General features: G+C 38.7%; 4 protein-coding genes across 5 annotated transcripts; 2 read left to right on the forward strand and 2 right to left on the reverse strand.

Annotated features, from left to right (window-relative positions):
• Positions 1-4,041: 4,041 nt before the first annotated feature.
• Positions 4,042-82,363, reverse strand: fab1 (fab1 kinase). 2 transcript variants are annotated; one of them, XM_065236790.1, is made up of 12 exons: positions 81,974-82,363; positions 62,095-62,284; positions 61,385-62,035; positions 48,740-49,474; positions 46,666-47,430; positions 24,174-25,617; positions 24,018-24,114; positions 23,525-23,943; positions 5,695-5,855; positions 5,479-5,640; positions 5,283-5,421; positions 4,042-5,221 (listed from the first exon to the last, which is right to left on the reverse strand). In XM_065236790.1, exons 1-12 carry the CDS (start codon positions 82,361-82,363, stop codon positions 5,149-5,151), a joined length of 5,226 nt encoding a protein of 1,741 aa, XP_065092862.1. In that variant the 3' UTR covers positions 4,042-5,148. The 2 variants fall into 2 exon arrangements, with proteins under 2 accessions (XP_065092862.1, XP_065092864.1); XM_065236792.1 differs by lacking the exons at positions 4,042-5,221; positions 5,283-5,421; positions 5,479-5,640; positions 5,695-5,855 and having other exon boundaries at positions 23,730-23,963.
• Positions 82,364-82,399: 36 nt separating this feature from the next.
• LOC135713651 (anaphase-promoting complex subunit 13) lies at positions 82,400-82,844 on the reverse strand. Its single transcript, XM_065236794.1, has 2 exons — positions 82,717-82,844; positions 82,400-82,648 (listed from the first exon to the last, which is right to left on the reverse strand). The coding sequence occupies exons 1-2, from the start codon at positions 82,726-82,728 to the stop codon at positions 82,418-82,420; spliced, it is 243 nt and encodes an 80-aa protein (XP_065092866.1). The 5' UTR covers positions 82,729-82,844; the 3' UTR covers positions 82,400-82,417.
• Positions 82,845-92,519: 9,675 nt separating this feature from the next.
• Positions 92,520-117,986, forward strand: LOC135713650 (cytoplasmic tRNA 2-thiolation protein 1). The gene is made up of 2 exons (XM_065236793.1): positions 92,520-92,845; positions 116,891-117,986. Exons 1-2 carry the CDS (start codon positions 92,798-92,800, stop codon positions 117,866-117,868), a joined length of 1,026 nt encoding a protein of 341 aa, XP_065092865.1. The 5' UTR covers positions 92,520-92,797; the 3' UTR covers positions 117,869-117,986.
• A 145-nt stretch (positions 117,987-118,131) lies between these two features.
• On the forward strand, positions 118,132-123,273 carry LOC135713652 (cytoplasmic tRNA 2-thiolation protein 1-like). The gene is made up of 2 exons (XM_065236795.1): positions 118,132-118,151; positions 122,339-123,273. The coding sequence occupies exons 1-2, from the start codon at positions 118,132-118,134 to the stop codon at positions 123,153-123,155; spliced, it is 837 nt and encodes a 278-aa protein (XP_065092867.1). The 3' UTR covers positions 123,156-123,273.
• The last annotated feature ends 20,906 nt before the right edge of the window (positions 123,274-144,179 follow it).

Raw genomic sequence — 144,179 nt, forward strand, 5'->3', positions numbered from 1 at the left:
AAGGAGTAAAAGCAATATTTCCTACTGTTGGTTGTATTAAACCTACTTCAATGTTGAGGATAACCTTTTATGGAAAAAGCTAAAAATAAAAAAAATACCATTAGATCCTAATAAAGTTTTAAACTTTTTATGAAGAGTTAATAAAATATTATAAAATCGATTATGTATTAATCAATATGTCGAAGGAATAATTTAAAGTCCTAAGAAAGTACTTGATCAATTTAAAGAAAGATTTCAAATAGGAAGGATCAAATACAGAGAATGGATATGTTATCATATTCAATTTATTTTATGATGTTTAATATTTAAATTTTGGAAAGATTAATTCGAATTTTATAAGAAAAACCAATATAATTTTTAGTAATAAAATTTTTCTAAAGTAATATAGGTCATCATCTAATAAAGGCTATTTGATTAATTAAAAAATATTAGATTAATACAGTTTCTTAGTTTGACATACTAAGCTTTTTAGAAAACTATTTTAATGTAGTTTAACCATTAAAAGTAAATGTTTATTTACTATAATATGATTTAGGAGATAATTACTTGTTTTCAGTCATCGAATAAATTTATTTGGGAAGAAATTCATTTAATGGAATAATTTATAAGAATTCTTTCAATAAAAATATGATTTGCTCCTCAAATTTCTGAACATTGACCATAAATAATCCTAGTTGAATAATGAATAAAAATGTCTGATTTAATCAAACAGGTGTTGCATAAATTTTTACTCTAAGAGAAGGAATATTTCATGAATAAAGGACATCAAGTTATTCATTTATATAAAATCCATTTGCAGGAATTATGTATGAATCAAACTCTAAGTTTAAAAAATTAGCATTATCATAGCTTCAATATCATTGACGACCAAAAGCCTTTGATGTAATTAAAGGAGAATTAATTTCATATTTTAAATATAATAGACCTTATGAGGGAAAGGCAATAAATATTCAAATTACTGCTGGTAGATTTGTTTAATTAATTTCAATTGTTTGTCCATGAAGTAAATATCAATTGATAATTTTTTCAAAAAATAATATAAATATAATATAAGCAACTAATACCACAAACGAAGTGACAGACGGAGCGGCTCGAAAACTTTGGTGACTAACCTGCTAATGCAATTTTTCAGTGTACCACATGGCAACACCACTACTACTGGATTGTACCACATGGCAACACTACTACTAGATTGAACTAGCATTTTCACCAAATGTACTAGAATGTTTTGGTTCTATCTCTTTCGCTCTACTCAAAACTGAAATGCATAAAAAAATTACAAAATGATACGCACTCTTTGCACACTGTCAAAGAATCATTGTACACAAAATCAACTTTGTTCAAATCAAAACAAAAAAAAACTAACCCATCTGGTGGATGATGACACAAGCTTCCAAGAAAATTCTATTACAGTGAACCACGTTATTTAAATGGATTTCTTCCCCGCATAAACGCAAACCATCACTTGACCTTACCGATAATGGTTATAAATTGTTTATAATCCCTCCTAAACTTTAACTGAAATGGTTTTGGAACCTTACATGAACGTTTGTGTGATAAAGTTTTAACCTTATGTATTATGGTTTTTAGGAAGCGGACCTTACAAATAATGGGTCGTTAAGAATCATTACCATTCCAAATTCTTGTTTTCTCCATACATTTTCGGAAAGAGAACTATATTAGAACTTTTTTACTTATGGTTTGAGAACATTAATGATTATGGTTATGGTAGTCAGTAAGGTCCATTAATCGTTTTGTATTATCGCTCAACTTTACGTGGAATATATCGTGAACTGATAATTATTAATTTACAGGCAACCAATTCGCGATTTATTCCACATAAAGTTGATCGATGTTACAAAACCATTCATGGGCCTTAAAAATGTGCAACAACTAATACTATCTAACTAACGTTAGACTCATGCAATACAATATCAATTGAAGAATTACCAGGAACTACTCCTGTTCATATTACAATTACGATGTTGGTACCTGCGCGAATCCATTTATTCACTACTGCTGCTGCCCCGAATAAATCACTCTAGTGTGGGTGAGCCTTGAAGCTTGCCTTTGGATCCCTTATCGTTATGATGTATAATTTATATATGTACTAGCTGAGTGTGCCCGGTCTTGCTCGGGATTCAATATTAGATTGAGTTTATGCGCCGATTAAAAAAAAAGCATGCTATATTGTACGTAGCCCCCCCCCCCCTATTATCTAAGGGGCTACCCTCTATGATTATCTCCTTATACCCCCACACTCGCCCCCACATGCCTAATTTGGTTCCATTTGCTTGATTAGTTCTCGAGTTATGCAGAAATTTCTGTTTCATTTGTATGGGAGCCCCCCCTTACAGAAGGGGGAGGGGTCTCGAACCATCATAAGAACCTTCCACGGCCCCAAAAACCCCTGTATACAAATTTTCACGCCAATCGGTTCAGTAGTTTCCGAGTCTATAAGGGTCAGACAGACAGACAGACAGACAGACAGACAGACAGACAGAAATTCATTTTTATATATATAGATAGATTACCAATTGCATCTGAAACTGGACTGCCACAAAAATTAAAAAAATGTGATAAAAGTGCACGTTTCCGTCAAATTGTTTTTAGTGTCTTCAGCGTACTTATTGCTTGCATTATAAGGAATAAGTGTACAGAAAACACCAAGACAATTAGACGGAAACTCGCAATTTTATCACACTTCTTAATAGTTTCCAGTTTGGTGTAAAATATGAACTATGCTAGCTTGGAATGTTTTCAACCTCTCTGTGCTAATCTAATAGTCCTTAACTAACTATTATCGGTACAGCTCAAAACCGGAATAACCCACTAGCGACAATCGAATTTACTCTCGTTCTATTCATTATACATAGTATCGGAAGTTATAGCACTACTACTTCCGACACTTTGTAAAGTACAAAACTAGTTCCGGTTTTCAGCTGTACCGATAATATTGTACATTTTCTTCACCGTCGTCTGTTACCCAGCAAAATAAACACGCCGGTTCCAAATCCTCAATATTAATACCACATAACCGACAGATTCCCACTCCCAGGATCCACAAAATAGATACGCTAATCAGCAGTATCGCCACCACGATTATCTGTCAGCGCAATCCGCCCTGGGAGGCCAACTCGATGAAAGAGGCTGTCATTTCCTCTTAATACTTAACTTTCCCAACTCCGGTTAAGGCCCAAACGCAATGACGACGGAAGCGGAACGGCAACGGCAGCGGAAAAGCCCGATCTGAGTAAGCCTACTTGTCGGATTGAAAATTAGTTAGATCCAAATCGACTTCGGTTAGGCATCTTGATGTCATTAGTGACAACTGTCAAACTTTCCGTTTCCGTTCCGCTTCCGCCCACAGTGCGTTTGGGCCTTTACTGTGCCATACAATCCTCCGGTCCACTTCGCGATTCTCATGTGGATGTGGATGTGTTTTGATTCTCGGGGTATTTGCGTTTAAAGCCATTCTTGAAGTTTGGTTGTTCCGCCTATTTCAATTGTTGGTCTAGAAATGCTCGTTTGTATACACTCTGCGATCGGAGCGCGAAGTTTGACGCTTGATGCTCTAGCAGAGTGTAAGCGAACAAGCATACAATTTTTATGCTTGTTCGCTTACTCTGCTAGAACCCGAGCGTCAAGTGTCAAACTTCGTGCTCGGATGGCAGAGTGTAAATAAACGAGCATAAATTCCACCACAGAGATGGTCTAACGACGTCTAACCAGCCATACAAAAAAACGTCTAACGTTAGTCTCACGTTAGACTAACATGTTAGATCGAAAAGAGCTGTAACGTCTAACATAATGTGTCATATCAGTCTAATATTAGACGAACATTAGACTAACGTTAGACCAAATGTTAGTCTAATGGTCTAACGTGTTAGACTAACGTTAGACTCATGTTAGACTAACCTTCCGTGCTGGGTCCTGTTTCGGATGTCGAACATAAAAACAACTGCAGGAGTCCTTTTTGATTCGGTCGTATGTAACATTTTTGTCAATTAGAGAAACGAGGTGTTTTGTTTTGGTCAACAAAAAATTGTTTCTATTTTCGATGCGATAGATTTTTGATTTTCATGACAAGAAGATCAAGTATACAATAAAATTCGTGTGTGCTATCTGCTTCTCCCTCCCTGGTTAAACTGGGTTGAACTACTATCGAAGAAAATCTTTATTTCATATTAGTACAATACAGTGGTTGCTATAAAGAAAATACATAGCAACGGAATGATGTTGCATTTCCATTGCTTGATTCGACCCTTTAACAGTTATGAGTCAGTATAATTTCCAATAAGGATAACAATTAGGGTTAATGTCCCTAATATAGAACCCATACATACATTTTGAAAGAAAGAATAGTTTGACAATTTTTCACTATCAACCAAAAATATCTATTTATCGATTGTGATACATTTATTGTTCAATTGATGTTGCAATGTGGTTAGAATGATTTATAAATTATAATTAAGTTAACGTGAATTATCTAAAATATACCTTTGTGGTCTGGTAGCTAGCTGTGTAAGAATGTATTAGGAAGATGCATAAATGAAGTAGTCTTTTAGGGTGACCAGCCATGTTTATAAATACGCTACAAGGGGGAGGACACAAAGTTGGTGCTTCATGAAAAGTAATCATACGTTAAACGCAGCACCAACTTTGGACCCCCTCTCCTTTATAGCGTATTTTTCTACATGGCTGGTCACCCTAAAATGCTACGTCATTTATACATCTTCCCTTAGATGTTGCAACTCTAGCTTGGTGACATTTTTTATAATCATTCATATTTTCGTTTTCAATCGAATTATATTTTCCATACTTTTTTGGTATGGAAAATACGGTTCGAACGAACACGAGAATATATGTATGTGTAAAAATTATTACATGAGCTTTACTGCCCATGAAAGCTTAACAGTCACATGTTTGCTTGATTTCCGATTCAAATGGGACTGTTATGTGTTTATGGGTAGTTTACCACCGTTAAACACATAAATAAATCTCAAGTTCTATAGAAATCGCATAGAGCATAGACCGTTAAGTGTATTACGGTAGTCTAATCTGAGCGTAGCATTAGGGCATTCTGTTATGATTGATAACAGGATACATTTTCAATGCGAATGACTGCCACTAAATTCTAAAACACTATCAGCATGATGAATATTGAAGGTAACTATTTTTTGCTAAACCTTCCCATCGATCAGGAACAGCGAGAAAGTATCTGAAAGAAAGAACAATTCCTGTAGATTTTATTTTTCAGATAATTTTAATTATTATTATACCGATCCATTGCTTCGATAAACCGAGTTTTGTAATCTTTTGGCTTTATCACCGTTGGTGGCTTCCCATGACTTAATGAACTGACGGAGTGTTTAAAAAGTGATTCCACCTTCTTGTCCAACGTAAAAGTTCGAATATAATCTAAATTCAAATGTATAGTCTCAATTAAACTTCGCTGAGTATCTACTACATTCTTACCAATTATTCCAACAACCAGCAATCGTTCTTTATTGTCCAATCCAACCAACAGGGAATAATCCATCACTCGATTCCTCTCTAAAAATGAAGCATCTCTATCTATCGCTTGCTTCAAGACGGTTCTGCTGTGAGTTAAGATATATAACGGGTTTGTCCATGACACTAAAAAGCAAATAAATTTAGTACATGATTGTAATGAAGCTGTCAGTGGCCTACTCTGCATCAAATTTTCATCCATTAGAACTATTTCACCCGACTGCCTGTTTGGATCAACCATTCTGTTTCTGAGGGATCCCTTCAAGTCAAACTTCTCAGTTATTTCTCTATTACAGAACAGGTTCTCCATTACCAACACCGTTTTTTCATAGGATGTGTTGCTAGTTAAATGAAAAGAACATGAGTACATTAAGAATTATAAGCAGTTTACATTTGGCTATTTGCTTGACCACGTAGAACAATTTCGTTATGTTATGAGAGCAATCTCAATAGTCACTTTCAAAAGGTTAATAATAAACTTATTACACATTGATACAACCAAGCGGCTGTCAACTTGAATATTTTCGATTCATCTACCCGACTTGAAAAGGTGTACCTATTTTGATTTTTTTTGTTATTTATGAATTTTTAAATTTTGTGCATTTTGGTATTAAAGTGTATTCAATTCATTATGAAATATATTTTTCTTGTATAAAATATTTTTAATGTATTTTTAAGTATTTTTATTATGGTATTTAAGTTTCAACGTGTACACATTAACGTATTTTTGTGTATTTTCCGAACTGTGTATTTACAACTAGCTGATTAATGAAGTTGATCGCCCTTCGGTTACAACATATGCGTCTAGACTAGGGCGTGACAACCAGAGCTGGTAAATATCACGGCCGTCATGTAACAATGAGAAAACTGGTCCTCTCATTATGGTTCTACAAAGGTTAATTTAATTTGTATTCGTCTTCTTTTTGAAATATTCTTCAATCATCATCATTGGTTTACACATACATTCTCATATTATTATTGGGCATTTCACACCAAACTGGACTAATAAGCGCGTTTTCACTTATTAAAAAGTGTGATTAAAGTGCAAGCATCCGTCTAATCGTCTTAGTGTCTTCGGTGCACTTATTTCTTATGACGGTGCACTTTTATCACACTTTTAGCATTTTTGGTGCAGTCCAGTTTCAGATGCAATCAGCAATAATACAAAAATTTAACACTTGTATTTCATGATTTTAGAACGAAAACTTCCTGGGTAAAACATATTCACTGTATTTACTTACTTGTGTTCTTCGAAGCTTAGCACAATAACAAACAATCGAATACATAAAATCCAAAACAACTGCTACTCAAAACTCGTAAAAGTATCATTGAAAAAACGTTGCCAGATGTATTGCCTCTAGCAATGGATTTAAGTTTATTAAAACAAACAGTTGTGAAGTTTGACTCATTAATATACACGGTTAGAAAAAAGTACCCAAAATTAAGTTCTTTTCACTCATCTCGACACTATAGTGCAGGAACCCAAAAGTAGGTAGAGCGTGTCAAAGTAATTTTCATTTACTTGTGTGCAGTTCGTATGGAATTTTCGACTGACTTTTTAACCAAAAGTAAGTTAGTTATTCCCAACAGTAGGTAAATATGATTATACTCAACGTTGGGTTCCCACACTTTACTACGGGTTGGGTGGTTTTGCTCCTCCGTTTTTGACAACATTAGTAGGAGAAAAGGAGACAAACTAGTGAAAAGTAGGTAAAAGTGAACTGGCCGTTGGGTACTTTTTTCTTACCGTGTAGGTGAGTGGATGTATTTAATGGTGAATAAATATCAGAAACTGAGTAAATAAAACAAAAACGACCCTTCTAGGCATTTTACCGGTCCAATTTAAAAAGCCACAGAAGATTGAATTCAACACTAACAGGGTTGATGGCAGCAGTGCATGTAGCCTGGTATTCGCTTTCCCGCTCAGGGGTGTAAACAAACTTGCATACAACGAAGTCTGCCAGTGTGAACGTTTTGTCTGCTACATTCTTATGCACTAGATAATGTGACATCACATTTGCTGTTGTATTAAAATGAAGGAAGAAAAGAGATGGTTAAATCACAGACAAACAGACATAACACATTGAATATTTCTCACTGTAAAACATCGTCGCAAAAACATTACCGCCATCTGTTGAGTACACTGTGGTGGGTAGTACGCAGATGGCGGTAGTGTGTAAACGTCAAACGCAAGGGAATTGACTATGCGCGCCACAGGTGGCGGTACTACCAACTACTTTTAAATTGACCGTTAAATGCTTGTTCGATGAACAACTTGCGAGAGTTATGTCTGTTTGTCTGTGGTTAAATTTTCCTCACCATACCAGTTGATATTTATGAAACATGGGCAGTTTTGGCGTGGGGACATGCACTTCCAATGTATTTTACCCATACATTTAGAAAATGATGGAAACAATTGACCCTTTGTAGAACCTTATCACGAGACGAAATTACCTATCACGAGATTTCTTGTCATTTTCCAATGATCTAGCATTCATAAGAATAATTGTCTTACGGCTGTGACATCAACATTTCTAACTGGTTTAGGTGAATTTAGGCAAGCAACAATATGTAATCGGTAGAGTGAATATATTTTTTAAGATTTCCGCGGTACAAAGTAACAATAATATCAGTAAATATTAGGCAAGCAAGTAATAGCGATGTTAACAACACTGTCACGTTCTGTCATGACGAAACAATCGATGAGATTTTGAAGTAAATCTCTATCATCGTTTTCTCATCCGATGATAGTGACAGAAGTATCTCTGTAAATATCGCGTGAGATCTTTCATTGAAAATGACAATTGCCAGCCCTGGTGACAACTGGCTTTTTATTCTTCTCCCTAAATTTTGGGACTCCTTAACTACTACCAACTGTAAGAATATTATTAGGAAAAATGCGCTTATGAAGTTCATACTATAACAAATAGATTAGAATTCAGGCTTGAACATGCTCATTATAGCTCAAATGCTACTTTTCGAAATAACGAAACTATGAGATGCAATAATAATGATGTTTATATGTAAGATGCAAGAAGAGGAGGTAAAGTTTGTGTATGACAAATAAAACTTGTCAATTTCACTTCCAGAGTGTCCCAATTAGCTATTTAAGCTGTAATGAGTAATCGCGATGAGCAAATACTATTCGTTATAGCTAATCGCTAATAGTGACACTCTGGAAGCAAAATTGACAGGTTTTATGTGTCATACTTCATACACAAACTTTACGTCTCCGATCAAGAGAGACGACCAGTCCATACCGCTGAAGAAGACCGTCCGAGTTCTGGGAGTTCTCGTTGACCGATTCCTCAACTTAACAGCATTTCAGTGCAGTCAAGAAAAATTGCCGCAGCCGAGTGAATCTCATCCGGACCATTTCCCGACAGAATAGATCGAGCAACCGCAGCATCCGTTTTCACGTGGTGAGTGCAATTATCGACAGTCGCCTTCTATACGGGTTGGAGATGACCTGTATCGCAATGGATAAGCTTTTAGCTACGTTAGCACCAGTCTACAACACCTACGTCCGGATTGTCTCTGGCCTGCTGCCATCCACGCCCGCTGATGCTGCATGCATCGACGCAGGCATCCTGCCTTTCCGCTTCCGTATAACCGCAGCTATCGCAACCAAAGCCACTGCTTTCATCTCAAAGACATCTGGAAATCAAGAGATCTTCCTCCTCGACGAGGGGAACAGACTCCTCCGCACGGCTGCCAACGAAGATCTCCCCCCAGTGGCCAGGGTGGCCAGATGCTGTATTTGATTGCAGAAGTGATGACGGCGTTTCAGTCTTGTTGTTGTACTGTACCTGCTTTTCTGTTCGGTATTGGTTGATGGTTTCACCCTTCCTGAAGTTGATAAATTTTGGGACCGAGAGGGCTGCAATTGGGTGGTCGGTGGTCAATGGCGAACCAGCAAATTGTACTTTCGCTGTGGCCAGTAGTTACTTGTCCGATCCCTTGGCGCGGCTGTATTCATTTCCTTGGATGATGTTTTTGGTACTGCTGGTGTGGATTTGTTGTTGTTTTCATCGTTTTCTGCTTCGTTTGGCTTTTTCAGCAGCTTTTACCTGCAACCTGCGAGTCCGTTGTATTGCGTCAAATTTAGACCAGTCCAGCTTCCAGTGCCATTTGTTGCCTAAAAACCGCCATCCAGGAGATGAATGGTCAGTTTTTGGAGATATTGTATTTTTGTGTACTGGAGGACTTTCAGCTAATTCTTCCACCAAGGACTTCTGATGAGGTTCTGCAGCATTTATATGAAGATTAGAAACAGCCCCAGATACAAATTTCACTTCCTCAAGAATTTTCAGAAGTTTCGGCTCTGGATGATGATGATGAGGTGATGATTCGGCCCCTTTTATTGAAAGTGCGATGTCATTTTATAAGCTTGATAGCCGTTCGTCAAGTAATTTTGTAATTTTTTGTGACATCAACGAATTTGATTCGTTGATGCCGGTTATTGTCGCGTGCGCTTGTGAATCACACGTTTTCATATTCTGGCCGACCGCGCTGCACATGTTATTATTGTTTTTATTTATTACTGCTGAATGGAAGAAAAATGACAATGTCAGAATAAAAGAGAAAAAACTGGTTGCTTTGATGGCGCACAGAATGTGTATTTCAGCGCGGTGCAGGACACTATACACTCAAAGATAAATTAAATCAAAAAGCGAGGGGGGCGACACATCTAAATCTCAATCATAGATGCTCGAAAAATCTCACGCCAGCGAATAAATCTACGAAAAATCTTCTTGCCATTTTAAGCATCTAAATCCATCTACTCGCATCGACTTCCATCTTTTTGCAGGAAATCTTCAAAATCTTCATCAATCTTCTTAAAATCTACTCATCGTACGTGCAGCTAAGCACAGCAAAACAAAATCGTTTCTGCATCGAAGATAGAGTCGCCCCCCTCGTCCAAAAGCTTAAAAAGTATGCAGATTCCCGCTTCACCTTAGGGGCTGTTCATAAACTACGTAGACAGTTTAGGGGGGGGGGGGTTTGACAATTATCCACGGCCCATACAAATTTTAAAATTTTTGTATGGACAATTGTCTACGCAGGGGGAGGGGGGGGTCAAGAATCCCAAAAATCTGTCTACGTAGTTTATGAACAGCCCCTTATTGAGTCCGAGCCATGATTACTTCGGCAGTAGTCATGCATGATTAAAATCGAAATAATCTTTCCAGTATTAAATTTTATTCTTTTTCAATACTGATATATAATCAAAAAAGATAAAAATTCAATCAGAACTTACTAAAATAGAATCAAAAAAGATTAAACTTTATTAAAAAAAAGATAATCTACAATCTAATCAACCATGATTAAACTGGGATAAATATCATTCGATATGATTAAACTGAGTTTAATGTCAAATTGATTAAATTTCAAGCAAAATGGGAATAGTTCAATTTATCAGTGGGGGCGACCCCGGCGTAGTGGTTAGCATCCATACCTCTCACGCAAAAGTCACGAGTTCAAATCTCCCCCCGGACAAGTCACGAATGACCCAAGAGCGTTAAAGTGACTATAAAAAAAAATTATCAGTGTAGACAAGAGCTTTTTATGGATTCGTGAAAGCACAAAGCGCAAACGTGAATGAACATGCTACGTTTGGGCAGGCAGCAGAGATTAGGAGAAAATAGGGGAGAGTACAGTCTATTCAAAGGAGTGAATGAGTTCAGTTCGCTCTGTAAAAAAGGAGCCAATAAAAACTAAGAATTGTTCAAGACAAAATCGTGTGTTGTGATTTAGTGACTAATTTCCCTGCATCAAGCTATCGAACTAAACATTTGGTCCTTCGAACCGGATGAGTAGACATTTTAGTCCGCCAAACGTAGTGCTTACGGAAATTTAGTTGCTGTCGGCACGTGTGCAAAAGTTCGGTCCGGGGCCGAAGGTCAGAAAACGCTATGTCCGTGGCATAGTACGGGTTCTGGCAGTGCTTGCACCGTGTGCAAAAGTGCAATTAGTGAGTCCATGGCCGAAGATTGCGTTTTGAAACAGAACGCACCGTGTGCGTAGTGTGGCCCGTGGCCGAAAAGTGAAATTGATTGCGTTCGTGGCGTAATCAAACATTGCAGACAATTAAACGCACCTTGTGCGTAGTGAGGCTTGAAGCCGATAAAACGAACGTTACAATTTGTGATGCACCGTGTGCATATATTGTAACTCATGGTCAAAGTGAACTAGTAGACGTGTCCGTGGTACATCACTAGTTGAACGATTCCAGAGAAGTGTGGACATGAGTGACTGTGAAACACAACGAGGAGTGTTGCAACAATTAACAAGAAGAAACATTTTGGAAGCGCTTACAGGTTCACGTAGTGAACAAGAGAATACAATTTCGTCAATCGCGGAACAGAAGCTATCTAAGGAAGTGCTTGAGAAGAAGAAAGCAATAGAATCCAACTTGGAGGTGCTGATGGATCGGCGTGACCTGACATAGATAAATTGATCAGGATGAAGGAATCGTTGCAAGGAGAACTCAACATTCATTTGCATAATCTTCACTTTGATACACTGCGGCTGTGTGCAAACGAATTCGACTAAATACATGCCGAAATTTTCGTGCTGCCGAGAAATCAACGAGCTGCTGAACGCAAAGAGTATGCGGTCTTCGAAAAAATTCACAACGAACTTTACGTTGACTTGCAGACTATGATCGCCGCAGCGCAAGAAGCAAGTAATGTAAGACCAGGTACGTCAAGTAGTGTCTCTAGTTTTCAACAGCCGATTATTGTGCAAGCGTCAACGTGGTGCTGCATGCTCCATTTCCAACGTTTGACGGGACACCGGAGAATTGGTACAGCTTTAAGAGCCTTTTCACGAGCATTATGGCAAAGTACCCGAACGAGATACCGGCGATTAAGATTTTGCATTTGCGGAATGCCCTAAGCGGTTATGCGAGGAGTAAGATCGATCAGGACTTCGTGAACAACAACGACTACGAAATGGCTTGGAAGATTCTGGAGGACGCATACGAGGATAAACGGCTGATACTGGATACTCACGTTGATGCTATCCTGGATTGCGCAAATGTCAACAAAGAAAACCGTGGGCAATCGATTTCTCAGATGGTTGAAACGTGTACGAAGCACGTCGATTCTTTGAAAGGTCATGGCCCTGTCGAAGGCTTGGGGGAATTGATTGTGTCTAACGTTCTCTATAAGAAGCTCGACAACGATACGCAGGAGCAGTGGGAGCTGAAGCTGCCTAAGGGAGAAATTCCTAAATAGGATAGATTTGTTGAACTGAGTAACCAGAAGGTTCATGTACAGACATCGAAGTCGTTCATCCAGACCGCAAGAGAAGCGTGTCCGTGCTGTGATGCAGAGCACGTTATTTATAAGTGCTCGAAGTTCCAGAGTATGGAGTTCCCGGAACGCAAATCATTTGCTGCGAAGGCGGGTTTGTGCTACAATTGCCTGAAGCAAAAACATCGTGTAATCGACTGTCCGTCCGACCAATGGTGCAAGGTCCAAGGTTGCGGTCGGAAGCATCATAGTCTGTTTCATCCTAGAGATACAGCAGAGAAAACGAGTGAAGAAGATAAGTCCCCGTCACCAGGCATGAAGACACAAGAGCAAACGCAGGATCAGCAAGCCGTAGAATGCTCAAGTGCAAAGACATTGTGTGCACAGATTGGCACAACAAAGTGACAGGTACTGTTGTCAACGGCAGAGATTTTCGTGGTAGGAACAGGAGGTTCCACCGTTAAGTGTCGTGCGCTGTTAGATTCAGGATCCGACAGTCACATACTCACAGAGAGGTTGGCAAGTAAGTTTATGTTGAAGATGGATTGCATCGATCTTCCTATCACTGGTCTCAACGACATTCAGACTCGAGTAAAGTACTTAGTTTCGACGAACATTCTGTCACGAATCAGTTCGTTCACGACGAGTGAATTAGAATTCTTGGTCGTACCAAGGGTAACATCAAACGTACCCGTCATGGAGATCGATACTAAATGCTGGAAACTACCGTATGGCGTGCAGTTAGCGGATCCGTTGTTCTACGCTCCAGGAGAAATTGATATGATTATTGGCAACGGTGGCAGAAGCTGCTGTTGAGGAGCATTTCAAGGACACTCCTGCTAGGGATGATCAAGGCCGCTATGATGTGCGACTTCCGTTCAACGAGCTAAAGGATCAACTTGGTGATTCTTTTGTTATGGCGAAGAAGCGTTATGATCGACTGATGATTTCCTTGTTAAGGAATCCTGAGAAACGTATACAGTATTTTGAGTTCATGACAGAGTACATAGCTCTCGGTCATATGAAGCAAGTGGAGGTCGTAGGTGAAGGTGGATACTTCATTCCGCATCACACTGTGTACAAGACCTCTAGTTCCACAACGAAAACCAGGGTAGTTTTAGACGCATCGGCAAAAACAACTTCTGGAATCTCGTTGGATGATGCTGTAATAGTTGGACCTACTGTACAAAGTGATCTGGTGGAGATAATTCTGCGCTTCTGTGACCATCAAGGGGTACTGACAGCCGATGTTCCAAAAATGTACCGTCAAGTCGGTATGCATCCAGATGATTGCAAGTACCATATGATTGTGTGGTGTGATGAAAACGGTGAATGGAAGGTGTTCGAGCTCCAAACTGTAACGTACGGTGTGAAAGTTCACCGTATCATGCGACAAAGGCATTGATTCAACTTGTTGCAGACGAAGGTACACAGTTTCCACCTCGGTTTCCACTGGCCGCGCAAGTTATCGAAAAGGACAGTTATGTGGACGATTTTCTAACCGGTGGACAATTCGTCGAAACGGTGATTGATTACAAAGAACTATCAGGAGAGTTCGGCGTTCAACATTCTGTTCGAATAGTGCAGAGGTCCTAGCTGCAATTCCAGAGGATCTGCAAGAAAAGCAAGTCAGTTTCGAAGAATCTGGGATTAATAATACAATCAAGACACTTGGATTGATCTGGAATCCTTCGGAAGATTATTTCATTTTCCACGTCGAGCCATTGATCGATGGGAAGATTTCTTCTACGAAACGTGAGATGTTGTCGGATATTGGTCGGCTTTTCGATCCATTGGGATTCCTGGGACCAGCCATCACCTGTGCGAAACCGAGTGACAGCGGTGCTGGAACAAACTCCAGGTTACACTTGGAATTATATCAGGTCGGAAGAAAATCCTGCAGATGCCATCTCGAGAGGTGAATTGACAATCGACCTGGTGAACAAAAAATCGTGGTGGAATGGCCCATCGATGCTGTGGAAGCAGGCGTTTAAAACAGATGAGCCAGAAGAATTGGAGGAATCAGTCCTGCCTGACATCAGGCCAGCAAGGGTTTTGGCGGCTGTGACAAGTGAACCGCCAATGCAATTCATCAGAGTGAGTGATTGCAGGAAGCTTCAAAGGCCTTGGGCCTACGTGATGAGGTTTATTGACCTGAAGAAAGAAAAAGATGTGATTAGTGTTACCAAGAGTGTTACGGCAGAAGAAATGGTGAAGGCCGAAAAGGTTGTCAGGCTGATTCAGCAAGAAACGTTTAGTGATCTGCTGAAGTTGCTACGGTCAAGGTCAGACAAGCGACACAATCTGTCGAGTTTGGCTCCATTCGTAGGAGAAGATCACCTTATTCGTGTTGCAGGTCGTCTGAATACTCTGCAATTCCATACGATGGAAAGCATCAGATGCTACTCCCAGAGAAACATTACGTCACGGAGATTTTGATTCGGAAATTGCATGAGGAGCATCATCACGTCGGTCAAGGCTAGCTAGCTATTGTGCGAGAGCGGTACTGGCCAGTTATCATCAAGAAAGTAATTTCGAAATGCCAAATTTGTGCAAGGTGATATCCGATAGCAGGGAGTCAGTTCATGGGTGACATTCCCGAGTCCCGTGTTAATCAAGCGCCAGTATTTTCAAAGGTTGGAATTGATTTTGCAGGCCCGTTTCTACTGAAGCTAGGAGGAAGAAGTCCAAAGGTTTACAAAACATATGTGGTTGTTTTTGTATGCATGGTAGTAAAGGCAATTCACTTTGAAGTGGTCTCCAATCTCACGACGGACAACTTCATTGCTGCACTGCATCGATTTGTGAGCAAGCGTGGTTTGCGAAGTGATATTCATTCAAACAACGGAACTGCATTTGTGGGTGCCAATCATGAGCTTGCTGCTCTCAGGGACTTGTTCAATGGCCAACAACATCAGCGGAAAGTGGAAGAGTTCTGTGCAGTGAAGGGCATTTGCTGGCATTTTATTCCTCCAAGAAGTCCTGATTTCGGTGGCATTTGGGAAGTTGGAGTAAAATCCATGAAGCATTAACCACATTCTTGGCGCAAACTGGAGCGGTCTTAAATTCACGACCATTATTTCCAATGTCAGATGATCCTAAAGCTGGGTTTAGACTAGGCAAGTCAAATGATCAACTCAGTTGAATTCAATTGGCTTGAAAAGTTGAGCCTGGTTCAATTTTTTTTTAATTCGAGTTAGTTGATCAAGTCAGTTGAATGGCATGGTTTACACGTTCAATTCGCGTTCAAGTCAGTTGAATTCAACTGACTTGATCAATTGACTTGCCCTGTCTAAACCCAGCTTAACGATTTGTCGGTTCTGACCCCTTTCCATTTCTTGATTGAGCGATCGGGATTGGCATAACCAGAACCTTCCTACAATAAAGAAAAGATTGGACGATTGAACAGGTGGCAATACATTCAATTGATGCAACAACATTTCTGGTCACGATGGTCCAGAGAATATTTGCATCACTTGCAAGGTCGGCAAAAGCGGAATAGCAGCGTGAAGAAAATCGATGCTGGAGCGTTGGTTCTGCTTCTTGACGAAAATCTGCCTCCTCAGCAATAGAAACGTGGGCGGATAATCGCATTACATCCTGGCAACGACGACGTGGTCCGTGTAGTGACGGTCAAGACTACGGCTTACTCGCCAGCCGAGAGCAATAACCAAGATTCTTCTTCTTTTACCTTTATTTAACGTCGGTCTTTGTTCCGCAATCTAGTGCCAATCAAGGGCCACCCACATTAGATCCGTTTGCGTTGCGTTGACGTAAATTTGACAGTTAGACAATAAATTTAGCTGTCACTTTGCCGCAACGCGTCCGATCCGGATCTAATGTGCGCGGGCCTTCACCGACGGACATCGATTGCCGTCCATTGACGGCAACCGAATGTGCAGGAAGGCAGCTTCCACACCTGCGTAGGATATCGCACCCATTCAAACACACATGGGCCGGGACCAACGGCTTTACTTCCCTTCCGAAGAATAACCAAGATTGCCTTTCTTCCATCTGTTGAGCTAGACCTAGAGATCTCAACGCGGGGAGAATGAACGGAAGAAAAATGACAATGTCAGAATAAAAGAGAAAAAACTGGTTGCTTTGATGACGCACAGAATTAGGTACTGCAGTGTGACGTCAAAAATGAACTCAGTGTTAGCCGGCTGAACCTTTTTGACAGTTCAGTGGTACTGCTTACAAGCACTTAGTCGTTTTTTTCGAAAAAAAATATTCTTAAATTTCCGAATTTCAACTTGAAAATTGTCGAGGAATAGAAAGGATGCTGCTCATGGACATTGCAGAAGTGTGGTTTACATCTCACTGCAGTCCGAAAAATAATCGAGAAAATCCACCCAAGAAAAAATCGACTAAGTCCACGTAAACAGTACCACTGAACTGTCATCAGATTGAGGTTAACCCCGACGGTGCAAAACCTATTACTCCTATGAGAAAATCCATAAGCAAACGTACTACTACTTTGTACTATCCTTTCACTCCACCGAAAATTCCCATAAGAAACTGTTTATATTTGCTAGAAGAGCAAATTTTTCGACGGTGCTGTCAACGCCAATTACCACTACCTACTTATCTCCCTTCCGATCACAGAATTCGCCGATTCGGTGTCTCTCGTTGTGCTTTCTGCTGAGACTGAGCAATATTCGATACCGCGAAACATCTCCGCAGTTATGTTTTCTTTCGGCGCAGGAGATGTGCGGTAGTCAAAAGTTTAGAATGTTGCTCAGCATTTACAATAATATTCTACCAAATTTTCATGTGCGTATAGTCCACTGCAACAGCCGAACGTACGAGTGAATAGGGTTACCATAGTGCATTGTAAGAAAATGTCACAAGTTTTTATAGCTGTTTTAAATCAATAATTACGAAGAAACCATACTGCCTACATGGTTACTACCAAAGGCACAAATCTAGAGAACTGCATGGAAAATGTTTTGTAGAACAACTAAATTAACAGTAATCAAAAATTTCAACTTAAAAGCACTAAAATGTATGAAATTTCATGAGTTTTTTTTTTGTACTTTAAACATACTTTTCAATTTTAATGTGTGATAATTAACTTTAATCGAGTTCTTTTCAAAAAAGCATTGATAGCTAAGACTTTAATCTTTCATTTGGTATGTTTAAATCAGAAAAATAGCTAACCAAAGTTGGAAATACAAAAAAAAACATAAAATGTTGAATAACTCACTAAGCAGTCATTTCTGACCCTATGTTTCATGGGGATTTTTTCATAACTTTAGGAGCCCTAACTACCCTGAAATTATGTAAAACCCGGGACCAAACCTCTGTATATACAAATTACTTGCGGACCAAAATGCAAATGCGTCCGCGCCCGAAGACAGCTCGTGGCGCAAAAAAGTTTTCCGTGGAGTTTTTTTTATCTATAATCGGTTACTTATCTGGTCAAAAGCAGGCCCAGGAGACGATTTCTAGTTCCTCATAGAGTTCACTAAGACAGAAAAAGTCCTGCGAGAGCTGCAGCGTTGAACCTTACTATTGACCACGAAAAGGCTTGCCAATGCTCATCAAAAATCGACTACATACATCCGAACTTTTTTTTTCTCAAATCGAGGGAAGAACCAACACCGGACTATTTCATGTTGATCTTCGTCAAGCTTCGTCTATAATTTGGACTTTTCATCAACACATGTCAAGCTGCCTTTAGGCTCAATTGGCTAAACTTGGTGATTTCGTTCCATTTTGTAAATTTTTATCTTTTCAAACCAGGAACGTTGGTAGATCACCTTTTCCTGGTGTATTACTGGTTTAAGCTCTACCCTAGTCCTGACAAATCAAAACTAGAGAATCAGGATTTTCCAGTAATCAAATGATCACATTTTAATCCGTGTTACTTTTATACCTTGATAAAAGTTACAAGATACGGGTAGTAACCACCGCCGTTATGTATTTTTATATAGTACTAGCTGAGTGTGCCCTGCCTTGCTTGTAATTAAATATTAGCTTGAGTTTATGCACCGATTAAAAAAAGCTATAGCGATATTTTTGTTTCATCTGTATGGGAGCGCCCTCCTTACAGAGGGGGGAGGGGTCTCGAACCATCATAAGAACCATTTCCGGCCCCAAAAACCCCTGCATACAAATTTTTACGCCGATCAGTTCAGTAGTTTCCGCCTACCGCCGAAAGAGAGGAGAAAACGTCGACCAATCAGCAACGAGTAAACGGTCGGTGCCGTTCTATAAAAATCCCCGCGGTAGCGTGCTTAAGTTAAGTTTGAATCCAACCGAGCATCCGTTCGCAGCAGCAGCAGCTTTAACCTTCTATCGAGAAACAAAGAGAAATAAACAGTAGTGTCTAGTGTGGTCGGCAGCATTCGTCATTTCTACTACATGTCCATTGGTGTCCCGGAGAGCAGCGTCAAACCCCCTCAGCTCTTTTCAGAGCTCCTGAGTTTAGAACTTCGATTGACGCTAGTCAACTCCGTTCGCTCCCACCCAGTACAGTCCACTTTGCTTGACAAAACCAGTTCAGAAGGAACACAAGTAATTAAGCGAAAGCCATAAGTCATAAAAGGCTAGGGCAAGAGTTAGTGCTCATGTCCCAACCGTCAGAAGAAACTGGAGCATCACTTATCCTTTCTAGCTTTGATGCTTCCAACGATCAACCAATCATATAATTACTAAAATTGGAAATCAGTCCGCACCGTGCTCTCTTGCCGTGCGGATCTATTTGCTTTTTGCTGTGTTACTACTACCTAAAGCTACAACAAATGTAAACAGCACTTTTCAGTGCTCTACCTGTAAAATTTCTACCTTGATCAACTCTTATTCCTCTTCGATCCTTGTTTTAACCCTACCCGTGGTAATCCTTCTTGGATATCGATTTGGAAAATTCCTCTTCGATCCTTCAGATTCTTATAATAATCTGCTTGGAAGTCGATTTGGATAAAAATTTACTGCCGCCATGGCGCCTAAACGCAAAAGAAAGGGGCAAACTCTTGATCCGAATCCGAATCTCAATACGAACTCAATTTTTGCAGATGAGCAGTTTGGATTTCGTCATGGGCATTCAACTGCTCATCAACTCTTACCAACTCTTAGTTACCAATTTAATTCGTTCAAACAAATCTGAAGGCCACTCAACTGGAGTAGCTCTTCTAGACATAGAAAAAGCATTCGACAGTGTTTGGCATGAAGGTTTGATTGCTAAATTGAAAAAGTTTAATTTTCCACTTTATATTATGAAATTAGTTCAAAGTTATTTAACTGACAGAACTCTGCAGGTAAATTATCAAAATTCCAAATCTAATCTACTACCTGTTAGAGCAGGAGTTCCTCAGGGTAGCATTCTTGGGCCTATATTGTATAACATTTTCACTTCAGACCTCCCTGATTTGCCTCAGGGTTGCCACAAATCTTTGTTCGCTGATGACACAGGCATTTCCGCTAAAGGAAGAAGTCTTCGTGTTATTTGCAGCAGACTGCAGGAAAGTTTAGATATTTTCTCTTCTTATTTACAAAAAATGGAAGATTTCTCCCAACGCTCCCAAAACTCAACTTATAATATTTCCACATAAGCCTAGAGCTTTCTGTTTGAAACCTAGTAGTAGTCACATAGTCACTATGTACGGAGTTCCAATTTCCTGGTCAAACCAAGTGAAATATCTTGGATTAATACTTGACCAAAAATTAACTTTTAAAGATCACATTGAGGGCATTCAAGCCAAATGTAACAACTATATATAATGTTTGTATCCTCTTATAAACAGGAAATCCAAACTTTGCCTGACGAATAAACTTCTAATATATAAACAAGTTTTTAGACCGGCCATGCTTTACGCAGTGCCAATATGGTCTAGTTGTTGCACTACCAGCAAAAAAGCACTTCAAAGGATTCAGAACAAAGTTCTGACGATGATTTTGAAGTTGCCTCCCTGGTACAGTACTAACGAAGTACATAGAATTTCGAATGTTGAGACTTTAAAACAAATGTCCAACAAAATAATTTCAGGCAAAAATCGTTTATTAATTCCCTTTATACCTAGATAAGATTTAGTTTTAGTTTTTAGTTTTAAGATTTTAATTGTTATACTGACATGCAGGTTTAAAACACCTGTTTAAAATACTGAATTGCCAAGGCAGGAACAATGTAAAAACAAAAACACATAGATATATATCATAACAATTAAGACTGGTAAGTTACTGTAGTAACTGGAGCACCTAGGTTAAAATGAAATGTAATTTATTTTGAATGTGGAACAAATAAAGAGTAAAAAAAACCCAAAATTGGAACGTCCCGCCCGATGTTTTCTGAATTAGCTGCACAGTAGGCCTGGCCGTTTTAATATGTGTGACGCATCTTTGTTGCGAAATATATCAAATAGACAAGAAAAATGATGTAGGTAAATCCATCATTTTCCAGGACACTTTCAAGAACTGGCTGTGTTGTTGCTAGATTAGATTAGATTAGATGTTAATGTTAATACGCAACATACACCAAATATTAATCTATTTTAGTAACATATTGAGGTTTTGTGATTAACTCTCGCCTTCCCATGATAGCACAGGTGATTTACAACTTTTTGAACCATGACATGATTGTCAATCTACCATTAAATAGTCAATATGGGTAGACGGGGAAAGATGGCCACCCTAAAGTTTATATTTAATAATTGCAATTAATACAGTCAGTTAAAAGTACAGTACAGTACAGTTAATACAGTAAAAGTTGTAACATACTTAACGAAAAAAAAAGGTTATTGATTATTGCAAATTCTTATAACAAAGAGAGTATTTTTTTTTTTCGGTCGGAACCTTTTCATAAATCATTGGGTCATTGGGTCATTGTAGAAAGGTATGTATGTGCAGTTTCCAAAAATATAAGATTTGTGATGTAAACTTGAAGAGCGCTCATCTTGGCCCGGGTGGCGATCTTGCCCTGTCTACCCCTGCTTATTTAAACTTTAAAAAGCTTCTGAGAAGGAACGGGTTAAATTATAAGAATTAAAATTTGCGAAATGCGCAAAATATGGTAGATTACAGCGGCATTACGTTGCGGTAACGCGGTAAATGATAATAATTAAAGTAGCTATTGATGACGGCAGACCATGGTTTGACAAACGAATTATTCAAAAAGCCGACAGACCAGAGTGGACAATAGACTGATGCAAAATTTGAAATTTTTGTTCCACAGTGTTCAAACGTTTCTTATTTGGTTCCTGATTAGCGTTCCAAAATTTGAACTCATTTAGTAATAAGCTGACTTGACACAAACCATTTGAAGTTTATATAGGAAATTACTATGGGAAAACCAAAATTTGTGTTCATATCTACCTAATAATTCACCCTATTACCAACAATCAATACGAAACCACAGACAAACAGACATAACACTCGCATGTTGTTCATCGAACAAGCATTTAACGGTCGATTTAAAAGTATCGTAGTTGGTAGTACCGCCACCTGTGGCGCGCATAGTCAATTCCCTTGCGTTTGACGTTTACACACTATTGCCATCTGTTCAGCGTACTACCTACCACTGTGTATTCAACAGATGGCGGTAATGTTTTAGCGACGATGTTTTAAAGTGAGAAATATTCAATGTGTTATGTCTGTTTGTCTGTGACGAAACTATCGATTTGAAATTGGCTCACTACTTCACTAGCCTATTCGTCCCAAGCAAAATCGATTAACGTACCCCATTCTAGTTGAAATTCTAGTACTACGCAATGTTTGTTTTGATTATCTATGAAAGTTTGACAGATAAAATGAGCGATTCGTGGATTTTCCTATGCATCGATTACCTTGAGACCGAATAACTAGAGCTGAGTCAAAAAGTTGAGCACATTTCTTCGGGACCTACTAGTCTTAGAGTTACCTCTATGCTATTACTCTGCTCTAAAAATTGATAACTGTACTTGTAGGAAATTTTTACAGCTACAACTTTGTTGATGACCATTTTTCGATAAAATGTAAGGATCAAAAGTTATTAATGATTCAAGTCACTATGGCAACATTGGTGTTTCTGGCGCGTATAATAGAGCTAAAACATCATGGCTACTATGTCACACTGCAGAATACAGTGTTTCCCACCAAACAGTTGCTTGATCATGCCATAAGAGTATCAATCTCTTAAATAATTAATAACTATTTAATTTGGTGTTAGGCTGTAAAACAAGATTCCGCAAAGTTGTAGCTGAGAAAATTTTCCATAAGAATAGCTATAGAATATTTTAACGGTGCAATATGGAAGAAGGATAGAAGACTACGAAGAAAAAGTTTTGTTTCCCCATAGTGATTCCTATATAAATTTCAAATGGTTTGTGCCCAGTCAGTTTTTTACCAAATCAGTTTAAACCTTGGGAGGCTAATCTATACCCGATTTGGAACCGCTTGACCACTGTGGAGCGAAAATGTCAAATTTTGCATCAGTCTAGTGGACAAACAACCATCGATATCAGATATACGGAAATTTGTACACGAACAAGTGGACACCCTCTTTTATTATCAATACTGCTGAATATGGGTCAGTTATGCGTATGCAACGGCAGAATGCAACATCAAATTAAATATTTCGTTATAACAAAATTGATGCAAAAAATAGTTAATTTTTGAAAAAGGACAGTTTAGAAAATCGGTTTACTTGTAGGGGTTCAAAAAAGAGGGTTGTTTTAGCACAAATTCCGTAGATGTGGCATCGCAACGCCCATCCGAGAAGCAACAAGCAAAATATTACATATAAAAATGTATGTGTTAGCACACCTATTACTTACTCTTTTTTCCTTATGGTAACCTTGAAAACTCCGAAAATCTTTGCCAATAAAGTGGGTTGTTCCTTGCCTAAGCATTGGGAGAGATATTCGAAGTAGTTTGGAGCAAAATCTTCAAAAATCGAGATATCTTTGTTTGACATTTCTTTCAAGACGAACCGATCGTCAATAGTTTTACTAAATTTTGAACCACTTTTACCACCACGGGCTTCCCATACTACACTTTGACAAAGCGACCGGGCAAACATTTTCCGAATTAGATTAGCTTCATCCTCGAGCGTTCTGGTATCGGTTGGAATTTTGCATTTTAGTTTTGGATTCTTGCTGTCCGACGTAGCATTAGGCGCCTCAAGCAAATTACATCGCAGATTGTCAAACTCTTTCGCATAGTAAACCTTGCATGTAAAGTTACAAGTTGTGTCCTGTTTTTCAAAAAGTATATCTATATAGTGGCAACATTTAATTTACGCATAACGACTTTTCTATTTATGTTTACCTGGAAATGAACATCGACATGAGAAGTATTTTTACTTTTTCTGCTCTCAGCATTATCTGTTTTGGACTGCACCGAATCATCAGATTCAAGATTTGAACTGAAAACATACAAGTAACATTAGTTTGCAGTTTTTATATTACGACTTTTACTACTTACTTAACTTCTAATGATTTGCGCTTTAAATGAGGACTGTGTCCGGCCACATTGCCAGAGTATATATTATCCAAAGCTTTCATATAATCCGAAGAAACCAAGCTATGCGCTATGCAGGATGATAAATCATGATCGTTGACCATAACGGGAAACAACCCAGATCTTAGACTGTGGTGTTCGTTGCTTGGTAGAGGAGAATTTAAGATAAGTGTATTTTCAGCTGGAGACAGAAATTGACTTAAAAGACCTTTAACACGTTTTCGGTCTCCGTCTTTTATAAATTTTTCATCTGTTTTTGTGCATTCCGTTATAGACTCTTGCGACGATGCTTCTATGGTAGTATCACTTGCGTTAGCTGGAACAACGGCACACTTGCCAGGAGCTTGTTGGTTATTATCATCTTCTTTAGCTAGATCGAGGTCTTCTGTTACTATTGTACCACTGTCTATACTTACTGCTCCTGATTTAGATGGGTTAGATTTACTTTGTACCGTTATATCATGTAACCTTGGTTCCCATTCATCTATTGTTTCCGCAAGTGTTTTTTTAAACAACAGCATCGCATCCTCGACTGCTTCCGTGGAGACTATCTTCTCCGTCAATCGAGTTTGAACTGCCTCAACACGTTGCTTGAAATTCATTTGATCTTGATTAGCCATTTTTTTTAGTCTAGAAAAGGTATCCGTGTCGGCCGAAAGCTCAGCTAATTTATCAAAAATTTTGGCGTACACTTCGTATCCTTTCATGGCAAAATTTTTTACTTCTTCCACTACTTGCTGTGGATTGCATGCCTTTAAGCCTTTTAATTTTACAATCATTGAAGGTAAGCTAATCTCCCAAACATCAATAGGGCTATACATGAAACTGGCAACAATGCCCATGTAGGAAAATTTTTGCACATGATCCCGATGTAGTGCGTGATCACATTTGCTTTGATCGTCGATTTCTCTCTGTTTATACGAATGGCCGTGAAACCGCTGTTCCAAATATTTTGCAAAAGAATAACACCATGTATCATTGGACATTGGAGCCGGTTTGGTTCCTGCGTTACAAATGGTACACTTTGAGGTAATTAATATTGTACCCGTGTCAACTTTGTTAAAATCTTCGCTGAGTTTTACATGAACGCTACCATGCGAATGAACGTACCGTCGAACATGATCTAGCATAGGCAAATTACAGGATTTACAGATATATGAACTACGAAAGCAGTACCGTTCGAGGAATTCTCCAAGCATGATGTCATTTTGTCCGTAGAATTGCATGTTCAAGAAAGAAGGTTGGGCACAAAACGATGATGGAGCATTGGGATTATAATAGAAACTACAAAACAGCACAGGTAAACGTTGATGGTTTTCCAGACATAGAGCATCCTTATTAACATATTCTTCGATTGATTTTTGGGGAAGCGTTGTCATGCGACGTCTACGGCTCGTTACTTTTTGCACTAAAATATAGTAAAGAAAAAAATATGATTAGAAATATGTTATAAATATTATAATTGCTATTAAGACTTTATGACATTATGTCGAATGCCATTACCGCGAATACCTCACGTGGGCATAATTCCCATAAATGCGAAAAAAAAAACTTTTTACAGCCTCTACCAAAAACATGACTGTATTTTTTATTGTTATCGGTTCTTCAAAAAATATGACACACGAATATTATGCCAAACGGCAGGTATTTCAAATGAGGTACTCCCCACATTATGCCAAATGAGGTACTTCCCCTCACTATTCCACTAAAAAAAATCAGATAAATCAGTAATCATATTGATTTTATTGAAAGCAGGATTAGTTTTCCATTTGAATCAACAGTGTAAAATTATGCTATAAGTTTTGCTGTGTTAACCATTTATCCATAGAGAAACAAGATCAACTGGAGTAATGAAAAAAGCCACTTTGAATTTAATTTGATCTCCAGCTTTATTTGGGTAGTTAGTACAGGGCTGGTAGTGCTGATGCGATATAATAGTAGTGGTTATAGTGACTAAAATTACGGTAATAGTGACCAAATAGTGACTTGTAAATACTTAATAAGTTTTGGCTGAAAATCTCCTTAATAAAGACAACCAACCCAACCTACTAAATAAGTAACCATTTATATGGAAACTTAGAAATTCAAATACGGTTTGATATTGAAATAAACATTTTAAGTCATGGAACTTAAAATCAAATTTCATCAATTCCTCTAGTTTAATCGAATCTCACAACGGAATCTCATGTGAAGAGCATTTGAAGTGATTTGAATAATTCACTTTTGCTTACGTTATACATGATGACTAGCAAATAGTAATTCCCATTTTTTATGATCTTGAATTTAATTCTGTGTTCGAAATCTCTAAATATTTTATATATCTAGGTAGATAACTTTGATAATTTGCTATGAACTTTTCACAGAATGATCTCAAGAACTTTTTTAGAACAATTCCCCTTCTCTTAAACTTAGAGGCAAATAAGCTTTTATAAACATAATATTGCATTCTTGAAATTCTTTGCAAAACAATCAACAAAATTCTTGGAAATAGATTATTTTCGTAGTTGGCAACGCTTAACATCAAATACCAGAACTAAAGTGGACATTATCTACGATAGATGAGGAGAGGAAAGTAAAGAGTTGGTAGTTCCGTTATAGTGTGGCAGTGTGAAATTTGTATATAGAAAGTAGAAAGCGATATGGATAATTTTGAGGAAGGTACGAATAGGGTAGAGCATCTCCTTCACCAAGCTCATCCGTTAATGAGGGATGGTGAGGGGTGTTTCCCCTGCCACCACTGGCAAAAGGGATGACCTCTGATGTGCGGGAACAGTTCTATTGATTATTCACACTCAAGTCGCCATCTGACGTGAACAACTACCCGATTAGTACCTTCCTCAAAATTGTCCTTTGGTCGCTTTCTACTTTGTATAAACAATTTTCACACTGCCGTACTATTTAAGTCTGATATTTGACGTTATGCATCTCCGACTACGTAAATCGCATGAAGAGTTAAAGCACATGATTAGTTAAAGTAGATTATTTTCGATTTTGTATTGATTCTTTTAGAAACTCCCTGAAGACTCCTTCCATAAATCCATTCTTAGAATTTCCATGCAATTAACCTCAGAAGTTTCATACATTTCTGCTTAGTATAATCTTGGACTTCTCCCTTACATTCAATTGGATATTCAATTTGTATTCTCCTTAGAATCCCCATAGTATTTCCTCAGAATTCTCAAAACAAAAATCCATCACAAACTTTGAAACTCTTTTCAGAATTCCTTTGAGATTGAACCCTCAAATTTCGAACTCTTTAGAATTCTCTTGGAAGTATCATCAGAAATCACCCCAGAATTCTTTTAGAATTATCCGCAGAGACCATCTTTGGAGTTCACGGGATTTTCATGGAATTTTCATCGGAGCCTCTTAAGCAAAATTTCAGAACTAATGTTGGATTATTATTAGAATTGGACCTAGAATCCTCATCCAATCATCATACACACTTAGAAAAATTCATGTAAATTTAGGTGCTCTGAGAGTGACATATACGAGCGTCAATTTTGACATAAATTTGAGTCATAACAAACGTACTTTTCGTCGAGCAGCGAACTTTTCAGTCTCGGAGCACTTAATATTACATTACATGTTTGTTTACGTCTCATCTTTTATGTCAAAGATGGATTCCGTCACGTGTAAATTAGTTATTTCTAAGTGTGTAGAATTCTTCTCAGAAATGCACTCTCAATTATATTAGAATTATTTCCAAAATTGTTTCGGAGCTGAATTTTGCGTCTCTAATAATTTAAACAATAATCAAAAGCGACGCTCGTATGTGTTAAGCCAAGTTTAACTATATGGGTAAACCTGGCTTAAAATTTAAGCGCAGATGAAGAAATCGGTCCCCAGCACACTTAATTTTACATGAGGCTTTCGTAGTCTGTACTTTGGTATTCATCTCTGATATATATTGAATCCTTTAAAATTCTCTTTTAAATCGAAATTGAAAGCATTTCCCAATAGTTTTCCTGGTGTTCTAACGTTTTGCGGTTCACTGGTCACTAGACTGATGCAAATTTTGACATTTTCGCTCCACAATGCTCAAACGGGTCCAAATCGGGTCCTGATTAGTCTCCCAAAATTTGAACTCATTTGAAAAGAAACTGACTTGGCACAAACCATTTGAAGTTTATATGGAAATTACTATAGGAAAACCAAATATGTTGTTCATATCTATCTAACATTTTACCATATCGCTCTGCTTTAAAAAATGGCTCGTAGAAAATTTTTTCAGCTACAACTTTGTCCTGAACCACTTTTCAATATAATGTAAGCATCAAAAGTTATCAATAATTCAAGCCACTAATGTCTTACGATTATGCTCAATCAACTGTTCAGCAGGCAACATTGGTGTTTCTGGCGCTTGGAATAGAGCACAAAAATCATGGCTACTATGCCACACTGCAAGATACAGTGTTGCTCACAAAACAGCTGCTTGATCATGCCATAAGATTATCAATTTCTTAAACAATTAATAACTATTTTATTTGACGTTTGGCTCAACAACTATATTCTGCTAAGTTGAAGCTGAGAAAATTTTCCATAAGTATAGCTTTTGAATTTTTGAACAGTGCCATATGGAAAAAGGTAAGAAGACAATGAACAAAAAGTTTGGATTTCCCATAGTAATTTCCATATAAACTTCAAATGGTTTGTGCCAAGTCAGCTTCTTTTCAAATGATTTCAAATTTTGGTAGACTAATCAGGACCCGATTTGGAACTGTTTGAGCACTGTGGAGCGAAAATGTCAAAATTTGCATCAGTCTACTGGTCACCCTGGTTAAAATTTTCAATTTTTTAACAGATATGTATATTTTGTTAAAACTACTGTAGACTTTCTTAGTGCCAAGTACTCAATTTAAACAGTTTGTTAAAAAGTGACTTTAGTGACTATTTTTAGGGAAATAGTGACTTTTTGGTGTAAAAAGTGACTTTTTAGTGACTGGCTTCAAAATAGTGACCAAGTCACTAAAAAGTGACCTGCTACCAGCCCTGTTAGTACCACACCCTGCTAGAGAGTACATATGGGTACAAACTGTTTTAATGCATAACAACACTATTAAACTGCAGGCCAGGGTTTTGAAACTGTTTTACTCCTTACTAAAAACGAAAAAAAAAAAAAAAAAAAGTAAAAGGGTTGTATCCAAGACAAGACCGTAGATTTTACGTAGGATTACGAAAGATAGTTATGATCTCACAGTATAAGTATAGTAAATATTAAATTGATTTCTTAGCTCGTTATCAGTGAAAAATTTCGATAAGTTGAAATTCGAAAGCAATTTGAGAGTTCTGATTGTGAGGTGCTCTGTCGATGTCCATGTAGAACAAGCCAATCCTGGACGATATGTCTTGGATTCAAGCTCTTACTCTTTAGTTTACTCTTTTATTAGTAATTTGTGGTCCTGAAAAGGACCGATGGGTTGGAAGGTTGGAAGCTACACAGTTTGAAAAAGTAGTGTAAATTTCACATAAATGGAGCGTCATATATTATCATACAAGTTTAGACACATACAAGACACATATCATGAAATATTCCATAAAATGTATGCAATCGTCCACCTTTGTAAGTAACATTTCTTGCAAGTTGCAGGTTTACATGAAAAGGAAGTTTACGTGGATGGATATTTACATCACCAGTAAAATTCAGATTTTTTTCTTTGTAGTTAAGAAAAATATTGTGGAAATTTTTCCTCTATGCTTTTGGAAATGATAGCGGTGCGAAAATGAAATATGTAGTGGAAATGGTTGTAATGTCGGCCTAAATGCCCCTAGTTTGGGCCCATACATAAATTCAGCAATCGACTAAATTTTCAATGGTGACCAAAAATATCCATTAGTACCGTCCCAATGACGCTTTCATCTAGATAAAATTTAAAATAGCAGATTTTTAGCGATGGGCCCAATATTAGATCCATAAGCCAACATTAGAGTCATTTCCCTTATAGTCGCTATATTCATAGTCTGGCGGATAGAATTTCGAGCTATCAACAAGCGGAACCAATTAAATATATTTTAGACCAACAATTGAAAAGGTACTATCAAATGTATAAACAAAACGTTGATTATTATTTCCTCACCAATCGAACGCAAATTGCCGGCATCATCGGATAGGGGAAACTTTCCCCAACCCAAAGATGGTGTTAGTTTGCGTAGGCGAGCCTTGAGTCACGAGAAAAGGTTTTCCGAAATTTTGTTTACAATAGCTGATGTGCTCTTTTATGTTGTTGGTCATGATTTGCTCGATTAGTTCCGCTATTTGACAGCTCAATTGGTTATCAAGATTCTATCCGCCAGACTATGAATAAAGCGACTATAATTTCCCCTAATAGGGAAAACCATCAATCACAGAATATGAGCCTAACGAATGGTACCTACGTTTATACTTTTTGATGCAAATTTTAAGCCCCTTCTATTAATAGAATTCGGCAAGGTTTTTTTTTGCATAATGCTCTTAATAGGAGGGACTTAAAATTTGCACCAAATAGCATAAAGATCGGTACCGTCTGGCATGCTCAGTGCTTGGTATCAATATTCCGCGACTGTGTTAGGGAAACCCCTTTTCCCATCACGGAAACAAATGATGACAAAATTACGCATTTACGTGCACAAAACGCACGGAATTTTTGTTTTATTCAATAGATAATAAAAAAAAGTGAATATTGATTGTAGGAATTTCTTGCTCAAAATTTTCCAATCGCTATCAATCATATACATTTGGATTTTTTTTTTTGCTTTTTCTAGCGTCCTGGAGAAAACCTTACGAAGTGTCTCTGGTTAATTGACATGTGGTATTCGGTCATTACGAGAATTTATATGTACCACTTCAATACTGTTACGCATTTGATGACAAACGTTTGGTTGCTGGGTACATTATCAAAGAGCTTTGGGGGTGGGTTATGTGGCTGGCAGAAAATCGAGCGAATGTTCAATGAAAATGAACTCTAAAACAACAATAATTTATGGTGATCCTAAAAAGGACAGTTTTGTCGTAAAGGTTTGTGGTAGATAGAGTTAAGCAAGAAATAATAATAATAATAAGTGTGGGTAATTCTTGTTTAAATATGAGTGAGTTTATGTTTAGCGTGTTGCAATAAATTTGATTAAAAAACATACACACATGTATGCACATAGACAAGTGCACAGATGGATTTGAGTTCACTCACTCGACAAAAAGTGACACAACAGCGGGACCTTGTTTACTAAAAATGAACACATGAATAATGCTCGCATAACATTTGAAAATGGATTATCAATTTTCCTAAACAACTTGCAAGGTCCTTTTCACAAGATCCGAAGTATGCTTACGTAAACCAAGAGCACTATCGGCAAGGGGAGAATTTCTCCTACCCGATGGTGTTGTTAGTTTGCGTGGGCGTATTCGGTTTGCGCGAAAAGGGCTTAACAAGTTTTGTGTACAAAAGTTGATAGGCCCGTTTCAAATGTTACGCGAGTATTATTCATGTGTTCATTTTAAGTAAACAGGGCCCCGCTGTTGTGTCACTTTTTGTCGAGCGAGTGAACTCAAATCCATCCGTGCACTCGTCCATATAAACCAAGCAAAGCTTGAGCCTGGGATGCTTGACAGTCTCGAGTTAGTTATTTGAACATTCTTCGAGCGAACGGTCGTGTATACATTGCGTTCTTGTTGAGGCAATTGACCGAGGCTGGAAACCTCGGTCAGGTCACGACATGGTTGAGTATTGCTGAGCTATTTGGGTGTTCAGCACAGATGAGGCTGGCGAGATGTATGTTGTTTGGAACGAGGGTGACGCGCTTGACATAGATTACCCACATATTGCATCAATACATTTAGAACTACAATTTCACACCTTCTACAGACCAGGTTGAGCCTTGATACACGCCACCGTCCTCTGGTCGAATGAAACCTCAGACCATTCAAATCGAAACATAGAAATCGCCTTTTCGAATGATAGCTGCAACCGGATGACGGTTGTTTTGAAATCAGATGATTTTCCTCTGGAATACAGGAAAACGATGATGCTTTGAGTAGACAAACGAGGTGGAAGCATAGTATTTGCTATCAGAAGTGGTCCGAACATTGGTAAAGGGTGGAAACCGTAGATTTTCTACTTCGTGGTGGAGGAAGTTTCCTCTACCAACAAATAATTTTTGTATCCATGATTAATGGCTGTTCATGGGTATTAAATATGGAAATGTAAACAATCGAATTAATAATCTAATCTAAAAAAATTGCAAGTCATCTTATCCTTAAATTGTTGTCCTCTGAGCCCTGTATGTTTTACAGACAATTTTCAAATAAATATCTTCCTTTATTTGGAGGACAGTCATATGGATGGTCATCAGATGATGACGAATTCAACCATAAGGAAATCATCTGAAATTCTACAGCATATTGTTATAGGGCTCGAGCAATACTATAATCAGTCGAAGTATTGCGGATGTTTTCGTTCAGTGTAGCTAGCTGCTTGCGGGAACTGACATCCGATTGATGACCTTTACAAATGTCCAAAACATACTCTTTAACAAGTTTATGGTGGTCCTGAAAAGGACCGTTTCGTGATTTCGAAACTGAGCAATTAGGGTATTCAACGCGGATGAGGCTGGCGAGCTGTATGTTGTTTGGAGCAAGGGTGACGTACTTGGGCTCTGCGGCTCGCTGCATTTCGTTGTGTACTGGAGAACCATGTTCAACGCCACACGCTGAAAGCACTACTGCTGCTGATGCTGCTGCTGCTGATGATGATGCTGCTGCTGCTACTGCTGCTGCTGCTGCTGCTGACACCAACGACCAGACATGACCACACACGGTGATTGAATGAGCACCGTGCAGTGAGACAGGATCAAATTCGATTTTTAAATCTGTGTTAGGGAATGCGCTGCTTGCAGGCAATCGGTGATAATTTTGATCACCATTGCAACAGTTGGATATTTGTGTATTTTTGAATAGTGACTTATTGAAAATTAATAAAGTGTTCATTTTAGCAGATTGGTAGATATATTTCCAATCGATTGGCTTGTTTAGAATTAAAATCCATTTGCTATTGACAGAGTTATATGTGGTCTGACCTCTTTTCGTAATGCGATCGATTTTGGTTTTTTGAAATTGCACCCCCAATATGTTACCGAAAAACGTAATCCTACGTCAAAAAAAACTGAATAGATGTGGGTTTGAGCTTTCGTAATCGCCTAAATTAACGGAGTCTTCATATGCAACTGCTACGCACCCCCGATGGATCAGTTCCATCAGATGCTGGATGAACTTACCGAAGTGCGAACGAAAACCGGTCATCATCGGAGGAGATTTCAATTCTATATATATATTATATATATATAACACTATATTGGAGGAGCTACTGGAAGCTCTAGCTGGAATCAGCACTTTTTGCATAGACGGCCCGGAATCCAATCCATCAACCATTAGGCGAGACGGTATAGGATCGGCCAACGGAATCCTGGAACTACAGAGGACGAGAACATGCGAGCGGAAGTGCAAGACGAAGGCTTTTGACAAGGATCTCTTTGTTGAAGCACTCCGTGTAGACAGCAGCCCCTCGGACCTGAACGCGGACGAGTTGATGGAAACGTTAGCGAGGACATGTGACACAACGAAGACAAAGCTGAGCCCAGGATCACGACATTTCACTAAACTTGACGAATTCCGGACAGTATACAGGAGTGGTAAATATTTTTAATAGAAATTAAATAGGCTTACCCGAGGTTAGAAGGGTATGATTAGAGGAGGAGCTTGGGGGTGGGGTTTCGTTGTCTCATCAGAGCGTTGTCGCTAGTAGGTATGAACGGTAGTGCGGTTTTAGATTTGCCTGGAGTTCAAAAATCTCGGTATATTGTTAAAACTTGAAACGATTGAGAAGCGCTGCTAAGATTAACGAGATTCAAAACAAAATTTTGAGTTGTTCTTATACCATAATTCAAGCCAATGATTCTAGTTGAGATGAAGGTGCAGGAAGTGAAGAGGTTTTTGGTCGAGGGGGATGACTCTATCTACGATGCAGCAAATATTGTGTTTTGCTGTGGCTAGCTGCACGCACGCTGAGTAGATAGAAGGAAGATGTATGTCTATTTTGAAGATTTCCTGCAAAAAGATGAAGCACGATGCAAGGAGATGCGAGAAATGAAAGATGATTTTTCGAAGATTGATTCGCTAGGGTGAGATTTTTTGAGCATCTAGAATTGAGATTTGGATGTGTCGCCCCCCTCGTTTTTAGTAGATCTGGAAAAAAAATCAGAAGGTGGAGTTCTAGTTGCTGTTTCAACGCAACTCAATTCTGATATCATCACGACTACAAAATTCTAAGAATTAAAGCATTTGTGGGTGAAAGTGCAAGTTTCAGGAGAAACATATATCTTTGTTTCGTGTACTTTCCACCAAATAATGCCCGTAAAAACATATATGATAAGTTTTTTTTACTACAACCGAAGTTGCGTTGCGTTGACGTAAATTTGACAGTCTGACAATAGATTTAGCTGTCACTTTACCGCAACGCGTCAGATCCGGATCTAATGTGGGTGGCCTTTTAGTCACTTGGAAACCTCAACCACGCCGAAATCGCCAATTTCTAACGAATTAAAGCTCAACCTAAAAAACTGTTAACACCAGGGCGTCACAATATCAGCTTCAATCGGCCAAATCGATGCGACGAAGAGACTGCTGGCTTTCTTTTTCTGTTAAAGTCGAACAGCTTCGCAGCATTCTAGAACCTCAGTCGGCGTGCACAAACAAATGTTCAATCGCTTGTCTCTCTTTCTCCCGTCGCTCCATTGGTCTTCCTTTCAAGCTTCGGTGAAACGGATGAGCGAAAAAGCGCTCGACTTTGATAGTTTTCTCTTTCATGAAACACATCAACAGAGGTTTCATGACGTATATGACGGAAAATGAAATAACACATTTAAAGCATTTCTCACGTGAAAACACTTGAAGATTACACGTAATATTTTTAATTTGTCTTCCATCCATATATTTATCTAAAAAAAATGATCAAAAACGGGACATAACGCATTTTAAACAAATTGAAAGAGCGGTGATAGAGTTTTCGTGAAAGGAGATTGAAAGCCATAATGAGGTTCGTTTAACTAGAAAATCGACGTTAGTTACATTGAAAGCGATGAGCAAAGCAACGACGAGAAGTTCCACAGCCAGCCTTTCCTTCTAAGCGTCGTGCTTTTTTATTTTCGTTTCTTGCTGATAGTCTAGCTAGGCGTTATAGAAAGGAAGCGTCGAACACGTATGTATGAGAGAAACAAAACACGAGTTCATTTTAGAGGTTCGAAAATGTAGAGCCCTGGTTAACACAAACAGTTAGAGGAATGATTCCTCTATCATTTGGTATAGTTTGTTTGTGAGAAACCGATGATTGACGTGTTTGTATACAAAAGCAATAACGTTCAAATATCAAAGTTCTCCTGGACTGGATGATTAACTTGGATAATCGTAGAGTCAAACGGAAGTCTTTGGTTATGAGTGGACAAAGGTATAAAACGAAAACAAATCCGGAGAAGTTGCCATCAGCAGTGAAATCGTTTTCGAAACATCCATTATGATGGATCGCTTTACGTTTCATGCAAATTAGGGGTATACAATTGTACCTTTAAATTCCAGAAATTCAAATTACAAACGAATTTATGAAGAAGGAAATTCATGAAGGTTACGTGATTTATTTATATGAATTGACTTAGCGGACGGTAGAAAAGTTTACCGAAACACAAAAGACGGACTATAGACCTTTTCGACGTTTAATCGTCTTTCTCTATCTAGCACACATGGATGAATGCATGGTTTGTTTTCCCACTAATATGTTTCTCTCTTGCTCGCACTCGTTCGATTTAAATGGTGCAGTAGTGTGCGCCGATTAAACGTCAAAAAGCTCTATGGTGGAACACCGAAGAGGGCTAACGCTTCAACTTGGAGGAACATGAGAAGACAAGATAATACTAAAGCCTCAAATTATGCCAAACACAATTTTTCAACCATTTCCCGTCGCTGAACCTGAGTAAAAATGTTTTCATGCACATGAACATTACCTAGAATAAAACTTAAAATTATTTGATATTACTCTATCAAAGATGTTATGGTAATTTAATTGACTCTTCTCATAGACGCTTAAACACTTGGATTTGTTTTACGAATGCAGTTTTCCCCGTGTTGATGGTCAACATTGAATGATGATTGTCTGCATTCAATTCAAGTGACATCTGCTTAAAAAGGTACAGACAAGGTACGAAGATGATGGGATTTGAGGATAGTGATTCAGTATGATAAGTCGTTGGTTGATACTTTGTTGAAGACTTCTTGAATGTTTGCTTCACCAAACATCTGAACTTGACATTTGAAAAAAAAAATACGCACAAAAACAGGTTGCTGTTCTACCGTGCATTCAATAGTGAACAACTCGAGTTACTCAGAGTTACTCAAAAGTAACTTCAATATTAATCATGTTCAAACGCTGTCTTACCCCTAGGTGTATCACTTCTGCGTAAGCTCCGTAGACGTTGAATCCGATAGCCGCCAAAGATTTAACATGCACCAACCGGCTTAAGGAACGACCTCGGATCAGTAAAACCGTTTAAAGGTTTAAAGCTAAACATCTAAATTACGTTATACCCCATACAGACTGTGGCTAATATCATGTGATATAGGCTGTGTTGCAATGATCGCTCATACATCTAGTTTTCACTGAAATCCTATGTACAGAATATGGCTTATATCATGTAATATAGGCTGTCTTGCAATGAGCACTCATACATCTAGTTTTCACTGGAAATCCTATGTATGAGTGCTCATTGCAAGACAGCCTATATTACATGATATAAGCCATAGTGTGTGATATTGTGTGTGGCAGGATAATTTCTCAAAAAGGGATTATACCATCTGTTTTCAGTTTATGGCCGTACGACTGCGCCCATTGATTTAACACAAGGTGGCTCTTTATCCAGAATTCGCTCCTCAAACCGCTGCCATAAAATACTTTCAAAGTTACACACCTGTGTATAATCCTTATGGGCGGGGTTGCATCCAGGGTTGCTGTCAATATCGCTTTCAGGGTGTTACAATCAGCGATTTTATTATTCGTAAGCGTTCACTCAGAGTGAGCGCTCGCGAGTCTTACGATAGCTGATTATGATTATCTGAAATCGAATTCAACAGGTTTTGTGCTTCATACACATGCCTTTCAACCTCTTCTTGTACCTAAGAAGTACAAAATATCACTATAACATCCAGGGTCGCTTCCACTCACTTGCTACGAAAAAATGTTTTTCGGAATAATGAAATCATTAGATTATATAATAATATGTTGTACTTGCAAGTAACAAGAAGAGGGTGAAAAGTATGTGTTTGACTCATAAAACCAGTCAATTTTGCGTTCAGAGCGTCACAATCAGCGATCTTATGATTCGTGAGCGTTCACTCAGAGTGAGCGCTCACGAATCGTAAAAGCGCTGATTGTGACGCACTGAAAGCAATATTGACCGGTTTTATGTGTCAAATACATACTTCACGACCCCTTTTTTCAACCTTCAAGTACCAATAACCATTATAACATCTAATGATTTCATAATTCCGAAAAACATTTTTTTATAGCAAGTGAGTGGAAGCAACACTGATAACATCTAATGATTACAAAATTCCGAAAATATTTTTTTATAGCAAGTAAGTGGAAGCAAGCCTGGTTACAGATATAAATATCCTCTAGAGTTTACAGTTGCTTCACAGCGATATAAATGTGGAAAAGCTCAGGCGTCCAACTCTTAGTTCGCCTTTTTGTCCACTAAAATATTCATAAATATTACAATCGATCAAGAGTAAATGAACAATCAACAAAGCATCTTATAACACTAGCAACCCCGCAATCTGATGCTATCATAATTTTCAGCAATGTAAGGAATGCTCACGAACCCCCAAAATATGCAAAAAAGCTTACTACTAGCTCAAGGTATCCTCCAAATAAGCTTCTGTTGGCGCGTTTACCGTGGCCAACTCCGGTGGGTTGGAAGTGGACTGTATTTCGTTCGGATTGAAAGATTCAACACACTAATCAAATTATCACCTTAACACTACTTTTATTCTAACTAGTTCACTATTTCTCTACAGATTGCTTTCTTACTTCACTGGATGTAACTTGGATGGTGGTCGGAATAATACTCAAAAAAAAAACGCTGGCTGGCTGTGTCGCTTTTATAGCAGTCGTCCTATCGTATTTTGCTACTTTTGGTCCTATATACTTGCCTGCCGTGCGCTACGGCGAGCAGCAGGCAGCAGCATGTTGAAGAGAAGTATATAGTGCTTCTCCCTTCTCGTTCGGTGTCCTTAAAATTCTACCTGGAGTGCGTTGTTGCCACGATGGGTGGTTTGAATGACGATCGTTTGCGTTGTGTTTTGGAAGCTACTATAGCTTGTTTCGCACGGAACATACTCCGCCCGGTTGACTCGTAGATTCAACATCACTCAGGGTTGGTGGCTCGTTGTCCTCAATCGGCAAAACTGCGATCCGGTTGATCGGTCGTCGGTAGGTAGCTCCGTTAGACGACACATCGATGGCTCGGACCAATCCATCTGGCCCTGGGAATACCTGCATGATGCGGCCTAGCTTCCAGTTAAGCGGTGGTTGATTTTTGTCCTCCAGTAGAACTACCATTCCTGGGCGAAGGTTGGATGTCGTCTTGGTATTCTTTGACCTCGGTTGAAGGCTGCACAAATAATCTCTGGACCAAGATTTCCAAAAATCCTCACGCATCTTCTGTAGATGTTGCCATCTTTTCAGACGATTAATTTGGATGTCTTCAAGGGATGGTTCCGGAACGGCTGTAAGTGGTCTACCAATCAAGTAATGAGCTGGCGTAATTACCTCTATGTCGGCTGGATCGGAGGAAATCGAAAACAGTGGCCTAGAGTTGAGAACTGCTTCGATTTCGGTGAGTATGGTTGTTAGCTCTTCAAATGACAATTTGGAATAGCCAACCACTCTGACCAAATGTCTCTTTGTCGATTTTACAGCGGCCTCCCACAAGCCACCGAACTCGGGTGCGTTCGGCGGTATGAAATGCCACTCGATCTCTTTTGGCTGACAGAAGGACTGGATACGTCCTGTGAACTGCTGATCCTGGAACTGTTGATATAGCTGGTGCAACTCGTGTTGTGCTCCTCGGAAGTTGGTGGCATTGTCAGAATGCAACTGTTGCACCATTCCTCTTCGGCTGATGAACCGTTGTAGCGCAGCTAAGAAGGCGTCGGATGTGAGATCAGACACGACCTCGAGATGCACTGCTTTTGTTACCATGCAAACAAATACTGCCACGTAAGCCTTGATGAGCCTGGATCGGTAATTTCCCATCTTGATCCAAAATGGGCCGGCGTAGTCGACACCAGTCACTGCAAACGGAGGTGCTGGATTTATCCTCGGTTGAGGAAGATTGCCCATCAGCTGCGTTGACATATTTGGATTTGTGCGGAAACATCTTACACAATTGCGGGTCACTTGCCGGATGGTTGAACGGGCGCTCAGCAACCAATACCTCTGGCGCATAGCAGCAATCAAGCCATTTTGCCCAAGGTGCAAATGCTCGATGTGCATTGTGCGGATTAGCTGCTTCGTCAGTGGATGTCTGTTCGGAAGGATAATCGGATTCTTCGTCTCGGCTCGTAGATTCGAATGTTGCAGCCGACCACCAACTCGAAGCAATCCATCCACGAACACTGGATTCAAGCCTCCTAGCTTGCGGCACGGTTTGTTGGTTTGGACACGACGTATTTCGTCAGCTAGCTCTGACTGTTGAACCATCTTCATAATGGTGAAATTCGATCGACGGAGTTCGGAAATAGTAACGTACCGGTTGAAGATACGTTGTGACCTGTTCTTGGTGCGGATGTTGGCGATGAATCGAAGTACCAATGCCATGATGCGTTCGATCTTCCTGAAGTCACTGAAGCGGGAAAACAGTGGAAACTGTTCCACCACAGCCGAAGTGACAATTTCGGTGCTTGTCATTTCGGGAAGCTGTTGGTCGGGGATATCGACTAACTCCTCTTCGTCGTACTCGAGTTTCGTGAGGAAACTTGGTCCGGTCCACCAAAGATTGTTTCTGCGCAAATCGTTTGGTAGCTGACCTCTGGACACGATGTCTGCTGGATTATCACCAGATCGGATGTAGCACCAGCGATATCCTGCAGTGGAGGTATTGATTTCATGAATTCGGTTTCGGACAAAAATCTTGAGGCGATCGGCTGATCGTTTCATCCACGCCAGAACGATTTGACTGTCCGACCAGAGGACCACGTCACGGAATTCCATTTGCATGGCTGGGATAATCCTCTGAATGAGTCGAGTTAGTAGCAATGCGGCACACAATTCCTTTCGAGGCGTTGAAAGGTCATGTAGCGGAGCAACCTTGGACTTGCTACTCAGCAACTTCATCTTGGCGGAACCGTTGGAGAACAGGCTTCGAACATAAACACATGCACCATACGCCAATGATGATGCGTCGGCAAAACCGTGGATTTCGTAGGACACGGCGTCGTGGAACGTAACTCTTCTTGGTATGGCGATTTTGTCGAGTGCTGGCAAGGTATTTGCAAATTCAACCCATCGCTCCTGTATCGAGTCGTTGACGGGCTCATCCCAGCCAATCTTGTGCTTCCACAGCTGTTGCACTAGTAGCTTGGCGACGACAATCACTGGTGACACAAGTCCTAACGGGTCAAAGAGCTTGGCCACCTTGGAGTAGATGATACGCTTCGTTGATCGTTGATTCAAATCACATTGTGGCGGCCTTGCGATGAGGAAATGATCGGCTTTTGGATCCCAAAGCAAGCCTAGCACTTTGATGACTCCATTCGGTCCGTATTCTCCCAATGGAACGGGCTGTTCCAGTCGATCGTTTGGAATGTGGTCCAAAAACTCTTTTGAGTTGGAACACCACTTGTGCAGCGAAAACCCTCCTCTCTTCAGTAAGCCTTCCAGCTGCCTTGCTGCTTCTAGGGCCTCCGGAAGTGAATTTGCACCGGAAAGTGCATCGTCGACGTAAAAATCCTCCTTGGCGATTTGCGCACCGATCGGAAAATCGGTTGATTCATCATCGGCGAGCTGCTGCAAGCACCTGGTAGCTTGGAACGGAGCCGATGCTGTTCCATATGTAACCGTCGTGAGCTCCAAGACTCGGAGTGGCTCTGACGGCTGCTCACACCAAAAAACACGACACGACTTGTAGAACCTCATTGAGTGAACGGTTGTTCACTGTTGGTTTGGAGCTGGCATCAAATACCACCCTGCACTTGGTGGTCGAACTTGATGGGCGAAGTACCGCATGGTGCGGCAGGTAGTAGTTTTGCTGGTGCGGTGGATCGTCTTCTTCTCGTACTTCGTGGCAGTGTCCCAGCTCTTCATACTCACGCATGAACTGAACATACTCCTCTTTCAAATCGGGGTTCCGCTGCAGCCTCCTCTGCAGCATCTGGAATCGCTTCAAAGCAACCGCTCGGCAGTCACTAAGCTCGTGCACGTTATCCTTGAACGGTAGCCTCACTTGGTATCGTCCATTTTCATCACGCTGGTGGGTGGCGACGAAATGGGCTTCACACTCCTGTTCTTCCTTCGTCAGAGGACTCGAATCTGGCACCTCTTCGAGCCTCCAAAATCGTTGAATGGATTCCTCGATGTCATCCAACGATACGATGAGCGAATGTTGTGGTTGATTGGCGTGGATCGTGTTAGTGAATACACCGCCTAAAACCCATCCAAGGCAGGTTTCACGGAGATCGGGAAGGCTGTCGTCGAGTTTGATATGTCCTGGTCGCATCAACTTGAAGAATAACTCTGCACCAAGAAGCATATCGATCTTGTCCGGTTTGTAGAATTCCGGATCGGCTAGTTGGACGCCGAAGGGAATGTTCCAAGATGACACGTCGATTCTTGTTGGCGGGATGACACCTGTCACATTGGGCGTAACCAAACACTCCACGTGTGCTTGGAAGTCGGTGAGTCGAGATCGGATGTTGACCATCACCTTGTCGTGGGCTACAGTCCTGACGTCGTTGATGCCACAGATTGGAACGTTGACACGATGCTTCTGAATTCTTAAAAGATTTGCAAAATTGTTTGTTACGAAATTTACCTGAGAGCCGCTATCTAGCAGTACTCGGCATGAATGCAGTTGATTGTTTTCGTCCAGCACGTTGACAACCGCTGTCAGCAGGAACACAGTTTTCGTGGAATCGGCGTAGTTACACGAGCAGGATGTGCTCGGTATATCTCTTCCGGATGGCGGGTTTGCTACCGTGCTGTTCGGTTGAACTGTGCGGGACTCTTCTTTCGAAACGGACACGTTGGCTTTCGGTTCTCGGTTTACCTCGTCGTTGTGGAGTTGTGTATGATGCCGTTTCTGACACTTTTGGCAGCACCTCGGTGATGAACACTCCTTGGAGCTGTGCCCCTTGCGCAGACAGTTGAAACACACACCAGTTGTGCGTACCTTCTCCATACGTTTGTCAAAGGACATGTTACCAAGCGCATTGCATTGGTAGTTGCGATGTGCACCTTGGCAGAAATCACAAACCTCCTTGCTGATTGGTGTGGTTGCGGCGGCATGGACCTTCGGGTTGCTTGCTTTCGGTTGGAATGCTTGTACCTTCGGGGTCGATTTGGAAGCGGGCTGCGCATTAACCTTCTGGAAAGCTGTTTCGCAGTTCTCCAACATTTCACATCTCGATTGCAGGAACGTAATGGTTTGCGCATACTTGGGTAGCACGCCCTTCTTCTGTGTGCCTTCCCATGCCATCCTGGTCGTGTTGTCCATGGCGGTCGTCAGCATATGAACCAGAAACAAATCGGAAATACCGAGGAATTCCTGTTCAAGATACTTCAGGCTCTCGACGTGGCGGGTGCACTCATCGAGCAGACGTCGCACCTCCTTGTGGGATCCGGATGACATTCCTTGCAAGTTGAACAGACCACGAACGTGCGTCTCGACTATGATCCTTTTGTTTTCATAGCGATCGGTGAGAATGGTCCACGCTTGCTGGTAATTACCTTCGCTGATTACTTTGGCATCCAGAGCACCTGTTGCTGCACCAACCAGAGCCTTGTCCAGATGATACAGCTTGATCGCGTTCGAGTCTCCTGAGTTGGCCATCAAGTCTTGGAATATGGCCTTGAACTTCGGCCAGTTGGCATAATCACCATCGAAGGTGGGAATTGGAGCCTTCAACGGTTGCTGTTGGACGATGATTTGTTGTTGCGGGGCTTGAGCACGAACACTTGCATTTTCGTGTGCCATGATTAGCTCATCGATGGTCGTGCGGACGAAGTTGTATCGGTCTTCAAATGCGACATAAACTTCCTCCTGCTGTTGAAAACTTTCTTGGGGAATGATAGCAACCAGTTTGCTATGCACTGCGCTGTATTCGTTGTAGGCCACATCGATATTCTTCATGTACGTCCTGAGTTGTGAGAGGCTCACCAAGTTTCGAGCGGCAACAAGCGCCCTTTGCACACGCACTACTTTCATGGTGACCTGGTCTCGCTGGCGGGAAAGCGACGTTATTTCCTTCACGGTTTCGGAATCAGCACTGATTTCCCATTCTGCAAATCCTTCGAATATTGCTGACTCGTCGTGCTGCTTCTCCTTGCCTGTGCCCTCAACTGCTTCCTTAGCAGCAGGCTTACCTTTCGGGGTTCGATCCACTGGCATAATGAACTCGTTGTCACGTCGTACGTTACACACAGCACGAGCACGTATGGTTTCGGAATAGCGGTTCTGTAGAAAAATCCTTCGGCGGGCGGGTTGAAACTTGCGAATCGGATTCGCAAGCGGCGGTGATCAATAATTGATTCCTCTCCTGGCGGTACACGTCGTGGTTGGCACACCACGGAAGTGTGTCGGAATACACTCGGTCGAGTGGCGATGGTGTCGAATCCTTTCCTACGGGCGGCGCTGGATCCGGTTCGAAGGACCACTATGTTGGCGCGTTTACCGTGGCCAACTCCGGTGGGTTGGAAGTGGACTGTATTTCGTTCGGATTGAAAGATTCAACACACTAATCAAATTATCACCTTAACACTACTTTTATTCTAACTAGTTCACTATTTCTCTACAGATTGCTTTCTTACTTCACTGGATGTAACTTGGATGGTGGTCGGAATAATACTCAAAAAAACGCTGGCTGGCTGTGTCGCTTTTATAGCAGTCGTCCTATCGTATTTTGCTACTTTTGGTCCTATATACTTGCCTGCCGTGCGCTACGGCGAGCAGCAGGCAGCAGCATGTTGAAGAGAAGTATATAGTGCTTCTCCCTTCTCGTTCGGTGTCCTTAAAATTCTACCTGGAGTGCGTTGTTGCCACGATGGGTGGTTTGAATGACGATCGTTTGCGTTGTGTTTTGGAAGCTACTATAGCTTGTTTCGCACGGAACAGCTTCAAAATCGCATTTTTTTTTTGTTCAAATTTTAAATTCAGTCCTCTATATCCGTAATACGCACGCAAGGCTCAAACCTTTGTAGACTACTTTTTTTTTAATCTATTACTATTAAATTAAATATTAAAAATCCATCATTACTATCGTGGCGAACACAATATTTTTTTCGTGCTACAATAATTATTAAAAAGTCGTTATGACAGCTATCCATATAAAATAATCCGTTAAAAACTTCGTCAAGATACATAATTTGATAATTAATTAAAAAAAATCATTAGATAACTGTTCAAAAGACAGCTTTAACGTGTGAAATGCAATGTTTCTTAAATTCCGTAAGTGTGGTTACACGTTTAATGTGTCTGGACATCGAATTGAAAACATTTATTCCTTTAAAATATAATGAATTTTGTGAAGCACAGGCAAATGTGGTGTTCTTATTTCATCCGCGTTTCTAGTATTATATCTATGAAAATCACTCCCTCTTTCAATTCGATCACACAAATAAAATCCCCTTTCAATTAGATCACGCAAATTTTATGAGAGATTTTGGTAAAAATGGGATAATCCTGAAATGTCGGTCCCTCTGTATAAGCCAACTATAAGCAGACGCCTTGCAAAATAGTTAATGAAGATCATGTGTCAAATGAAATGTATACTATAAATGGTCAAACATACCGTTTATGCATTCTTATAGGACCTATGTGGTTTGTCTTACGGAATGTATACGGCTGATGTTTTGGCAAAAATGTAGGTATAAGTGAAACACATGAATAAAATAATTAATTTTCGTTTCGTGTACCTCAACTGATTTTCCACCGAATATGTTTTTCTCTGTTCGGGGCATAAAACCACTGCGATCAGTAATTTGATCTATTGTAGTATATTCCGTGTCCTTAGTTTAGAGCATGCATCAATAACTATTGAGAAATGATTAAGTATTCGGTTTGGATATAGTTGTAATTCTTGCATTCATCGCAAGGAATCGATTCTAATTGATCATTTTATATGGTCAAGTTTTGAACCCACCACAGCATGCTTTTGGCGCTTCTGTATATGGACGACCAAATGTAAAATACTGTGGTAGCCACAGCATAGTTATGTCAAAACCTTAGCATTTTCATTGATCCATTGAAAGGTCCCGCTATTTATACCCTTCGAAGAGTGAGAGCACCCTCCACAGGTGTGCCCCTTTGTCAGTCAAAATTGGATTCCTTAGTAACAAATTTAAGCAATGACACCGACAATGACCATGCATGAGAACCCTAATCTTAACCACTTCAAACTAGGGAACAACGAGTAGAAAATTAGGAATCACATAGATGAATACTAACTTTTTTTTTCGTTGTTTCAAATCCGAGTTTTGTCACAGTCAACAAGGCATAAGTAACAAAGATTAAGATGTGTTCCTTTGATTACTAAAAAATCCTGATCCCCTAGTTTGAAGTAGTAAAGACTAGGAATCTGTGGCAGATCTTACAAACCGTAACGTACCACGAAAAGGTGATCTTCCCACGTTACATGGCTTCCATCGAAATAATGGAAAATTAATTATCCACGGTTGTACAATAAGCAATGATTTGATTTGAACTTGATTAACATAGATTTTTCCTCGACCATACGGTATGTAGTGATCATCTGAGTGAGATCCATGTCCAGCGCTTTCACAAAAGTCGCAATTTCGTCCATTGACGTGTGCGAAGTTGAATCTAACAGTCAGCTTTATTTCCACCGCCATCTCCAGTTGTTTGCTTCCAACGGGGCAACGACAGAAGCGAACGAATTAATGAGCAGCACCACAACAATAGTTGCTATCGAATAACATATCGCATGACCCGCATCGAATAAAAAAACACACAGCTGCCTGTGTCGACAGCTAAGAGAGCACTGATAGGTATATGGTTGACCAACATTTTTTTATAATCTTTGTAAATAGGGTAGATATTTTTAGAAGCATTTTATATAGTTTTTCATGAGCAACAAAAATGTAATTTATACTGTTCAGTATAAAAAGATGGGTAAAATATTTTAGCGATTGCTAGTTTGGGTACTTACTTGTTGATTGTTTTGGGTATCGGCCACCGGAAGCTCGAAAATTTGCTAGCATTGTCTGCACCTCTTTAGTATCTAAAGGAGATATGATTCTATACATGGTAAAATCGTGTGGTGGTGAGAGTTCAACAGCATCAATTGGTTCGCTAGGGTTCGCGTCAATAGAAAATTGTCTGTCATATATCCGATCACTCCATTGTTTGGAATAGTATAATTCGTTGGGAAAGTAACAGCGTAAAGGACATTTGCGTCCGTTTTCGGTTTCCAAATACGGTAGAGGAAAATTAAAAAACGGGCTAACAGACAGGATAGTGCTGCTAAGAGCGGTTCTGAAGCGATTATCAAAAGGCGTCTCCACTGCTAATTCAAAAGAGCTCTCCGACTCAAAATCACTGGGCGAAATATCGACAGCTCGCAGTGGATCCGAAAAGTCTCGAACATTTTCAATGTTAATATTAGCTTTTTTAATGCCTTCGTCAACTTTCTTGACAACCGATGTATTCTTCGACTGGTTTTCACTACATGTTTTGAATTCTTCTGAAGGACTTGTCTCCTTTGATTCAAAAATGCTTGATCTGGGAGATGGAGGTCGGGCATACTCGTCACACAGGTACGCCAATTCCAAGCGCCAGTTATAACGTGCAAATAACAACATCGATAAGACTTTTTTTATCTTCACCAATTCACTCTTACTACCTCCTCGAAGCAACACGCAACATCCTCGTGGGCTGTATGAACGCTCGAAACACATAAGCGTTTTTGATGAACCTGGAATTGGAAAGGATTTGATTTGATTTATGACTAGCTAACCGGACACCACTGATTTGCGCTGCTCATAGTTAATATTCTATGATTCAACTTTTTTTACTTTATTTTAGAGATTTTTAGCCGAAGGCTAGTTCATCTCTCCTATGATTCAAGAACGCGACACGGGAAGTTGGGAATACTTGAAAAAATCCATGTATGTATGTGTATGTGTAATCCATGTATGTATGTGTATTAGACTTATGCAAAATTTGAAATTTTCGCTCCACAGTGCTTAAACGGTTCTAAATTGGGTCCTGCTTAGCCTCCCAAACTTGAACTTCTTTAGTAAGAAACTGACTTGGCACAAACCATTTCAAGTTTATATAGGAAATACTATGGGAAAACTTATGTTGTTGTTCATATCTAACAATTCACCACATTACTTTGCTTTAAAAAATGATGATAGCAGTGATTGTAGCAAATTTTCTCAGCTACAACTTTGTTGAAAACCACTTTTCGATCAAATGTAAGGAACAAAAGTTATTAATGATTCAAGTCACTGATGTCTTATGATTATGCTCATTCAACTGTACAGCAGGCAACATTGGTGTTTCTGGTGCGAAGAATAGCCAAACGATATTCCGCTAAGTTGTAGCTTAGAAATTTTCCCGTAAGAATAGTTATTGAAATTTTCTAAAAAGAAATATGGAAAATGGGTAGAAGGCAATGAACAAAAAGTTTGGTTTTCCCATAGTAATTTCCATATAAACTTCGAATAGTTTGTGCCAAGTCAGTTTCTTACCAAATGAGTTGAAATTTTGGGAGGCTAATCAGGACCTGATTTGAAACCGTTTGAGCACTGTGGAGCGAAAATTTCAAATTATGCATCAGTCTAATGTGTATGTATGTAAGAAATTTGGCAGTTTAATTTGTTTATATCTTTAACTTCAGACATGGCTGTCAATAATAATTATAACATGTCACAAGGGATGTATAGTTCGAACAAAGCCATTAGATAAATGTTCGAAACTCTTTTAGAACATTAAAAATTTTTCGATATCATAGACTTCAGCAAAATTTAAAATCATAGACCGACAAAAAAACTGTACTATATAAAGAGAAATATCCCAAAGGGGGCTGAATTTATTTTGCGATTTTCTCAATTAGGTAATTAGCGAACAATCGTAATGTGTAAAGAAAATAAACAATTGTAGTAACAATTCTAATGGAAGCTACATTAATCTCCACCCTGTTTTAGCCAATGCTTATGGGTCAACTGGCTATTTAGAAGGTATAAATATGCTTGGTATGTTACAAGCGCTATACTCACCCTGTTCATCGTAAAATGTCTGTATGTGGAATGTATCGCATGTTCCCAATTTAGGCTGCCCCACGTTAGAATCAACCGACGTCAGTATATCACAGTCCAAACAGCGTGCAATTCTATCCATCACGCACAGCTTGACATCTAGTACCAGTGTTATCCCATTGTTTCGCAGCATGTCTTGCGCAATTCCAGCTACATTTTTATGCACCAGCACAATATTAGGGCCAAGACTGAGAATTTTTGTAACTTTGTTTCTGAGATAATCACGCTCCTGCAACATCAATGTATCAAAACTAACAAATTTTCCTTCAACACGCTGATATGCGATGGCGCACTGTAGAAGCAATATTTTCGGTTTCTCGATCCGGGACATCATCTGTCTGTGAACGACATTTTTTGAAAAAGCAACACCACCTAGTATTTGGGTTTCATGGCGTTTGCCTCCAGGTACTTTTTTGAAAAATACATAATTTCGAATGTCCATCGCATCCACTAAGCCACATACCTGTGGTCGAACAGTATTTGCAACGCGGGCTGCAATTGGAATTAATGTTTTCGCCCACTTTGGGTCCATATTTTCGCTTCTAAGCAGCTGATTTAGTAGCAGGTCTTCGTGCGCGCAAAACGATTCCAATAGTGCTTTTGCTCCTGATGATGCCATGAGAGAATTTTCCATTTCAGCTTCTCGATAATTGTAATACAGCTTGATGTCATCAGGCGCGGAAGGTGGAATTATTTCTGCAATTACAAGAGAAAGAAACATATGGAATACCTGATGAATGTGGGCGTCTTAGTGGAATACCTGTATAATGAGAGAGAGAGAAGGATTAGTATTTTCCATTTAATTCCACTACTTCATTTGCTTATCCTTGACAATTTGCTTGTCAAGGATAAGCAAATAAAGTAGTGGAATTAAATGGAAAATACTAATCCTTCTCTCTCTCATTATATGGAATACATTATCCTTAAATTATATCACACAACAGGAATGAAAAGCTTAAAAATCGATCAAGTATGTTTAATCTATGATGTAGATCTCATTACTAAACTTTAACCCATTCCTTCCTAGAAGTGTTTTTGTTGTTTTGAAATGCAAAAATGTGTTTTTGAAGAAAAAAAATACAATACAGTCTACAATTATCGAATCCATTAAACAAGTTTTTGTTTAAATCAATAGCCATTTAATTGTCTTCAATAGATGCTCAGTTGAACTATATGTATGTATGTAAGTAGCCACCATCCTAGCTTGGGTCTTGCCCTGCATGCGGCTCCACTCAAAAGCAAGATCAAATTCCATCATCATTCTGAATTCAACATACTGCTGTATTAAGGGCCAAAAAGTGTTGGACGGGCCCGTAGCAGAGGCACTTACGCGAAACCCGCGGGAATAAGAGAATCTCCTTCCAACAATATGATCCAACAAAATGAATAACGAAATTCGCAATACATGTTAAGCTTTCCACGGGATGGTTTGTTTAAGAAGAGCGCGTCAAATTCATTGCAACTGTTGGAGTGAAATGTAACTATCTAAAATGACAGTACACATTCCCTCCTAGACTCCGGTTGGCACTCCACTCCATTGTCCAGTTACAACTTCAATGATGCCCTGATGCTCCCTCCCGTCCCAGTATTTATTGTAATGTACATTATGAATTTATATATAGTCATGTGATATATAATGTATATAAAATATGAAGTAAAATGAAGTAAGATGTTTTACAAAATACAAATAACCTAGATTGTTGGGTCCTATACACACACTGTTTGTTTTATGTGCCATGAAATGACATAATTCATCATTGTATATGTTTTGAAAATATAATACTAAAGTATTAAATCAATAGACCGAAAATCGAGGTTATTTGGACATGAGACATTATATTTAAAAGGATACTACCAAACCGACCATCAAACGCACCGCCCACAAAAGCAGACACGTCCCCTCGAAAATGCAATCGAGAAATGTACAAGAACAATCCTCAACTGGAACGTACTCACCAAATTAATATTTCCGGGAGCGCATTCCCGATGTCGTCGAACGGCAAAAAAAAGGGAACTCGGTGAGCAAATTTGTGATACGGAATTTTGACTGAATTTTCACTGAAAACAACCACGAATTTCACCACACCCAACTGCGAAACACGTTCAGAAGCACTTTTGGTACACTCGCGATGCCACAAATTTCTGGTCCGGGAGAAACAATCAAACCACGCAGCGCCAAATCTTCTGATACTTGCAATTTTGCAAACATGATGAATCATGTTTCTTTCTCGATTCTAAAACTTCTCGGAAAGCGAGAAAACCACCACTTACACACGTATAACCGTCCGGGAGGCAGAGTGCCAGCGCTAATCCGGCAAATGCAGCCGAAAACTATGAAAGCGAACGCACGCACAAAACAGAGAACAAACACAACCGTATCCAAAGGGGTTCCGTGAATAATAGATGCTCAGTTGAACTATAAAGAAAACATGGACGAAAATAATGAGCACACGTATTTATTGTTCTTATTTTTTTTGTAGTACCGTTGTACCATAGAGGAAATGCCTTGTTCAAACTGGAGAGTTATAACATGTTATAACGGTTGTCAAATAATTGCAACACAGAAACCACCATCAAGATAGCGCTATAACATGTTATAACTCTGTAGTCTGAACGTGTTTTTGGTAAATTTTTTACAAATAATTACAGTAATTTTAAATAATATCAAAAATAGAAAGTAAAAAAATATATAAAAATAAGGTAAAAAAATATATATATATATATATAGTTTCACTCTACTAAAGAGTAAAACGAAAAAAAAATAAAAAAAAATCAAAAAAAATATAAAAAAATACTATTTACAAAATGTTTGGATCACCCTAATTATGCACCAGCCTAATATTTGACCAAAGGAACAAGGGAGATGCAATACTGGCGAGAACAAAACAACAGCGACACGATTTATACCTTCTACACTGAGGCGGCAGCAGACTGGAGAGATGAAATTGTTTGACCCAATAATGGGTCAATAACCTCGTAGCTGGTGTGCCTCGGTCCACTCGGTAGGCAATTTCGTGGTTGCTATCGATGGTGTGATGTGCCGATAGTGGTGATGATATTGCTGATGTTGGTGTTGCGATGATGATGATTAAAGTTGGACCGTAATCAAAGCGCTCGGCGTATGGTTAACGGCTTCCTCACTCGCGCACTTGTTGTCTATACACTATGCCAACTAACTTTGGTGAGAAAAAAAAAACCCTCGCGTGGGGAAAAACTCAAAAAATATCGAACTATAGTGTCGTACAACGAGACCAGTACGTCTTGACCGACTCTGCATGCGAGACGGAATGGCCTGCAAAATGTTGAAGAGCGATTTACATGCAAGAGATGAAAAAAGATTTATCGTAAATTGATTCGATAACGTGAAATTTTCTGACCATCTAAAATTGCACCAACTTTCAAAACTAGATTTATGGTCGTAAGCTCCAACTGGTATTATCCTCGGATTATTTCCCGATCAAGACTGTCCGGCTGCTTTGATGTCGACATCAGAGTAAATCAACACGATTCTAAGCAAATACTTTGCAGATTATCCTAACAGGGACGAGATTCAAAGTTAATCCGAGTTGAAGCTTACCGTCATTAATGCTATATTCATACTCGAATCGGTTGAAAAATACACTTATGGGTAAGCTCCAACCGGTATTATCCTCGGATTAAATCCCGATCAAGAATGTCCGGTGGCTTTGATGTCGACATCAGAGTGAATCAACGCGACTTTAAGCAAATATTTTGTAGATCATACTAACAGGGACGGTATTAAAAGTTAATCCGAGTTGGAGCTTACCGCCGTTAATCTTCTAGTTTACTCCATACCAAGCAATATTTTAATAATTGTTTATGTTTTGAGTGTTGGTGCACAGGTAAATTGAGGTTATTGAAACGCCACTGCGTGACACTGTTGTCATCAAATGAAATAATATGCTAAAATACATACGGTTGTTTCCAAATTAAAATATTCGAAAATCCCTCTGTTGTTGATCGGCCGATTTTCGAGACCCAGACAACTAGAATGCACGTATATTCAAAGTTGTTTTCGTGCTATACAAACATATATACAAACAAACAACTCGTATAGAATGCAAATAAATGGCTTATACGTACAAAAGTGGAGGCCATATACGTGCATATTTTAATTTAATTTTGAACGAGTTGATTCAACATCATACGCGATTTAATCTGTAATAACAAATTCATTTTGAAAAGTCCTACGATGTCATCCGATTTAATTTGTGATACAGTACGACGGAAAAATAAGTAATCGCATATAAGTCGGAAATCTGCATTCTATACGATTTAACTTAAACATAATGCGAGGTATGCCATTCTTATATGCGATTTTGACTTAAACTGTAGCAATTTACGATCCTGTCTGTACATTGTTATACGACTTCTGGTTGTCTGGGGAAAGCGTCTGTCAAAGTTGATTCCTTGTCTGTCAGAAATAAGTCTGCTGAAATAGCAGGTTTATTTGAGTATTTTCCATCTGTCAAATTTGAGTGAAAATTCACCAAATGGAACACAGCCTTATAATATTATACAAATTTTCATTTGTATTTTACCTTTACCTTTCAAATTTTACCCCTCGTGAAGATAAACAAATACATTGGTAACCTTTTTGAATACAGCGGCGCTTTCATCGCTAAAAAATCGGTTCGCTAGCTAAGCGAAAGAGTGGATCATATTGTTAATATAATATATTTGGTTCCAGCGTTACTCCCCGCATAAATTCGAACCATTACTTGACCTTATCAAAAATGCTGAAAAATTGATTATAACCCTAATAAAAAATAACCATAAACGAACGATAGCGCAAATCATTGAACTATTCCACAAATGGTTTGGATGATACCCAGAACACGTCGTTAAGCAAATTAACCATACAATTTTTATTAGGGAATCCCTGCTAAACTTTAACTGAAATGGTTACGGAACTTTACATGAACGTTTGTGTGATAAAGTTTTAACCTTATGTATCATGGTTTTTTGGAAGTGGACCTTACAAATAATGGGTTGTTAAGAACCATTACCATTAAAAATTCTTGTTTTCTCCATACATTTTCGGAAAGAGAACTTTATTAGAACCTTTTTATTTATGGTTTTATAACTTCAATGGTAATGGTTATGGTAGTCAGCAAGGTCCTTGGATGGTTTTGTAACATCGATCAACTTTATGTGGCATATATCGCGAATTGGTTGCCTATAAATTAATGATAACCTATTCCTGATATATTCCACATTAAATTGACCGATAATACAAAACCATCAATGGACCTTACTGACTACCATAACCATTACCATTAAAGTTCTCAAACCACACGGAAGCGAATTTTGTTCATTTAAATCAAAAATATAATTTTTTATACTCTAAACATATAAATTATTCAAAGTAATTTGAAAACATGTTTAAAACTAAAATATTTATGTTAGAATAAAATTCAAAAGCATGTTTATCTCAGCAATATAGAATTAGGGTGAACAAATTTTAGCAAGTCCTTTTTTTCTTGTTTACACTCGACAAACTCAACTGAAAACGGCCCATAAGCAGCGAAATCGAAGTAAAGTGTCCGGAAACTTACGTAGGCAAGTGTTTCAAGCTCGACAAAACCGGCGGAACAATATCCACGTCACTCCGTCGTTTCTACCATTTTCGGTAAGGTCAAGTTATGGTTCGCATTTATACGGGTCCGTTTAATAATTTTTTCTCGAAATTATTTTCCAAAAGGCACATAAATACAATTCGTACCGATGTGTTGTGGCTAAAATTCATAAGTGGTTGTTATGGAATTCTTGCGTTCTTTTGCTTCAGTGTAGAGTAGAGAGTCGGGACTGGATGGATTCTTGATGTGCGACAAGAAATTGTTGTGCGTCAATTTCAAACGCGACTATTCCCATGCATGGACCTAATATAACATACATTTTTTAATGTTTAATTGTTAATGTAGATAGTTTTTAATTCAATTTAATTTTTATATGCTGGTTTCCAGCCTCGGTCACAGCTACGCGAATCTCGGCTGTCCTGATTCCACTGGTGCTGCTTCTGCTGACTGCTGCTGCTTTGTTCCTGTGCTGCTTTTCTTGCTACTGCTATTGCTGCTGCTTGTCCGTCGCCCTTAAAATGCGTCACAAGAATGTTTTAACGACTTTTTTTTTACTTTAAATGATCTTTATTTCTTGTATTTGTGTGGTTTACATATATTACTTATCAAGTGACACAGATGCGTCTTTTCAACTTTAGTTCTTTTGAATTTCAATTATTATTAGTTACAGTTCCTAGTCCTATCAGGTCTGTTTTGAATGTTTTAACGAGCTTAGGTTGCCGTATTTATACCCTACGTAATTTCCCTTACTTTACCCAGCGCTGACCGACACAGCGGTTTCCCCTCACAAAGTAATATTTTGTTTTTCTATTCTCTTCTTTACTTTCACCTCTACCATCTTTGAAATTCTGTACTTCTACCATCTTTCAAGTTAACTAGATTCTAGTCATATTTAATGTTTAATTACTTAACGTAATGCTCAAATTGTTGCGCCTTCAAATATAGTTATCTTTTATTTATCATTATTATTCCACATCAACTCTATCTATCACAGCTGGGTGTTCTCTCGGGTCTTCTAGCTCCTCTTCTAGGTCCTCGAGGAAGAATTCTTCAGCAGGGAGCATGGTTCATGACGATTGTTGTTGCTAGAAATACTCAGAGGGAGAGATGGGCCGAGAGAATGTTTTGAGCCAAATGAACTGTCAACATCTGAGCCAATCGAACATTCCCACTAGAATTTTCAGAGGATTTCTTTTTCTTACTAGGTCATATTTGAGAGTATTGTAATCAAATAGATATTCAATCGCTTTTATTTTGCATGTGCTTCGCAAATTCAACTAGTTTTTGGAATCAAAAACAATATTCTATTCAAAACTCTATTGTTTAATTGATCTTAGTTGGTTAATTAATAGCACCAAGAAGTGTGCAAAATATTGCGATGCAATCAATTATTATTTGGCACGTAAGCCGAATCAAAAATAAAAGTTATGTGAAATGCTAGCTTCTAGCAAGGGTTGCAAGATAATTTAGGTACAAATCCCTGCTGCCGAATTGTATTTTGTTTTCTCCGACCATCTCTCCCTCTGAGTATTTTTAGTTGTTACTGGGCAACTTACCAAGTGGAACAATAAATCATCGATGAATTTGAGATGGAAACTTTCGGAACCTCTAGATACCCATTTTTACTTTTGTGCAAACCCGCATAAACGCGAACCATTGCTTGACCATATCGAAAATGGTTAAAAATTGTTAATAAGCCCTGCTAAACTTTAACTGAAATGGTTATGAAACTTTTTTTTTCCTTTGGTTTTGTTTTCCGTCGATCTTGTTTTCCGTGCTGAGCACCAATGCTACCGACGCCAGGAAGGCAGCTCCCACACCTGGACCCAACCTATCGATCCATCAACTCATGAACCGGGGACCAACGGCTTTACTTCCCTTCCGAAGGAAGGCGTGATCAGAGATGTCATACCTCAGAACAGGCGCCGACTGGGATTGAACCCAGGCCTGCTGGCGTGAGAGGTAATCACGCATACCACTACACCACCGGCGCCGCTTGTTATGAAACTTTACATGAACGTTTGTGTAGAGATGAACTAGCCTTCGGCTAAAAATCTCTTAAATAAAGAATTAAAAAAAAAAAAAAATGAACGTTTGTGTGATAAAGTTTTTAGGTGTTTCCTTGTAGAAGCAAATTTTCCATCACATCTAGCAATTTCAAAGGCACACAACTCAAGATATACTAGGTTTATACATCTGCAAATTTCAGACATTGCTTGCTTCTCCGCAGCAAACAACAAGAAGTATAGTTGAGGATGCTAATTTCAAATAACAGACTAAAGTGGTAATTTTTATACGATAGATGAGGAGATGAAAGTATAGAGTTGATAGTACCGTTAGAGTACGGCAGTGTGAAAATAGTATTTAAAAAGTAGAAAGCGAGTAAGGACAACTTTTTAGGAAGGTACAAATCCCCTCTCCAACGGGGGAGTTTGGTAAAGAGAGATGATCAAACCTAATCCTAAAAAGTTGTCCTTGCTCGCTTTCTACTCCATAAATACAATTTTCACACTGCCGTACTATAACGAAACTATAAACTCTATACTTTCATCTCTTCATCTATCGTATAAAAATTACCACTTTATTTAGCCTGTTATTCGAAATTAGCATCTTCAACTATGCAAATCGTTAACTTCACGCAGAAGTAATACAAACAAATAACTAAAGAAGTAGTAGTTTCAGCTACGTGCATTCACAGAAACTTTATTATTTTTACATGTGAAATTGCGAAGTGTAACACGAAAAAGGACACCACAGGGAATCACCTTAACCTTAAGTATTATGTTTTTTTTTGTAAGTGAACCTTACAAATAATGGGTTGTTAAGAACCTCGTTAAGAACCATTACCATTCAAAATTCTTGTTTTCTCCATACATTTTCGGAAAGAAAACTATATTGGAACCTTTTTACTTATGGTTTGAGTATGTTAATGGTAATGGTTATGGTAGTCAGTAAAGTTCATGGATGGTTTTGTATTGTCGATCAACTTTACGTGGAATATATCGCGAATTGGTAATCATTAATTTACAGGCAACCTATTCGCGATATATTCCACATAAAGTTGATCGATGTTACAAAACCATCAATTGACCTTACTGCCTTCCATAACCATTATCATTAAATTTCTCAAATCATAAATAAAAAGGTTTTAATATAATTAATCATATTGTCGAGTAGTTTTGAGACGACCTTCTACCAGCGATTTTACGCAAATGAAACAATAAATTCCAGATTTTTCAAGCATATTACAAATAAGACCCTATTTTCTCGAGGTTGTAGAAGAAAAAGTATCAAAATATTGTTGCACGTTAAAGTTCGAGTGGTAGGAAACGTCATTTTAAACTGCTCGAATGATGTGATCCATTCCTTTTCCGAAAATGTATGGACAAAACAAGAATTTGGAATGGTAATGCTTCTTAACAACCCATTATTTGTAAGGTTCACTTCCAAAAAACCTAATACATAAGGTTAAAACTTTATCACACAAACGTTCATGTAAAGTTCCGTAACCATTTCAGTTAAAGTTTAGCAGGGATTATAAACAATGTTTAACCATTTTTGGTAAGGTCAAGGAATGGTTCACATTTATGCGGGAAGGCACTTGATTGCCTGTGACGCTAAACACACGCACAGCTCAGTTCTTTGCTGATTTCTAGCACATTGCTCATTGACTTCTCGACGCATGATCTCACTAATACAATCTTGCCATGAGAAATCGATTTGTTTATTATTTTCAACCACGAAATTAGCTGTCAAAGTGTTCGACTTGACAGCAATTTTTTTTTTAAATTTTCAACCAGTAAAACGCATGTAGTAGTGAAACTGCTCACTAATACTAATGTTGGCAGAGAAGTCTATGTTAACTGTAATCTTCAGTAACACAAATTGCAAGCTGATTTGCAGCAAACCAATAGACCATGAGTTTGCTGATCTTGTCCCAGCAGTTCGTTTGGCTGGTTATCAAATCTGAATAAGGCTGTCCCCGAGACAGTTGCGATCAGCTGACTTTTTTGTTTACCAAGAACTTTTGACAGATCAAAGTAGAACTGGTAGTTTATTCTCATATGAATTTCTACTTTGTTTATGTTTACATTCAACACCATTAACACCAGATCACTCACACACTCTATATTTCTAGCTGTCAGTTCCACTGAGAAACGTCTCTTGAATCACCTTATATGGATTTCCAGTAAATTCAGATCTGTCTTTAAATATTTTTATACTGAATAGTATTTACCATTAGAAACTGGAATTAATAGTACGTTCAGACTACAGAGTTATAACAGGTGGAAACTAACGATTTTAAACTGATTCGCTGCTTGAGTAGCCTATTGGTCCCAAGTACTTCTATGGCGTACCCCATTCTAGTTGAAATTCTATTACTACACTATGTTTGTTTTGATTCGCTATGAAAGTTTGACAGATAACATCAGGGGTGTGTGGATTCATGCAGAACATGCAGGGGTGAGTGAAATAGCTTGGGACTGCTTGGGACCGTTGTTCTGGTACTGAGTGAGCCAAAAATAATAATGATTTTCTTCGAGACCCAGTGGTCTTAGAGTTACCTCTATGGTTATAACATGTTATAGAGATCTCCAAGCGCAATCTCACGAACACTAAAATCCAACATCCATACGTAAAAACGAAGAAGAAGAAGAAACAAAAAGGTATCGCGATATCACAACTACTTAAAAAGGTAGCGCGCGGTCTCACGCACACTTTTGTTATAACGGTTGTCAAATAATTGCAACACAGAAACCACCATCAATATAGCGCTATAACATGTTAGAACTCTGTAGTCTGAACGTACTATTGGGATGCAATTGATTTTTGAGAATTTATTCTTATTGTCTCGCCCCAACTTACGATTTACGATGTTTGAAGGCGAGGTGATTATAAGTCTTATAATCACCTCGCCTTCAAACATCGTAAATCGTAAGTTGGGGCGAGACAATAAGAATAAATTCTCAAAAATCAATTGCATCCCAATAGTACGTTCAGACTACAGACTATTGATTATGTTAAAAAAAAAACAATGAAAATTTAACGTTTTGGACTTTTCAATTGTCAGACACAATAAACAGAGTGTAGACAACAAATGCTCGCGTGAGAGACGTTGATATTTATGCTTATTAATATATTAATCAACAAAAACGATAAATCCACACAAGTGTTACCCTGTTTGACAGTAGTTTAATGCCTCCGTCTTTTCAGGATGGCCAATAAATCTATCTCTTTTAATTAATTATAACACAACATAGAAAATCGGGTCCTACCGTGAGCGATCAAGCACTTTAATATGTCCTCGTGCCAATAAAAATATGATTGGGGAAATGGATGTAACGTCGGTCTAAATGCTCCTAATTTGGGTCCATACGTAAATTCAGCAATCGACTAAATTTTCAATAGCGACCAATAATATCCATTAGTACCGTCCCAATGACGCGTTCATCTAGATAAAATTGATAAACAGCATATTTTTAGCGATGGGCACAATCTTAGGTCCATAGGCCAACATAAGAGCCATTTCCCCTACCTATTTACAAGAATGATGTCGTTATGTAGTACTTACGCCGATAAACCGACATGACATTTTTTTTTTTTTTTTTTTTTTTTTTTTTTTTTTTTTATATTATATCTAAGTGTTTTTACATTGTTCATGTCTTGGCAATTAAGTATTTTAAACAGGTTTTTTAACCTGCATGTCAGTATAACAATTGATATCTTAAAACTTAAAACTAAAACTAAATCCGACATGACATTAATTTCTGCTCAAAGCACACTTGCGTAACATTTGAAAATGGCGCAAAGATTTTTGTAAGCAAAACTTGTACTTCATACTATGGTTTTGATTATAGATACTATAGATTCCATAGATAAGCGGAGGCACAAAAAGTTGTTTGGGCAACCATGAAAAATAAATGATCTTACTGGGATCCGTGAAAAATGTGCATACTATCATAGAGCTTTTCGTTGTGCAGTTTGTTTTGTTTCGTTCGTGCGCAAAACTTCAAAATTAAGTGCAAATCTTTGCAACAATGAATCTGGGGCAGTGGTTTGCGTTATATTCCCTTCTTCCGTTTTACGCGAAATAAATTGAAATGTGGAGTGTGGAAAGCTTTTTGTGCTCATACTATTAAAATACTTTTCCCGCAGAAAAGTCCATGATGACGTCATGCTCGTTTGGCGTTTACCTACATTCTACTTTACCTGTGCTTCTATGGAATCTATAGTATCTATAGTTTTGATGAATCGGATGGATGCACATTTAAATCGACCGTAATATTACATATTTTGCCCCCAATTAGATTCCCAGCAGAATAATTTTGTCACACCACAAAATGTTCACACCGTTTTCAGCATACATTGGTTCATTTCGATGCTACAGTTTCATGGAGCGATGACGCATTCTAGGGTGGCGTATCGAATAATCGGTTTGTTTACCTGCTATTCCCTTTGTACTTTGATGTGTAAACATATGGTATCAATTATCAAATATTTTCACATCAGTCTAAAAACCAAAGCAAACCCCAAGTGAAATTTATGTTTCATCTCGGTTTGTCGGTGGTACTTATGCCGATGCGTACACACTTCCCAAGTAGCAATTTAGATTTTATTAGGGTTCTGAAGACTATGATTTAGACTTGTAGAACACTTTAAAACCATGATAAAACTTGAAATGTTACTTGGGTTAATCAGTCAGTAATTTTTACCGAATATTTGAATTGCGGATTGTTTGCTAAAATTTTAAAAATCTGTGTAAAATTCAAAGATGCAAAAAATTACAGACTTACTTCTGTTAACCCCGTTTAATGATAAAAAATAAAATTTGTCGATTTTATCGATTCTTTACGAATAACGGTCATTTGAATTTTAACCGAGTTTTTCAGTAATTCAAAAACCCAGCAAAAAATACTTACTCCTGTAAAACAATCTAAGTGTGTATATGATAATGAAATGATTATGATGAATTTGATAGCTGATTCATTCAGAAAACGATGCTTACCTTGGGTTAACTCGTCCTGATCGCTACTTTGACGCATTAGATGTACTGAACTAGACTTGAAGTCCACATCAAGTTCGTACGACCCAGTTTGAGAAACATCATCGTCCATCCATAGAAACTTGTAGATCATACTTTCGTCGAATTCAGCTAGCACACTTATCTCATCGGTCTCGGAATCGGTTGAATTCGACTGGGTAATATTCACAGATAGAGGTATGAGAAAACCAGCTTCCGTCATTGCATTCAAAATTGCTATCGCTTGGCGGTTATTTGACGACTTTTGGGTACTGATTAGGAATCCTATCAAATCAAGGCCCCGATTTTGATTTGATAGCACTTTGATCATCTCTTCATATAATGCTCGTAATGAATTTGACTGCTGGAGTATTGTTTTTCTATCGGCACTGGACATCGTTGGGGTTTGAGTCGATACAAACCGTTCTTCCTGATAGCCAACAGAGATTTTACGACGTTGAATATTGGTTACACAAGAATCACCATCGCTGTGAGCTGAAGGTGCGCCAGTGGATAGCTTATTGGATAGGTCCTCTTGTAAGGCCCGAAGATCGGATTTTAAATCAGCGGCAATGTTTGGTGATTTCAAATAAGTTAAAACTACTTTCGAACAATACGTACATACTTTTAAGTCTCCTAGAATTGTAAAATAATAATTAGTTTTGCTTATCAGTGTCATGTTAACCTTTACCCACCAGAACAATTAATGATTTTTCCCGGTACAACTTGATTGCAGCATTTCGTGCAGAAGATTTGACCACACAAACGACAATGATGCTTCCTTCGAAACGTCGAGAATTTTGCTGAACAATCATAGCACTCAATTGAAGTGGAATCTGGCATCCAAAGTTTCTGTAGTTCAGTGTGTTTGTAGTTTTTATAATTCTGAAAAAAAAATCGGTTTTCAGAAAAATTCCAGTCCACAAAACTCCGTTATTTTAACCTAAGAAAAAAAAAACGACGTGTTGTGCTTTATTGTACCGTTGTGCAAATTAAGGTTAGTTTAAAATAAGCAGCAGGGTAAGTTTTCGAAAATATCAAGAATAGCATACTCATGGCACGTACAACAGAACTTGATACTAATACATTTTTTACAGAACATATGACCGATGTGAATAGGACTAGGGCTATAAATACATATTATAATATAATAATGAATAACTACTGCTCACAACTAGGCTCACTATTCATTACTAAGTAATAATAGGAATATTTAATCAATGTCACCAAGCTCTCAATTTATGGTCATAATTTCACAGCCAAATAAAAATCAACCCGTAGACGATCCTTTCTCTTAACATATAAATTATTGTAAAATAATAGAGCAGTGATTATTCTTGGTTTGGCAATCGTTTCTTTGGATGCACAGCTCATGCATAAGTCAGTAAGTTTTCGTACTCTCTGGAACTCCATGTGACAACCGCAAACATGGCAAAATAATTTAAGATTGATTATCATTAACATTTTATTCTCTCAGTCAGTTCACATTACAACGAGAAATTACAAGTTGAATATGTGTTTATGTTCGGATTACTTTTAAAAATGTTTATAATTTGAGCAGAACAATTTTCTCCTGCAAACTCTCGGCTTCTTTTTGAGCATTTTCCAATAAATTTCTTCGTTTATTCTCGAGATTCCCTCAGGGCCCGAGGAAAACAACCCGCGATACCCGTTGGAGATGTCTTGGCGAGCCGAGATCTCTACTATTTGAATTTAATTTATGTGTTTTTAAAACGGATAGATTTGAGGATTTAGTAGTTAGTGTCATCTTGTGTTCCCTCAAGTTGTTAGCTGCCCATCGGTGTACCCCCATGGTTGTCTTTTTCATCAGAGTGTCGCCTAGTTTGAGATCAAGAGCACATTGCTCTCCAAACCTTGTGTTCACAATCCCTACCCTGCCATCTATTTGTTACAATTTGTTACCCCTTTTTTTTCCTCTGTTCGGGACCTAACACTGCTGCGACCAGTAAATTGATCTATTGTAGTATATCCCGTGTCCTTAGTTTAGTGCATGTCGTATTACTCCATCACTATTGAGAAATGATGAAGTATTCGATTTTTTTACAGTTGCCACTCTTGCATTTATCGCAAGGATCCGACTCTAATTGAAAGGTCCCGCTATTTATACCCTTCGGAGTGTTGAAACACCCTCCAAAGGCGCGCCCCTTTGTCAGTCAAAATTGGATTCCTTAGCAACAAAATTAAGGTATGACACCGATAATGACCATGCATCAGAACCCTAGTCTTAACCACTTCAAACTAGGGAACAATGATTAGAAGATTAGGAATCACATAGATGAAGACAACTTACTCATTTTTTTTCTTGTTTCAAGATCATCCTCGGTAGACAAAGCCGAGTCTTGTCACTATCAACAAGGCATAAAAAGTAACAAGGACTAAGATGTGTTCCTTGGATTACTGAAAAATCCTGTTCCCTTAGTTTGAAGTAGTCAGGACTAGGAATCGGTGGTAGATCTTACATCCCGTAACGTACCACGAAAAGGTGATCTACCCACGTTACGGGGATTTTTACCCCTAACCTCGAGATAGCCGCGAGTAATCGGCCCCCGCTTTACTAACGTCAGTTTTAAGTAATTTTGTTATCTAAACAATAAATATCGGCTCCGCAAAGCTACAGCAAATGAGCCTGGAAAAATAAACGAATTATTAAAAAAAAAATTCTCGGGGTGTTTCGCTTCTGCTTCTCTCTGGCGTTTCAACAATTTCGCTTTGTCGGAATCGAGAGCTTCTACGACGATCCTTGTCTACATGGAAAGCGAACGCGAATTTCGAACTCGCTGAATAAGTTCATTCTGTAGATTTGAAGACATACTCCAAATTTCCGCGTACATCGTACGGGTTAGGCAAAAGGTGTGCGTTTGACTTTGTACTGTCGCATTAATGGCCCTTCGCTCATTTTAAACTTTTATTCAATTTACATACTTCCGTACTCTAACGGAACTATCTGCCTACCCTCTTCTAAATCATTCTCTAGCTAATAAATTATCACACTAAAGCTTCATATTAGATAGTATTTCCAACCAACGCCCAAAATTTGTAAGTTTTCAACCCGCCTGCATGAGTAATGGCCCAAACGCAATGTGGACGGAAGCGGAACGGAAACGGAAAGTTTGACAGTTGTCACAAATGACGTCAAGAACCCTAACCAATGTTGATATGGTTCTAACTAGTTTTCAATCCGACAAATAGGCTTACTCAGATCGGGCTTTTCCGCTTCCGGTGCCGTTCCGCTTCCGCTGTCGTTCCGCTTCCGCTGTCATTGCGCTTGGGCCTTAACACCATCATAGACCTGACGTCGCGCTACGACTGAAGGCCCAAACGCAATGTGGGCGGAAGCGGAACGGAAACGGCAAGTTTGACAATTGTCACAAATGACATCAAGATGCCTAGCTGCAGTCGATTTGATTCTAACTAGTTTTCAATCCGACAAGTAGGCTAACTCAGATCGGGCTTTTCCGCTACTACTGCCGTTCCGCCGCCATTGCGCTTGGGTCTTGATTCTTCCCTCATGTTTTCAAAAAGATATTCTGCATTCAAGGCCCAAGCGCAATGACAGTGGAAGCGGAACGGCAACGGCAGCGGAAAAGCCCGATCTGAGTAAGCCAACTTGTCGGATTGAAAACTTGTTGGAACCAAATCGACTTCGGTTAGGCATCTTGATGTCATTTGTGACAACTGTCAAACTTTCCGTTTCCGTTCCGCTTCCGTCCACATTGCGTTTGGGCCTTTACCGAAAAACCTCTCTCTGTATTGGCGTCTTGCAGTGAAACTTTTCCAAGCTTTCGCCACCTTCATTTCGAAGTTAGAACTACTAGAAGGAGGATAATTTCCAAATTCTCCAAGTAAAACAGACGATTTTTGGAGCAAATCGGTACATAAGGAAAAACTAATAATTTCCGGTGGAAACTTTTTCTTGAATCGTGTAAGAAAACGTGTTTGCAAACCAACTGTTTTATTTCGGTATGTATCGGAGATTTTTTCATGGAAAATTATGCATAACAACTTTGCACCCACAGGTAGAGGTTACCTCCTGCGCAGCTGCATTTTTCGGAAAATAGTGAATATTTGTGATTTCCACTAGGATGAAAGTGAATTTACTTAGGAAAGATTGTATCATGCTGGTGATAATGGAGAAATGGTTGTATAGGATGCCAATATTCTATAAATGTTCATTTTAGCCTTTTTTAGGTAAACAAATTGATACTCATAATTTTCGACGGAAAACGCAACGGAACTTGATTTACTCAACACGGACCATACTATAAAATGGTGCTCGATGGTTTATAAAGTGACAAATCATCTTTATTTTGAGTAATTGAGCAATTTACTTTTGTTTACATCATATGTACGAAACAACATTGATGGAGCTGTGAAATGAAATGAATATATCTTATGCAGTCTTGTAAGCGGTCACGGTAGTCGACACATTTTCTGTGATAATTGACTGCCTTTGCCTCCGACACTTGCAAAGCAAGCTATCATAGTACAGTACCAAACTAAAATGTCGTATGACAGGCTCTGTCATACGACACTGTCGCCGAAGACCTTCACGATTGTATGTATTTTAGTTTTTCACATATATTTTTTTTTTTCCGAGAGTTGACCAACTGCAGTCTCAATAGGCTAGAATCTCGGTTGGGCTCTCCATGCGATACACAATACTTTCAGACGACTCGAGCTATGGTGCTCACTAGGTCACTGCAGCTTTTAGGCTCGTATTGTGATCAACTGTGTGTATTAGATTACGACCATAAATCCGGAGAACCCCGAGATCCGGGCGCAATCGCCCCTGCAAACAAACACGTCAATCGTCGGTCTCCCGCAAACAAAAGAACAATCCTGCAAACAAACTATAACAAATCATAGAGGAACTATTCTTCTACCTGTTTGTGTTATTAGTTTTTCCAGACTGAGCCCCAATTCGCGAGAAACCGACAAATGACGTGCCCATCTACAAAAACAACTACGCTCCTACCTCAAAGCTCTCCGGAAATATGTGATAAATCATGTAAATGTAAATGGAATACAGTAATGTCCCGATTTTGTCAGCCCCCTTTTTTGAAAATGTTTTCCAATGTTCTACAAAACCCATGCCCTTTTTCAGTAATCTTCTTGAACCTATTGCACCAAAGTATACTTTAAATATCCCTCTTAAATGACGAATGACGAATGAGAAAAATTTAGATTTATGATTATGTGAAATTATTGAAAAAAAAGGCTGAAGCGCGGAGGGGCTGACAAAATCGGGTCATTACTGTATTTAAAATAAATAAATTCATTCTTACCATTTTATGGTTGTTTGATTATTAATTGCTATTATTACCTGCTTAGAGTTGGCTCCTTTAAAATACTGTGTAGAATTTACCTCATTATTCCTCAGTTCTATCGATTTGTGATAGAACCACGCTCAGCATATTATCCTGTAGTACGACTTGGGCATGCACCATGCAAGTAAGTCATCTCTCGTCAAAATGATGGGATTTGGGGTGATGGTGAAGAGATATAGAAAACGAATAAAAGAACAGAAAGAAAGGTATTAGTATTGGTTACATTAACCCCCCCCCCCACCCCACCCACACACACACACACAACGAAAAAGAAACATAGATGCACAGACAAACAGAAATAACACATTTAATATTTTTCTCCACAAAACATAGTCACTAAAACACTACCGCCATCTGTTGAGTATCATGTGATGGATAGTACGCTGAACAGATGGCGCTAGTGTGCAGACGTTAAACGCAAGGGAACCGACCGTGCACGCCACAGGTGGCGGCACCACCAACCAAAAACACTCGAATTGACCGTCAAATGCGTATTCGATGAACAACCTGTCCAACCGAGTGTTATGTCTGTTTGTCTGTGATAGATGGGTTATTAGGAAAGTACAACTACATTATAACTATTAGTGCAATGGATGAACGTTAGTTTCGGGATCATGTTAGTGTTAGAGTTTTGTTAGTATTGACCCGTATTCAGCCCTGTCGGCCCCTCGAACACTAGTCGCAGGCAGTTGTTGTTAGGACATGCGACACTGTCACTGCTACTATGTTAGAGGTATGACCCGTCAAGTTTCGAAGTGCAAAAAAAACTGTTAGAAGTTTCTTATAAAATAACTTTACACTCAAAGCAAACTATTTACCTTAGCATTACAAAAGCGAATTTAAAATTACTATTTTATTTTATGCTAATATTAAAATTATGATAAAACTACAATTTACGGCTCCGTGAAATTAACTCGCATGAACCTTTCAAATCAATGAACTGGAAAAAAAACTACAATTTTAACAAATTGCAAAAAAAAAATCATAGCGACACTTGACAAATCATCATCAAGCCCCTCATCCTTGGACAGGGATTTTAGTTTTTCTCATAATAACCCTAATAAAAATGTTATGGTTAATTTGCTTAACGACGTGTTCAAGGTATCATCCAAACCATTTGTGGAATAGTTCAATGATTTGGGTTATCGTTCGTTTATGGTAATTTTTTATTAGGGAAGAGCTGCTGATGGTGTGCTTGTGTGAATTCTGAAAAAAGCAAGCAATGATGTCCTAGTAATAATATTTCTGATCAGAAATGGTTTGATTTACACCAAATTGAGGAATTACAACGAAATCACACATGTCATATGATAGCTATTTTGATAATTTTCTTTTAGCTCGAATGTTATTCTACCGCTCGTGTTGTGTGCGAGAGACGACGGTAGAGCATGAGTGTTCGAATACAAACAGACTGTCGCGCACGACAACGAAGCGAGTGTAGTAAAAAACGTCAACTGTTTCAACCCCTGATCTTATGAAAGTTCATCTGGAAAAGTCAAAGATGCACATCAGTATGATCGTGAAAACATTTTTTTTTTCAATTCGAATGTTATATTGGAAGGATTTTACGCAGGCTTGATGAAAATAATGATTTAATGCTAATTATCACGAATTATATATGCAGTCTGTCAACATTATCATCATCATGCAGTGGCGACATCTGGGTAGAGCTTTTACGGCAATCTCCCAATTGGCGTTGCTATGCGATAAGAGGCAAATCATGTTCACAACCAACAATAGTTCTGAATACGCCGACCAATAACCTGTGCCAAAAAAAAACGTCCATTCGTTCCTTTTTGCGATCATATTGAGCGAATGTGCATTTACCTGTACAATATTGTTTAGATGATCAATATTATTGAACCTTTCCATAATGCCTCTAACCATTTGAGACATCGCGTTGTACAAAAAACTACAAGGGACAGCCCTATGGGGTTGTACGCAACGGGGACGTGGACTACGTGTTCTTATATAATAAATCTTATTTGTTAACTGCAGCAAGAGCTTGTGTTTTGTGTAGGAATTTGAGCAGCGTTAACTCTGTTTGTACTCTTTAGTATGATATGCTTGACATAGACATTCCAACGCCAAATCACGAAGAGCTACTGATTCCGATCAATAACGGTGCGGCTTCTTCCTCCTTCTATGGATGCTTATGTGGACTGCAGCTCGCTACTTGCAGGCAGCATTTCGTTGTGACTGGAGAACACCACCACTCACCTTGCGGTGATTAAATAAACACCGTTTGGTGAGACCAGTTGGAATTCAACTTTGAAATCTGTGTTAGGAAAATCTCTTTTCGCAGGTACGGTTGTGTTTGTTCTCTGTTTTGTGCGTGCGTTCGCTTTCATAGTTTCGGGCTTAGCGCTGGCACTCTGCCTCCCGGACGGCTATACGTGTGTGATTGGTGGTTTTCTCGCTTTCTGGGAAGTTTTAGAATCGAGAAAGAAAACGTGATTCATCATGTTTGCAAGCATCAGAAGATTTGGCGCTTTCTGCGTTGTTTGATTTTTTTTTTCTCTCGGACCAGATATTTGTGGCATCGCGAGTGATAATGTTTCATTTCAGTTTATGTACGCGCTGCAAGGTGCGTGAAAGAGCTTGGCACGATCGGTGTTGATGTTGGTTCACTTGTAACTATTTTTGCAAAAAAAAAAATAATTAAGTTTTTTCGAAAGAAATTGATATCGAAAGTGTACCAAAAGTGCTTCTGAACGTGTTTCGCAGTTAGATGGTGAAATTCGCGGTTGTTTTCAGTGAAAATTCCGTATAACAAATTTTTTCACCGAGCTCCCTTTTTTTGCCGTTTGACGACATCGGGAATGCGCTCCCGGATATATTGATTTGGTGAGTACGTTCCAGTTGTGGATTGTTCTTGTATTCCTCGATTGCATTTTCGAGGGGACGTGTCTGCTTTTGTGGGCAGTGCGTTTGATGGTCGGTTTGGTAGTATCCTTTTAAATATAATATCTCATGTCCAAATAACCTCGATTTTCGGTCTATTGATTCAATACTTCAGTATTATATTTTCAAAACATACAATTATGCATTGTCATTTCATGGCACATAAAACAAAAAGTGTGTGTATAGGACCCAATAATCTAGGTTATTTGTATTTTGTAAAACATCTTTATTTTTTATTATATTTTTCATTCTACTACATATTTTATATACATTATATATCACATGATTATATATAAATTCATAATGTAAATTACAATAAATACTGGGAGGGGAGGGAGCATCAGGGCATCATTGAAGTTGTAACTGGACAATGGAGTGGAGTGCCAACCGGAGTCTAGGAGGGAATGTGTACTGTCATTTTAGATAGTTACATTTCTCTCCAACAGTTGCAATGAATTTGACGCGTTCTTCTTTAACAAACCATCCCGTGGAAAGCTTAACATGTATTGCGAATTTCGTTATTCATTTTGTTGGATCATATTGTTGGAAGGAGATTCTCTTATTCCCGCGGGTTTCGCGTAAGTGCCTCTGCTTATGGGCCCGTCCAACCCTTTTTGGCCCTTCATACAGCAGTATGTTGAATTCAGAATGATGACGGAATTTGATCTTGCTGTTGAGTGGAGCCGCATGCAGGGCAAGACCCAAGCTAGGATGGTGGCTACTTACATACATACATGCATACAACAGCAACAGTTGCACATTCATGCAAATATCAATAGTGACATTTTGAAAAATGATAAAGTCTTAAATAGAACAAATTCGTTGAAATATTTCTGATCGATTGGTGATAAAGTTATTGAAATTGATCCAGGGGCAGCTGAGTTATTAACGTTCAAAATCTTTCATAATTTTTTTACATGTTCCATTCTCGGTTTTCACAAAGTGTACCCCCATATAGAAATCACAGACGTAGTCTTACGTCAAAAGGCACCATTGGGTTGTCCGTCTGAAATTCGCATAGAAATGGCTCAACTTCGACAGCAACTAATTTAAAGAAAGCTAGCTTAATACCACGTTCAGACTATAGAGTTATAACATGTTATAACGGTTGTCAAATAATTGCAACACAGAAACCACCATCAAGATAGTGCTATAACATGATAACTCTGTAGACTGAACGTACTATTAGCCATCAGCAGCAAGTCATTCAAACAGTTTTTAACATCTTGGTAGGAAGCTGACGTTGGTTCGATTTTGTCTTTCTGGACGACTTGAATAAATTTTCGTATTTGCGGAGTAATTTCGATTGCCCTATGAACAGCACCACTATTTTCCAACCATCGGTGACCGCAAAACGTTAACGGGAACATGGTAGATCCAGAATACTCGCGTCACTTTTCAAATAGACCAATGTAACATATCCTCCATTTTGAAAAAAAACCAGAAGGGTCTGTGCCTAGAGGCACGAACGAAAGCTTGATGTAGGACCGCTAGTGGACGGAACAAATATGTTGATCATTTAGTTCTTAACTCTTTCCGTTTTTAAATTGGTGGCCCTAAAAATGGCCGGTTGTTTTTCAAATGGTGGCCACACCATGCTGCCTATTGGCAAATCAAAGTTGCCACTCGTGGAGAATAGACGAACTATGAAAGTGATGATGGTTTCAAAATTTTCCACGGACAGGTATACGAGTGCAATCTTAAAATGCTTTTATTTTGAAAACTGAGCATTGAATTTAAATCTGGTTGTTGCTACAGTTGTAGACAAGCTGAAATCTATGCATACACCTAAAAATCTGAAAAGAAATTATTTTTTCTATATTATATATCTATTGAGTAGTCCTTAAGTTTTCTACTAAGGGGCTGTTAATAAACTACGTAGATAGTTTAGGGGGGGGTTGAAAATTATTCACGGCCCATACAAATTTTAAAATTTTTGTATGGACAATTGTCTACGCAGGGGAGGGGGGGGTCAAGAATCCCAAAAAACTGTCTACGTAGTTTATGAACAGCCCCTAACGTAGCACTAACCAGATTTAAATAAAATGCTCCATTTGCAAAATAAAGGCATTTTAAGATTGAACTCGTATACCTCACCGTGTAAAATTTTGAAACCATCATCACTTTCATAGTTCATCTATTCTCCACGAGTGTCAACTTTGATTTGCCAATAGAGAAATCCAACTTAAACTCATGCGCGCCTGGTGGCAGGAATAAGCACTAACCGACGGTGATAAGTCTGTGACAGCCCTTGAAAATTTCATTGATTGTTTGCAAAATTATTTAATTTCAATGTAATTTCATGAAAATTTCTTGTCAGCATGGATGCATCTTGTACAAAATGCATAAAACTTTTTTGTAATGCATTGTTCTTAAATAAAAAGCTACTTCAAGACTTATAAATTACTGAAAACATGTTAAGCTTTGAAATCATCTGCCGATTAAACAACAGACAAAGTTGGCCGACTAAATCAATCGACGAAAAACTATTAAATAGGCCGATTGCTTGGTGTAGCATCAGACGAAAAACGATTTAATCTGCTGATTAATACACCGACTGAAATTAATTTTTAAGTGACAATAGATTTAGTCGGTGGACGATTCGGGTGATTTGGATGATGTTTGTTTATTTGGAAGATATTTTCGAAACAAAGCACGATAAAATTCAGCATTATATACCATTATTACGAGTACTACTTTTTTGCTCGGATCATGTTTTCGCTAGAATAAATAGAAAATAATAGTTTTTTGGTTGAAATTTCAAAAATGTATTCAGTTTGACACATTATTTCGGACTTATCACCGCTGCGATTGCAGCGTCACGGTGGTCGATTGAAACATGGATTTGTCGATTGCGGGAAGCCTTTCCTCCTGTCGATGTGGGTGTTTGCGTCGTCGTCGTCGTCTTCGTATTGGTGCGATGCGCTTATCCGTCCTTTGTTCGAAAGCAAATGACGAAGAAAATGATATGGCAAGCGTTTTTATTATCGCTGCTTATCTCCTCCCTTCCTTCATTGGTGAAATTGTGAGCGGTTAACCGAGCATTGAGCTCGCTCACGTGAGAGAAGGGAATGTGTCGTGTGTTCGATTTGTGCTCTATCGTTGCGTCCGTGTTTGGGATTTTTCGTTACATGTCTCAATTTTGATTTTTTTAATGTGACTCCCAGTATAGAAATTAAAGACGTCCTACGTCAAAAATCGAAGTTCGACAGATTATTATTTTAACTGTTTAGAAACAATACATTTTGCAATACTATTTTTATTGTAGTTGAAAATTCAGTAGAAACGGTAAAATCACAATTTTACTTTGAATGTCAACGCGCGCCGCAGCAGGTTGTTTTGATATTTCTCTCAGCAGCACGTGGCTCTGAGAGAATAGAGTGTAGAATGAACTTTTTAGTACAGGAGAAGTATGCTAGGGTATATATAAGTAGAAATGAATGAATAAAGGTGGTCTGATTGTACCTAAAATCGGTGTCGGGTAGTGCTTTTGGATGACCGCCGGGCACGCAAGATTCCCTTTCACAGATTTCATAGTAGAGCACCTAACTTTAGATTGGCCCCGCCTTTAGAAAATGAGCACCAATCATCTTAGGCAGTCCGAATGACCGAAGTAACAATCATGTACCCATCATTTCAAACTGCACATTGGATAATTTTTGACCTATGATTATATTAGATAAATTAAAGTAAATGTGGTCTGATGTTTTTGCATCATTTACAATGGTAGAAGAGCAATAGTTTGTATCGCTTAACTCGATTTCTTTACATTTGTTACTTAGGACCTTTCGAAAAGTGACGCGAGTATACATCGTGATAAACGCTCGTCTTGTTGGTACATCTTTGAGGATATTGTAGATACCACGCAAATATTTGACAACATCGCAACTGATACTGCGAACACTATCCTTGAATGCATTATACAAAATATGAAGCCCACAGCTTCCCAGATCTATCAACTTCTCGCCACCTTTTTGAGCCCATCCATGGACACTTGGACCAAAAACTTGTTCGAAGAGATACCGGCAAAGGCTTCCATAAACGCAGCGAGTAGATCTGATGCCCGGGATCTTCCCAAAAACTTTGACGTCATGTAACGAGTTGACACCTCGTTTTTCGAATCATCTCAGAGTCGGGCATTCAAATTCATTTCTTGTTTTTTGTTGTTGTTTTTTTTTTAATTTAGGGATTCGCCAAACCATACACCATAAAAGCTTTTGCAGTGTTTTTTTCAGCTCTGCTTTATAGTACGGAGCAATGTCAAACATAGCCAGCTGAACCTTAGCTAGCATCTCGGTTGGGCTCTCCATGTGATACACAATACTAACAGACGACTCGAGATGTTCTACAAAACCCATGCCCTTTTTCAGTAATCTTCTTGAACCTATTGCACCAAAGTATACTTTAAATATCCCTCTTAACGATGAATAAGAAAAAATTACACGAAACGAAAATTAATTATTTTATTCATGTGTTTCACTTATACATTTTTGCCAAAACATTAGCCTTATACATTCCATAAGACAAACCACATACGTCCTATAAGAACGCATAAACGGTATGTGTGACCATTTATACATTTCATTTGACACATGATCTTCATTAACTGTTTGAAAGGCGTCTGCTTATTAGTTGACTTATACATTTTATGAATAACCAGCAATGGAAATTTGCCAAAAGGTATAAGGGTATTTCTATCCGTGTAGATTTATGGTTATGTGAAATTATTGAAAGAAAAAAATCTGAAGCGCGGAGGGGCTGACAAAATCGAGTCATTACTGTATTTAAAATAAATAAGTTCATTCTTACCTTTTTATAATTGTTTGATTATTAATTGCTATTATTACCTGCTTAGAGTTGGCTCCTTTTAAATACTGTGCAGAATTTACCTCATTATTCTTCAGCTCCATCGATTTTCGTTCCGCCGTGGTTTTTGTGATATAACCACTCTCGGCATATTACCTTGTAGTACGACTTGGGCGTGTACCAAGCAAGTAACTCATCTCTCGTCAAGATGATGGGATATGGGGTGATGGTGAAGGGATATAGAAAACGAATAAAAGAACAGATAGAAAGGTATTAGTATTGGTAATATTACCCCCTTCCCCCCCTCCCCACACACACACACACACACAACGAAAAAGAAACATAGATGCACCGACAAACAGAAATAAAAGCACTTTGACTATATGTTTTTAGTATTACTTCTACGTGAAGTCAACGATTTACATAGTTGAAGATGCTAATTTCAAATAACAGACTGTAGTGGTAATTTTTATACGATAGATGGAGTAGATGAAAGCATAGAGTTGATAGTTCCGTTAGAGTACGGCAGTGTGAAGATTGTATATAGATATTAGACAAGCGAGCTAGGACAAATTTTAAGGAAGGTACAAATCGGTTTTTTCATCTCTCTTTACCAAACTCCCCCTTTGGAGAGGGATGGTGAGGGGGTGTCCCCCCTGCCACCACTGGCAAAAAGAGATGAAAACCGACCACGATATGTGCTCCTGTCATCGTCGACTTGAAAAATATTCTTTATAAAACGAGTTCTTTGCACCATTGCACCAGTTTTTGGGGAAAGCGAACTAGAAAGTGGGTACCGTAAAACGGGGTAACATTGACAGTTTTTTAAAGTATATTCCAAATATTTTTTAAAGTATATTCCAAATAAATTTTATATTTTTAAAACAAGTACTGAGGATCCAAGAGTCAATTCGTTAGTAATATGTTTAACGAAAATTAAAGCATTTGCACTATTTTTTTTAGTTTTATGAAGGAACTTCAGTTTTTTTATTTGGGGTTACTTTGATAATGCTCGATGAATGTAGAAAAAACTGGGTGAAACTCAAACAATTTAGTTCTTTAACTATGAAACTTTAAATGAGTATATAATCAGAAAATATCATAAACAATAAGAATACCACATTGAATTTGTGATGGCTATATAAGAAATACATTTAATAAGTGATGGTTTGAGTGCTTTTTCAAACAGGCGAAAACACGAAAATTGTTTTTTAATATGTTTGTAAAATATGTAACACATACTATACACAAAACTGTATACGAACCAATGTTTCTAGTTTGGAAAAAGCGCAGCGACTAAATTTAATGTTTACATTATACTATCAAAGTTACCTGCATTGTCAAAGATACCCCGTTTTACGGTACCAAAATCAATGTGAGGTAGACGCGTTATATAAGGTTATATATTGACAACCACAGCATACCCCTGGCAAATTAGTAAAGGACCAACTACACTTACAAAATCAGGAAGGCCTGATTATTTTTGTGAACGAAGCGAAAGAGAAAACAGCCAAATGTTTATTAATTTATTTGATAAGGCTCAACCGAATTAACTTTACAGAGCCGATGATTCTTGGTCACTATACAATACATCTTAAAACTATAGTCAAAAGGTACAACACAATAAACACTGTATCTTCCGCTATCCAAAAAGCCTCCTCGATCAGAACTGGAGTCGCTTCTAGTAGTTTCATTGTATGGCAAATTGTTGTACGCCAACGAGGGTCAGAGCGCGTCCATTGCAGCAATGGACGCAAAACGTGGTCAGCACTCACACATTCATCACGAAACGGTTGCTTTCCAAAGTCGACGAATAATCGACCGAAAGAACTGCTGATGAAGAACAATGAGGAGGACCACACAGTCGTTGCTGCCGAGAAAACAGACGATCGCGTAGCACACATCGAGAGTGGCCTGCTTTTGTCGACAGCCGAGTGAACACTGAAAAACAGCCAAATGAAACAACACAAAATTTGTGTTTTACCCCAAAATACTCAATTCGGCTATTTTGGTTCGTTTCAACTTCAACGTTAAATTGGCTAGAATAAATCAAAAAAATATTATTTTCACTGACCTACACTAAAATTTCCTGACATTCCCTGACTTTTCAGATCATAAATAGAATGTTCTGACATTCCCTGACTTTCCAGGTTTTTTTTTCAGGTAGTCGACACCCTGTATAAAGTTAGAGTGTATAGTTGCACTTGATGTTGATACACTGAGTGTATATATATTATATCGTTTTTGACAACACGACACATTAATGGGTACTTTTCAGTTACAGTGTAGGCTATAGGGACTAATTGATCATTTTATATGCTCAAGTTTTGAACCCACCACAGCATGCTTTTGGTGCTACTGTATATGGACGACCAAATGTAAAATACTGTGGTAGCCACAGCATAGTTATGTCAAAACCTCAGCATTTTCATTGATCCATTAGTGGTGTCAATCAAGTTGCTTGTTCTGCGGCAATGCCCAGTTTTTGACGTAGAACTACGTCTTTGTCGACTATACTGGGGTGCAAATCAAAAAATATGTGTGTTGAAGGAGTGTTAGGTTTTGAACGCTTGTAACTTTGTCATTTATAGATGAAATTATAATCCAAATACGCCAATCGATAGGATATTAAAAAAAAAATCCAATTTTTCTGTATTTAAACTATTGAAAATGTACAAATGATAATTTTATCACTGATTTCATGACATAAGCCTTATTCCCAAACCCAGTCATCATAAACGAATACCACTTGGTTGCACATCATTCTGCTTGAACCTGAAAAGATATAAATCAGCGCTGCTCTCATGCCTCTGCTCATTACCGCTTCGGACGGCGTGGCACTAGGTCATGCATCAAGCAGGACTAGGTCAGCGGCTAAAGGTGGATCACGGCGTGTCCACCACAATGAGGAATGAGACTTGAAAAAACGTGCATGTAAAACCCATGTCCTGCAGTAAGCAGGACCAAATCAGCGGCTAAAGGTGGATCACGGCGTGACCAAAATGAGGAAAAGTAATGATGTAAACCCCCTCCCCCTTTCATAACAATCTTTCCCCTCCCCCCTTCACAAAAATCTCTCCCTCCCCCCTCAAAAACCTCTCCTACCCCCCCCCCCACTCATCAACAACCTCTCCTAACCCCTCCCCCACTCATCAACAACCTTTCCTAACCCCCCCACCCCTCAAATACCTCTCCTAACCCCCCCCCCCCCTACCCTCAAAAACACTTAACTACAGTTTTCTCTACATGCGCACGGAAGAGGAGCTTTTCATCAAACAACATCCCGAGATAGGTTACTTCGGTAGACCACTCAACTTTTGTGCCATCCATGATTACAGTACAAGATGGAGCCGGTTTCAGTTTGGGCGATTGCCGATGGAGGAACATCATCGCTTGTGTTTTGGAGGCATTGATTTTGATTTTCCACGTGGTGGCATAATCAGCAAAGGCGTTAAGGCATCGTTGAAGTTTGTTCGTTATTTCGCGAGGCATCCTTCCTTTGACGGCTATTGCGGTATCATCTGCGAACAGGAAAAACACGCAACCGTCTCCAAGGGGAGGAATGTCGGAAGTGTAAATGCTGTAAAGCAAGGGGCCCAGTAGACTACCTTGCGGGACTCCTGCTGGGATGGAAAACGTGTCTGAAAGACAACCATTCAACGATACCTTAAACGACCTTTGCTGGAGGTAGTTACGGGTGATTTTAACCAGATGTAATGGAAAGTTGAACTTACAAAGCTTGTATACAAGCCCATTGTGCCAGACATTATCAAACGCTTTCTCAATGTCTAACAAGGCCATGGCTGTGTACTTGGATACAGCTTTGTTACTTCGGATGTTATTCATCACCCGCACTAGCTGGTGATTGGTGGAGTGCCCCTTTCTGAACCCAAACTGTTCAGGAAGGAGTATGTTATTTTCCTCGACAAACTTGAGCAAACGATTGAGAATGAGTTTCTCGAACAATTTGCTCAGCGCTGAAAGGAGGCTGATTGGTCTGTAGCTTGAAGACAATGTTGGATCCTTACCGGGCTTGCGGATTGGTATGATTTTTGCTACTTTCCAGATGCTTGGAAAGTAGTGCAGTTCCAAGCATCTGTTGAAAATAGTGGTTAGAAGAGACTGCACTTTCATGCTGAGTCTCTTCAAGATCAAGTTGAATATACCGTCAAACCCGGGAGCCTTCATATTCTTGGTGCATTTCAGCGCTGAGCAAATCTGTTGTACTGTAATCATATCCGCCGGAGGCACGACACAAGGGGAGACATCTAGGTTTTGAACGCATTGCGCAACCTGATCATCGAGCGGACTTTGGATAGTCGAGCCAAGCAAATGCGATGAAGCGACATGCTTGCCGATAGCATTTAATTTCTCCTTTGGGGTGATTAAAAGCCGATCGTCATCATTTTCGACTTTGAGAGGTGGAACGGGTTTGGGATGATTTTTCAGGACCTTGGCTACCTTCCAGAATGGTCTGGAGCGGTCGTCCAGATTCTGGACAACACGCCCGAAATTTTCATTTCGGAGTGAGTCCATTCTGGAAGCAATCTGCCTGTTCAGATCGGCCATTTCACGTTTTTTGCCCAGATCTCCAGTCCTCTGAAAGTGGCGTCTACGAACATTTCTCAACCGAATCAGTAATTGGGTGTGGGAATCAATAGCAACAAACTTACCCCTCACAGGAACTTGTCGAACACACGCCTCGTCAGCCACGGATATGGCCTGTTGGAGTCCTTCCAACGCCCGGTCGATGTCATCTATAGTGTCGAGCAGTGGATTTTCATCGATGTTGCTGTCCACCATTCATCCGTACTGCACCCAGTTGACATGATGGTAATCTTTAAACAGGCAGCTTCTAGCAGGAACCACGTTGACACCGACTTCAGTCACCACCGGTTGGTGGTCGGAGCTGAGATCGTTGTGCGCCTCCGGCTTGGATAGTACGATGTTTGACAGGAAAAAGTCCAGGGTGGACGGATTTCCCGCCGGAGAGATAAAAGTTGGTTCGTCCGGAAACTGCACAGTGTACAGTTCATGTTGTGCGTGGTCGAACAATAGACATCCATTCCGGTTCCGCTGGTAGTTCCGCCAAGCTTCATGGCGGGCATTCAGGTCGCCCCCAACGATGAATCGGAAGCTAGTACGGGTGATGGCGGTCAGGGAATTGAATTGAGTTTCTAGTCCATTGTTGGCGGTGCACTGGCGTGGGCAGTAAACCGCGATGAACCGGACGTTTCCAGTTGGTGATTCCACCTCCACACTAACGGCCTCGATGATAGAAGTGCGGACGTGGGGCAGAGTGCAGAACTTGATTCCCTTTCTGACGATGACCGCTACACCACCCCCCCTGGAGCTGGTGCGATCAAGCCGGATAATGTTGTGGTCAGGCAACCAGAAGCTGTCGCCGGACTTTAGATGGGTCTCGGTTAGAAGGCCCACGTCGATGCTGTGGTTGCGGAGGAAGTCGGCAAGCTCAATCTGTTTTGCTTTTACAGAGCAAGCGTTCCAGGTAGCGATGGTTATCGGTTTAGACACCATACTGGATGATAAACTTACCGAGCACTTGGATCTGTTCGGGTTTATTACGGCACTTACGAAGAGCACCGGACATGTTGACGAAAATTTCCATCAGTTCATTCGCTGAGAACAGATCGGGGTTGTTGTTTTGCGCTGGTGGTTGTCTCCAGAATCCAGGGGGGATGGAGAGCTTTGGCCAGCAGAATCACCAGAAGTTGCTTGAGCGGAATGCACCCGCGAATTCGCTTGCCTTTGCTGAGGAGCACGAAGAGGCGGGAAATCCTCCGTCCGAAATGCCGGGACCTTGTCCTTCTTGCGTCCTGGTTGGTTGTTAGTTGCCGCCTGTTTTCGGATGCGTTTGAAGTCCTCGCGTTTGGAGCACTGTCTGTCGGAACCTTGGTGAGCACCACCACAGTTGGCGCATTTTAACGCCACGGCGCCATCCGCAGGCAGTCGGAAGTGGCGTGGTCTTGAGCGCAATTGCCACAGCGTGGCTTAATGTTGCAGTTGCGGGTGCCGTGTCCAAAGTTCAGACACCGTTGGCACTGAGTCACATTTGACGGTGAAACATATTTGGTGCCTCTATATATGCAATTGTATTAATATCCAAAGTTCATCCTATTTTACATATTCTGCACAAAAGAAACTTTCTGCTCCGCCCCATTCATAAAAAAACTGCGGGAAATCCTATCAGGTTCTGAACCGGAAAAGATATAAAACAGCGCTGCTGTCATGCTTTTGCTCATTGTCGCTTCGGACGGCGTGGCACTTGGTCCTGCAGTAAGCAGGACCAAATCAGCGGCTAAATGTGGATCACGGCGTGACCACAATAAGGAAAATTAATGATGTAAACCCCTCCCCCTTTCACCAACAACCTTTCCCCCTCCCGCCCCCTTCACAACAATCTCTCCCCCCTCAAAAACCTCTCCTACCCCCCCCCCACTCATCAACAACCTTTCATACCCCCCCCCCCCCACTCATCAACAAACTTTCCCACCCCCCCCCCCAACTCATCAACAACCTTTCCTACCCCCCCCCCACTCATCAACAACCTCTCCTAATCACCACACCCACCCTCAAATCCCACACATGAGTTTTTGCAACGTGATCAACAAATCAATATCTATGTGTCGGCCACATACTTAATATATGTACATATAAAAACCATGCGTGACCAACACATACTATTCATTTGCGTATTAAATTTCATGTGTTCTTCTGAGTGGATTCTGTGTATGTGTGGTCAAATGAAAATCATGTGGATTTCACATGGATATTTGTCAAGAAAAATGGTGTAAATTGTTTTGAGTCAACCATAACCGAAATATTGAAATACTTGAAAATTTTGAGATTAAGTATAATAGTCAAAAATGCATGAAAAACATCAATTTTGTGTGGTTCTACGTCATACTGCGGTCGTGTCTAGGACACAACCATTTTTTTTTTATTGCAGATAACCGTCTCTATCACTTCACCGCTTCGAAAGATTGATGAGGGTAGCATCAAGTCTACGGTAACATAGTGGTAGAGCGCCCGTTTAGCGTACTGGAGGTGTGAGTTCGATTCCCACCTGTAGGCAGTGGATTTTTTCCCCCATTTTCGCCATATCTCACCACATAAATACATGTTTTTGCCTCCTAGTATCGTTTCATAACAAGTAGAATTAGTTTGACTCAACATTAGTCATTTACCCTTGCAATTGCAGATAATCGTACCGTGGTAACTACGATACGTACGTCAAAAACCTCGACGCATTTTAATAATATATACCTATGAATTTATATTCTAAGAACGAAAGCATCTGTTGTCGATTTACAATAGGTCCTTTTGTTATGATTGAATCCTTAAAAAATCAGGAGTGTCCTCTACACAAAAAAAAAAGTTGGATAAGAGTAGCTGCAAACAAACGCCCCTAATCGCACATTCGATCAAAGCGGATTTTTCATCCAAAAAGAAAAGTTCGTAAACGGGAATAATGGCGAAAACAATGATTACTTACAGTTGGTTTTTGTGATACCAGGTTTATCAATCGTTTCAGGACGTTGATTGAAGTTCGCCCTTGCGATATATTGATGTCCAGTGGACACTCCTCTGACGAAATTGACATATTATTAGTTATTAGATTAGAAACATCGTCAGAAGACTGACGGTTTTCCGCTTCAGGGTCATGAATTTCCACTTTCACTATAACATCACTAGTTTCACCATCAAAATTTTCAGTCTTAGCTAGAACTGCACTGGATCCAGTATTGTAAATACCCGTCGTAATTTTGTCCACAATCTTCGTAAATAATGTTTTCGGTTCTTCATCAAAATTCCGGGCAAACTCGGTCAAGGCCGTCGAAGAATGGAGATTCTTGTTCATTTTGATTGATTTTCTTATTACCATCAGTCTCTAGGTATAGCATACTTGAATGTATGGAAAGTTTCACAATGACTCATTCTAAACACCATTCATATTCAACTGATCCGAAATTGATAACTCGGGGGCGAGCATCGAAAAAGCAAGATCCGTCCATTTTTGCTCCTGCTCGGTCAGTGTGAGATGAGAATCACCGTTATCCGCTTCCGGATCAGGAAGTTTCTCGTAAGGCACCATTATCTGATCATTGGGCAACTCATCTGTTAGCCACTCGTTGTCAATCAAATCAATCAGATATCCATCAGATGGTGGCTGTTTTGAAATTTTGATCAGATTAAAAATTGTTTAAGTATTCCTATAGATTCTTGATATTTTGTTACCTCACTATCCATGTTAATAAATTCAACAGGTTAGTTTTGCAGCTCAATACACTATATTTACTTAAGAAGAAAAATTAAACGTATTTTTGTTGAAGATAAGAGTAAAATAATAAACTTAAGGGTCAATCTTCAAAACACCCGCACAACAGCAAAACAAAATTTAATGTACACTGTAACTGGCAAGTACCCATTAATGGGTATAAAAGTACCCAATATTAGTATTAAATGAAGCTGTCAAATAATGGGTATGTGAATATTTTCGAAAATGGGTTCTTTTGTACCCATCTTTTTGACCTCTTCAGGGAAGAAAAATGAGTATTATTTCACCCATTATTGGGTGAAAATTATCTTAATCAATAGTGAATATTGTCTAACACAAAGCATCGTATACGAGGCCTTCAAAATGGATTTTTTATGCTATCTGTGCCTAATAAAATGAGTATTGAAACGTAAGTATTTATTTGGAATATATCTAGGCGCTGTACGTTATGAAATTCAGATGAAATTTAATGATTTTCAATTGCTTAATTTCAGATATACAAGGAAGTGGCCGAGCACAAAGTGTTCCAGGAATGGATGGCAAGAAGGAACTTCGGAAGCAAAAGCAACACATTGCACAGCAGGGACAGTGGATGCCAAGTAGGAAAGCGGTATGATCTTTCTAGGAGCACAAGAAGACCTTGCGGATGTAAGTGGCTGATGTATGAACCTCGCTGGAAGCGGCAATCATTATGCATTATTACAATGATTATTATCTAAATTAATAAAAACAAGTTTTTAATGTTAATGTTTCCGACATTTCAAAGAAATATGTGAAAAATCATATTAAAATTATTTTCTAAATAGCTCAATCATCGAAAATTTATACTTTTTACCCATTTTCTAAAACTTTTCATTTCTGAATATGGGTAAAAAGTACCCGATGATTTGACGTACAAGCTCTTCACCCATTAAGCCTGGTACGCAGCTGAAAAGTAATGACGTTTTTACGTGCTACGGGATAGGACACGGAATGCTAAAGAAATTTCTTTTAATTAGCATTTCTTGACCCAGTACGCAGTTCAAAAGAAATCGGTAAAGGAAAGATCGATTACATTAGTATCGTGATCGATATGAAGGTGGCGGCTTCTGAATGCAATTTCATTTTCCTTGCGGAATAATGGTCTGACCAATTATTCCGTTAGGTAATTTTAACGTTTGTTGTAAAAATGATGTTTTGGATGCATTTTAACAACATAAAAACTGATATTTGTTGATTTTAAAATTAGACGACACCTACCTATGAACTCAAAATTTAGCAAAAGACACCTCCCTATAGCTGTCAAATTTACTTTTGGGAATATTCCTCAAAAATTACTTTTCCGTTTTCTTTTCAGCTGCGTACCAGGCTTTAAGCCTGGTACGCAGCTGAAAAGTAATGACGTTTTTATGTGCTACCGGATAGGACACGGAATGCAAAAGAAATTACTTTTCCTCAGCATTTCTTGACCCAGTACGCAGTTCAAAAGAAATCGGTAAAGGAAAGATCGATTACATTAGTATCGTGATCGACATGAAGGTGGCGCATTCTGAATGCAATTTCACTTTCCTTGCGGAATATAATGGTCTGATCATTATTCCGTTAGGTAATGTTGGCGTTTATTGCAAAACTGATGTTTTGGATGCATTTAAACAACATAAACACTAATAAGTGTTGATTTTACAATTTGACGACATCTCCCTATAATCTCAAAATTTAGCAGACTATAGCTGTCAAATTTTCTTTTGGGAAAAATCCTCAAAAATTACTTTTCTGTTTTCTTTTCAGCTGCGTACTAGGCTTTAAGCTTGGTACGCAGCTGAAAAGTAATGACGTTTTTACGTGCTACGGGATAGGACACGGAATGCTAAAGAAATTTCTTTTCCTTAGCATTTCTTGACCCAGTACGCAGTTCAAAAGAAATCGGTAAAGGAAAGATCGATTACATTAGTATCGTGATCGATATGAAGGTGGCGCATTCTGAATGCAATTTCATTTTCCTTGCGGAATAATGGTCTGACCAATTATTCCGTTAGGTAATTTTAACGTTTGTTGTAAAAATGATGTTTTGGACTCGGTTTTGGATGCATTTTAACAACATAAAAATTGATAATTGTTGATTTTAAAATTAGACGACACCTACCTATGAACTCAAAATTTAGCAAAAGACACCTCCCTATAGCTGTCAAATTTACTTTTGGGAATATTCCTCAAAAATTACTTTTCCGTTTTCTTTTCAGCTGCGTACCAGCAACAATCAATACGAAACTAACGATTTTAAATTGGCTCACCACTTTAGTAGCCTATTGGTCCCAAGCAAACGATTAACGTACCCTATTCTAGTTGAAATTCTATTACTACACTATGTTTGTTTTGATTCGCTATGAAAGTTTGACAGATAACATCAGGGGTGTGTGGATTCATGCAGAACATGCAGGGGTGAGTGAAATAGCTTGGGACTGCTTGGGACCGTTGTTCTGGTACTGAGTGAGCCAAAAATAATAATGATTTTCTTCGGGACCCAGTGGTCTTAGAGTTACCTCTATGGTACCAGGCTTTACATTGGAATAATCATTACTTTCCTATTTTATAAAGCCTGGTACGCAGCTGAAAAGTAATGACGTTTTTATGTGCTACCGGATAGGACACGGAATGCAAAAGAAATTACTTTTCCTCAGCATTTCTTGACCCAGTACGCAGTTCAAAAGAAATCGGTAAAGGAAAGATCGATTACATTAGTATCGTGATCGACATGAAGGTGGAGCATTCTGAATGCAATTTCACTTTCCTTGCAGAATAATGGTCTGATTGCTATAGCTGTCAAATTTTCTTTTGGGAAAAATCCTCAAAAATTACTTTTCCGTTTTCTTTTCAGCTGCGTACCAGGCTTAAAGCCTGGTACGCAGCTGAAAAGAAAACGGGAAAGTAATTTTTGAGGATTTTTCCCAAAAGAAAATTTGACAGCTATAGTCTGCTAAATTTTGAGATTATAGGGAGATGTCGTCAAATTGTAAAATCAACACTTATTAGTGTTTATGTTGTTTTAATGCATCCAAAACATCAGTTTTGCAATAAACGCCAACATTACCTAACGGAATAATTGATCAGACCATTATTCCGCAAGGAAAGTGAAATTGCATTCAGAATGCGCCACCTTCATGTCGATCACGACACTAATGTAATCGATCTTTCCTTTACCGATTTCTTTTGAACTGCGTACTGGGTCAAGAAATGCTGAGGAAAAGTAATTTCTTTTGCATTCCGTGTCCTATCCCGTAGCACGTAAAAACGTCATTACTTTTCAGCTGCGTACCAGGCTTAAAGCCTGGTACGCAGCTGAAAAGAAAACGGAAAAGTAATTTTTGTGGATTTTTCCCAAAAGAAAATGTGACAGCTATAGTCTGCTAAATTTTGAGATTATAGGAGATGTGGTCAAATTGTAAAATCAACACTTATTAGTGTTTATGTTGTTTAAATGCATCCAAAACATCAGTTTTGCAATAAACGCCAACATTACCTAACGGAATAATTGATCAGACCATTATTCCGCAAGGAAAGTGAAATTGCATGCAGAATGCGCCACCTTCATGTCGATCACGATACTAATGTAATCGATCTTTCCTTTACCGATTTCTTTTGAACTGCGTACTGGGTCAAGAAATGCTAAGGAAAAGAAATTTCTTTAGCATTCCGTGTCCTATCCCGTAGCACGTAAAAACGTCATTACTTTTCAGCTGCGTACCAGGCTTAACGTAGGAAGTATTTGTCAACGTCGGTGATAGCAAACGCAAACGGAAGAAGCCGAAGCTGAATGATGACGATGAATGATGACACCGCTTCGTGTTTTGATTTGCGCTGTACCGTCCGCTCAGTTGTGTGGGTTCGTACATGTATAGATGTTGATGTGCGTGTTTTCTTCCAACGCTGCAGTTCAACCAACAATCAATACGAAACTAACGATTTTAAATTGGCTCACCACTTTAGTAGCCTATTGGTCCCAAGCAAACGATTAACGTACCCTATTCTAGTTGAAATTCTATTACTACACTATGTTTGTTTTGATTCGCTATGAAAGTTTGACAGATAACATCAGGGGTGTGTGGATTCATCCAGAACATGCAGGGGTGAGTGAAATAGCTTAGGACTGTTTGGGACCGTTGTTCTGGTACTGAGTGAGCCAAAAATAATAATGATTTTCTTCGGGACCCAGTGGTCTTAGAGTTACCTCTAAGGTTCAACCATAGAGGTAACTCTAAGACCAAAAGGTCTCGAAGAAACGTGCTCAACTTTTTGGCTCAGCTCTGGTACTATCTTCGGTCCCAAGCTAATCGATTCACCCCTCGAAACATAGGAAAATCCACTAACCCCTCATTTTATATGTCAAACTTTCATCATAGAGGTAACTCTCTAAGACCACTGGGTCCCGAAGAAAATCATTATTATTTTTGGCTCACTCAGTACCAGAACAACGGTCCCAAGCAGTCCTTAGCTATTTCACTCACCCCTGCATGTTCTGCATGAATCCACACACCCTTGAGTTATCTGTCAAACTTTCATAGCGAATCAAAACAAACATAGTGTAGTAATAGAATTTCAACTAGAATAGGGTACGTTAATCGTTTGCTTGGGACCAATAGGCTACTAAAGTGGTGAGCCAATTTAAAATCGTTAGTTTCGTATTGATTGTTGCTTTCATAGCGAATCAAAACAAACATAGTGTAGTACTAGAATTTTGACTAGAATGGGGTACGTAATCGATTTGCTTGGGACCAATAGGCTAGTCAAGTGGTGAGCCAATTTAAAATCGTTAGTTTCGTATTGATTGTTGGTTCAACGTTGTCTCGACACAAACCGTTTGGCGCTGTTATCTGTCTCTATGAATTCCAAAGAGTGAAGGGGGTCTGGGTCTGGAAGTAGTGAGTTCATAAATTTAGCAACCTGGTTTGTTTTGCCGGTGTGGAAAACGGTAACTTAAATTATGACTCTGATACGAGGGGGGCGACACATCTAAATCTCAAGTTTAGATGCTCAACAAATCTCACCCTAGCGAATCAATTTTCGAAAAATCTTCTTTCATTTGTCGCATCTACTTGCATCGCTCATCATCTTTTCGCAGGAAATCTTCAGAATCTTCATCAATCTTCTTTCTATCTACTCAGCGTGCGCGCAGCTAGCCACAGCAAAACACAATCTTTTTTGCATCGTAGATAGAGTCGCCCCCCTCGCTCTGATAGCAACGACCGATGTGGAGAGTAGTGATTAAGCCAAAATGGAAACGCTGTGTGTAAGTAAAATAGTGCCACAAATGGCAACGACTGGTACGGTTGCTCTAAAGTTGCGGTATTCATAGAATACATAAAGCCTGCTATCCGTCAGAATGCGTTTTTCATTGATGTCAAGTGAGGAATTTTGAAAAAAGTAAACAAAAGATCTGGAAGTAATGGAATTGTGTTTTTATTGAAGCATTTAAAAAAAAATAAGGCTGCCCGATGGCATAATAAGCACACCATGGCAGGCGAGAAAGGAATGGCACAATTAGGCTGCAAATAGACGTAACATCTAGTGCAGGACAGGTTTGCATCGGTCCTTCAGATCTAGTCACGAACGTAATCGGACTGGTTCCTCCTCCATGTACACCCAATGGCTGTTGATACCATTTTTGCAGTGTGATCTGTCGGTTTTCTCTGACACCCGCGCATAATCGTATTCAACATCTCTTTCTCATGTGTTCCCAAACCCGACGATGGCAAACGACCTAAAACAATAATAAAAAGTCAAATTTCTTTGTCAACCACATCAAACCCTTTCGTACCTGATTTTGGAATATAATCAGCTTCAGATTGTACTTATTGTCCACGTCATTATGCTTCACGTACACCTAGTTACTCTCTATTGGAAGCTTCATCATAGTCGGAATCAATTACCGTGTGCTCCCTCTCAGTGTTCAATCCGGAATCACTGGATATAGCGGCATGCTTTCGTTTTTTCTTCCACTTCGGAATCAGCCGAATCAGAACGGCCGCTTCTCGACGGAGACCGCGATCCAGAGTTTGATCGAGTTGATTTTTCAGGGTGGATTTGACCTATTAGGGATATAATTTCCACTTTTAGTCTAGAAATGTTTATAATACTATTTGAGTAGTAACTTACCGGAGAATGTGACCTAGAGCCAGGTCCACTTCTGGACTTAGCGGGATTTCCTTTTTGCAGTCTGTTCGTTGGAGCTCCACTGATTTTGTAGTAGCTGATTCAGTGATTTAGTAATATCCCGGACGAATTACGCGTTGCACATCGTTGGAGCGACTTGATGAGAAACAGTTTTGTGATTGTTGATGATGTGTGCGCTGCACTAACCATAATTCCCCAAATAATTTATGTTCGTGATCAGACTGTCCAACTGCGGTTTCTCGTGGGGTTTCATACGCACAGAAAAAAAGTTGTTGAATATTACATCCAAACTGCTGCAACCAGGTCAATCCATCGGTTGTGTTATATACCCGCATAAACGCGAACCATAAATTGACCTTACCTAAAATGGTTAAAAATTGTTTATAATCCCTGCTAAACTTTAACTGAAATGGTTATGGAACTTTACATGAACGTTTAATGATAAAGTTTCAACCTTATGTATTATGGTTTTTTGGAACTGGACCTTACAAATAATGGGTTGTTAAGAACCATTACCATTCCAAATAGTACTTGTTTTCTCCATACATTTTCGGAAAGAGAACTATATTAGAACCTTTTAACTTATGGTTTGAGAACTTTAATGGTAATGGTTATGGTAGTCAGTAAGGTCCACGAATGGTTTTGTAACATCCCGACCAACCATTTCGTTAATTTTCTTTAATTTTCTATACATCGATCTTCAAAGCCATTCATAATAAAAATCGATAGCGATCGTCACCATTTCATGAATAATTGTAAAGATGCTAAAAGTCTAATCGTAAATCGTTTATAAAGATCTTTCTCAAAATATTGCTACCAATCGTTACCAATGTTAAAATATCGATTGTGTTGCCAGATCAAAATATCGATTTCTGTTGTAAAATCAAAATATCGATACACAACTGCTGATTTTATTTGTGGTTTTTTTAACTGCATAATTTCTAGTTTCGATCCCATGCCATATGGCGTGTACTGCTTTCGTTGTTGGTTGCTAATCCTTGGGTCCACGGCTGCTGCTGATGAGCTTATCAACGACAGGCAAACACACTCTAGTATGTGATGTATTGGAATTTCTGTAAATCTTTTCATACATGAACTCAATATTTATTTGTCATAACCATCAACCAGTCAGCCATATAGGTGTAATAGAGGTCAAAAAGGTATCAATTTTCCTCATTGGGTTCCAAATGCCGAGAATCCCACCACGCATGCTATCACGGGTTATTAAATATATATATAGACATAAACTTGAAGAACTACAATGATAAACATTTGCTGCATCGTGGCTATCGGTCTTCTCGTTCATTTACCGGTAGATTGCTTCTTCCGATGAAATGCCGAATATGTCGATAAATAATATAAACATTGCCATCTGTCACCTGGTGTGTCTCGAACTCTCTTTAACCAGCGATGCAAATCGATAACAAGGAGATTATAAATGTGCATCGATGGCAATCTTTGTTGTTCTTTGTCAAAGTTCAAAGTTATGATGACATCAGTATTTAAATATTTATTGATGAATATTTGTAAAGAATACTAAAGTCTATGTGACATATCGAAATTAAAAGAAATTTAGTATGGCACCTTTATAGATTACTATCATATGACCGATGAAGAAATAATCTTAAATGTAAGTATCGATCAATAAAGATTTTTAAATGTGTACATCGAAATCATAGAAAATTTAAAGTAAAGAATTGCCGGCATAAACCTTTATTTCTATATTAAGAACTTTGAAGAAGTTTCACGAACGGTTGGTCGGGATCGATCAACTTTATGTGGAATATATCGCGAATTGGTTGCCTGTAATTTACTGATTACCAATTCACGATATATTCCACGTAAAGTTGAGCGATAATACAAAACCATTAATGGACCTTACTGACTACCATAACCATTACCATTAATGTTCTCAAATCATAAGTAAAAACATTCTTATATAGTTCTCTTTCTGAAAATGTATGGAGAAAACAAGTATTTGGAATGGTAATGGTTCTTAACAACCCATTATTTGTAAGGTCCAGTTCCAAAAAACCATAATACATAAGGTTGAAACTTTATCATTAAACGTTCATGTAAAGTTCCATAACCATTTCAGTTAAAGTTTAGCAGGGATTATAAAATGTTTTTAACCATTTTAGGTAAGGTCAATTTATGGTTCGCGTTTATGCGGGTAACCATATATAACGTTGTACGATGTACATCGATTTTGTGAACAAAATTACATCTATTGATGTAATATTGTATCTGCTTTTTGCTATTACATCATTATTTCATACATCAGCTTGAATTACATTGATCGATATTACATTTTTTTGCTGTGCGGAAGTGTTGGTTCGACGAGCCGATTTGCTTCAACAACTGATTTATTTTTTTTAATGTAGAACAAACTGCAGTTTTTTTTTCCTTTGTATACTAGGAACTAATTACACGCCTTTATTCAGATTTATTATAGTTTTTATTGAAATTTTAATCAGTTCAACATTGCTAAACCATAAAATGATTAAATTTTAATCTATCTTTGTTGTGTAATATTTCTGAGAGTGCAGGCTGATGTTGACGACTCATACACGGTAACCGCAAAATACCCAATAATGACTTCAAAGTAAGCATATTTGAGGGAGACTTGGTCTACCCATTAAATGAGTAAAATTATTACCCATTTAAGCCTGGTACGCAGCTGAAAAGAAAACGGAAAAGTAATTTTTAAGGATTTTTCCCAAAAGAAAATTTGACAGCTATAGTCTGCTAAATTTTGAGATTATACGGAGATGTGGTCAAATTGTAAAATCAACACTTATTAGTGTTTATGTTGTTTCAATGCATCCAAAACATCAGTTTTGCAATAAATGCCAACATTACCTAACGGAATAATTGATCAGACCATTATTCCGCAAGGAAAGTGAAATTGCATTCAGAATACGCCACCTTCATGTCGATCACGATACTAATGAAATCGATCTTTTCTTTACCGATTTCTTTTGAACTGCGTACTGGGTCAAGAAATGCTAAAGGAAAATAATTTCTTTTGCATTCCGTGTCCTATCCCGTAGCACGTAAAAATGTCATTACTTTTCAGCTGCGAACCAGGCTCTATCCGGTAGCACATAAAAACGTCATTACTTTTCAGCTGCGTACCAGGCTTTATGAGTATTTGTTATTCAAAAATGAATACTTACTACTTGTTTTTGTAGTTGTAATTACTCATAAATGGGTAAAATTTTACTCATTTAATGGGTAGTCCCAGTTTCCCTCAAAAATGCTTATAGTAATTATTGGGTATTTTGCGGTTACCGTGTCCTCATGAATGAGTGCCATCTACCCAGTCACTGGTTGGAATCAGAATACCGTGTAAATATTCTGACAGTGATTAAGGATTAAATTATAAACATAAACAATAGAGTTCTCTACCACGGTTAGGATTAGTGAGCAGTATCACTAATACAAGCGTTTTACTGGTTGAAAATAACAAACAAACCGCTGTCAGGTCGAACATTTTGACAGCTGATTTCGTGGTTGAAAATAATAAACAAATCGATTTTACACGGCTACACTAGCAACGTTGTATTGGTGAAATCTTGCGGCAAGAAGTCAATGGCTTTTCCCGAAAATTTCTCGTAATTCAAAGTCTATCTATGTTTGCCACCAATAGTATCGGACAAAGCGAATCCACCTCCCCCGTACACAATTATCGTACCTGGGCGAGTTTTTTTTTTTCATAATTAAGGATACAATTTGTTTACGTTTGCGACTTAGGCCTTTATGAATGCTCAGTACAGTTTATTGACATCATTCTTTCGTGTTGTGCAGACCTGCCAGAAGCATGGCGAAAACTAAAAAAGATCGAACTACAAGTTTTGGATTTTAAAATACTATTGTAAGTGATAAGTGAGAATGCCGATTTCATGTAGAACTGGATGTGGCAGAAATGCTTTCCTGAAGGTAAGGTTCTAAAAAAATGTTCTACCGTTGCAATGTCGTTTACATAAGGTCCGCGCCACCAGGCTTATTGGCGTTAGTGAAAAATCACTTCGGTGGCAGAAACGTCATCCACGAACATTTTGCTTGCCAGTTGTTGGTTCTTGGCTCGATTATCTGCCAATCTAATACCCCGTTCACATTACAACGTACACTAGTTTTCACTGGAAATCCTTTGTATGAGTGTTCATTGCAAGACAGCCTATATTACGTGATATAGGCTAAAATGTGAACGGACAGCTGATGCAAAAATTCAGAAACTATGCTCCGTCCACATAGATGTTTGATTTTTTGCGCGGCAAATTAATCGTGATAAATCTTCAATAAGCGCGTACATGTACGAATCAAACATTTATTATATTTATTTTTAAATTAGGCAAGCTAATCATGAAAAAATCAAGTTTCATTAATGATTATTCCCATAAGATTTTTTAGAGCATACGTGTCGTCAATTCACATATAAACATAGCATAAAAACTGTAGGCTGCAGTGCTGACACATGGCAGAAGATTGAGTGAAATAATGTGCAAAATCTACAGTAACATTTGAAATGGGCCTATGTCCAAAACGTAAACAAATCAGAAAATGAATTTTAAATTTTGTCCGCCACTATTCAATTCATGTTTAAGAAAATTGAAGTATTTTAGGCATTTATATTGCTCACAATAACAAAAGTAACTGTTTCTCAGTATACAACATCCAACATATGCGAAAAGCTTTCAAAAATATATGAAAATCGATAACAATATAATTTCATAAATTAATAAGCCTTTTTTGTTAATCTTTCAATGGATACACTAATAAAATTCCACACGTTTTTATTGACGAATTTCCATGTCGAATTCCACATGATTTTCATGTGACCACATATAAACAGAATCCACCCAGAAGCACAAATGAAATTTATGAGTCAAATGAATAGTATGTGTGGTTACACATGGCTTCTATGTGTATACATATTAAGTATGTGTCCGACACATAAATATCATTTGTTGATCACATTGCAAAAATTCATGTGTGGACACATAAAAACAATCTTTGAAATTTTATCAGTGTAGGCCCTTTTTGTTAAGCCGTTGTGCTTGTCATCAAAAATGGTAAGTCCTTTGCTAAGCCTTTTAGCAACGTCAAATAAATTCAAAACAAATCATCGGCCCTGCCTCAAGCAGTAGGGCCTAGCTTTGGTTTGAAATTTTTCAATCATCGGCCCTTCTACGTCACTAGGCTTATCAATGAAATGAAATAAATGAATGGTTGGCCTTTTAGCGTGCGGGCCTATTAATGAATCGAAAAATTTCGTTGAACGGCCGTTTCGAAAATCGATTTTTTTTCGATTATGCGGAACTTTCTTACACGATTAGTGCTATCAAGCGGTGCTAAAGAATGGTATCAAAACCCGATTTGTTTACGTTTTGGACATAGGCCCATTTCAAATGTTACTCGAGATTAGTAGTAGTAGTAGTAGCTATACTGAAGATCCGAGAGATGTCGCCCCTTCAGTGGTAGGAAAATCATTTTTACAGTATGGAGAATATCAGAAAACCCACGAGTGTTTACCTTATCACCATAGTAATGTACTTGTGCAATTTTTGTGCATTTTAAACTGCTCATAAAGACGATAATGAATAAAAACTGAAAATTTCATGCATTTCTAAGGCTCTGAACCACTTGGTGGATTATTTTAACTTTTGGTTAAAATTTGACAGATGAAAAGTTATCGATTAACCCTGCTATCCGAGCGTGGTCACTTCTGACAGACAAGAAGTTAAATTTTGACGACCGTGGCTCGAAAACCGGTCGATCGACAGCACGGGGATTTTCGAACATAAGAAATAACTTTCGAAATGTCACTTTTAACCACGAGTTCAATTTAATTCGGCAAATGGTTCACAGCCTAAGGCTCTGAACCATTTGGTGGATTAATTTCAACTTTTGGTTAAAATTTGACAGATGAAAAGTTATCGATTAAACCTGCTATCCGAGCGTGGTTACTTCTGACAGACAAGAAGTTAAATTTTGACGACCGTGGCTCGAAAACCGGTCGATCGACAGCACGGGGATTTTCGAACATGAGAAATAACTTTCGAAATGTCACTTTTAACCATGAGTTAAATTTAACTCGGCAAATGGTTCACAGCCTGGTACGCAGCTGAAAAGTAATGACGTTTTTACGTGCTACGGGATTGGAAGATTGCCGTAAAAGCTCAACGCAGATGTCGCCACTGCATGATGATGATAATGTTGACAGACTGCATATAAAATTCGTGAAAATTAGCATTAAATCATAATTTTCATCAAGCCTGCGTGAAATCCTTCCAATATAACATTCGAATTGCAGAAGAAAGCGTTTTTACGATCAGACTGATGTGCAACTTTGACTTTTCCAGTTGAACTTTCATAAGATATATTCATTTCATTTCGCGGCTCCAACAATGCTGCATCGTAAATATGATGTAAACAGAAGTAAATTGCTCAATTACCCAAAATAGAGATAATTTATCATCTTGCTATCACTTTGAACACCATCTAGCACCATTTTATAGTATGGTGCGTGTTGAGTAAAGCAAGTTCCGTTGCGTTTTCCGTCGAAAATTGTGAGCATCAATATGTTTGCTAACAAAAGGCCAAAATGAACATTTATTGAATATTGGCGTCCTATACAACCAATCTCCATTACCACCAGCCTGATACAACCTTTCCTAAGTAAATTCACTTAATTTCCACTTTCATCCTAGTGGAAATCGCACATATTTACCATTTTCCGAAAAATGTTGCTGCGCAGGAGGTAACCTCTCCCTGTGGGTGCAAACTTGTTATGCATAATTTTCCATGAAAACATCTCCGATCCATACCGAAATAATAACACTTAGTTTGCAAACACATTTTCTTACACGATTCAAGCAAAAGTTTCCACAGGAAATTATAAGTTTTTCTTTATGTACCGATTTGCCCCAAAAATCGTCTGTTTTACTTGAAGAATTTGGAAACTATCCTCCTTCTAGTAGTTCTCACTTCGAAATGTAGGTGGCGAAAGCATGGAAAAGTTTCACTGCAAGACGCCAATTTTCGGAAAATGGTAAATATGTGCGATTTCCACTAGGATGAAAGTGGAAATTAAGTGAATTTACTTAGGAAAGGTTGTATCAGGCTGGTCAATATCCTCAAATAATCCTCAAAAATTACTTTTCCGTTTTCTTTTTAGCTGCGTACTAGGCTTATACATTCGAAAGTGACTGGCCCTCTGGATGTGGATGATGTCAAAAACAACAAAACCTGATTAATTATAATACATTTTCTTCTAAACTAAAGAGAACCCAATTCAGTCTCTTTATTCTAAACCAGCAAGCTGCATCCAAACCATTTGTGGAATAGTTCAATCATTTGGATTATCGCTCGTTTATGGTAATTTTTTATTAGGGCAGTGTTACTTTTCTAACTGGAATATTGCGTTTTTCATTTCATTTTGCCGTTTTGGGACTACCTTTACTTCTGAAATGGAGACCACAAATGTAAGGCAGGCGCCCACTGTTATGACGGAGGTGTGGCATCTGTTAGCACGTCGAAATATCATGTTGACGTTCGCCACACGCCACACGATATTGCAAGATCAACAATTGAAAAGGCCGCGAACCAAAGTCCACCAACGCTAACCAACAAAATGAACAGGTAGGGGAAATTCTCCTCTATACGATTGGTTTTTAGGTTTGCGAATGTAGGTTTCGGTTCGCGAGAAAATGGCCTTACAAGGTTTGTTTACAAAACGGGGTTGAGGTCTTTTCAATTGTTGGTCTTGATTGATGTGATGTTTTGACATGTATGATGTCACACCGCCGCTAGACTAAAGCCCTACTGTAGAGCTTTAAGCCTGGTACGTAGCTGAAAAGAAAACGGAAAAGTAATTTTTGAGGAATATTCCCAAAAGTAAATTTGACAGCTATAGGGAGGTGTCTTTTGCTAAATTTTGAGATCATAGGTAGGTGTCGTCTAATTTTAAAATCAACAATTATCAGTTTTTATGTTGTTATAATGCATCCAAAACATCATTTTTACAACAAACGTTAAACTTACCTAACGGAATAATTGGTCAGACCATTATTCCGCAAGCAAAATGAAATTACATTCAGAATGCGCCACCTTCATGTCGATCACGATACTAATGTAATCGATCTTTCCTTTACCGATTTCTTTTGAACTGCGTACTTGGTCAAGAAATGCTAAGGAAAAGAAATTTCTTTAGCATTCCGTGTCCTATCCCGTAGCACGTAAAAACGTCATTACTTTTCAGCTACGTACCAGGCTTTAAGCCTGGTACGCAGCTGAAAAGAAAACGGAAAAGTAATTTTTGAGGATTTTTCCCAAAAGAAAATTTGACAGCTATAGTCTGCTAAATTTTGAGATTATAGGGAGATGTGGTCAAATTGTAAAATCAACACTTATTAGTGTTAATGTTGTTTAAATGCATCCAAAATATCAGTTTTGCAATAAACGCCAACATTACCTAACGGAATAATTGATCAGACCATTATTCCGCAAGGAAAGTGGAATTGCATTCAGAATGCGCCACCTTCATGTCGATCACGATACTAATGTAATCGATCTTTCCTTTACCGATTTCTTTTGAACTGCGTACTGGGTCAAGAAATGCTGAGGAAAAGTAATTTCTTTTGCATTCCGTGTCCTATCCCGTAGCACGTAAAAACGTCATTACTTTTCAGCTGCGTACACGGTGCTTCGCAAAAACCCATTAATGGGTATAAAAACACCCATTTCCGCTAAAAGTGCCCCTCCTCATTTAATAGGTAAACTATGGTTTACTCATTAATGGGTAAATGGGCGGTCTGTCAATAAATGGGTGTTTTTTTACCCATTTTCTTAAATTGTGTTTACCGTAAAATGGGTGAAAAAATACCCATTTTTACAAATGAAGGATGCAAGCGCTCGTTGATATAAAAAAACTTTCTAAAACATTGAAAATAAATGCAGGTGTTCCGCTCAAATTTTACGCGAAATATTATTATACCATAATGGATAATATGTATTGACTTATCCGTAAGCCTCTCCAACGTTTTGGATTCTAACGTTTTCCGGAGATCGTCTATTTTCGCCAAATATGCTGCGGACAGTAACTGTTGAGTCGGTGACGGAAATGAGACGATAAAATTTCGAAGTGTTTTTTCACCCATTAATGGGTAAACAATATACCCATTATTCAGCCGTGAACTGATTCTTTAAATGGGTATTTTTTCACCCATTTTATGATTTCAAAATTCCCCCATTTTTTGACAGCTGCATACATGGTTTGAAAATGGGTATTTTTTTACCCATTAATGGGTTTTCACGAAACACCGTGTACCACACGGTGCTTCGCAAAAACCCATTAATGGGTATAAAAACACCCATTTCCGCTAAAAGTGCCCCTCCTCATTTAATTTTTTTTTTTTTTTTTTTAGTCTTTATTATAGAGATTTTTAGCCTGGGGCTAGTTCATCTCTTCCCTCATTTAATGGGTAAACTATGGTTTACTCATTAATGGGTAAATGGGCGGTCTGTCAATAAATGGGTGTTTTTTTACCCATTTTCTTAAATTGTGTTTACCGTAAAATGGGTGAAAAAATACCCATTTTTACAAATGAAGGATGCAAGCGCTCGTTGATATAAAAAAACTTTCTAAAACATTGAAAATAAATGCAGGTGTTCCGCTCAAATTTTACGCGAAATATTATTATACCATAATGGATAATATGTATTGACTTATCCGTAAGCCTCTCCAACGTTTTGGATTCTAACGTTTTCCGGAGATCGTCTATTTTCGCCAAATATGCTGCGGACAGTAACTGTTGAGTCGGTGACGGAAATGAGACGATAAAATTTCGAAGTGTTTTTTCACCCATTAATGGGTAAACAATATACCCATTATTCAGCCGTGAACTGATTCTTTAAATGGGTATTTTTTCACCCATTTTATGATTTCAAAATTCCCGCATTTTTTGACAGCTGCATACATGGTTTGAAAATGGGTATTTTTTTACCCATTAATGGGTTTTCACGAAACACCGTGTAGATCTGTGGGTACCGGGCTTACCATTGGCTAGAAATACTAGAAGGAGAGATGAGCGGAGAGAATGTTTTGAGCCAAATTAACTGTCAAAATCTGAGCCAAACGAACATTCCCATTAGATTTTTTTCCGAGGATTTCTTATTCTTACTAGATTAAATTTGAGAGTATTGAAATCGAACAAAAATTCAATCACCTTTATGTTTCGTGTGCTTCTCAAATTCAACTAGTTTTTGGAATCAAAAGCAATATTCTAGCTCTATTGATTAATTGATCGTAGTTGGTTTATTAATGGCACAAAAAAATGAGCAAAATATTGCGATGCAATCAATTATTAATTTACACGTAAATCGAATAAAAAGTAAAAGTCATGTGAAATGCATGAAATTCATAGAGACAGATCTAGATAGAGCTGGAATAAGGGCGAATGTCGCAAGTGTAAACAAACTGAGGTTAATACATCACGTTATACTACTATTTAAATGCTACAAAACGATACTAAAAAATTTTGGACAAATAATGTACATTCTTATAAAAACGCAAAAAACATAAGGGCCAAACCAACTTTTTTTTTATTACAAATTGAGTTGGCTCTTACGGCCGCTTCCTGCCATATACATAGATGGGGCGAAACAGACATATTTTCTCAATACAAGGCGAATGATATAATTTGAATCTTTTCACTACTCCTTGCAATTACCGGTTGATAATCAAAAGAAAACATTGTTAATCTGATCGAAATAAGCGAAAACACCCCAACACATGAATTTATCTAGAATCCAACAAACTACAAAAGGTCGATAGTAACAAACCATCAGGAAAAAGAACGTAAACATAGAGGCGAAACAGACAATGTCAAAAACTAGCAGGCGAAACATACACTGAAACAAATCGACATGTACCGTTTATTGGATCCATCTTATAACATAGCAATGTCAGCAGATTTATTCATTCTATGTGATGATTGATAGATTCCATTGGATTATCACTTAAAAACTATGACTGCGATATGGAATGATTTCTATCGTAATTTCACATACTTAGTACTTGATAATACTTTGCTTCGAACGTGGTTAGCGAAGGTAAGAAGTATATGAATATTGTCTGATATATTTCATGGTGAAAAACTGTTGATATGTCATGGGTGGGAACAGACATCTAGAAACTAATGGAAAATCATATAAGTTTGTACTATGAGAAAATTCAGTAAAATATACCTGTTTTCACGATGAATATTGCTCACTAAAATATATATCTTATAAGATAATCATGTATATTTTATTGGAGTTGCTTTTACTGATTTTTGACGTTTGTTGATATGTCGCGTGTAAATAGACATGTAGAAACTATTGGACTGTCATTTAACTTTGCAGTATAGGAAAACATGTATATCTCATTGGAATAGCTTCCTTTGATTTTTGAGGTTTAGAGATTGTAAACAGATCTATCCCAATCATTAAATAGTCATATATAAATGCCTTTTAAGAAATCCAACAGCAAGCATTTGTTTTTGCATGTTTTTCTGGGATGAATATCGCTCCCAATAAAATACATCTTACATGATTGTTCTTTATAAATTATTGAAACAATTTTCAACGATGTTAACGTACACTCATTAAAATGATTAGTTGAACTAAATACTACTAACAACAATGATACTGTATTGAATAATCTTTGTTTGTTATTGTTTCATATGATAATTTGTTCCAGAAAAGAATGTATTGAGATTGAAAAAAAATGATTCTACTGTAATATTTACTTTGCTATGATTCTAATTGTAAGCCTTCTACACGGCTAATTCAGATTCCAGCCCTAAGTAGTACTCGAACTTCATGAGCCAGTTCTATCAAATCATATAATTTAGTCGTTGATTTATTGCACACAGGTGCATTAAGAAAGATTTGAACAAACCACACCACCGAAACGGAACAGTGCTATTTGTCTTCACTCTAGCAGAATGAGCATAAAGTTGCACTACATTCCATGTCGGGAGAGCTGTTCTTACTTCATGCTATTTGAACGAGCTCAATCTTGAAGTCAGCCGTGGCCCAGTGGAATCGAGCACAGACACCGAAAGCATCACACCTCAACAGTTCTTGATCGAATCCCAAATCAGCTACAATAAAAAAAAAAGGCACAACTGTGAAAGCTCCCACTGCCTGATGTTTATTTTTTCGAATTTATTTTTAGAAATCGATTAAATATATGTGTCAAAAGAAGAAGTAAATTTCATGTTATTTTCACTTAAACTTTACATCGATTGATTTATGACACATATATTATATTGTGGTGAAAAGTATAGCTTATGCTTATGGATTTCAAATCCATTTCAGTTAATTATTATAATTTGATCGATTTTCATTTATCATATGACGATCATATTAAAGTTAACAAATTATCAGCATTGTAAATGTATCAGATATTCATATAGAATTTACCTGACACATTTCCAATCATATCATTTTCAATAGATTATCTTATAGCGCAAATTTATTAGACTTCCACATAACAGGAATATGTCAAATTCGTTCAGTGTAGGGGCGCAATAGCTTCTGTGAACGCAGCCGGGCGAATAACATCAGGGCGATACAAGATACTTTAAATCAAAAGGGCTCATTCAACATTTTCATTTTTTTCGAGCTGTAAATAAAAATAATAATATTTTTATTTATCTCACCATAATGCTAACCAATAATGTAATAATTAGGAACAGTTCATTTCTAGAAATGGGCTTATAGTTTAAATTATATTTAATTATTTTTGTTCAAAACTTCAGATTCATTTTTCTCAGTTCAAGCCCATTGCGACATTGGCCCTAACTCCAGCTCTATCTAGAGATAACAGCGCCAAACGGTTTGTGACGAGACATCGTTGAACCAAGGTGACTACCTATAGGTGTTCTAATGTGTCAAATTCATGATTCAGCCATGTTGGATTTTTGTATGGGACAGCGACCGAGTTTGTTTACAATTTGCTCTAAAACCGCACCCACCCCCCCGCGACCACCTCGCCTATAAAGTGACAAAACTGTATCATCATTTATATACCCACCATGCGTTGAACTGCAGCGTTGGAAGAAAACACGCACATCAACATCTATACATGTACGAACCTACACAACTGAGCGGACGGTACAGCGCAAATCAAAACACGAAGCGGTGTCATCACTCATCGTCATCATTCAGCTTCGGCTTCTTCCGTTTGCGTTTTCTATCACCGACGTTGACAAATACTTCCTAGGGAGCATCCATAAATGACGCAGCATATTTTTGATCAATTTTAGACCCCTCCTCCCCCCCTCGTAGCGTATTTGGCTATATCCAATACATGGCCGGTCACAAATTCTGAAACCCCCACCTCCCCCCTCAAATGCTACGTCATTTATGCATGTTCCCCTACGTTATAAAATAGGAAAGTAATGATTATTCCAATGTAATTTTTGAATAGAATGCATGCTGCGTTGGCCAAAGAAGACGGCATATTTTATTACGTTCAACAATGATTTCGATACGTTGCATTTCCAGTGGCTGGGTGTTAGAATAATTCTTTAGCGAGAGTGAATGCTTTTCCTATGTTTACTTCTATGCTTATTAAGATTTTTTTTTCCACAAATCAACAATTACTATTAGAGATTTGTCTCTTACTGATACCGGTGATATATTGGAAACTCTTTCGCTCGAAAGTAAAACATATTACAAGCACATCATGATGCGCGCTTGGATGTGTGATGGTTTTCTCAAGTATTCCTGTTGCGTATAAAGCCTGGTACGCAGCTGAAAAGAAAACGGAAAAGTAATTTTTGAGGATTTTTCCCAAAAGAAAATTTGACAGCTATAATCTGCTAAATTTTGAGATTATAGGGAGATGTCGTCAAATTGTAAAATCACGACGTGTTTGGGTATCTTAACGACGTGTTTGGGTATCATCCAAACCATTTGTGGAAAAGTTAGACTATTAGCGAAGGCAACAAATCAAGAAGACTGGCAACTCTTCCATTTTCTCATACGAACGCTATAGAGCTTTTTGACGTTTAATCGGCGCACACTAATGCACCATTTAAACTGAAGGAGTGTGAGCAAGAGAGAAACAGATTAGTGGGAAAACAAACCATCCATTCATCCCTGTTTGCTGGATAGAGAAAGACGATTAAACGTCAAAAAGGTCTATGAGACAGGTACAATCGCGTCATCTGCCGCTCAAAGGTAAATCTACCCGACTTGAAAAGGTGTATTTTGTATTTTTTCGTATTTATGTATTTTTAAAATGTATTGTATTTTTGTATTAAAGTGAATTAAATTCACTATTAAATGTATTTTTCGTGTACAAAGTATTTTCGATGTGTTTTTTAGTATTTTTATCAGGGTATTTTAGTTTCAACGTGTACACATTTACGTATTTTTTGTGTATTTTCTGAAGTGTGCCCTAATAAAAATAACCATAAAAGAGAGCTTAACGACGTGTTCGAGGTATCATCCAAACCATTTGTGGGATAGTTTACCCATCCGGGATACAGTTCGTTTATGGTATTTGTTTATTAGGGTGTATTTACAACTCAGCTGATTTATGAAGTTGATCGCCCCTCGCATTTTTCTATGCGTTGCTTCCACCTTCACTCAAGCGCAGCGCTATTGTATCTGTCGCTTGGATTCTGGCAAAGTTGTCAGTCTTCTTGATATGATGTCTTTGCTATTAGAGTTCAAGAGCAAATTTTCATTATGTCGTAAGTAACATTCGCACCAATCCGAGAAAAATAAAGTTTTGTTTTGATGACCGAAAAGTTATTCCTATTTCCAAGTAAACACATAATCTCATAGTGATAGCAATGTTTAACATATTTAGCAGGGTTTTAATCATACAAATGCAAATCGCTAGCTTTCATGCTAAAAAATACTGGTTTTTGAGTCAAAAGTTATTATACGTCGTTTGGTGGCCCCTATTGTTACTTAAGTCAAAGTGTATTTACCAGGATATTCGGGAGAATTATCAATTACGTCTCCTTACGTGCAGCCCATTCATCATTTTAGGACTACCGAAATCATCTTAGCAACAAACAGTTCGATTTATTCACTTTAATAATGAGAAAGCGAAACGACGAACGTACACTTTTCACGGGTTTCTCAGCGCTGTTACTTAAGTCAAACGGCATCTCCATAGAAATTGGGTGACTTAAGTAACATCGAAAACTATTTTGATCGGAAGGTGATTACGTCAAAAAGCAATTTGACTGGCGAATAAATTTAAAAATGGGATTTGATCCTATATTCGGACAGTATATAGTGTAATAGCAGGAGAATCGATTGACACTGATAGCTCGACTTTGTTTACCTTTGTTACATTCGACGTAATGAAAATTTGCTCTTGAGTTATTGTTCGTTTATGGTATTTGTCCGATTCATCCAAATCCAGTGGAACCGCAGCAGCTGCACCCTAGGCTACACCTGTGACTGCTTCAACAAGACCTTTCAAATGGATAAGATGTCACTTCTTTATAAATTCAGGCTCTTTACACTAAACATTTGCTTGTTCGTGACTCGCTTCGTGGTGCCTTTAGTTCGCAAATGTCATTGATACACAACAGCACGCCTTCCGTCAAGGGTACGGAACGTCAACTTATTTTGCAACATTAGGGGAGGTCCTCAAGAGTGCCAACGATAGCGGTCTCCACACCGAGATCGTCTCGCTGGATATATCGAAGGCCTTCAACAGGACGTGGACGCCCCTCGTCTTAGAGCAGCTTGTCAACTGGGGCCTGTGTGGACCCATGGTCCACTTCATCAAAAATTTCCTGACCGATCGCTCTTTCAGAGTCGCAGTGGGCAACACGAGGTCCCAGCTTTTCAGAGAAGAGACGGGCGTTCCTCAAGGTTCAGTTATCGCCGTTACCCTCTTCCTTGTGGCCATGAACGGAGTTTTCGGAGGACTGCCGAAAAATGTTTACATTTTCGTGTATGCAGACGATGTACTTATCGTAACTACCGGCCCAACAGCAGCACGCAACAGGATCAAGGCCCAGGCAGCAGTCTCCGCTGTAGCCAGGTGGGCCAGCGCGGTAGGTTTCCAGCTTTCGGCCACGAAAAGCGTCAGGTGCCACGTGTGTCCATCCCGGCACCGTGTCAGCGGGCCACCTATTAAAGTTCAAAGCCAGCCAATACCACTGAAGAAGACGGTCCGTATTCTGGGGGTACTTGTTGACCGGTCCCTCAACTTCGAGCAGCACTTTAAGGCGATCAAGAACAACTGCCGCAGTAGGATGAACTTGATCCGCACTATCTCTCGCCCCCACCGGTCTAACAATCGTGACACTCGTTTCCGGGTTGCAAGAGCCGTCATCGATAGTCGCCTACTGTACGGTCTTGAGATGACGTGCATCGCCACCGAAAAGCTCGTGCAGATACTAGCACCAACTTTTAACACCTACGTTCGGATTGTCTCCGGTCTTCTTCCGTCAACGCCCGCCGATGCCGCATGCATCGAAGCGGGTATTCTGCCCTTCTGCCATCGTATAACCGCAGCAATTGCAACGAAAGCCGCTGCCTTTACCGCAATGACCTCCAGAAATGACAGGATCTTTCTTCTCGATGAGGGGAACAGACTCCTCCGCATGACTGCCAATTCGGAGCTCCCCCCAGTGGCCAAGGTCCACTGGTACGGAGACAAAAGTTGGCGCATACCTCCACCAAAAATCGATAGTCGGATAAAAAGCAGGTTCAAGGCTGGAGATAACTCTGCAGCGCTGAAGAGAACAATAGCCGAACTGCTAGGCTCGGACTATCCAACCCATGCCCACATATACACAGACGGATCGCTTTCCCGAGCCGGGGTCGGAATTGGAGTAGCCGGAATTTCAGCACCGATGAGTAGCAGCCTACCACCACAATGCTCGGTTTTCTCCGCTGAAGCTGCCGCCATCTTTGTTGCCGTTACAACACCCTCGGACCGGCCCATACTGGTGCTATCCGATTCGTACAGCGTGATACAAGCCCTTACATCGGAGACCATGACTCACCCCTGGATACAGGGTATTGTGGAGGCCACACCTCCCAACACGGTGTTTTCCTGGATCCCTGGGCACTGCGGTATCCCAGGCAACAGCGAAGCCGACAGCCTGGCAGGGTCTGGACCAGCTGGCCCCCGTTACACCGACGAAGTGCCACTACAGGACATAAAGCGATGGATAGTCAGCAAAATGTGGGAAGCCTGGGAAGCAGAGTGGTGCCAATCCCAATCCCTCTTCATCCGAAGAATCAAAGGAACGACAAGCAAGTGGACGGATATGTCGAAACTACGGGACCAGAAGGTGGTTTCTCGTCTTAGGACAGGCCATACAAGGATCTCACATAGTTTTGGTGGGACGCAGTTCCACAGAATGTGCTACGTTTGCGGAACCACTGCATCGGTGGAACACATCCTATGCCTGTGTCCGCAATACCAACAACTAAGGGAGCAGTACGCACTTCCCAACAGCATTAGGGATATACTGGGCGACGAACCTTCCACTTTAGCGACAGTTATTTATTTCCTCAAGGACGCTGGGTTATACAACAAAATTTAGGTCCTTTTAACTTTGTTTTCGCTGACGGTACATCTCTACCGGACGGGGGATTACCCCAATGAGATACACTCCTGGCATGTGAGCATGCTTGTTTGTGTTTGAAAGCAATACTATGAAACATTTTTGGCCGGTAAAAGTGATGACGTCACACGCACCAACTCGATGCAGTTGGGTATAGGAAAAATTATGAACTTGATTTAAAAAAAACGTATAATTTTGTTTCAGTAGGTTTGAATGCATTATGTCCCATTTGAAACTTTACTCCTGTTCTCAGTTTAATGTTCTCTAGTAAAAAAAAAATCTAACGAAAATAAAGAGATTGCTTTTTTCGAATAAAGGGTGTCCACGATGAAATTGCCACACACAAAATTGATTCGCAAAATTCGAGTTTTCATCCGATTGCCATCAAATTTTCAGGGATTGAAAAATAACTATTAAACTTCATTTTACCATTTTACTCGTATTTTATTTACAGTCCATACGCAAATGCCCGCACCTTGGCCTTAACCCCGGCCATAAGATTCTGCACAACCTGTGAATCAACCGTTTTTTGCATGTAAACCCATACTTTCTTCAGTTCCTCGACTGTCTTCACTACCTTAGGTCGTTTAAGAAGGTGCTGCTTCATAATCGCCCAGTACTTCTCGATGGGGCGGAGCTCCGGAGTGTTGGGAGGGTTGAACATTTTCGGCACGAAATTGACCTTATTGTCCGCATACCACTTCAGCACGTCCTTGGAGTAGTGGCATGAGGCCAAATCCGGCCAGAAGATTGTTGGGACGTTGTGGGCCTTCAGGAGAGGAAGCAGCCGCTTCTGGAGGCACTCTTTTATGTACACCTGTCCGTTCATCGTGTCCTGGGTCACGAAAGGTGCACTCCGCTTCCCGCACGTGCAGATGGCTTGCCAAACCAGGAATTTCGTCGCAAATTTGGACATCTTCTGAGTGCGGACATGCTCCGGAACGCTGAACTTATCCTTGGCCGTGAAAAACAGGTTGCCGGGGATCTGTTTGAAGTCGGCCTTCACATATGTTTCGTCGTCCATGATGCAGCATTCAATTTTCGTCAGTATGTTGAGGTACAACTTCCTGGCACGGGTTTGGGCGGACTTGTTCTGCTTCTCGTCGCGATTAGGGGCCTTTTGTACCTTGAACGTTCGAAGCCCAGCCTTAGTTTTGGCCTTCTGGACAAAACTTCGGCTTAGGTGCAGCTTCTTAGCCACATCCCTAACGGAGGCGTTCGGATTTCGGTTGAAGGCCCCAACTACGCGGTTGTGATTTTTGGTGTTGTACGGAATACTTTTTCCTTCACTTCTGGGCTTCCGATCGGTGGTCAACCGTTCCTCGAACCGCTTAATCACTCGCGACACCGTGGAATTCACGATTCCCAACGTTTTAGCGATGGAACGATGCGAGAGATCCTTGTTCTCGTGATGAATGCGCAAGATTTTATCACGCACGAGCTGTTCTTTCGACTCCATTTCCGCGAGTTTTGATCACAGGACTTTAAAACGTGCAGGATGCAAATAATGCACTATGAACTAAATCCACCCAAATTTTCATTAAATTCTACCCAACGGTTAAAAAGTTAGAGCAATTTCATAGTGTGGCAATTTCATCGTGGACACCCTTTAAAAGAGAGTAGAATAGCTACAGAATGATGAACAATGATATAAATTATGCAAATAATAACATTTTTATTCCATCGATGTACTTAACATGTATGTAACAATACAAGACAGATTTAATTCCTGAAATGTTTGATTTTTTTTTCTGATTTTTCCTAACACTTGCACATCTTTGGTCACTCTGGTCTGCAATCTGAGTATTTGAATTCTTCTTTCTGTTTTTTATGATTTTGTATTTTTTAATTTTCTGCTCTTCAATTTGCTTCTTCATTCGTTTTATTCTTATGTTGATTCTTCTAGTCGCATATGATTTAATCACATTATCCGGGACATCAGGAAATTTGACTTTTAATTTTTTAACTGTCCGGGACTTAACATTTTTACGCTGTCTGCATCCAATAGCAGATGAATCGTCGCCTGTATTATGAATGTGGTTGAAAAATGATTCCATTTGATTTGCGGTGTTCATCCAATCCTTGGAGGGCTGAATCAATCCTCCGTTAGAAAGATCCTCTACGTAGTTTTCTTTATTTAATCCTTCTTCCGATGAGTCTTTGATTTTATAGGTGTATTCACCCATCTCCGGATTAGCTTTTAATACAGATCGCGCAATATATCACATGGAGTATTCCACACCATCTTGCTCCTCAAGAGATCGTTCTTTAGGTTCATATGTCCAATTCTCTTCATCTTCATCACTTGATGGAGGTTGTTCATCAGTGCTTCGGTTCGTTTCAGGTTTGAAAGAACGCCTATTTTTATTTCCAAATATGCAGCTCATGATATAGTGTTCCTCGATTGGCGTATTAGACGTGTTTTGGTTCCGTTTCAGTTGTTTGTCTAAGTTTTTGCCGAGTATTATTAGTCTCAAGCGATCCAACGCCTGCAATGGTGTTGGATGATCATGACTTCCTCCATTAAGTCGAACCATGGCAAATAGATTTTCCACAAAGTCTTGATTTAATTTATATGCCATGATAAAACAAGCGTCGTACCGCAGCTGCACCATTACGAAAAGATTCTTAAACGAAATTATGGACGTTAAGATTGCTTTTTGGAAAACCTGAAAACAAAGCTAACATTAAAATTTAAACTGTATTTTAACTTTTTATTTGCGTTACCTGCTAGTGAGAAGCATATGGAAGACTGTGTCTACTTAGTGTTCGCATATTACTAATGAAATCGGCCATATCATCCAAAATTTTGTTTTGAAGTTCAATGTCCGTTCCAAAGCATTTTTTCGATGGAACCGTGTTGTAGAGCTGGTAACTATTCATCACGTCGAACCAAGCGTTGATCTTCTCAATAATTTCAGCTAACAAAAGAGCTTCATCATACTGTCCAAAGTGTCTTCTGAGGTTAACTGCAGTGGTATGGCTTAAGAGCTCAGCTGCCATCCGTACATTTTGCCGCTCAGGTCCAGTTACAGTAATATGTTTCATCGTCAGCTTGAACATCGAGTTAAGTTCAACATTTTTAACACCGCACTCTTCGCTTGAAAACGGCTTGTTCAATGTTGACGCTTTTTCAACCAGCAAAACCAGGAACTGTTTGGTGACGAGTTTTCCTGTAAAATGTTTTACAACAAATAGTATATTTTGTGACCAGCATTTTGTATCAATTTGTAATTGACTAAGGTTTAGTTTACTTTGATATATTTTTGAAAAAGTCAAAAGGACTTTTTACGAATCATTGCAATCTGAATTGCTGCCATGAAAAAACTACTTTCGAATTTTACGAAAATAGATCAAAGTCAATTTAACCTTAAGTTACATAATTTACTCTCATACTACTGAACCTGCAACCTGATACTGTGACATGTACGCCTGTCCCGGTGCCGAGAAGCGGGCTTTTTTTTCACAGAGTTGAGACGCAATTTGCAAAATTCAGCAATTCTATAGACAAAAGTGAGAGTAGATCTTAGAATTTCGTAACAATTGTTAATTTGGTTCCATATCCAAAATATTAGACCCGTTTTTTTTAGTCCGCCGTTAGGGTGGTCCAAAATTCAGAATTTTTCCTTATTTTTAAATCAAAACTTTTGAACGACTGGACAAGATTAATTAATTTCAGATATATATGAGTATGGACTTTAATTACAAACAGAGTTGGCACTTTAACCGTGGTTTTACGTTGAAACACATTGGTTAGCATATTTTTTTTTGGAGGTAAAGCCGTTGGTCCCCGGTTCATGAGTTGATGGGTCGATAGGTAGGGTCCAGGTGTGGGAGCTACCTCCCTGGCGTCGGTAGCTTTGGTGCTCAGCATGGAAAACAAGATCGACGGAAAACAAATCCGAGAACAAGTCAAAGGAAGAAGAAAAAGCATCATTTTCATAATGTTCATGGTCTCGGGACCAAAGGCGCTATTGCATGTTACATTTTTCTTAAAAATCTTGTCTTTTTTACACAATATATCAAAAATTCAGCGCAGTATGTTCTTCATTTCAGAGCTACAATTTTGTTTTGAGTAAAAACTCAAAACTTCATGTTTTTGTATAATTGTAGTTCAGAAACGAAAATAATGTCCAATATCCAATTTTTCAAGAAAAATACAACATACCATAGTGCCTTTGGTCCTAAGACCATGAAAACCACATAAAACAACTAGATTAAATGGTTTTCAACGAAAAACCACAATTAAAGTGCATATTTGTATTTTCCATAAAATTAAATTTAATAATTTTGACCTCATGATAAAAAAAAACGGTTCAGTTGTTCAAAAGTTATGATTTAAGAAAAAGTAAGGCAACATATTGATTTTTAATATGATTCAACAAGCAACAAAATTCCCAATTGTTACGAAATGTTAAGATCCACATTATATTTTTCTATGGAATTGCTGAATAACTAAATTAAACGAGAAAAAAAATTACCCTGGTAGAAAAACCTGTGATCTAACAGCCAATTTCTAATCAATTTCAATAAGTGAGGTGCATCTGGAAAGAAGTAAATTTCCTGATCGATTTCTGGATGTTTCATGGATGTTTTTCCTTGAGAATAATCGATTCCAAGTTCTCGCCACAAGCCCATATTCCCGCCACCGCAATCGTGAACATTAGCTACAACGGTGAAGCCAATAGAATACAATCGGATGATCAAGTCTTTCAGAATAGTTTTGGTCATCTGCTGATCAAAGTTCACGTAGATTGGTTGTTTCCATTTGGAGAACAAGCCGCGAGCGGACACAACCTGCATTTCCCCATGTGGACCAATGACATCATCATTGCGTTTGTCAATTTCGATGGTTTTATTGACCGACATTTCATCGAAAGCCAATACAACAACACGATCGCGAGGACTCATTTGCTTTCCAGCAACTTCCAACATAGTGAATACGTCCGAAAGAACGCCTTTCCTCATTTGAATGCATGATGCCCATTCTCTGAGACTTCTCAGACAAGGCAAAGGTATTTTCATGTCAGTTCTTACGATCTGATATGCGGGCTGACTGTGGTATCTGTAATCAATAGAGATAATATATTAGCAGGCACTGAATATTGAACAGAAGCATTAATTTTCTTTTACCTTAAAGAAAACGCCAATTCGATTTCTTTTGGTTTCCAAACAACTTTTTTCTTCACTCCAAGAATCAAGTCTGCTTGATTATCTGTGAAGACCTTCTTCAATGCAGAGCGACCTTCTTCGGCAACTTGCTCTTCAGCCATTCTCACGATATCACGATTAGATTTCCTTGAGTGTTCCAGATCTGAGCTGAGGTCACTGATTTGCTTATCTTTGCTTTGGATTATGTGCTCCATTGATCTATTTAAATCTTTGATTTGAACTTCTTTCTCACGCAACTGTAAGAATTCAAAACATCAATCACCTAAGGGCTTATCACGTGTGAGTAGGAATAAATACCTCAACTTGAAGATTACGTATTGTCAGCTTTTGATGAACAATGACAGATCTTAAGTCCCTGATCGTTTTCAATCTTCCTACTTCAGCTTCTCGGTCGAACTCGTCCTCTATCGATATAACCTGAGAAATATTTGAACCGGTTCTTCTTCCTTCATAAACTTCCGTCTGGGATGGAATTGATTGCTGCATAAACTGCGAGACTCTTTTAAACGTTGCGCTGTGGGACACTGGAGAATCAAATATTGAATTGCCGTTTCCCGGGACTCGATCGTCTGGAACAGGAAGGTGAGATTCTTCGGCTGATGTGTCAGGAAGTTCATCCGTGTCATGATGTTTCAGTAGTTCCGCTACTAATTCCGATCTGGTTTTCTTTTCCATTCGAAGCGTACGCGCTGATGGGTTTGAAGAAGGTGGTGTATAGATCGACGGTACAGCTAAAATCCATATAATTTTCATTAAGCTTCAACAAATACTGAATTTGATGGATTACCTTCCGACGATAGAACATTCCTAGCATCTTTCTGGAACTTATGTTCGAAATCGTTCTTCTCGAAGTGAAGAGAACAAACACGAAACTTGGCAGAAAAATCTCTGATTCGGCAAAATGAAATCCAGCGCTTCCGAACATCAGGTTTTTTAGGGCAAATATGCAAACTTATACCCATTTGTTTAGCCCGATAAGCTTTTATTGCACAAGGTTTTACGGCACACGACGGCATTATAATTAATATCAACCAAAAACAGTAAAAATTAAATAAATTTATGCTCACTGCACTCAACTTCAGGCGTAAAAAATGATTGTGACATCACAACTTTCATCTCCTCTTGTCAGATACTCGTGTACACAAGTTGAAACTACCACTTATTAACGTTTGGCAAGCTCACTAATACATTGATAACCTTAACTGCCTCACCTATAGGTAAGGCACATAGGGATTACCCCTCCTACGGTGGAGCTCCGATCTCTTTCAAAACCCTACATAACTTTGATGTACCAGATTGTTTTTTTCTTCTTCTCGTTGCCTGTATTGTTAGTCTTTTTACTGGAATCTGTTTTAATGGCTTCTATTTGAGTACATGTGAATTGTAAGCCAACTCCGTAACAAAATTTGCTGGCGGAACCCCCCTCTGGGGCCTCCCATTTTATAGAGATGAACTAGCCAACGGCTAAAAATCTCTCTAATAAAGTTAAAAAAAAGACCTTTCAAATGGATAAGATGTCACCTCTTTATAAATTCAGGCTCTTTACACTGAACATTTGCTTGTTCGTGACTCGCTTCGTGGTGCCTTTAGTTCGCAAATGTCATTGATACACAAATGTAAACAAACACGGCACGAATAGTGAAAAGAACGTAAAAATGCGAGTAAATATTGTTCAGTACACGTTAAGTGCATATTCTACACATAAATAATCGCCAATACATAAAATACTAATTATTACACAAAATGGCATTAATGCACTTCAATTCATCATTACCCATCAATACGTATCCCCAATACGTTTGGATGAAACGAAAATACATGAGCCAATAATCGCTTGGCTGTATGCATTCGACGCATACGATGAGCCTTGAAGTACTCGATGGTGTTCTCCCCTTTTTGCAAACAAGTACCACCATGTCAGTAACAATAGGAGTTTTTTCACAGATGGGTCAACTATAAACGCTTCCACTGGATTTGGAGTATTCAACGAATTTCATAGCGCCTCATATCAACTGCAAAAACCCCTAGCAGCCATATTCTACGCAGTAGAGCAAATTGTCTCACTACCCTCTGATCACTATTTCATTTTTACGGATAGCCTTAGCTCGTTGGCGGCTATTCGTTCAATGAGGCCGATGAAGCACTCCTCGTATTTCTTGACTGAAATTCGAGCCAAACTGAGTACTTTATCTAACTGCTCCTATATTATCACTTTAGTCTGGGTCCTATCTCATTGGACTCGTTGGCTAAAGTGGGCGGAAGGCGATATTTATGATCGACAAATCGCCTTTGCGGAATTTTTCTCAATTACCCGTCAGCAAGTCCTCACCAACTGGCAACAAAAAAGGAATGAGTGATCTGAGAAGATGGTTACATTCTTTTCTCCCACAGGTGTCGAACAAGCCGTGGTTCAAAGGGTTGGACATGAACCGTGACATTATACGTGTAATGTCGAGGCTCATGTCCAATCACTGCTCTTTAGAATCGCATTTCTTTCGAATCGGGCTCGCAGACAGCAATTTGTGCGCTTGTGGTAGTGGTTATCACAACATCACCCACGTGCTTTGGTCATGCACCCTCCATTTAGATCCGAGTCCGCATCCCTTAGGGCCCTCCCCATGGACATGGAGGTTGACGGTACTGAAGCAAAGGGTTATGTTTAATTTCTTTATATTTGCAACGATGATGATTTCCCATAGTGACACATATCACCTTCTTAATGCTTCAGTATACCTCAAACGATTAATTCTTGGTTGTTAATAGAACTTCCTTGATGCAATCGGCTGCTTCATGCAGACTGAGCAATTCTGATTATAGTATCAGATTTGTTCTGTATACAGAGGAACTGGGAGGGCTTATTAGAAACTTCTCACCAATAAAGTAATGACCTTCTAGTAAATTTTGCATATCATTTTATTAATATTTAATTTTATTTAAGCATATTATTTTTGTTACAGTCAATTAGCATTAGCATACAATACAAGAGATTTAATATTACTTGCTCGGTTTTGCGTAAAATAATCAATATGTATTTTGCTTGTAATTACCTTTGAATTTTTTTTTTTGTTATTTCAAAATTTTCCTAGTTTGGTTAGAAGTTTCGAAGCTAAGACATGTCCACAGGCCTAATAGAAAGATAGACAGACAAAGCGTATCAGTAAGAATAGTTGCATGCAGGGTTGCTTCCACTCACTTTCTATAGATGAGTGATTTTTGGAGTTTTGAATTCGTTAGATGTTGTAATGGAGGTTTGTGTTGTTGGATGCGGGAGGAGATTGGGGGGCGGGTGTTTGACGCATAGAGCCTGTCAATTTCGCTTTCAGAGTGTCGCAGTCAGCGGTTTTATGATTCGTGAGCGCTCGCGATTCGTAGAATCGTTGATTGTGACTGCCAGTGGATTTGGCGGGTTTTGTGTGTCGGACGCTTGCTTTTTGGCCTTTTCTTGTGTCTAACATGTGCAGAGTATCATTATAGCGTCTAATGGTTTTGAGATTCCTGGTTGCGTGAAATATACTTGTGAGAATATCTTTTTGAGATTTTAGTAGTCACGTTTTGTTTGTAGTTTATATGTTATTTCTTTCATGTAATTATCGTAAATAATAGTTATTCAATAATAGATAATTCATCCATATATTCAATAATAAATTTACGAATGACTATAATTTGGATACCTAACAATTGGACAGAATCACTAGCAAGAATAGGTTGTGTTCGCCTTCGGAAATATCGATTCGTTTTTTCAGGGTTGTAGTTTTGGTTTTCATCAGTGGCCCGGCTCTGATTGTGAACGATTTAGGTAGTATTTTAAGGTAACTATTTAGCTTTTAGCACAACTTTGCTACTACGAATCCACAAAAGACATTAAATTGGAGGCGGATTCTGGTACGGAATTACAGGCTGCTATTCTGAGCAACTTATCTTCATAAAATTAAAAATTACATTTAGGTATTAATTAGCAAATATGAATAGTAGTTAACTTTAACATAATTTTGATAAAACAATCATTTAATCCAGTTCACTTTAAAACAAACAAGTATGAAAGGAGATTGCTTAGAATAAAGATAAAAGTAATAAGCGCAATATTAAAAGACATTAAATTTGAATCTGATACGGTAGGCCATATAACAGAGTCGATAGCCATTGCAAATCAACCATCTCTACCTGCTTATTTTCCTAACTTTCACTATTATTGCTGTTACTCTGACTATTCCCTGTGTTCAACAGCTTTCCTTACTATCCGGTATCGTAAACAGGATTCATTTGACCCCTGTGGTTATTATTCTGTGATGCCAAATCTATACCTCTACCCTGGTGCAGTATGGACAGCGATTTTTCGCTGGTGACTTGGCCCTATGACCCCCTTCTGTGCTTGAAAATGAAAATAAAAATGAAAATGAGTTTTCCGCATCCCTTAGGGTCCGAGGAAAACAACCCATGTTAGAGACATCTTGGTGAGCGACTATTGGAATTTAATGTATATGTTTTAAAACGGATAGATCTGAGGATTTTGTAGTTAGTGTGTTCTCCCAAGTTGTTAGGTGTCTATCGGTGTACCCCCATGTCTGTCTTTTTCATCAGTATGTCGCTTAGTTCGAGATCAAGAGCACGTTGCTCTCCAAACCTTGTGTTCTCAATCCCTACCCTGCCATCCATTTGTTACAATTTGTTACCCCTAACCGCGAGATAGCCACGAGTAATCGGCCCCGCTTTACTAACGTTAGTATTAAGTAATTTTGTAATCTTTCTAAACAATGAATTTCTACTCCGCAAAGCTACGGCAAATGAGCCTGGAAAAATAAACACATTACAAAAAAGGGATAAAGAGAGGTTAAGTGCGGGCTTTGCTTAGTATGACGGAAATTTGATTTTAACCGAAGACAACAAATCAAGAAGACTGGCAACTTTGCCAGAATCCAAGCGACAGATACAGTAGCGCTGCGCTTGAGTGAAGGTGGAAGCAACGCATAGAAAAATGAGCAAATACACAAACCCTTCGTCTGAGGATGTAATCTTTGCTATCAAATTCGTTCGAAGCATTTACCTTTGAGCGGCAGATGACGCGATTGTACCTGTCTCATAGCGTTGGTATGAGAAAATGGAAGAGTTGCCAGTCTTCTTGATTTGTTGTCTTCGTTTTAACCCTATAGCATTGCAAAAAACCAGTACAAATATGTTGTTTTTAATAATTTGTTTTTTTTTTTAATTCCAGCGTCCAAAAACGGGAAACGCATTGTGTAAGGAATGTTTCTTTCTTGCATTTGAAACGGAAATACATAACACAATTGAGCAAAACAAATTATTTGAGCGTGGAAATTTGGTGGCCATAGCAGCCAGTGGTGGAAAGGACAGCACAGTATTGGCCTATGTCTTGAAGGTTTTAAATGAAAGATATGATTACGGTTTAAAATTAGTGTTATTATCGATCGACGAAGGCATCACTGGATACCGAGACGACAGTCTCGAGACTGTAAAGCAAAATCGTGATGACTATGGAATGGAGTTAAAAATTCTATCGTACGAAGAACTTTACGGGTGGACTATGGACAAAATTGTAGATAAAATAGGAAGGTCTAACAATTGCACATTTTGTGGAGTATTTCGGCGTCAAGCATTGGACCGAGGAGCTCGTTTAATGCGAGTGGATTGTGTAGCAACCGGGCATAACGCAGACGACATAGCGGAAACAGTTTTGATGAACATACTTCGAGGAGATACTGCACGCTTGCGTAGGTGTTGTAACATAAAGACCGGAGGAAAAGATGCAGATTCTATTCCGCGTGTCAAGCCCCTGAAATATGCATATGAGAAAGAGATAGTAATGTACGCGCACTTTAAGAAGCTAATTTATTTCTCCACTGAATGCGTTTTTGCACCAAACGCATATCGTGGCCACGCAAGAGCTTTTCTTAAAGATTTGGAGAAAATAAGACCATCAGTTATAATGGATATAATCCACTCAGGAGAACAGTTATCTTTTAAAGATACCGTGAAAGTACCGTCAAGAGGAACATGCAATAGATGTGGTTTTGTGTCGTCGCAACAACCGTGCAAGGCTTGTGTACTATTGGAAGGACTGAATCGTGGGCTCCCAAAATTAGGCATTGGGAAGAAGTCCAAAGCGAACAGGATGATCGCTGCTCAAAATAGTTTGAGGCAAAGCGCAAGCTTAGTTAAGGATGATTTCTAGCACTCCTAAGAAATTATTTGAAATCTGTACACCTCATACAAAACGTATACATTATATGTACGGATTACGGTTCTGTACGGTGAATATGTACATTGTAGTATTTCATTAATAAAGCGATCCTAACCTAACCATTGTTTCATTATTGTCTACTAATGAGTTATTTTATTCGAAATGTCCCATTGAGAACAGTTACAGACTGTCTTGATATCTGACGTCCATTCTCTGAAAGTTTATGAAAAGTCTCCCTTACAACCCACGAAGCGATGGACAAGCAGAGAGGATGGTAAGGTTTATTAAAGAAGTATTCAAACAATATTTAATTTATGCGCTGATGCAAGCTCGCCGATGGTTGAAAGCAAAATTTGTCAAGAGATTGTCCACAAATATTTTTCAGGCTTCACTCGGCGGGCGCCCACCGGCAACAGGAGGTCGTTTGAAGATAAACGCTCTAATCAAAGCAAGATCGAAGAAGCGTAAGATGCCACCAGCTCCTACTACCAGGCGATCGAAACGTAGAGACTAACGAAAGTGTGCAACAAAGGTGAAATGTAAACTGCACGAAAGGCTACCTATATAAACAGTAGGCTGGGACTCGGATATATGAAAAAAAAAAAATAATTCTCGTTCCAGTATGATTTCCGGTGGTCTTCTGGGTCCTAGAATAACTGTGTAAAATTTCAGGTCGGTCGGTGGAACTATATTTTAGCGCCAGCAATTTTAATTTTACATAGGATTTTCTATGGGAAAACTTACTTTTTCAAATAAAAATCTGGTGAGGTCACCCATAGTCCTCTAAAAATAAATCAACCCATATACTTCCTAGGAAATTTTACAAGGAAACTTTTCTTTGAACACCGCAAAACGATCCGACGCTTGTGGAAAAAGTAATTAAGCCATTACTGATTGCTAACTAAACGAACTGCTAATTATTCTTTTTTCTAGCAGCACTGCTAGCTGCCGCCTGTTGCTGTCTACGCGAGGCAGTCACGTTGTGTGGGGGTTCACTCAGCATGGAGGAAAGCCAGTAACATGCTCAAAGAATCTTCGATTTTGATGAAACTGTACACAGGTCTCCGGTACTATGTAAAATCCTATGTAAAATTAAAACCGCTGGCGCTAAAATATAGTTCCACCGACCGACCTGAAATTTTACACAGTTATTCTAGGACCCAGAAGGCCCCCGGAAATCATACTGGAACTGGAATTTGAATTTTGTCCCACCCTAATAAACAGTCTGAATAAAGCTATGAGCTGCTCACCCCAGGAGGCCTAGATTCAATCGCATCGGCGCCGCCGGGATGTTCTGAGGTATAACATCTCTGATCACGGCTTCCTTCGCAAGGGAAGTAAAGGCGTTAGTCCCCGGTTCATGAGTAGATGGGTCAATAGGTAGGGTCCAGATGTGGGATCTGTCTCCCTGGCGTCGGTAGCATTGGTGCTCAGCACAGAAAACAAGATCGACGGAAAAAAAAATAAAGGGAAAAAAGCAGCCCGTGTGATTTGTTTGTTCTTATCGTTCTAAGTAGCCCTTCGCTGTAATGATCTTCGGGAATGTTTTCTATCTGTATCAATGTGAAATTTTCTCAGCTGTAACTTTGCTGTAGATCGCACTGACTGAAAATAGCCATTTTATCTCAGAGCTCGACCAGGTGCAAACCTCGGTTTTCTACGTCTAAAACCGCATAAGACCAATTCCAACCTCTGGGCCAGCCAATCGTTAACGAGGTTTACAAGCTCGGGTCGAGACCACTAATCGTAAAGGAGCATAATAATTGCACAAACGGTTTCATCTGAAACTGAGTTCATGCTTTTCATGTAATTTTTGCTATTCCTTTCTATTTTCATTTCGCAGTGCACATGATGATTTTAAATCTTGTATAAATTGGTATAATAACCGTTAAAACATTTTGCCTACAGTACGCTCCTTATTGTTCGAACATGCTAAAATTAAATTTTCCTTTTTTTTTTCAATGCTTGGCCAATACAATCATTATTGACGTAATTCTAGCGGTTTTGTTTGAATACGTGGTGGGGTATTACATTGCTTTGCATAAAATCACTATTAGTATCACAATTTGTTTGAACCAATTATAAACATATTTGATGGGATGTTGGTGAAATGTCTCGTTTTTAAATATGGTGATTGCAAATGTGTTTGTGTAATAACTATGTATGTATGCACAACTATGCTACTTGCTGTTCTGACTCTGTATGATAATAATAAGGTTCGATGCCTCCGCCATTTAACCATTCATGGTCAAGCAATTGGTGTATTTTTTGTTCAATTTAACTTCACAACAAAGAAAACGCAACGTAAAAGTTTAACGTCCGTGCGCAGACAAAATGATATGGTTCAAAAGATCTGTCTGCAGGTTTGTGCCAAAGAGGAGTCTCAGAATGTTTTAGAATTTTTGCCCACAAGTTTACGGATTTTTACATTCCCACCCTCATGCATTGTAAAAATTATGTTTTATATTCAAATTTTCAATTAGTTAGATTTTTGATCTTAACACAAAAAAGGTAAGGGAATCCATCCTGAAGTTTTCACCAGTGAAAGATAAGAAATCTTCAAGTAGGGTAAGTGTGCCAGTTTTAAAACTAATGCTCCAGTTTTGTGCTCTAACATTGTAACAAAATAAATAATATAATGAATGAAAAAATCTGAAATTCAAGATAGCGCCAATTAGATGACAACTAGGGTTAAAAACTGGCACACTTATCATTCGAAAAAAATATAGAAAAAAAGTGATTACTTAGAAAATGGTTCTTTCGGTTTTTCTTTGCAATATATCCCCACCGCGAAAATTTTCATGGAAAACATTTTTCAAATTATATTTTTATGAATTTCTGAGATAATTTCACTTCATTATAAAACACTTGTTTTCCTTTGATTTGTTTTCCGTTGATCTGGTTTTCCGTGCTGAGCATCAAATACTACCGACGCCAGGGAGGCAGAGCTCCTACACCTGGACCCTACCTATTGACCCATCAACTCATGGACCGGGGACCAACGGCTTTACTTCCTTTCCGAAGGAAGGCGTGATCAGGGATTTTATGCCTCAGAAAATCCGGCGGCGTCGACTGGGATTGAACCCAGGCTTTTTGAGATGAGAAGCAATCACGATTCCCACTACACTGCTATAAAACAATCTAATAACTTAATTTTTTTCCAGTGATATAAAAGAAACTTGATATGTGACAAAACCGGATACATTACTAACTTTAATCAAACCAAAAGTAACCGAGAACATTGGGATTGAACCCCGAACAACCGATATGAGAGGCTTAGTAACCCTAAACCACAGATGCGTTGGGAAAATGGATGACTTAATCATGTTGCGTGTACTCCTAGGGTAAAGCGTATATAACTTTATCATGTTGTTTTGTTTAAATAGTGTTCAAAAGTTAAGTGCCATAAATACCTTAAAAAAGCGTTTAAAATTGTCTATTGGTAATCACATATTTTAACACGCTTTTATGTGGATAGACATGGATTAAACGTGATCCTTATTCATGTATACGATTGACATTATGATCATTTCCAAATGAACGCCTAATAGTTACATTGCATTTACTTATTTTGACATTTATGGTCAGATGTATTTTTTTGGAACAAAGTCACCCCTCATAAAGAATTTCAATGGTTCAGTTTTTATAGATCTTTTGTAAAATGAGATTTTGATTTAAATCAACCATCTCTTCAACAGTTGTAAATATAATATTGATGAATATATTCGCATGCTTAAAACTAATTTCCTCGCTAAAATGTGAATTTGATAAGGAACGGAACATAAAATTGTGTGTTTTTGGCTCAATTTACCCCCCAACTTACGGTATTATCCTTTTTTTGGGCGTTCATCAAGTGCACCAGCACGTCTGTTGGAAGTTTAATAATTCGCGGGTCACGACTGCGTGTATTGTTTGCCATGTTAAATAGCCCAAAAATATTAACTATTAAACAAAACTAAAATCTGACTGCATTGACACCCTCTTGTGTGCAATATATAATTTCAAATACTTTTTGATGAATTTCTACTGATGTTTATTCCTTAAATTCATAAATCCACTAATAAGCTAAAGCTATGCAAATATGCTAATAAAGATCATGTGTCAAATAAGCTGTGCATGCATAACATAATTATAATCCGTTGCGTTTGGCTTTTCAATATCAGCAATCTTTAGTAAAAATAAATTTAACGTTCTTTAATAAAACGGTAAAGTTTTCATTTGATTCACATGATCAAAATATTAGGATAGTACTGTACGATTCTTGTTGTCAATTATACCAGTACCAGCAATGCCAGATTGAAAGAAAAATATTAAATCCTAGTACACAGTTGGATTAAAAACTGCTAAAGCCACTATGTACTGATGAGCATACAAATGTTACATGTAAAAGTAACATGACAACATTTATTTAATTGTTTCATTGAATTATTCGAACAAAAAAATCAAAGGCATTAAGTAAAGGAAGGTTTTAAATGAAAGATATGATTACGGTTTAAAATTAGTGTTATTATCGATCGACGAAGGCATCACTGGATACCGAGACGACAGTCTCGAGACTGTAAAGCAAAATCGTGATGACTATGGAATGGAGTTAAAAATTCTATCGTACGAAGAACTTTACGGGTGGACTATGGACAAAATTGTAGATAAAATAGGAAGGTCTAACAATTGCACATTTTGTGGAGTATTTCGGCGTCAAGCATTGGACCGAGGAGCTCGTTTAATGCGAGTGGATTGTGTAGCAACCGGGCATAACGCAGACGACATAGCGGAAACAGTTTTGATGAACATACTTCGAGGAGATACTGCACGCTTGCGTAGGTGTTGTAACATAAAGACCGGAGGAAAAGATGCAGATTCTATTCCGCGTGTCAAGCCCCTGAAATATGCATATGAGAAAGAGATAGTAATGTACGCGCACTTTAAGAAGCTAATTTATTTCTCCACTGAATGCGTTTTTGCACCAAACGCATATCGTGGCCACGCAAGAGCTTTTCTTAAAGATTTGGAGAAAATAAGACCATCAGTTATAATGGATATAATCCACTCAGGAGAACAGTTATCTTTTAAAGATACCGTGAAAGTACCGTCAAGAGGAACATGCAATAGATGTGGTTTTGTGTCGTCGCAACAACCGTGCAAGGCTTGTGTACTATTGGAAGGACTGAATCGTGGGCTCCCAAAATTAGGCATTGGGAAGAAGTCCAAAGCGAACAGGATGATCGCTGCTCAAAATAGTTTGAGGCAAAGCGCAAGCTTAGTTAAGGATGATTTCTAGCACTCCTAAGAAATTATTTGAAATCTGTACACCTCATACAAAACGTATACATTATATGTACGGATTACGGTTCTGTACGGTGAATATGTACATTGTAGTATTTCATTAATAAAGCGATCCTAACCTAACCATTGTTTCATTATTGTCTACTAATGAGTTATTTTATTCGAAATGTCCCATTGAGAACAGTTACAGACTGTCTTGATATCTGACGTCCATTCTCTGAAAGTTTATGAAAAGTCTCCCTTACAACCCACGAAGCGATGGACAAGCAGAGAGGATGGTAAGGTTTATTAAAGAAGTATTCAAACAATATTTAATTTATGCGCTGATGCAAGCTCGCCGATGGTTGAAAGCAAAATTTGTCAAGAGATTGTCCACAAATATTTTTCAGGCTTCACTCGGCGGGCGCCCACCGGCAACAGGAGGTCGTTTGAAGATAAACGCTCTAATCAAAGCAAGATCGAAGAAGCGTAAGATGCCACCAGCTCCTACTACCAGGCGATCGAAACGTAGAGACTAACGAAAGTGTGCAACAAAGGTGAAATGTAAACTGCACGAAAGGCTACCTATATAAACAGTAGGCTGGGACTCGGATATATGAAAAAAAAAAATAATTCTCGTTCCAGTATGATTTCCGGTGGTCTTCTGGGTCCTAGAATAACTGTGTAAAATTTCAGGTCGGTCGGTGGAACTATATTTTAGCGCCAGCAATTTTAATTTTACATAGGATTTTCTATGGGAAAACTTACTTTTTCAAATAAAAATCTGGTGAGGTCACCCATAGTCCTCTAAAAATAAATCAACCCATATACTTCCTAGGAAATTTTACAAGGAAACTTTTCTTTGAACACCGCAAAACGATCCGACGCTTGTGGAAAAAGTAATTAAGCCATTACTGATTGCTAACTAAACGAACTGCTAATTATTCTTTTTTCTAGCAGCACTGCTAGCTGCCGCCTGTTGCTGTCTACGCGAGGCAGTCACGTTGTGTGGGGGTTCACTCAGCATGGAGGAAAGCCAGTAACATGCTCAAAGAATCTTCGATTTTGATGAAACTGTACACAGGTCTCCGGTACTATGTAAAATCCTATGTAAAATTAAAACCGCTGGCGCTAAAATATAGTTCCACCGACCGACCTGAAATTTTACACAGTTATTCTAGGACCCAGAAGGCCCCCGGAAATCATACTGGAACTGGAATTTGAATTTTGTCCCACCCTAATAAACAGTCTGAATAAAGCTATGAGCTGCTCACCCCAGGAGGCCTAGATTCAATCGCATCGGCGCCGCCGGGATGTTCTGAGGTATAACATCTCTGATCACGGCTTCCTTCGCAAGGGAAGTAAAGGCGTTAGTCCCCGGTTCATGAGTAGATGGGTCAATAGGTAGGGTCCAGATGTGGGATCTGTCTCCCTGGCGTCGGTAGCATTGGTGCTCAGCACAGAAAACAAGATCGACGGAAAAAAAAAATAAAGGGAAAAAAGCAGCCCGTGTGATTTGTTTGTTCTTATCGTTCTAAGTAGCCCTTCGCTGTAATGATCTTCGGGAATGTTTTCTATCTGTATCAATGTGAAATTTTCTCAGCTGTAACTTTGCTGTAGATCGCACTGACTGAAAATAGCCATTTTATCTCAGAGCTCGACCAGGTGCAAACCTCGGTTTTCTACGTCTAAAACCGCATAAGACCAATTCCAACCTCTGGGCCAGCCAATCGTTAACGAGGTTTACAAGCTCGGGTCGAGACCACTAATCGTAAAGGAGCATAATAATTGCACAAACGGTTTCATCTGAAACTGAGTTCATGCTTTTCATGTAATTTTTGCTATTCCTTTCTATTTTCATTTCGCAGTGCACATGATGATTTTAAATCTTGTATAAATTGGTATAATAACCGTTAAAACATTTTGCCTACAGTACGCTCCTTATTGTTCGAACATGCTAAAATTAAATTTTCCTTTTTTTTTTCAATGCTTGGCCAATACAATCATTATTGACGTAATTCTAGCGGTTTTGTTTGAATACGTGGTGGGGTATTACATTGCTTTGCATAAAATCACTATTAGTATCACAATTTGTTTGAACCAATTATAAACATATTTGATGGGATGTTGGTGAAATGTCTCGTTTTTAAATATGGTGATTGCAAATGTGTTTGTGTAATAACTATGTATGTATGCACAACTATGCTACTTGCTGTTCTGACTCTGTATGATAATAATAAGGTTCGATGCCTCCGCCATTTAACCATTCATGGTCAAGCAATTGGTGTATTTTTTGTTCAATTTAACTTCACAACAAAGAAAACGCAACGTAAAAGTTTAACGTCCGTGCGCAGACAAAATGATATGGTTCAAAAGATCTGTCTGCAGGTTTGTGCCAAAGAGGAGTCTCAGAATGTTTTAGAATTTTTGCCCACAAGTTTACGGATTTTTACATTCCCACCCTCATGCATTGTAAAAATTATGTTTTATATTCAAATTTTCAATTAGTTAGATTTTTGATCTTAACACAAAAAAGGTAAGGGAATCCATCCTGAAGTTTTCACCAGTGAAAGATAAGAAATCTTCAAGTAGGGTAAGTGTGCCAGTTTTAAAACTAATGCTCCAGTTTTGTGCTCTAACATTGTAACAAAATAAATAATATAATGAATGAAAAAATCTGAAATTCAAGATAGCGCCAATTAGATGACAACTAGGGTTAAAAACTGGCACACTTATCATTCGAAAAAAATATAGAAAAAAAGTGATTACTTAGAAAATGGTTCTTTCGGTTTTTCTTTGCAATATATCCCCACCGCGAAAATTTTCATGGAAAACATTTTTCAAATTATATTTTTATGAATTTCTGAGATAATTTCACTTCATTATAAAACACTTGTTTTCCTTTGATTTGTTTTCCGTTGATCTGGTTTTCCGTGCTGAGCATCAAATACTACCGACGCCAGGGAGGCAGAGCTCCTACACCTGGACCCTACCTATTGACCCATCAACTCATGGACCGGGGACCAACGGCTTTACTTCCTTTCCGAAGGAAGGCGTGATCAGGGATTTTATGCCTCAGAAAATCCGGCGGCGTCGACTGGGATTGAACCCAGGCTTTTTGAGATGAGAAGCAATCACGATTCCCACTACACTGCTATAAAACAATCTAATAACTTAATTTTTTTCCAGTGATATAAAAGAAACTTGATATGTGACAAAACCGGATACATTACTAACTTTAATCAAACCAAAAGTAACCGAGAACATTGGGATTGAACCCCGAACAACCGATATGAGAGGCTTAGTAACCCTAAACCACAGATGCGTTGGGAAAATGGATGACTTAATCATGTTGCGTGTACTCCTAGGGTAAAGCGTATATAACTTTATCATGTTGTTTTGTTTAAATAGTGTTCAAAAGTTAAGTGCCATAAATACCTTAAAAAAGCGTTTAAAATTGTCTATTGGTAATCACATATTTTAACACGCTTTTATGTGGATAGACATGGATTAAACGTGATCCTTATTCATGTATACGATTGACATTATGATCATTTCCAAATGAACGCCTAATAGTTACATTGCATTTACTTATTTTGACATTTATGGTCAGATGTATTTTTTTGGAACAAAGTCACCCCTCATAAAGAATTTCAATGGTTCAGTTTTTATAGATCTTTTGTAAAATGAGATTTTGATTTAAATCAACCATCTCTTCAACAGTTGTAAATATAATATTGATGAATATATTCGCATGCTTAAAACTAATTTCCTCGCTAAAATGTGAATTTGATAAGGAACGGAACATAAAATTGTGTGTTTTTGGCTCAATTTACCCCCCAACTTACGGTATTATCCTTTTTTTGGGCGTTCATCAAGTGCACCAGCACGTCTGTTGGAAGTTTAATAATTCGCGGGTCACGACTGCGTGTATTGTTTGCCATGTTAAATAGCCCAAAAATATTAACTATTAAACAAAACTAAAATCTGACTGCATTGACACCCTCTTGTGTGCAATATATAATTTCAAATACTTTTTGATGAATTTCTACTGATGTTTATTCCTTAAATTCATAAATCCACTAATAAGCTAAAGCTATGCAAATATGCTAATAAAGATCATGTGTCAAATAAGCTGTGCATGCATAACATAATTATAATCCGTTGCGTTTGGCTTTTCAATATCAGCAATCTTTAGTAAAAATAAATTTAACGTTCTTTAATAAAACGGTAAAGTTTTCATTTGATTCACATGATCAAAATATTAGGATAGTACTGTACGATTCTTGTTGTCAATTATACCAGTACCAGCAATGCCAGATTGAAAGAAAAATATTAAATCCTAGTACACAGTTGGATTAAAAACTGCTAAAGCCACTATGTACTGATGAGCATACAAATGTTACATGTAAAAGTAACATGACAACATTTATTTAATTGTTTCATTGAATTATTCGAACAAAAAAATCAAAGGCATTAAGTAAAGGAATGCAAAAAATATTATCACACATGCAACGAATCGAAAAGTCTGGGAAAACTGGCAACAAGGCGCCACTGATTTGCTTTTCATTCTGTGGTAGAACTTTAATTGACCACGTTTATTCCAATTTCGATTCCATTTGTTCAGTTGCGGATACTGATTTGAAAATAACCGATCATGAGACCTTAGTGATTAATGTCTTAGACCATGTTAACGATAACGATAACCTGTAAAAATTTTCTACCTTGTTCAACTCTTATTCCTCTTCGATCCTTGTTTGGACCCTACCCGAGGTAATCCTTCTTGGATATCGATTTGGAAAATTCCTCTTCGATCCTTCAGATTCTTATAGTAATCTGCTTGGAAGTCGATTTGGATAAAAATTTACTGCCGCCATGGCGCCTAAACGCAAAAGAAAGGGGCAAACTGTTGACCCCCCTTCTGATGAAATTAATTTGAGTAATCAATTTGATTTGCTCACGGATGATGAGAATGATCCATCGTCCAAGAAAAATTCTAGTAAACTTTCCCGGCTTAATGCCAAGAAGGAAAAGATTCCCCCTATTGTGATAACCACTACCGATTTCCATGCTCTTCGCATGGAACTTTTGAATTTCGTGAAAGTTAAGTTTTCACTACAAATTGGACGTCGGGGTGAATGCCGTGTATTGGCTGAAACCTTGGACGGATTTAAATGTCTTCTCAAGTATCTTACTGAGAAGAAGCACAAATTTTTTACTTACGACACCAAAACTGAACGTGTGTTCAAGGTTGTCATGAAAGGACTGCCCAGTGGTGAATCCCTGGATCAGATCAAAGATGAACTGGCAAAATTACTTGGAGTTGTGCCACTCCAAGTAATCAAAATGAAAATGAAATCCCGTCCTGGCGATTCGCGCAACGGTATTTCTAATGATTTTTATTTAGTTCACTTCAAGTCTAGTGAACTAAACAACCTTAAGGCCTTAGAAAAAGCTAGCCTTATGCTCCATGTCCGAGTGAAGTGGGAACACTTCAGGAAGACTGGAGGAAATTTCCAAAACCTCACCCAGTGCCGTAAGTGCCAGGGATGGGGTCACGGAACTAAAAATTGCTACATGCCAGCTAAATGCATGAATTGTGGTGATTCCTCTCACGCAAAGGACGACTGTCCTGTGAAGGAAGATCCTAAGAAATTTAAATGTTCAAATTGTGGTGAAAACCACAAATCCAATTTTTGGGAATGTAAGACTCGCAAAGCGATCCTACAATCTCGTTCTAACCGACAGGTAGGAAACGCTCCACGTTTCCGACCAGGTACAAATTCCTCTGCTGTTAACAACGGTCAGCGAGGAACAAATTCTACATTCGTACCCGTAGGTACAAATATCTCCCCTGCTTCAAATGTTTCATCTGTACCTACTCCCCTCGCTGCTAACAATGTTCAGCGAGTTAATGGAGCTACCTATGCTGCTATTGCAGCGGGTAGAAATCAAAATACTAACCAACGTTCTAACGGAAATTTTGACAATTTTGACTTAGGAAGCATTACTGCCCCCAAAATGGAATTTTTACAGAATTCATTAATTGACATGATTTCTGATATGCTTAAATCTAACTCCATGTTTGATGCTATTCAAACTGGAGTAAAATTTGCAAATAATATTGTCATGACTTTAAAATTCAGTAATGGATTTTAAAGCATTAAATATTGTAAATTGGAATGCTCGATCTCTTAAAGATAATGAAGACGAGCTATTTAATTTTTTAAGAGTTCATAACGTGCATATTGCCGTTATAACTGAAACGTTCCTTAAACCTGCCCATAAGGTTAAGAAGGACGCAAATTACTTGATTTATAGAAATGATCGTCTTGATGGACCCTGTGGTGGCGTTGCCATCATTATTCATAGACGAATCAAACATAAAATTCTTTCTTCATTTGAAACCAAAGTTTTTGAAACTTTGGGAGTTTCTGTTGAAACAAAATTTGGACAACTTACGTTTATAGCTGCCTATTTGCCATTCCAATGCGTAGGCCAGCAAAAGAATTTTCTCAAGGGTGACCTCCAGAAACTTACCCGTCATAGGTCTAAATTCTTCATTATTGGTGATTTTAATGCAAAACACCGCTCATGGAATAATGCTCAAAGCAATTCCAATGGTAATATTCTGTTTGATGATTGTTCAGCAGGTTATTACACTATTCAATATCCAAACAGCCCAACATGCTTTTCTTCTGCAAGAAATCCCTCCACTATTGATTTGGTCTTAACTGATTCATGTCAACTTTGTAGCCAATTGGTTACCCATGCTGACTTCGGTTCTGATCACCTTCCAGTAACTTTTGAAATATCCCAAGAAATAATTTGTAATCCCAACAGCTCTACTTTCAATTACCATAGAGCTGATTGGGAGCAGTATCGAACATTTATGGAATATAACTTCGATCCAAACATTCCTTTGCAAACCAAAGATGAAATTAATTATGCTCTTGAATCTCTGACTACTTCTATAGTTGAAGCAAGAGCTGCCTCAGTACCAAAATGCGAGGTTAAATTCGATTCAATTATAATAGACGATGATCTTCAGCTCTTGATCCGTCTTAAAAATGTCCGTAGGAGACAATATCAAAGAACACGCGATCCTGCCATGAAAGTTATCTGGCGGGATTTGCAAAAACAAATTAAAAAGCGATTCTCTGCCCTGAGGAACAAAACTTTTGAAAATAATATTTCTAAATTAGACCCGAGTTCCAAACCCTTTTGGAAACTCACAAAATTTTTGAAAAAACCTCAAAAGCCTATTCCAGCGCTTAAAGAAGGTGGTAAAATTTTGATCACAAATTTGGAAAAAGCTCAGAAACTTGCTAAGCAATTCGAGAGTTCCCATAATTTCAGTTTGGGTCTTACTAGTTCTATTGAGAATCAGGTTGCTCGGGATTTTCTGAATATTTTCTCTCGGGAAAATATTTTTGATGATTCCTGGGGGACTGATTTGGACGAAGTAAGGTCTATAACTAAAAAATTTCAAAATATGAAAGCTCCAGGTGATGATGGAATTTTCTATATCCTCATCAAAAAACTCCCAGAGAGTTCCTTGTCTTTCTTGGTAAAATTATTTAACAGATGTTTCCATTTGACATACTTTCCTGATAAATGGAAAAATGCAAAAGTTGTTCCAATTTTGAAGCCGGATAAAAATCCAGCTGAAGCTTCTAGCTACCGTCCAATAAGTTTGCTTTCTTCAATAAGTAAACTTTTTGAAAAGATAATTTTGAATAGAATGATGCTTCACATCAATACGAACTCAATTTTTGCAGATGAGCAGTTTGGATTTCGCCATGGGCATTCAACTACTCATCAACTCTTAAGAGTTAACAATTTAATTCGTTCAAACAAATCTGAAGGCCACTCAACTGGAGTTGCTCTTCTAGACATAGAAAAAGCATTCGACAGTGTTTGGCATGAAGGTTTGATTGCTAAATTGAAAAAGTTTAATTTTCCACTTTATATTATGAAATTAGTTCAAAATTATTTAACTGACAGAACTCTTCAAGTAAATTATCAAAATTCCAAATCTAATCGACTACCTGTTAGGGCAGGAGTTCCTCAGGGTAGCATTCTTGGGCCTATATTGTATAACATTTTCACTTCGGACCTCCCTGATTTGCCTCAGGGTTGCCACAAATCTTTGTTCGCTGATGACACAGGCATTTCCGCTAAAGGAAGAAGTCTTCGTGTTATTTGCAGCAGACTGCAGAAAAGTTTAGATATTTTCTCTTCTTATTTACAAAAATGGAAGATTTCTCCCAACGCTTCCAAAACTCAACTTATAATATTTCCACATAAGCCTAGAGCTTCGTTTTTGAAACCTAGTAGTAGTCACATAGTCACTATGAACGGAGTTCCAATTTCCTGGTCAAACCAAGTGAAATATCTTGGATTAATACTTGACCAAAAATTAACTTTTAAAGATCACATTGAGGGCATTCAAGCCAAATGTAACAAATATATAAAATGTTTGTATCCTCTTATAAACAGGAAATCCAAACTTTGCCTGACGAATAAACTTCTAATATTTAAACAAGTTTTTAGACCGGCCATGCTTTACGCTGTGCCAATATGGTCTAGTTGCTGCACTACCAGGAAAAAAGCACTTCAAAGGATTCAGAACAAAATTTTGAAAATGATTTTGAAGTTGCCTCCCTGGTACAGTACAACCGAAGTACATAGAATTTCGAATGTTGAGACTTTAGCACAAATGTCCAACAAAATAATTAATAATTTCAGGCAAAAATCGTTGCAATCCTCAATTGCAACGATTAATTCCCTTTATACTTAGATAAGATTTAGTTTTAGTTTTTAGTTTTAAGATATCAATTGTTATACTGACATGCAGGTTAAAAAACCTGTTTAAAATACTGAATTGCCAAGACAGGAACAATGTAAAAACACTTAGATATATATCATAACAATTAAGGCTGGTACGTTACTGCAGTAACTGGAGCACCTAGGTTAAAATGAAATGTAATTTATTTTGAATTTGGAACAAATAAAGAGTTAAAAAAAAAAAAAAAAAAAAAAAAAAAAAAAAAAAAAACGATAACGATAATTTTGTAAAATTGAAGTGCTGGAGGAAATACTCGAAGCAAGCTGTTTCGAATCTTCTAACTAATCTAACTTAGATGAATCTACAGCTGTTCTTAATAACGCTTCGAAAACGTGTACTAATCAACTAGTTGAGCAAAAGTTTGTTTCTTTGAAGAACTCGAACAGCTGGTACAATTTGGATCTTTTGCGTCTTAAACGGAAAAGGGACAAATGGTACGAAAAGTTTTGTAGATCAAATAATGACAATAATTGGAATAGGTACACAATCGCGCGTAATAAGTATTCACAATCGATAAAGAAAACTCGTTGTGAATATGTTCAAAGGAAGATTGATCAGCATCAAAACAACAGCAAAGAGTTATGGAAAATGTTAAAATCTTTATTAAAACCTAGTAATTGCAAACCGCGGTCCATAACTTTTAATGGCACATTAGAACAGTCAGAACAAGTAATTGCAGCTAAGTTTAATGATTATTTTGTAGACAGTGTTTCATTGATTAATCAATCCATTGAATTGGTCGATGAACCTGACGAAATAAAACAGCCAGTTAATAGTAGTTGTAGATTTGAAATTTTTCACCCAATTATATTAGATGAACTTAGAGTTATTTGTTTTTCATTAGGAAAATCGGCTGGAGTAGATAATGTTAATGCTATAGTTATTCAAGATTGCTTTCATGTCATTGGCCACATTTTGCTGGACCTTAATAATGAATCATTACAAACTGGACATGTGTCACAAATTTGGAAGGAATCCTTAGTGGTCCCTATTCAAAAAGTTGCTGGAACGATTAAAGCCGAAGAGTTTCGTCCCATCAACGTGTTGCACACATTAGAGAAAATGTTAGAGCTTGTTAAAGGCCAGCTGTTGTAGTATTTAAATAGTAATAGTTTGTTGATACCATAACAATCGGGATATCGGGAAGGTCATTCTTGTGAAACCGCGTTGAATTTGGTATTAGCGAAGTGGAAAAATAACTTGGAGTGTATATATATGATTGTTGCTTTTTTTGGATCTTAAACGCGCTTTTGAAACAATTTCTAGGCCCTTATTGTTAAGATCAATCAAGCGCTTTGGAATTACGAGTACTGCATATATATGGTTTGAAAGCTATTTGTCTGACAGAACTCAACGGACTGTTTTTAATGATTCTATTTCCAGTCCCGTGGGGAATAACCTTGGAGTGCCCCAGTTAAGTATATTAGGGCCCCTGTTATTTATTATGTATATTAATGACTTGCGACGTGTTTTACGATTTTGCGACATTAATCTTTTTGCAGATGATACTATGTTCACAGACAAACAGACATAACACTCGCAAGTTGTTCATCGAACAAGCATTTAACGGTCAATTTAAAAGTATCGTAGTTGCTAGTACCGCCACCTGTGATGCGCATAGTCAATTCCCTTAAGTTTGACGTTTACACACTACCGCCATCTGTTCTGCGTACTACGCACCACAGTGTATTTAACAGATGGCGGTAATGTTTTTGCGACGATGTTTTACAGTGAGAAATATTCAATGTGTTATGACTGTTTGTCTGTGCTGTGTTATTCATTGCAGCTAAGGATTTAGATGATGCCGTTTTACACTTGAATGAAGATTTGCGTTCTCTAAGTAGATGGTTAAAGTATAAGCAGTTGAAATTGAATACCAGTAAAACTAAATTTATGGTAATTTCGCGGAATCGAGTAAATGAGAACGTCTCTGTTGTACTTGATGATGAGGCTATTGATCGCGTTCGGGCGATTAAATATCTTGGCGTGATTATTGATGACACACTTAAGTTCAACTCTCACATTGACAATTTCATCAAGAAAATTGCCAAGAAGTATTGAATTCAATGTCGACTGAAAAACGATTTAACTATTGCCAGTAAAATACAGCTATACAAATCAATCATCTCTCCTCACCTTGACTTTTGCCCTTCCATTTTATTTCTGGCCAATGCAACTCAAATATCGAGATTACAGCGCTTGCAGAGTAAAATAATGCGTTTGATTTTGAGATGTAATAGATTCACTTCCTCAACTTTGATGCTAGACGCCTTACAATGGTTGTCGGTGAAGCAAAAAATTGTACATTTGACTATGGTGTTCATTTTTAAAGTAGTTAACGGTTTGTACCTCGATATTTGTGTGATCGAATTGAAAGAGGAAGTGACTTTCATAGATATAATATAGATAATATCATATAATACTAGAAACGCGGCTGAAATAAGAACACCACATTTCTTGACTTGTGCTTCACAAAATTCATTATATTATAAAGGAATAAATGTTTTCAATTCGATGCCTAGACATATCAAACGTTCAGTAACACTTACAGAATTTAAAAGACACTGCATTTCACATGTTAAAACTGTCTTGAACAGTTATCCTGACGAAGTTATCTCTAACGGATTATTTTATATGGATAGCTGTCATAACGACTTTTTTTTAATAATTATTGTAGCACTGCAAAAACTATTTCTGTTCGCCAAGATGGTGATGATGGCTATTTAATATTTAATAGTAGATTAATAAAAAAAAGTAGTCTTCAAAGGTTTGAGCCTCGCGCGCGCTACGGATATAGAGGGCTGAATTTAAAATTTTATTCAAAAAACATAGGAAATTTGGAAGCTTATTTGGAAGAAACCTTGAGTTAGAAGTAAGTTTTCTGGCAAATGTTGGTGGTTCGTGAGCATTCCTGACATTGCTGAAAATTATGATAGCATCAGATTGCGGGGTTGCTAGTGTAATAGGATGCTTTATTGATTGTTCACTAACTCTTGATTGCTTGTAATACTTATGAATATTTTAGGTGGACAAAAAGGCGAACTAATAGGTGGACGCCTGAGCTTTTCCACATTTATATCGCTGTGAAGCAACTGTAAACTCTATAGGGAATTTATATCTGTAACTGAAACCAGTTCGATTTTGTTTGCTAACCTGGTTAAAATGTCATATTTAATTATCTTAAAGATAAATCGTCCAGCACAAACCTTTGTAGGGGTAAGAGGTGGGACCATCATCATCATCATCATCATCATCATCATCATCATCATCAAATAAACCTTATAAATAATTATTGAACGGCCCCTCAACAGACGCATGAATTCTATTATCAAGCAATGAATTCGAGAGAGCCGGCGCCGGTGGTGTAGTGGTAAGCGTGACTGCTTTCTAACACTCCGATGGGTCTGGGTTCAATCCCAGCCGAGGTCGGTGGGATTTTTCTGAGGCATAAAAATCTCTGGTCACGTCTTCCTTCGGAAGGGAAGTAAAGCTGTTGGTCCCGGCCCATGTGTGTTGATGAATGGGTGCGATATCCTACGCAGGTGTGGAAGCTGCCTTCCTGCACATTCGATTGCCGTCAATGGATGGCAATCGATGTTCGTTGGTGATTGGCACTAGATTGCGGAACAGAGACCGACGTTAAATAAAGGAAAGAAGAATGAATTCGAGAGTGAATTAGTAGCCTACCACTTGGCATAATAAACAATAAATGAGTCTAGTTCAGTAGTGAGTGCCTGGGTGGTATTCATCCCCGTTTTGCTGCAAATAGGCGGTGGGTTGCTCGATCGTCGCGTTAGCGTATACGTTCATCGACCCGGTACAAATCCTTTGAAGATTTGTTGACCTTTTTCCGATTTTTTTTCCTATCCTTAAATGCTTGGGCCGAACAGTCAGTTGTATGATTAAAGCTGTTCGTTAAAATGAGATGCCGATAGCGAGAGATGCAATTGACGAGAGAGTGAGGATAATTTTCAGAATATCACGAAAGTCTAACTTCGTTAGATTTGCTTGATTTCCGGTGCCGAAGATTACGGTAATGCGGCTAATCTGAGGATTTGCAAGACTGTCTCGTTTACTTTGGTCAGATCAGTGGAAGAGGCAGAAGTGGTCCACCCGTAGTCTCGCGCCGTGGTGTGTTTTCCTAGGTACAAGTGACATGAGGTTTTCTAATTAGTGCAGCATTTAAAAAATCCTTTCCCGCTAGTTTTCGTTAGGCAATAGTTGATCGTTTCCGAGCGGTGTGTAAGCGTGTAAAGTGATTTGGAGAAGCAGGTAAAGAATGTGTTTGATTCTAGTGTGTTCGATAGTAGGGTAACGAGTGCATGTGCAACGGTTTCTTTCTGTAAAGATTCTTGGCAAAGGCTGTACACCATCCAAACCATTAGTGACCATTTCTGACCACACGGTCAGTTTCTAAGGAAACCCGGGGTACGCCGGACGAGGGCTGCGAGCGTTACAAACGCGCCCTAGGCAGAGCGATACGGCCACGATAGCGCTATATCAGCAATCAGCCACGTGTCGACACTACATTCATCAGCTCATTCAGCAAGTCATCTGTAGCATTTTCTGCCTGTTCACCGCCACTCCGTTCTGTTCATCCACCACATCATCTTCATCCGAACAGAAGCGTAAAAGGTCGTGAGTAGAAAATGAATCCCTGTTAGTAATGTGTCCATGCGCATGTTGACTTGAGAGCCCGCTGCCGTAGCACTTTCCCGGTTTTGCGAGGCGTACAGAACCATTCGAACCGTTTGCACAGAAACCCAATACGGAGCAAGCGTGAGATCCATTGCAGCACGCACAATGAAGACGAACTACACCGCAACATAACCACACACACGCGATAGACAGGTAGATAAAGGGTGATACGGTCAAAATTTGGTCAATATCAACTTGACGTATTTCTTTCAATTTTGCATTTAAAAAACCTGAACACCCCTCATTTTGAAGGTGTGTGTGTGTAGAATGTTGCTACTATTTTGATTTTGGAATTCACTCTTCAGTTGTCAAAATGCCGTCCAAGCAAGAAGAGCAGCGTATCAAAATTTTGCTCGCGCATCGCGAAAATCCGAGCTACTCGCACGCAAAGTTGGCAAAATCGCTAAAAGTTGCCAAATCAACCGTTACAAATGTAATTAAAGTGTTTGGGGAACGTTTGTCGACAGCCAGGAAGTCTGGATCGGGGGGAAATCGAAAACCGGAAGCCGCTGAGACGACAAAGAGAGTTGCCGGTAGTTTCAAGCGAAACCCTAACCTCTCTCTCCGAGATGCCGCAAATAAGCTGGGTGTATCGTCTACAACCGTGCGTCGAGCCAAAAAACGAGCCGAACTATCGACTTACAAGAAGGTAGTGACTCCAAATCGCGATGATAAACAAAATACGACGGCCAAAGCGCGATCCCGGAGGCTGTACACGACGATGCTGACGAAGTTTGACTGCGTGGTAATGGACGACGAAACCTACGTCAAAGCCGACTACAAGCAGCTTCCGGGACAGGAGTTTTATACGGCAAAAGGAAGGGGAAAGGTAGCAGATGTTTTCAAGCACATGAAACTGTCAAAGTTCGCAAAGAAATATCTGGTTTGGCAAGCCATCTGTACCTGTGGCTTTAAAAGCAGCATTTTCATAGCTTCCGGGACTGTCAACCAAGAAATTTACGTGAAAGAGTGTTTGAATAAACGTCTGCTGCCTTTCCTGAAGAAACACGGTTGTTCCGTACTGTTTTGGCCGGATCTGGCATCTTGCCATTACGGTAAAAAGGCCATGGAGTGGTACGCCGCCAACAACGTGCAGGTGGTTCCCAAGGACAAGAACCCTCCCAACACGCCAGAGCTCCGCCCAATTGAGAAATACTGGGCTATTGTCAAGCGGAACCTAAAGAAGACCAAAAAAACTGCTAAGGGCGAGCAGCAGTTCAAGGCAAACTGGCTTTCTGCGGTGAAGAAGGTGGACAAGGTGGCTGTACAAAATCTGATGGCAGGGGTCAAGCGTAAGGCCCGTCAATTCGGATTTGGAAAAGCGGAAGCCTAACTGAATATTTTTCCTGAATTTTATACTAATTGAACTTGAAAAAGAAATTTAATTTGATTTTTTAAATAAACGATTTCACCGATTTACACGCGTTTTCCCTTGACCAATTTTTGACCGTATCACCCTTTAGAACGGGAAAGGTAAAAGGCAATGAAGAAGTAGGTAGATGAAGCTACTGTGTTACCTTACTTATAACGAATATACGTTGTATACGAGTACCCCAAATACAACGTATAGTTCGTCTAATTTTACATTGCAAATGCTATGCAAAATTAGACGAGTCATACGTTGTATCCGGGGTACTCGTATACAACGTATATTCGTTATACTTGAAACGAAAATCAATTATTTTATTCATGTGTTTCATTTATACATTTTTGCCGAATATCAGCCTTGTACATTCCATAAGACGAACCGCATAGGTCATATAAGAATGCATAAAAGGTGTATGTGTGTGACCGCTTATACATTTCATTTGACACATGATTTTCATTAACTTTTTGCAAGGCGTCTGCTCATTAGTTGACTTATACATTTTATGAATAATCAGCAATAGAAATTTGAGAAAAGGTATAAGGAGATTTCGTTTCTGCTACAATTCTCACGATCCGTATACATTGCTTATGTAAGGTCAATATTATAATAAAGCAGCATAGTTTGGTCTCCTTTTGTTCAGTTAAAATACAACTTGTTCAGTCGATAGTCACAAGCGATAAACTGTCATATTTTTTTACTTATTTAAATGATCTTTATTTCTTAAAATTGTGTGGTTAACATATATAACTAATCAAGTGACACAGATGCGTCTTTTCAACTTTAGTTCTTTTGAATTTCAATTATTATTAATCACAGTTCCTAGTCCTATCAGGCCTGTTTTAGAGAATGACCACCTTGGTGGGATTTGTTTGTTTTAAATTTGAAAAAGGAGACGACTTATAACCTGGGGGGGGGGGGGGGACGTGCTGTCAAATCAGCCTACTGATCATTCTTGTATGAAACTGGCTCCAAACGTAAACAATCGCTGTAGGTTTCTTATGGCTTGTTTACGTTTGGAAACAGTTATGCGAGGCATGCGAGGTAGGCGACGATTGTTCGTATTTGACAGCCACCTCCCCCTTGCTTATAACTACTATTTACAACTACAACTAACCTACAACTACTATATACACCTAATCAGTGCCAACATTTCAAAGGGGCGTAATTGCATTTGTAAACAATGGTTTTAGTCGTCGATTTCTCGCGAATGAAAGCTCACTCATAAAAATCAATGACACCAGCGTGTAGTGAATTCAGTGCTAACATTTGAAAACGGCACAAAAGCCATTTGTAAACAAATGGTTTGTGGGCCCTTTACTCACTACTTGAAGTACACCCACGCGACACAACAGCAACATCAGGTAGGGGAAATTTTCCCCTTCCTGACGATGCTGTTGGTTTGCGTGGGCGTTCTTCGGGTAGCGAGTAAAGGGCCCACAAACCATTTGTTTACAAATGGCTTTTGCGCCGTTTTCAAATGTTAGCACTGAATTGTTTCCTGTACCAGCTAGCATTGTTAATTTGGAAGGGTGTGCTTTTATTAACGAGAAATCGACGGCTAAAGCCATTGTTTACAAAAGCAATTACGCCCCTTTGAAATGTTGGCACTGTAATCTACTATACACAAATTGCTTATCAAAGCATGTTCTGATAAAATACATTTTTGTTCAAATTTAGTCTTGATTTCGTTAATTCTGTAATCAATTTTGGCAATGCCTGCCTCTTCGTGTAAATTTGTTATTCTAGTGTCTAAAGGACGATCAAGTACCATCCTCAGCACTCTATTCTGAGCGACCTGGATTTTGTTTCTGTGAGTCTTTGCACATGATTCCCACACACCGGAGCTGCGTAGAGGATCGCAGGTGCTATGATTTGTTTGTAGACAGCCAGTTTGTTCACCCTTGAGAGGCGGGATCTGCGGCAAATCAGCGGATACAGACACCTAACCAAGGCGGAACACTTGATTACGGTTTTCTCCACATGCGAGCGGAATAGGAGCTTTTCGTCAAACAACATCCCGAGATAGGTTACTTCGGAAGACCACTCAACCCTTGTGCCATCCATGATTACAGTACAAGATGGAGCCAGTTTCATTTTGGGCGATTGCCGATGGAGGAACATGATCGCTTGTGTTTTGGAGGCATTGATTTTGATTTTCCACGTGGTGGCATAATCAGCAAAGGCGTTAAGGCATCGTTGAAGTTTGTTCGTTATTTCGCGAGGCATCCTTCCTTTGACGGCTATTGCGGTATCATCTGCGAACAGGAAAAACACGCAACCGTCACCGAGGGGAGGAATGTCGGAAGTGTAAATGCTGCCTTGCGGGACTCCTGCTGGGATGGAAAACGTGTCTGAAAGACAACCATTCAACAATACCTTAAACGACCTTTGCTGGCTGAAGTTACGGGTGATTTTAACCAGATGTAAAGGAAAGTTGAACTTACAAAGCTTGTACACAAGTCCGTCATGCCAAACATTGTCAAACGCCTTTTCAACGTCTAACAAGGCCATGGCTGTGGACTTGGATACAGCTTTGCTACTTCGGATGTTATTCATCACCCGATTGGTGGAGTGCCCCTTTCTGAATTCAAACTGTTGCGGAAGGAGAATGTTACCCAACAAACGATTGAGAGCTCTTATAAAACACCTGAGTTGATCAAACGTTGAATAATAGCTTCCAGAGTTGAACAAGAATGTAGTTGTATTGCCATTTGATTAAAAGTTTTAAAAGCTGTTGGAGCACTCTCAAATGATTGTTTACGTTCGGTTTAACTATATGCTTTATAAGACCTACGATAACTTTTATAGCACCTTAGTTAAACTGATTCACAAGAGCTATACAGAACGTGGAATAAACGCATCAAAACAAACAATTGGGAGCTCTTATAAAACACCTGAGTTGATCAAACGTTGAATAATAGCTTACATAGTTGTACAAGAATGTAGTTGTATTGCCTTTTTGGTTAAACGCTTCAAAAGCTGCTTGGATCACTCTTAAATGATTGTTTACGTTCGGTTTACCTATATGCTTTATAAGACCTACGATAACTTTTATAGCACCTTAGTTAAACCTATTGACAAGGAGCTATATCAGTGCTAACATTTGAAAACGGCACAAAAGCCATTTGTAAACAAATGGTTTGTGGGCCCTTTACTCACTACTTGAAGTACACCCACGCGACACAACAGCAACATCGGGTAGGGGAAATTTTCCCCTTCCTGACGATGCTGTTGGTTTGCGTGGGCGTTCTTCGGGTAGCGAGTAAAGGGCCCACAAACCATTTGTTTACAAATGGCTTTTGCGCCGTTTTCAAATGTTAGCACTGATATAGAACGTGGAATAAACGCATCAAAACAAACCATTGGGAGCTCTTATACAACACCTGAGTTGATCAAACGTTGAATAATAGCTTCCAGAGTTGTACAAGAATGTAGTTGTATTGCCATTTGGTTAAAACACAGACAAACAGACATAACACTCGCAAGTTGTTCATCGAACAAGCATTTAACGGTCAACTTAAAAGTATCGTAGTTGGTAGTACCGCCACCTGTGGCGCGCATAGTCAATTCCCTTGCGTTTGACGTTTACACACTACCGCTATCTGTTCAGCGTACTACCCACCACAGTGTACTCAACAGATGGCGGTAATGTTTTGCGACGATGTTTTACAGTGAGAAATATTCAATGTGTTATGTCTGTTTGTCTGTGGTTAAAAGCTTCAAAAGCTGCTTGGAGCACTATTAAATGATTGTTTACGTTCGACCAACCACCAACCACAATTTTGTTGCTAAAAATAGCACAAGTGATAGGCACGTTTATATGACCATAAGGCAATGATTATTCGACTGCAAGAGAAGTCACTCAAGATGAGCTTCATATACTTCTCTCATATGATCAAAATATGTATTCAAGAATAGAGCAGATGGAAACAGAAGCGGCTGGCAATCCGGGATCATGAGTTCGAATCTTGCTTCGAGAAACCCTCGGTGGAGTAGAGGTAAATTATATATAGGTGTTATTAATAAATGCAAACATGAATTTAAGACATATATCATATAATCAACGATAACATGTCTAGATAAATTCTATCAATTAATGATTAGAGAGATTAATTGAAAGAATTTCAATCAAAGATTAAACAGATGCTTGTTACTACTTCCTCCATGATCACAGAATGTGAATTATGGCATAATTACATATTTTTTCAATGTGCACAAATAAATTATATTAATAAAAACTGTACAAGCAATTATTTTGGCGTACCACGACAATTGTTAAACTAATTTTAATCTATGAATATTGTGAGTACTTACACAACGGCTATTAAGGAATCATTAAAAAGTGCTATAAACGCTTTTCACCGCTTGCTGTATAGTGATTATTTAGGAGTCATAAAAGAGTGTAACAAACGCCTCTCAGGTTCAATCTCTACTAAATTTCAAAGCAGCTGTCAGGAAGTGTCTACAAACGTTGTATAAGAGCTTTCACCAAAACAATAAAGCTTGACTTTAAATATGTATCTATAAACGTTGTATAAAAGTTGCTTCTATCCGGTTGTTAAGGAGTCATTGAAAAGTGTTATAAACGCTTTTCACCGCTTGCTGTTCAATTAATATTTAGGAGTCATAAAAGAGTGTAACAAACGCCTCTCAGGTTTCCTCTCTACTAAATTTCAAAGCAGCTGTCAGGAAGTGTCTACAAACGTTGTATAAGAGCTTTCACCAAAACAATAAAGCTTGACTTTAAATATGTATCTATAAACGTTGCATAAAAGTTGCTTCTATCCGGTTGTTAAGGAGTCATTGAAAAGTGTTATAAACGCTTTTCACCGCTTGCTGTTCAATTAATATTTAGGAGTCATAAAAAAATGTAACAAACGCCTCTCAGGTTTCCTCTCTACTAAATTTCAAAGCAGCTGTCAGGAAGTGTCTACAAACGTTGTATAAGAGCTTTCACCAAAACAATAAAGCTTGACTTTAAATATGTATCTATAAACGTTGTATAAAAGTTGCTTCTATCCGGTTGTTAAGGAGTCATTGAAAAGTGTTATAAACGCTTTTCACCGCTTGCTGTTCAATTAATATGTAGGAGTCATAAAAAAATGTAACAAACGCCTCTCAGGTTTCCTCTCTACTAAATTTCAAAGCAGCTGTCAGGAAGTGTCTACAAACGTTGTATAAGAGCTTTCACCAAAACAATAAAGCTTGACAAATATGTATCTATAAACGTTGTATAAAAGTTGCTTCTTCTCCTATACCGCGTATACATATAATGCTGTAGTTGAACAGGTTCTCCAAACCAGTGTAAACAAGAGTTTTACAGAAGTTGTAATAAACAAATTGTACAGTTATTATTCAGCATGCAGTTGAATAAAATCACAATGGAAGCGTTTCTTCAACAAGAAATTGATTTTGGGTAAACGTTTTACTGAATACGTTAGACAACACCTTTGTGTTGCAGTTGTATAGGTTCTCCAAACCAGTGTAAACAAGGGTTTTATAAAAGTTGTGGTGAACACACTGTGCAATTATTATTCAACATGCAGCTGAACAAAATCAAAACGAAAGCGTTTCTTCAACTGGAAATTGTTACTTGGGTATTTTCCTCGACAAACTTGAGCAAACGATTGAGAATGAGTTCCTCGAAAAATTTGCTCAGCGCTGAAAGGAGGCTGATTGGTCTGTAGCTTGAAGGCAATGTTGGATCCTTACCGGGGCTTGCGGATTGGTATGATTTTTGCTACTTTCCAGATGCTTGGAAAGTAGTGCAGTTCCAAGCATCGGTTGAAGATAGCGGTTAGAAGCAGGCATACCAAAAGTACCGCCTCATGACAGTATTCCAACGGCTGTCGCTTTCTTTTTCCTATGACAGCCTTGAGATTGAGCTATAAGCGACAGCCCACAGTGAGGCTGTTATACGACATGCAACGTTGCCGTCTTGAGCAGTACACGACAGCTCGTTCTTAGTCATGTATTTTGTTCGTTCGGCTATGACAGCCTCGGATGGTCATTCGTAACGTTCCTCGTACATACAACAAGCAGTCCGTCAAACTACCAGTATTACGCCGGAGCTCCTTCGGTTGCTATCACGTTCGTGCTGCCCATTGCTAAATTTTCATCCG

This window comes from Ochlerotatus camptorhynchus, unplaced genomic scaffold, assembly GCF_037179485.1.
Source record: "Ochlerotatus camptorhynchus isolate MF236.1 unplaced genomic scaffold, CSIRO-AGI_Acam_v1.1 ptg000575l, whole genome shotgun sequence".
NCBI classification, from domain to species: Eukaryota; Metazoa; Arthropoda; class Insecta; order Diptera; family Culicidae; genus Ochlerotatus; species Ochlerotatus camptorhynchus.

What these genes read in the sequence shown, in the direction of transcription:
- LOC135713652 (XM_065236795.1), top strand. Translation starts at nt 118,132, where the DNA reads ATGGACAAGCAGAGAGGATG. An exon ending in ATGGACAAGCAGAGAGGATG is followed by an intron (nt 118,152 to 122,338) that starts GTAAGGTTTATT and finishes CATTAAGTAAAG; the next exon opens with GAAGGTTTTAAATGAAAGAT.
- fab1 (XM_065236790.1), bottom strand. Translation starts at nt 82,363, where the DNA reads ATGGTAATAAGAAAATCAATCAAAATGAACAAGAATCTCCATTCTTCG. An exon ending in GTTACCATAAGGAAAAAAGA is followed by an intron (nt 5,856 to 23,524) that starts GTAAGTAATAGG and finishes TCATTTAACTAG; the next exon opens with CAACACATCCTATGAAAAAA. An exon ending in GGATGAAAATTTGATGCAGA is followed by an intron (nt 5,641 to 5,694) that starts GTAGGCCACTGA and finishes TTTGCTTTTTAG; the next exon opens with TGTCATGGACAAACCCGTTA.
- LOC135713650 (XM_065236793.1), top strand. Translation starts at nt 92,798, where the DNA reads ATGCCGATTTCATGTAGAACTGGATGTGGCAGAAATGCTTTCCTGAAG. An exon ending in GCAGAAATGCTTTCCTGAAG is followed by an intron (nt 92,846 to 116,890) that starts GTAAGGTTCTAA and finishes TTTTAATTCCAG; the next exon opens with CGTCCAAAAACGGGAAACGC.